This window comes from Nelusetta ayraudi, unplaced genomic scaffold (assembly GCF_046127955.1).
Source record: "Nelusetta ayraudi isolate G7.1 ecotype Tasmania unplaced genomic scaffold, CSIRO-AGI_Nayr_v1 ptg000094l, whole genome shotgun sequence".
Classification (NCBI taxonomy): domain Eukaryota; kingdom Metazoa; phylum Chordata; class Actinopteri; order Tetraodontiformes; family Monacanthidae; genus Nelusetta; species Nelusetta ayraudi.
The window spans coordinates 2804666-2946163 of NW_027466144.1; the positions used below are offsets into that span (position 1 = coordinate 2804666).

A 141498-nucleotide genomic window follows, 5' to 3' on the forward strand; every position below is an offset into this window, starting at 1 on the left:
TTATAATTGATGTTTTCCCATGGAACAGCCCCTCCCCTCCGCGACACAGGCTCACCCTCAGGTGCAGAGAAATCTTTCAAGATTTTTTTTTTTTTTTTTTTTTTTTTGGTGGGATAACATCAGGAGGGTTCGTCTAGGCGAGCCAATCAAATCCCTCCCCTGCTATAGATCGCTGCTATAATACAAAGCAGTAAAAGCGGTCGCCTCATACAAGCGGCTGCAGCTCGACCGGAGAGAACCCGTGGCTTTTTTTTTTTAAATTCCCTCCCCACTGCCTCTGCTGCTGCTGCTACTACTTTTTTTTTTTTTTTTTTTTTTTTTTTTTTTAAAGGGGGGAGGACAGGCACCCTTCCTCTCGATGCGCCCCGTTATTATTACTACCGTCGCTTGTCCGAGGCGTTCATTTCCGCACCTGTCACGGTAAAAGAAAAGAGGAGAGCGAGCGGCGGCAGAGACCAAGTACAGAGGAGGAGACAAGGACGTTGGCGAGAGCCGGGGAGAGGCGAGAGAGACGGTAAAGATAGCAGCGGGCTGAGATCCTAAAGGACAGAGAAGTGGTGGGAGTGTGAGGAGAGAGGAGAGAGGAGAGGAGGAAGAAGAAATTAAACCCATCATGCTGCTCCGGACCAGAATCGTATTGGTCGCGCTCGTCTGCTCGTCCTTGGCGTCCTCCGGGATGGGATGCGGGCCGGGCAGGGGCTACGGCAGGAGGAGGCACCCGAAGAAGCTGACACCGCTCGCCTACAAGCAGTTCATCCCCAACGTGGCGGAGAAGACGCTGGGCGCGAGCGGCAGGTACGAGGGAAAGATCACGCGCAACTCGGAGCGCTTCAAGGAGCTCACGCCCAACTACAACACGGACATCATCTTCAAGGATGAGGAGAACACCGGTGCCGACCGGCTCATGACTCAGGTAAGGAGACGGTACCGGCCGGCCGGCCCTCCCTGCCTCCCTCGCTGCCTCACTGACTGCCTCCCCCCCTCTGTAACGCACCATCACTGCGCACTGCAACAGCCTTCCCTGTCAGACCGATTGCGCACCGCAAGTGAAGTCTGTTTTACCCGCTGCTGAACTCTTCACTCCAAGCCTTCTTAAAAAAAAAAAAAAAAAAAAAACTTCACTGTAAAAGGCAACAGCCAGCATGAGTTATTCCATCATCATAATTATTATCATGATTTTTATTATTATCATTATGATCATTTCAAGGGCTGCAAGCTTGAGGTGAAGGCGGAAAAAATGCAGATGGAGAAGTGATGTGCAGGCGGACAGTCAGGACACTCGGCCTTCATGATTGTGACAGTGTATTTAAAATATTAATGCGCCCCCCTCCCCTCCTCATATCTATATTTGTATCTCGGTGAGGGTCTATCTGTTGTCTTTCCGTGAGATGCCGCACGTCCTTGCACATTGTGACGATGCCCGTGTGAAAACTCGCCTTTTGCAGCCTTATTTTCCCCCTCCATTATTTTTAATTCCCTCCTTTTTATTCAAGCCGTGAATAGTGAGAGGAGGCGATGCGCGCCGCTCCAGCGGCAGCAGCAGCGGCGGCGGCAGCAGCAGCAGCCGGGCTCACTCAGGCATGGCGTGGTTCAATCAGACATTTTCTTGCACAAGGCTGCTGTAATTTAGCCTCTCGCGGGGGTGTGCACCGGTGCATGAAAACAGTGGCATTTCTTTGAGAGTGTTTCCGAACACTGCCAGGACTTATATACCAAATGGGTGGGACCCGGTCAATTAGGAAGAAGAATTAGAGGAGAAGAAGGAGAAGAGGAAGGTGCGCGGATGGGGCTGATGATGTGATGCTGCTGCTGCTGCTGCTGCTGCTGCTGCTGCTGCCTGGTTCACACGGATGATGCCACCTTTTATTTCCTTCTTTCCAAATCACACTTCAGACCGGTTGCGAGCTCCGTCTGCACAGAGAGGACCAGCAATGCATCGGCGATGCTGCAAGCACGCCGGCATGACTTTTAGCACTCAGGATGCTGGTGAATTATTCAGCGCGCTTTGGGTGATATCGGCCCAGTAATAATAAAATGCCGGTGGGTGATGGTGGTGATGCTTGGCGGCTGCGGCGGCGAAGCCAGGGGGCGCGCGCGCCGAGGGTCCCCTGAACCCGTGCCTTCACGCGCCAATGCAATGGGCACGAGCTCCGATGAAATATTCACCGTGCGTGCGTGCGTGCGGTCTCGGCGGCGTCCCTCTCAGCCCTCCCCCGCCGCCGCAGTCGTGTACGTATAGGGTCCGTACGCGCAGATCATGAATCCCGCATGCAGGCGCGTACGCCTGTTACAGCCCCCGCTGGACTCAGGATAGGAGGCTCGCCCTGGATATTTGAGGGGTCTTAAAGGTTGGAGGAAAAAAAAAGATTAGATTTATTTTTGCAGTGTCGCTGATGTTAATCGACGCGCGCCTGTTTTAATACAGAAGCAACTTGGATAAAATTCTGGTCCTAATTGGCAATTGATTCCGAGGCGGTGCAGCGTTGCGCAGATTAGAGGGAGGTTCGGCGTCCTGTGGGTAATTGGTTTACATCTAATTTGCGTGCAGCATCAGACACTTGAGACAGCAAACTAGAGGCTCTGACCGGGACGAGTTTCACTCTCACACACACACTGAAATACAGCCTGAACTTGGAACACAGGAGTCCAAAAGTTGGAGCAGGTGTGACCGGGTTTATCTCGCCTCACCACAGCTAAAAACATCCCATATTAAAAGGGTCCCAAATCTGGATTGCGGGCCACTCTGCTAGTTGCAATAAACCTGATTACACTTGGATGTGTGCGGGAAGTCAACGTCTCTAGCACTGTTACGCATGAAAGTAATTGGGTTTTTACGCACGGTGTTTTACGCACGGGTAAATCACGTTGGCTTCGACAAAATAAGCTTTTTTGCTGACAGACAATTGTTACTCGTGATAGAGGGCAAGCACGCGCTGGAGCTGTGCCTTGTGCGTGTGCCACGGACGCGCGTTTATCGACTTTTTTTTTTTTTTTTTTTTTTTTCTATGTCGAGGTTCAACCGAGGCTGTTGCACGCACACGCCGGCCTAATCCCCGAACTGTTCAGACGGAGCTCGCTCCCGGGAAAGTTGCCAGCGCCAGATATCTCGCAGATATTTACAATACAGACCGTTTCTCCAGGTGTGACGGTGCGTCAGCGCCTTTCATCTAATCCGCGCGCACGTCAAGATGCTGTCCGCCCGATTACGCGTCGGCAGTCTCACGCGTGAAACCCCGTTTCAGGCAGCGGCGTATGCATATCCAACTTGAATCGTCCTGCAAAATCAAGCTCGTAGTGCTGTTATATTACATTTCGACACAGTGTGATTTTTGTGCAGGTCGGGAGGTTGAAGGATTGAGCTCACGTAGTGCAAAAAAAGGGGGGAGAGAAAGAGAGAGAGGGAAGGGAAGCGGGTGGTCTGTTTGTGCTGACAGGTAGCTGATAAGTGTTTCCTCTTACCAAATCATTTGTGAAAAGATTAGGAGGGAGGCTGTTGAACAACTTTACCCCGAGCACAAAGCGTCGGTCTGGGGGCGTCCTGCTGGGACTTCACGGTGGCTGAGCAGAATTTGGCTTGATTTGCGGCACACGACCTGATGAATTAATAAATAGGTTCAGCTTTACGGCTCTTGACTCCGACAGTCTCAGAATGTGCGCGCGCGTGTGTGTGCGTGTGTGCGGACCTGTGTGTTTTGTAATCATTCCACACATTCTACAAGTGTGATCTCGTCATAAAACATCCACTGTCATTTACTCTTTTCTTTGTTTGTTTTTTCCCTTTTTTTTACGTGGGAGTTTGGGAGGGAGAATTAGGTTGTCCATCGGGGAGCGAGACAGTGGGTCACACACACACACACACACACACACACAGACACGCACACACAGACTGTGGATATTTCACAAGTCTGTCAGTCAGCAGCCACAACACATCAACTTAAGGAGGCATGTCACGTTCCCCCAGGACTTTGCAGGAGATGGATAATGAAAGTTTCCCCTCTCTGCCATTGCACTGAAAAGCCTCTTTGTGATGTTTTATTTGACATATTGGCCAAGCGTCGAGAATAGTTGTCGGGGAGAAGGCCAAGCATCTTCATTGAGGCAGCGAGAGGGGAGGTGGGGGTGGCGGGGGGCAGGAGGGGGGAGGACGCGACGTTGCATTTGTACGGAGGCAACTCCAGATAAATTAAGGCAGCAGCTGCTCTTGAAGATCATCTTCATATCATCTGCATATCAATTATTGATTTAAAGAAAACAAACAGGTTTTGCGACCAACAAAGGGCTCGCCTATTCTATGGCCTAATACAAACTCATGAATTTGTAATGCATGCATGTTGCATGCCTCCTTCCCTCCCTCTCTCTGCCTTCCTTCTCCTCCCTCCTCTCGGCGGAGAGGGAACCTGCTCAAGACCAAAAAACCCATATGTTATAGGCCAGTGAAGCGAATGCGGTGCCTTATCAATATTTCATCGGCGGCTTTCTTATCCGGGATGTGCCCTCTGACGCTGCTGTTGCTGCTCACACTGAGAGATGTACGCTCGCATTGTGGACCTGCGGGGGTTTTTGCAGTTCAGCGCCAGTGTTCCAACCTCAGGTGGGGCTGGAGAGGTGTGGGCGTGGCCCCATGTGAGCCCCAATTTAATTTTTAATCCGAGATCAAGCAAGTGAATGAGAAATTATTCATAAAAGGAAAGCTGGAAACTGTTTTCTTTCTCCCTGTGCCCCCCTTTTATTCAAAGGCAACTTTGCATCACTGACTGGTCCGACTTTCTCCCCCTCTCCCTTTTTTTCTCCGCCGCAGAGATGCAAAGACAAGCTGAACTCTCTGGCCATCTCCGTGATGAACCAGTGGCCCGGGGTGAAACTGCGGGTCACCGAGGGCTGGGACGAGGACGGCCACCACTTCGAGGAGTCGCTGCACTACGAGGGGAGGGCCGTGGACATCACCACCTCGGACCGGGACAAGAGCAAGTACGGGACCCTGTCCAGGCTGGCGGTGGAGGCCGGGTTCGACTGGGTCTACTACGAATCCAAAGCCCACATCCACTGCTCCGTCAAAGCAGGTAATGACTGAGCGGCGAACCCTGACCCCGGCCCGTATGAGCGGTGTGCTCATGCGTAAAGCCAAAAAGAAAGAGGGGTGGGGGGGTAAGGGTGGACTGATCTATAATCAGAGCGTGGTTCCTGTCAGGTGAGATTGTAATCATCTGAAGGAGCAGGTGCAGCTGTTGGAAGCTGCGGCACTTCCTGACCAATCAACGCTGATAAACCCCAGAAAACCAAATACGACAGAAGTACATAAAACACGTCTGAATGTTGTTTTTTAAACAGATACAATCATGATTATTAATTGTCTATTGAAGATTCAGTGGCAGAGTGATTACTGTAATTTAAGTGCTAAAGGTATCCACTCAATACTTAGGAATGTGTTTTTTGTATGTCCATCTATTTTGGCTATTTGGATGCATTACCTTGAATGCAGGCACATCTCAACCTGTGCGTCCTTATGGTTTCATTCCTTGATCTTATATCGCCCCTCACTGTCTCCTGGTGGGAACCACGGCTGTATCGTCTCAGAAAAGAAAGAAACGCAGTTTTGTTTTAATAAATGGATTTATGTTTGTGCGCTGGAAGAAAACGCGAGAATGCAACGTTAGAGGTTTAAAAAGAAAATCTGAAAACAAAGAAACAGACACGACAGACATTTTTCATGCAACAATCTTGGTTTTAAATGAGTTTTAAGACACGTTTGTGCTTTCTGGTCGCCGTCAGGAAACATTCCTCCCCTGACTGGCGGCCCGACTGATGAACCATGGCTTCCCTTCCCACTCTCAGCTCAGACTTTATTGATAAATCCTTTACTTATCATTCAAAACACACATTCTGGGACCACAGTATACGGGCCAGGCAGACTGAGGCATTAGGGGTCATGCGACTTTACCAAAAGGATTTGGCTGAACAATGTTGAATTGCTCGGGGTAAATCTGGTTTTCAGTTGTCACCTTATTTCATGCTCGGGAATCTTTAAAGAAGATTAAAAGCCCAGAATGGCGGGGTAGGAAACCCACCCCCCTTCCCCTTTATTTCCCTGTGTGTGCAGGACAGTGTGATCCCGGAGACTGGTATGTGAAGAGCTCCACCAAGGCCAAAATTATTGTCATCGGGAGTGACAACAAAGCAGGGGAGAGGTGGTAGAAAGAGGGGACATTGATGTTGCACAACAGAGGGCATTTAAGAGTCCTGGGCCCTCATTTAAATTCAAATCTACAACTCGAGAGGCTTGGAAAAGTGGCCCGACTGGGTAAATAGTTAGTTGTGAGTCGCCTATTTGTGTGAATTGTCACATGGAGGTTTCTGCACCTGAGTAAATATGGGGAAAGAGGAGCTGGGAAAGGCGTAAGTGTTCTTTACGGAGAGAAGCTCGACCCACAGGCTGATTTAGAATGACAATGGCCGCTCTTTATTGGGTTTTTTAATTAAGAATAGATAAGCCAAGGCTTTCCGCTTTTTTCTCTCTGCCTCTCTCTCTCTCTCTCGCTGCCTCAGACAACGCTTGTGCCGAGCCAATACGCATTTGGCACCGAGGCGCAGACGGGCGTCATTATGCAAAAATGCATATGGCCCACCATGATGCGTGTGTGGGCAAAAAAAGAAAAGGACGCTTCTTTGTTGTGACTCGAAGCACCTGTGGTTTATTTGCTTTAAGGTCCTGTTTAAAGTTCTTTAGGGGCTTTCTAATGCCTTTAAAGTGCCTATAAATTGATTTTACAAGGGGGAACGTCGCGGTAAACAGGTTGCTTTTGATCCCCAATAGACCATAAGACAAGTATTGGTTTTTACACTTTATTCCGAACAAACCATCGGATCAGAGGTTGAGCTAAGTTAGAGATTTAAGATCTCCAGGGCAATGCAATGGAAAGGAGGGGGACTCCAATAAACAGGATAAGCGGGCTAAAAAAGACAAGAATTGAACCCATAAAAATCACTGCATAGTCCAATAAACAAATACGGGTCATCTCAAACCAGAAAACGGTAAAATCACAGCATACACAATAGTATTGATGATAATAGAAAAGAAACACTGCAGCCGCATGCACAATAATGGGTCCAAAACATCTATTGCACTGTGAAAACCCCCTTTTTCCCCTTATCCACACCTGGAGTTCTGTTTCCCAAATTAGCAGAACAGATTAAAACGACCATTAATAGCATTCTAAAAAATAAAAACACAGATGAAATGATTAGATTAATAAAAACAACAATTCATTAAATAGCACTAAAAACATTGAGTCTCTTAAAAAACAAAGGCAATGCCTCACTCAGCCCTCGTGGCCCCTCCCAGAGCCCGCATCTGCCCGACGTCCTGACGTCCCATGTCGTAGGCGCGGCCACGAGGTCCAGAGTGGGGATCCAACTTTGACGAATTCCGCCACCGAAGAGAGGTCGCGTCCACTTGTCACCCTGGGCTGGAAGACAGTAGCAAGGGGATCAGTTTACAGAATGGCATGGATTTTAACTCTTTCACAGTGATATGGTGGACCGTCCCTCTGTGCAGGATGTAGCGTGCGTAGTTTTGGTAGGGTGAGGTGTTCTTTCCGCATCCACGGAGGCAGGCAGTGTTTTTGTGCCTTTTTGCTTTCTTCAGGCTCTGGGTGGGGGCTACTAGATAACTCCCAGCCTGATACATGCTGGTCAAGAACATCAACATCATTACCAGGAGACAGTGACTGCCAGGGGATAGCATGAGAAAAGGTCAGGCATCACCAGTATGTAGGGATAGGTATCGCTAGGGCGGCCCAAGGACTAATAGTCCAGCCCCACTACCTCCCATGGGTAGTTGGTCTTTATGGACTGTAGTGGTGCACGAGCATGAGGGCCAGGATTACTAACCTGGCATGTGTGACGTTCCTCGGTCCAGGCCTGCACTTCTTTACTCATTTTTGGACAGAAGAAGCGTCTCTGAAGGATTGACAAGACTTTCGCCACACTCGTGTGCCCTGCGGCTTGGTGGCATTCCGCTCAGAGCACCCGAGTATGATTCGGTGGGACAATCAGCTGTTGGGTGAGGATCCATAGATAGTCCTTAAACTTGTCGGCCACTTGTACCTCTTGTACCTGAGAAAGGACCAGTCTCCGGCCAGAATAGGAGCTGAGAGCAGAGTTTGCTTCAATTTGTCAAATTCGCTCTAGCAACCCACTGTCTCAGAGTCACAGAGGTGGAGTCCCAACGAGTTGTGCCGTGGAGCAACATCGTCAGGGGAGCAGCTACCCCAGAACAGGAAGGGGCAAATCTGTGGTAGTACCCAACAAACCCCAGAAAAGAGCAAAACTTAACTTCCTTTTGGGGATTGGCCCATCCTTCACAGCTTGTGTTTTCTCTGGGTCGGTAGACACTTCTCCCCGACTAACAACACGGCCCAAGTATTTAACACCCTGCTGGAAGAGGCGACACTTGCGGGGCTGGAGTTTCAACCCGTGCTCGGATGGACGTTGGAATATGGCCTCCAGGTGGTCTAAGTGAGACTGGAAGTCTGGGGAGTACACAATCTTCTTCCGTACCAAGGCTATAGGTGATGACTCTGCTATGGAGCATCCCCTGCTACAGCACCCGGAGTTCAGCACGCAATTTCAGTGGAACTGGCTTGTATCTTTCTCGGATGAGAGGCGCTGCTCCCATGGGAATCTGATGCAGTAATGCTGTGCATTGGGTGTACTCGTAAATCTGAAAACATTTAAGTCAGAAACACATTGAAATTTAGCATCCAATAAGCATGTAGGGTTGTTTTTTGTTTTTTTTTTGCTCATTTTAATAGCTGTCAAATTATTTGAAAATTCTATGTTCCCCGATGTCGCAGTCTTTAAGAAAGCAAAGGGCAAAAGTTTTTTTGGGGACCCATATTCCGTCTCCCAATCAGGCAAATGCAATGCACTATCTTGATTCTGGGGGATGTCCTAGGGGGCGCTGGTAGCTGCCCGTGCCTAATGTGGTAACAATAGTGATTCATCTTACAATACACATCCCATTTAATGATATCCCCAAGGCACCATTAGTCACTTCAGTTTATTTATTTATTTTACAATTTATTTATTTTTTTGTTTTTTTTTTATATATTTGAATTTAATCCAAGTTTCTGTGCTGAGATTCTTTATCCTGTTTTTTTTTTTTGTTTTTTGTTTTCATAAAACGTGAAGGAGGTGTTGTTTTGTGATTTACGGGCCAGACAAATAACAGTTTGATCATGTGTCACCAGTGTTGATCAAACCCTATCTACGCCCCTGCGTGTGGACCCTATTTTTTCCACTTCAGTGGCGCAAAAATATAATTAAATGTATTTTTAACGCGACATTTTTAAAGCATTATTATTATTATTATTATTATTATTATTATTATTTCAACAGAAAACTCGGTGGCGGCCAAGTCAGGCGGCTGCTTCCCCGGCTCCTCCACCGTCACCCTGGAGGACGGCGCCAGGCGGGCGGTGAAGGACCTGCGCGCCGGCGACCGGGTGCTGGCGGCGGATGACGAGGGCAAGCCGGTGTACACCGACTTCATCATGTTCCTCGACCGGGACCCGAGCGCCAAGATGCTCTTCTACGTGATCGAGACCGAGTCCGGCCAGGAGATCACGCTGACGGCCGCGCACCTCCTCTTCGTCGGCGGCGGCGGCAGCAACAGCACCCAGGGAGGAGGAGGAGGAGGAGGAAGAGGAGGGATGTCGCCGGTGTTCGCCAGCCAGGTGCGCCGCGGGCAGACGGTGTTCGTGCACGACGCCGCGGCCGCGCGCCTCCAGCCCGTGGCCGTGAGACGGATTTACACGAGGGAACACGAGGGCTCGTACGCGCCGCTGACCGCGCACGGCACCGTGGTCGTGGACCGCGTACTCGCCTCCTGCTACGCGGTGATCGAGGACCACGAGCTGGCGCACTGGGCCCTGGCGCCCGCCAGGCTCGCCCACTGGGTGTCGTCGGCGGTGTTCGGCTCGAATCAGCAGCGGCAGGAGGAGAAGGTGGAGCAGGTGGAGCAGGTGGAGCAGGCGGAGGGCGTGCACTGGTACTCCAGGCTCCTCTACCGGCTAGGAACGTGGCTCCTGGACGGCCACTCCATCCATCCGCTGGGGATGTCGCTGTCCCCGAGTTGAAAGCCCTCCGGTGGCCACACATCAGCAAGCAGCAAGCGAGACTGACACATGTAGGACGAGAACTATTCAGTAGATTAAAAGAACAAAAAGAAAACACGTCATCATCATCAACAACAACGAAACAATAAAAGAATATTAAATAATGATGAAAAAAAAAGAACGAACAAACAAGAAAAACGCGGCCCCAGCGGAGTTGGGATATTTATTTCAGTGACTTTTCCCCCTATGTGTCCCCCTTTCAAAGAATGAATGGAGCCTTAAAGAAAAAAAAAAAACAGAAAGTTTCTCTTTGAATAATTTATTCTCATGTGAACTCGCCGCTGTCACACAAATGGATTCTGAGACGGCGTGAGCGGCAAAAAAAAAAAAAAAAAACTGTGCATAATCTATTTTTGTATATCACAAAAAGCGAAAGTGGAGGAAAAGAAGAAAAAACGACGAGATAAGAGAACGAAAGAGGAAAAAATGTCGCAAAGAGAAAAAGAGGAGCGTGTAAGAGAGATGCTGACTTTTGACAGGCTGTAATGTCATGTGCGTATACATGTGCAACTGACTGTTATATTTTGGGGAGAAACAAACTTCGCGGGGTTCCATAAATTATATTTTTATACACAGAATTGTAAATTAGATTTTGACAGATCGCTACCGAATCACATTTCGTTATTTGAAATAGTGTAAGATATGAGAATATATTTTAATTTAAATACAGTAGTTGGGAAAGTAATGGAAAAAAAAAAACAAACTCTTGTACTGCTTGGTTTATTAAGAAATTTATTCTTTTTTTTGAGACTGTTCGTTTCAGTTGTCGGAGGGGGACAGATATTCTGCCTCGTGTCTGCATTCTCTGCTCTTTTTTTTATTTGTTCTGTTTCAAATATGTTTGTTTTCTTTTGAGAGAGAGAAAAAAATATTAAATGCAGATTCTGACAATTCAGTAACGGTTAAAGTAGTACTGAAACAGTTTCGTTAAATAAATTAATAAGTAACTCATGTAAATTGTACTAAAATGTATTTTTTCTTTTCATATTTTGTAATAGGGAAATAGTTTTTATAGAAATCTGCGGCAGATGCAAAAGTTTGGATAGTCTATATAGCCAGGCCATACCAGTTAACTTTCATAAGGGCGAAGCGTAAAAAAAAAATGTCTAGTTTATTATTTATATGTTTATTACAAAATGAGATAAAGAAAATCTTCAAACTCGCAGTTGTATGTTTTCTTTTCGTCGACTTTCGCACGAAGCAGACGATCGCTGTCGTTCCAACTCTCCAACCAAATTGAACCTCAGTTTAATTCTCACAAGGCTTTTGTTGAACGCGGCAAACAATTTCTCCCCGTTTGCCGCGTAGCCTCGGTGAAATGGAGAATATACATCGCTTTGAACTCTTCCCCACCACCACCACCTTTTTTTTTTTTTTTTTTTTTTGCGTGCTTGCGAAATGTTGAGAGCCCATGTCAGATTTAACGAGGCTTGCCCTGCGCAAATAACTTCCAAAACTTGCAGACAAATTAAACACAAGCGCTGTTTGTCGGCCCTCGAAGCGTCTGCCTGCCGGGCTGGCTGCCTGCTGGAGGTCAGCTGCCTCCACCGCTGACTGACACTTCAGCAGCAGAGAAGAAATGCGACCATTGTCCCACATCGCAGCTCAGTAAAAACATTTTTTCTGTCAGTGAGTCTCGACAAATTGTCAAAATCCTGCCATGTTTCCGCTCAAGCTGGAGGTGCGCGTTCATACAGAGTTTACTTGGGGGTTTTTTTCTTCTTCTTCTTCCTTTTTCTTTGACGCGCTGTGGCGCCGCCGCTTTCACCTGTGGTGCAAGGGCGACACCCTGTGGCCAATTGCAAGAAGTGCCAAGTAGCGATTTTAATTTTAGTCTCGGATTAGAATCGTTCTAAATCAGGGGTGGGCGAACTTTTTTGACTGGTGGGGCCACAATGGGTTGTAAAATCTGACAGAAGGGGCTGGAGCAGCAGTAGGTGGACAGATGGATTTTGATGACCCATCTAATAGGAGAAAAAAAAATATGTATCATGGGATATGTAGAAAACAAATTGCTTTGATGTCTGTTGAAAATGAACAAAAGCAAAGTTACAACAAAATATGTGTCTTTGAAGCTCCATGGTATTTTGCTCTGTATTGAAATGACTCTTTAAACACTGAAAAAAACAGATGAAATCCTGCTATTTTATAATTTACTTACTATTGATAGAATTTCTTTAAGTTTGGCAGGCCAGATTAAAAAGCTTAATGGGCCACATATAGCCCCCGGGCCATAGTTTTCCCATGCCTGTTCTAAATTCACTAAACTTGTTTGTTTGTGATTGATCACAAATAATTAATAAAAAAAAAAAAAAGAGCAACACGGCTGCTGTTTCGAGGAGAACCGTTGGTAGAAAACACTTTGGGGTGCAGCTGTAGGCCCCAGCAGCGCTTAATATGCGTGTTTTTAAAAGTTAAACTGCATCCATCCAGTTGAAACCACAAAAATGATCCCATCTTTCACCCCAACACTTAGCATATCAAAGGCACAGAGGGGGTGGGATTGGGATATTGGGAGTTGAGGTTTTTTTTTGTTGTTGTTGTTGCACCGACATGAGCAAGAATTCCAGTTCCTCCTCTCAGCTCGCCCACATTGTGTTGTGTTGTTGATACTGCGAGGTGGAAACTTTGGAGGGGGACAAAGCGCGGCCCATCTCTGCCGCCGCGGTGACCTTGGCCACCTGACAGATACAAAAGCGTCGGCGCAGGACGGCATTCCTCAGGGCAGGTAAACAGAGGCTCCTCTAATCCCCCCGGGGGCCCTCCGTCTGCTCCAACTCAACAACGGCTTTCACAAATGTTGACATTCGCAAACACGGAGGAGAAGTCTGGCATTCTGCAAAAACAAAACTGGCCGTTTCTAAGAGAGTGCTGCTGCCAGTGGCCCCACCTCTCCTCCCCCCAACCCCCGACACCCACCCTGAAGATGGAAGGGAACAGCGCAGGCTGGGAATTTGTCAACGTTTTAGCGCACTCTTCAACTCTTCCTTCTCGTTGTCAAAAAAGGAAATAATGAACTAGTTTTATCAGCAAAAGTGAAGAAATAAAGAAGTACCTGATTGATGGAGACGTGGCTTGATGATCCAGTAGATGGACAAGGCGTTGGAACGACAGGGCTTGGAAAAAAAGTATTTGAAGTACAACCTACACGAGCAGTCAAAGGCTTGGACAAACCCTCTGAATATAATGTCTTTACTTTCATTCTCATGACTATTGACATTGCAGTTTCTCACTCAAGGCATCAAAACCACATATTCACACACATGGAATTATGGAGGACTACAATAAACGTGTCAATTAACTCAAACACGGTTTAAACTCAAAATAATTTAATTTTGACTAGTAGTGTAGGTTGTACTGAAAACAAAAAAAGACAAAGAAAAACAAGCACTGGGAACAGTTCCGGAAGTTTCTGTCAATCTGAACATGGAAAACTTTCTCAACTTAAATCAATTTAATAAACTGCGTCTAAACATATTTTCTAAATCCTACACTTAAGACTCTGCTCATGCAGAAGTGAGAACTTTACGATATGAGATGGTTCAGAAAACTGTTGGTTTGAGGCGAGCGCTTGAAGAGACGCGGCACAGACTTGGAATTGCAAACTACAAACAACACACAAATGCCACTGATGTGTTTCTCAAAAGGTTTATTGAAATGGTTTTCGGACATAAAGGCTCATTCGACACATTCCGTCTTTGGTGGAACCAAATCAACGTTCAGTCTCCTTGTCAACAACTTCATTTATAGTTTTGATAGTTCAGACTTGATTTCCCTCATCCATCACAAAACATGACAACATCGTGTTGCATATCATGGTAAACGAGACATGACATTATGGCTCATTGAGAATAGTGACATTTTTCAGTCAATGCACCACAACTGAGGGAGACGCAGAGACATTGCAGTGTTTCCTTCTTTGGAAAAAAAAACCCCAACAATAACCAAAAAAAAAAAAAACCTCCAACCCAACAGTTCACGTCAAAGAGGCTTTTCAGGGCTTTTTGGTGCAAAGTGTTCTAGAGCAACGTGTCTTTGGGGCGTAAAACCTGGCCGGTCGTCACACAGATGGACACATCCATCCAGTGGAGGCTAACAAACAGTGGCAGTCCAGGGAGGCCAGCTCTGCTCCATACCCAAGTCATAATGCTTCATCGCGCAACAGTGTCAGCATCAAAAACAAGTGACGGAGGAGGAGGGGAGGAATAGAAATGTCAAATTAGGGTGAACAGTGATCGACAGGAAAAGCAGTGACGGAAGGAGGTGCGTAAAGCTCATTGGAACCGTTGATCCAGGAGGGGGCGGCGGCGGGATGATTGGCTGCTGAAAAGGAATGGTGAGTGTTAGCGGTTAGCTGGAGCCGAGCGCTGCGGTCAGCGGCTGCTCTCGCCAGTCTGCTGTGGAGAGAAACACGCGTTAATTCCAGAGGAAAGTCCCCGGCCTGACGTCCACCTGCGTCAAAACTTTAGAGTTTAAATCACAGACAGTTAAACTAGACCATGCCAAAGTTTTTGGTGCTTTTTTTTCTTTTTTTTTAGACTGTTGGAACTGGTTGAAGTTTTGGGTTAGAGGTTTTTCTCAAATATTATAGATACTGCGATAAAAAGTTGCAAGAACCTTATTCATTTCTACCCAATTGCTGTTATGTAGAAAAAGAAGGAAACAAAACACAAAAACCTTTGGTATGGTCTTTAAATTTGTATTTAGGCTGAGAAACAACATCCACGACTGAGGCGACCTGTGGAAAAGGAAAGACTTGAATGTTATTTTCCACAATTCTGCTAAAAAAAAATCTCTGAATTTTTGACCACCAAATGGTCCAGGTTTTTTTTTTTTTGTGTGTGTGGTTTGTTTCTTCTAAAAAGCTAAGAGGGTTTAGTGGGACCGGGCCCGAGGAATGTGTATGAACCCAAATCCTGGTTCAACAATTAAATTGGCTTCAACAGAAGCCATTGTGACGGTAAGCACAAGAAAGTCCCAGAGAAATTTCTTGCATTGAAATAATCAAATTTGGAGCAACTTGAATAAAATCCTGCCCATTAATAAGGCTGGTACGGTCACAGTAATAAAAAGCACAATTTCCCACAAGGAAATTACAAAGAATTCTGGTCCACGTTACGACCAACACGTGTAAAAAACCTTAACATTTTTAAGTACAAATAGATTCAATGTGAATCTTTTCTTTTGTGACAAGACCAAGATGTCTCATACCAATGTGCACATCGCAGGCATTGCCTGTACGTTCTGAAATCCACAGGACTTTTACATGGCACTCAAAGTGAAGCTGGACACAACAACGACGACGACAACGACGACAGAAACAACAACAACAACAATAACACACACTCAAACCCAAAAGAGTTAGGGAACAGAAATAAAGTTACATAATTGCAACGGAAAACAAACTGAATAAAACATAAAAAATCAGTTTGGAACAAGTGCACAACATACACGAGAGTGAAACCGCCGGTACCTCGTGGTTCACCAGAGGCTTGGAGGGATGAAAGACTATTTAGAGAAACCCTTCAAGTTGATCTTAAAGGCTAAAAAAGAAAAAAGAAATCTTTCAAAGTTTCAAGGCTTTTCAGGTTGAGTGAAATTTAAATAAAGCTCACTAAAAATGTAAAATACTACAAGTCTAAAAACACATTAAGAAAGTGCTGGTGAATTCAAAGAATTCTTGTTCTTTTTCCTTAAAACCACAAACCTGTTTGCAATACCATCCAGATGTACAGCCAGTATTTATGAAAAATTCTCACGTTAACCCTCTGCAGTTAACTTTCATATGTGGCTTATTGTAATGAAACATACAACAAAACATTTATTTGCTTTTAACTTAACCTTTGGCTTTGCCTATCTATGGCTGTACAGAGCTGCACATTGCATTGGAATGTCTGAATGCCAAACTGTGTGGGAGGTAGAAAATTTCGTCATACAATTTTTCTGAAAAAAACCATTTGAAATTGTCGTTTGCTGCAACCCACTTGACACCCGGGGAAAATATGAGGCATAACTGAGAAAAATGCAGCAAGAACCGAGCAGCAAAGGCACCAGACACATGGACATCACACACACAAGCACACGTTGTTGGGCTAAAGTTTGACCGGCTTCACATACCTTCGTGTTTGCGGTATATTGGCCATGGCCATGTTTTTATTTTTTTTTTTTTATATGTATATTTCGTTTTCCCTTAAACTCCTCGTCAGTGTCCAGTCGTTCTAGCTCCGAAATAAACAAACAAACAAACAAAAGAAACGACTCATAAAATGATTTAAGCCCTGGACACATCAGCGGGTTACATACATGTAAAATTGACTCTTAGCTTTGTACAACAAGTGTGCAGGAACTCCAAGAGGATCAAGGTCAAGGGAAAGCCCTGCTCTACGTCCTACGTATCTACGGAGATAATGGTTGCCCCCTCAGCTGAGCTTTTCCTCATCTTGGTGATTGTTTATGTACAGAAAACTCTTGTCTGAATCTTTGTCGCTAGTTCCCTAAGATGTGATGTTTAAAAGAACGAAAACAAAGAAAAAAACACTTATAAAACATAAGCTTTAAGACAAAAAGGTTAACGGAGATGCTGTGGCCAGTGGAACGGGGGGAGGGGGGTGAGGGGTTGGGGGGGGGGGGTTGGCAGGAAGTGAAGGACAAATTAAACTGCTGCCGTTTCAAAGTGATGTCTGGCTGAATTGGAAGCCAGGCAGAGACAAACGTGACCTGTGAGGATATTAGCACTGGACGAGCACTTTGGGCTGATTCATTAGTTCATGCTGAAACGATTTTTTTTTTTTTGGTTTTCGGTTTTGTTTTGGACTTAAAATCTGAAGAGGTATCACTTAAGGTAAAAAGGGAACCAACAAAACATGCCGCCTGCAGAGATCGGGAACCTCATTTATGAGGAGGACTTCACTGAGTTTATATTTTCATCTTTCCTGCCAAACATGGAGGGTCAGTGTTGCTAGAACGCTCCAAGTGCCCTTCCAGGGTCACAATCTCGATTGCAAACTCTGAATACACAAGTCAGACTTTGTTTAACCTGCAGAAAACCCATTCATCGTCATACTTACAAATGTGCGTCACGCGTCAGCGCCTTGTTTCTTTGGCACGTTTACCGTGGAACTCGCAATCTACAAAAGTCCATGCATTAAAGACGCAGTCGACGAAAGTCTCAAACAATCATCCCCTCGCACACGCACTCCGAGGAGACACACTCGGCCCATTCACACCACCTCAACTACCCGTTGTCTTATTTGGTCGAGCTAAAATTCACATCCGTAACGCCTGACAGTCCATCCGACAGAGAAATCCAAGTAACGCCGAAAACACTGAGGAATTTAAAGGACACGGAGCAATTATGGAGCAAAACAACTGCAAGTAGCTCTGAAATTAAAACCTCTGAAGAATATGAACATAAAAGTCACACAGCGTCCACGCATCCTTGGGAAATAGTTATTCTTCACAACCTCGGGAAGTTCCGCGACGAGAGTTAAGATTAAAAAACAAAAAAACAACCAGCTCTATGCAGGTGCGCAAGTCCGCCACTAGGTCGCGCCATCCAACCAAAAAAAAACGAGGATTCAACGCCTGCGCCTCTGGTATAAACCAGTAGAAGCACCGTCCGAAGTGAAATACTGCCATCTAGCGATGAGAAGCCACATGACCGCCGCCTTTTTGCCATTTCCTCAATCTAAACGAAACCGACTTAACTACAATTACTACAATAAAGTGTTCACATCCCAAAGTGTGTTTTGTTGTGTTTGTGTTTATTAACATGAGCGGTTAGAGGGGAGCAACCATTATCCCGGAGTGCATCCTGGTTTATTGTGTCCATTAAAAGAAGCTGGAAATTAGGATTATTTCACTATTTTACTATTTTTTTCCATCAGACTGGCGTCGACTGTCCGCTGTCTCTGCAGTGCCATCATTCCACAACAACGGGACAAACATGGCACACGCTGTGCAGCCACAGGGCCAATGACAGGGTCACACTGTGATCCTCAGCAGGGGCTGAAGACAATGTTCCAGTGGCGCCGTGGCAACGTGACCGTCGGCCACGTGCGTTCAAGAGTTCAACGTTGATGAGAGAGAGAGACGACTGACGCGTCGCGATCCTCAAGGGGGCGCCGCGGGAGGAGGAGGAGGAGGAGGAGGAGGAGGAGGAAGGTTCCTGCGGCGAGCGCGTTCTGTCTTTCGCTTGTGCGCCCGTCAGCCGTCGATCAGCGCCACGTCGATGTGGGACAAATCGATCATGTGCCTGCGTAGCAATCGTGATAATCGTTGGCATGGTTGCCTCATACTGACAAACGCCCCCCCAAAAAAATTGCAATAAAGTGCGCAGCGGTGTGCATCTGAGTGGCCGCAGGAAGGGGCGATTGACAAGGAATAAGTAATGATGCTGAATTACCTGTGGAAGCTCATTTGAAAATTGGCAGCGTGCTCAGGACTGGTGAACTTGGCGACGGCTTTTCGCTGCTGCGGCATCAGCTTGAACATCTGCGTCAAAAATGGGAAGGGGGGTGGGGGGGTCAAAGTCAGCCAACGACGTTTGTCCACAAGAGGGAGTAAGGGTGGTGGTGGTGGAGGAGGAGGGCATCTGATGAATTCATTGACTCGCTTTACATTTAAATTCTTCAAAATAGCCACCTTCAGTGTCTATCTGAAGTGTAGACAGTTGCAAAAATAAGAAGAGAATTGCATGAGACAATCAAGCAGCCCTACAATAGGGGGCGCTGTGAGATCACGTTTCTCGGCACTACACTATGGCGGCTGCCAGAAAATAACCACCCTTGAATCTAATCACTCATTATCATAATGAAACTGTGCAACACAATTGAAACTATTAATCACTTTAACACACAATACTTCTAAGCATCAACCGTCATTTTTCACGTCAATAAAAAAAACAGAAGTGATGACTCGAAAGCACCGACCTCGATGGGGCCCATGGAGCGCAGGAGGTTCTTCAGCTGGACGTCGGTGGTGGACGACGAGAGGCCCTCGATGCAGACGGTGCGCCGCTCGCCCTCGCCCTCGCCCACCATCGGGCTCGCTCGGACCGCCGGGGGGCGACCTCGACCCATCGGACCGGCCCATTTACCGCGACCCCGGCCGGACAGCACCACCTGCAACCGGACGGCAGTTCCATTTAGATTTAAAAAAAAAAAACAAAAACGAGAGATGGTGGTGGTGGTAAGGAGAGTTTTTTTTTTTTTTTTTTTTTTTTTTTTTGAAAAACCGAGCTTCAACCTCGGCTTGTTTCAATGCGCCGCTCAGCCGTGGAGCAGCGAACATTGTTCCTCTGCCAAAAAAGGCAGAATTTTAAATGCGCGACGTGTGCGTGTGTGTGTGTGTGATTTCTCTCTCTCTCTCTCTCTCTCACACTCGAAAAAAAAAAAACACGCCAAGCTTTCACATGATTAACTCATCATATTTCTACACAGTGCATCAATGTCAGACGGTGATGCACGTTGTCACGGCGGCTCTTTATTTGAGCATCGGCGCCACGAGCAGCAGCAGCAGCAGCAGTTTTCTTTTAGCCGCAGAGGAAGGAAGAGGAGGTGCAGGAGGGAGCGCCCCCCCCAGAAGAGAGGCGGGGGGAGGTGTGTGTGTGTGTGTGTGTGTGTTGGGAGGGGGAGGGGGAGGGGGGGGGCAGCCTGAGAGGGAGAGGCGTGCGAGCGTTCTGGTGCCTGCCTCGCCCTGTCAGCATCGCTGAGCCTGGTAACTGTGACAGCAGCCTGCTGGTGACAGGCGTGCAAGAGAGGCCAGGGGACCTCGTGTAGCCCCCCCCCCCCCCCCCCATCTCCCAACCCCAACTCAACCCCCCCAACCCCTCCCACCCCCCAGTTACACTGCTTTTCAGCTTGTCAATACTTCTGCACCTGGCACGCCGTCCTGTCTTATTACCGCCGCTGCTCGATGGCCGCGTCTCCTGAATGCCAGGGCGGCCGCCAGCCGCCGCCGCCATGGGACGGAGAGGCATTTCAGCTCCTTTTTTTACTTCACGGCTGCCCTCCACCCCCCCACACACCACCTGACTTCAGGTCTGCGCTATTCATATACACCTTCAGAGAGAAGGGGTGGACGCTCGCCGGTGTCGACAGTGCAGACGGAGGAGAGGACTCCTGTGTGTGTGTGTGTGTGTGTGTGTGTGTGTGTGTGTGTGTGTGTGCGTGTGCGTGTGTGTGTGTGTGTGTGAGAGAGAGAGTGACGTACCCTGTTCTGCTGCTGGTTGCCCATGACCCCTGGACTGGCCTGTGGGGCTCTGCCTGCTCCCTGCTGCTGCTGCTGCTGCTGCTGCTGTCCTGTCATGCTGACCTTCCTCAGGTTGGCCGGATTCTGCGGCACCGCGGCCGCTGAATCCGCCCAGGTGTCCTGTTGAGGCGACTGGCCGTCAGTGTCCATCAGCTCCTGAGGACCCTGACAAGAGGACAAGGATTCTTCAGAACAGTGCAAAAAAAACAAATCAAAATGCAGCAAAGAAGAAGAAGGAAAGAAAGAAAGAAAGAAAGAAGAGAAATCAGGCCCCGCATCTGAAATGCGCCGGCGCCGGAGTTGGATCCATTCCTATCAGACACAATCTGCCGGGAATAAAGACCCAGTGAACAAGGTGACGGTCTCATTATTGAATAAAGTCACAGCTCAACTGGGTTGACGGGCGGGAGCAGGAATTGAAGGTCGTCCCTTCTCCTCCCTTCCCCGACTCTGCACAGAGACCTGACAGATCAATACGGTGGGGTGGGGGGGGGGAGAAGAATGGAGGCGATATCTCTGACCTGCACCCCCCACCCCCCACACCCCAACCCAAACCTCCCCCAGTCTGAGAGTAAATGGATTAATCCCTCCTATAGAAATCACGGCCCCTGATTGCGCCCATCAAGTGCTAAGCTGCATTACACCCGAGCGACAGCGGCTCGATGTGTTGCCCACCCCCCCCTCACACTCCCCCACCCGCTTTGTGTGTCTTTGCGCCGCTTTGTATCGTCACTGATGAAAATATAATTTGCCTCTTATCTGTGTGCCTAAGCCACACAAATCCAAATCCTCACAAGTGGCAACTTTCTTACACAGGTATTAGCCCCCCCCACCCCCCCACCCCCCCATCTCACCCCCCAAACAAAATAAAAGATTAATTACAAGCGACTTCTTTTGTTGGCACCTTGAAAAGATGGGCTGATGGGGAGGAAGCAGCCGAGGGATGACGGAGAAGAAGAAGGGATGAGAGAGAGAGAGAGAGAGAGAGAGAGAGAAGGGGAGAGAGAGAGAGAGAGAAGGGGAGAGATAACATTGTCAGGGGCCGGATGATGACAGCAGAACACTGCTGGAAGGCGGAGCGCCGAGACGTCTTCCTTCAGCGCGGCTGCAGGCCTCAGCCGCTCGCTTCCTCCTCTCGTCGCTCTTTTCTTCCCCTCACATCCCAATCCTCTTTTTTTATTTTTTAATACATTCTTCCAGATGCGACGCATCAGATAACTCTCACGCAGGTTTTTTTTTTTCCCTCCCCCCAACATTAAGGCACAGACGCCCACCTATCTTCATCTGCAGCCAGCCAGTCAGCCAGCCAAGCAGTCAGTCAGCGATACCGGCTGGCACGGCAGCGTGATCCTCTGGGACGGGAGTCGGAAAAGCAGCTTATTCGGGGAAAAACACAATCGCGCGCTGACAACGTGTCTCCTCGGTGACGAGTATGAATGTTCGACATGCACGCCTTTGTGGCTTTTTCAATTAAGATTAAGGCGTAATTAAGGCCGGCGGTAACTTATCGAGCCGGTTTAAAATAGCTGCCGCTGGTAATTCTGGACCTTGACTCGCCGCCAGTCCCTCCGATCGCAAAACACAGAAGGAGGGAGGGGAAAAAAAGGGAAATTCTTCATCTACAAGAGGGTGTCAACCTTTACAAAGCGGGGATGAGACGTCCAAGTCAGGAGATAAATGTCATACTGCTCCATTTAGTGTCTGCGGCCTGTCTCAGCTCTCAAGGTGCGCTGAGGCTCTGCGGCTTAAATACCACTTCCCAAAGCTTTAGGAGTACAACTCTTTACAGATCAATTCTCCAAAATGACACACAAATTGCCTCTCATAGGTTACACATCTTTTTGAGGAACACAATTGACAGTGTTAAGGGCGGCGGAGTGGCATTTCCTTTATTCCAAACCGTCACCTCGTTTGTCAGCTCTAATGAAGCAGAGAGTGACGAGTAAAAATGAATCAAATAAAAATGCTCACCGCTCCTGAAAGTTTGACGACTCGGACTTTGGCCAGCACCGGCTGGCTCTCGGCTCCAGGGTTCTTGGACCGCTGCATCACAGTTCTCTTCAGGTGCTGATTGTGGCCCATAGGGGGCGTCAGAGGTACGTTGTTTTGGGAGAGCTGAGGCGGCGCACCGGGCCTGATCCTGTTCTGCACAGCGCTGTTTCCTGGCAGTAGCGCCTGCTGCTGCTGCTGCTGCTGGTTGAGCTGCTGGTTGAGCTGCTGGTTCTGCCTCCACTGCTGCTCCGGGCCGGGCCCCGGGGCCTGTTGCGGCTGGGCGCCGCCTCTCGCCATTTGCAGGCGCGCCTTGACGTTGGGACGCTGCGCCGCCGTCTGGGCAGCGCCGTTGGGACTCGGGGCGGCGCACTGAGGGGGATGGTTGGGTGGCGGGTTGGATGGTTGTTGGGGTCTCTGGGACAGCGGCGCCTGTTGCTGAACGTGTCTTTGCTGCTGCTGCAGCAGCAGAGGCTGTTGCTGCTGCTGCTGCTGTTGCTGCTGCTGCTGCTGCTGCTGCGGTGGCGGCGGCGCTTGGTGCAGTACCGGCGGGGCCGTCGGCTGACTTTGTTGCGCGGGACCAGCCTGCGGGGGGTTCTTGTCCGTGGCGTTGAGCCTGTTCAGCAGCTCCTTCTTCCGGACGCCGGCCTGCATCTGCCGTCGCATCTCCTTGGCCCTCAGGACCTCCTCCCGGCGACGCTTCTGCTCCTCGATCTTCAGGCGGTACTGCCGCGTCTCCTCGTCCTCGTCGGCATCCGCTTTCTGCGGGACGGAACCAGCAAAAATAAATAAATGAAACACTCAAAAGCAGCGGTCTGCCACCACTTCTCTGAAAGCACAGCCGCGAGTCTCTTTGTCCTGATTGGACCGTATGGCTTGGCTCAATCAAAGGCAGACGCCACAGGGGAACTTCAACAGTATTGATCTTGTTTTTTCCCAATAATAGACAGAGACTGCTGTCGTTAACAAGCGTATGATTGAGTTTTAAATACAGGGGAACCCTGCTTGGCACACTAATCAGCCTAATAGAGTATTTTTTGTTTGTTTCATTTTCTTTTTAATTCTCAATTGTTGGGTTTCCATCGCCACACAGTCCCTGGATTATTTCCCCCCCTTAAGCAGTTCTTGCTGCTAACACGCAGACTGACCTGTGGTGCCGTGCTGGGCTGCGTGTGAAACGCGCCGCTACCGCCGCCTTCTGCCCCAGGCTGCATTTCGGGCTTGGCAGCAACGTGGCCTCTTCCTCTGCCACCGACGGGAAACGGCTGAGCGCTCTGACCGGGACGCAGCCCCGGGGTTGCCTTGGCAACGGGCCGTGCGTTGGAGGCGGGGGGGCCACTGTTCATGCCGGCGTTGCCAGGTGCGACGGGGAGCTCCCGTAGGTTGCTGTTGCGCGGCTGCATTTGCTTCACCATAGGTGCGTTCTGAAGAAAAGGGGACCATGAAAACACAGATTTTTAAACTCGCACTTAGTCTTTGGGATTATTTCTGTGACCTCGCACTGAATTATTGGAACTCCTGACGAGCCCATTGAGGAAAAATTCAGAAATAATGTTAATATCTCACCATCCTCTGCCTGTTGGGCATATTTCGCTGTTGGTGGTTCAGAGGCCGCAGAGCCATGGGCCTGGGACTGCCTTGCATCTGCTGATGGTGGAAGGGGTTTGGACCATGCAGGAGAACTGGGCGGGGCTGATTGATGTTCTGCTGCTGCGGCTGCTGTTGCTGTTGTTGTTGATGGTGGTGGGGGGCCAACTCCTGTCTGTGATGATGTTGGTGCTGATGCATGGGCTGATGGGACGGCATGGGGTCGTGGTGTTGCGGCTGGGAGCCCAGGGAGCCGTGCATTACGCTCTAAAATATTCATGCAAAAGACAAAAGTACGATGAGCACTTTGAATTTATGACACACAAATAAATGCGGATGGAATTTCTATTTAAATCATCAGAAGTGATATTTTTATGAAAGTGCATCTAGATTTGTAAAAATGCAATTGTTTCAGTGACCGCGCAAAGACCAACTTCCAGCAACAGCAATTCTGTCACTAGAGGGAGCTCTTGACTACATCTCTTCACCAAAACGGCTACAACAGCATGCTGCAGGAGCATTAGTAGGGATAATAGCTACATTTGTTTTATTCATATACACAATGTATGGTTCTCAACAATGCAATGACTGAAAGAAAGCAACACATCCCTAGACTCTTATTTGAGAAATCATCTGATTTGTTGGAAGTTTAGTAAGAAATGTCACATAAAACAAAGGATGCCAATACAATATTCACAATGACCATATATAAATGTTGGAAAAAAAACATTAGACAAGACATTAGAGAAGTAAATGGCACACAAACACAAACAGATAGAATTCCAGTGGTTGTAAAAAGAAGAATCACTTACTCTTTGTCGTACCTGCATCCCAAACTGGACTTGCGGCGGGGGGAAAGGGTTTCCCTGCTGGCCGAAAGGCTGACGAGGGCCCATGAAGGGCCGGGGCTGGTTAGGGGGGCCGCCCTGGTTCAGGTTAACCACCCCCTGGTGGCCTTGGTGGGGAGGCGGGGGTCTGGGGGGTTCTCTTGGAAAGAGTCCTAGCGGACCCTGGCCCGGCTGATTGAAGCCCGGCCCTGGCGGTCCGAAGCCCATGTGGCCCTGGCCAGGCAGCTGCTGCTGCTGCTGCTGCTGCTGCTGCTGGTGATGGAGGTTGTGATTGTTGCTCATCAGAGGGCTGGGCCCCTGGTGATCAAACATGTGCAGCCCTGGAAACCGTGTTGACTCAGTGCGCTCTGTACACACAGCGGAAGACCAAACAGCAGCAAAAAGAGAGATGTCAGGAATTTCTGTTGTTGTTGTTGTCCTTTGCAGAGGTATAGCGCTACGGACATGAAAGCACCGACAAATAACTCCATCAGGGTGACGCAGTGAACAAACAACCGCTGGTAATTTTTAATTCTGCACCAAGACTCTTGGTTTAAAGACAGGTTGGAAAAAAAATAAATATAGATATGTAATGTGGTTTCTTCCAAGGCTCATTCAGATGTATATATACACATGCATTTAACATGAGTGCTGCTCATAGTGAAGCTGCAGCTCGCTGCCAGCGTACCCTGTAGGTATACCGCCAGAGGTGATGTCGAATAGGATTAAATATGCTAAGAGAGCTTTGTACGCCTGCTCCGGACTGGGTGCAGGACTCACCTCCCATAAAGAGAGGCTCCCTCTCCTGGGGGCCTTGCGGTGGCTGGTTCCTGAAGGGCTCCATGTGATGAGGTGGCCTCTGGGGCTGGCCAAAATTACCCGGCAAGTGCTGCTGGAAGTCTCCCACTCCCTGAGAAAGAACAAAAACTTATGAATAATTGGCCATTCTGGAAAAAGCCAATAATCACAAACAAATTAAACTAATGAGAAATGTGAGTGTCTCGTGGAATATTGCATCGGGCGCCAGGACTTTGTAATTGATGCATTGGGGTCATTAAAAAGACGCAGAATTTTACTTTGTTTCGCATAAATATGTATGCCAATATTTAAGAAAGCCTTCAGCCTGAATTTCAGAGCAAACCTGCAATAATGCGTTCAAGGGTTTCGTTGGTGAAGCATCTAAAGGCCAACGTCTAATAAGGTAAGTGTATCTCAGATGTGGGTGAGCCTCCCCCCCACCACCTTTGTTTCAATCACTTCATACGTCTGGCAGCTTTCCACTCATTGTATGTGCATTCCTCCCGAGCTATCTCTCAAGGAAAACTAGATAATCACCCAATAATCCCTCCACGGGATTTGAATCCCCTTCATAACCGACTCTTTTATTCTTTCAAACATCAATCCGTGCTGAAAAATTAACCTGCTATTCAGTGCGTGGCACTTCCACAAATGGGCGGCGTGCCTCCTCCTCCCGAGTCTATTGTAAATTACTTAAGATGCTATCAAGGCTTAATCCATCTTTATTCCGCCGCGGTGTGAAGGTATTTAGAAGAGGGAAGAGGTGCTGCAAAGGCGAGAAGGTCCCAAAAACTTGCCAAAGAGAAAGTTAATCAAAAAGGCTTACGAAGACGGGAGATCGCAGTGGGGGGGCAACAACTGCGCTGTTATATATACAAAAAAAAAAAAAAAGGTCAGACTGGCAGGTTTGCACAATGAGGACTCTGGTGTCCATATAATACCCGCTCCAATAAGAGCTCATCCTCTGGCGTTTAATCCCTGATAAACAGGTTGTGGGCAGCTCAATACAGAGCTGATGCGAGGGGCAGATCTCAGCGGCCAGGCGATAAGCAGGACATTTATAATGGAGAGGAGCAAAGAGTCAAAATAATTAGTCAAGGATGGGAATTGTGAGAATAAAACAGTGTTGTTTCTGGGTATTATATTAACACTTAATACCAGCACAGACTGCTGGCCCTGCAGCATAATGCACTGTTCAAAGACTGTAGTACATTTAAAAAAAAACAAAAAAAGCTGTGGCACCATTACAGCCCCCCCCACACACACACAGAGGGAAAAAAATGCATTCTGATAAATTTAATTGGTGATTAATATTTCAGAACTACTCTCCATCCGCGGAGATTAATTGCTGCAGCACCTATGATGCCTGCCATTTACCATGTCTTTTAACAATTAATTTTGATGGGATGATAATGTATGATAATCACGAGTAATCAGGTGCCCACTGCTAAATGGGATGTTGGCGGCCGGTGTGTCACCTGCATTTCAAATTGTGCCCTTGGCTACAACAGCCTAAATGCGATTGACAGCTTGGGAATGCGAACACTCTGCTGCTCATCAGCCCAGTTGTCTGTGCGTGTCCTTCCAAGCCCACCTTTCACTGTCTAGCAGCACGAGCCAAATCAGCCCCCCACCTGCCCCCAACCTCCATCAACATCTAGTGCAATCACAGACCTCCCTGAACAGGCTTCAATATGCTTCATATATGAGGCTTCGTATCACTGGTTGTAAGCGTGCCCCGCACAGTCCCAGCTTGTTGGTCCATGTTTTAAATCCACGTGTATGCAATTGGATGCAGCTATTTTTAAGAGGCTGATTTGCATAAATACATACAAAATGCCACCTGATGGCGGCGCAGGGTAACTTAAAGCCATTTCCCTACATAATGTAATTAATTTAAATCATTCCCATGTTCACTTTGTGAAAGAAAAGATCTTCTTCTGAGAGGAAATTGCCAATTTTCGGGGAGGATCCATCGTGCCGCCGCCATGTTTCGCCAATTTAAATACCTTTCCTAAAGAGGTCTTCATGCCTCTGGGAGACAAACTTGTGCAGAGTGAATTTAACTGGCAGTTTATCCCGGTTTCACAAGTCCATTATATGCCAGAATAGCCGGTCTGAGCCCAAACCCCATCCGTGAAGATGCTCAAGCTAAGACCCGCCGCCTCTGCCGCAGCTCCATCCGCAGAAAGTCGACTGCCTAAAGCCACTATCGCAAATTTCCAGTTGTGCAGCCAGGCTCATATCAGTGTTTACAGATTTGCTTCACCGCTATTTGGACAGGCCGGGCGGTCTAATTGCCGTAATGATATTGCCCTCGCAAAAAAAGGCAGGCGGACCATGTGGAGAGGGAGAGAAAGTGAGGCGAAAGGGGAGGGAGAGGAGCAGCTGCTACTCACGGGGAACCTCTGAGGACTCACAGCAGGTCTGGGCTGGCTCTGAGCAGGAGGCATCAAGGGCACTGCAATGAGATATTGAGGGGGAGGTGGGAGAGAGAGAGAGAGGGAAAAGGGGGGGAGGCAGGAGGCAAAAAAAAAAGGGGAGGAGGCCATTAGACATGTCCACGCTAAAGGCTGTTATACAGACATACATGTTCAATTTGAAATCACACTCGCGGCTCATATAGCCGGGCAGGGAGCGCAGAGAGAAATTTAAATGACCAGACAAATTAAATGTTGATATTGTGTGAACGTTTATTAAGGCTGGAAATTGCGGCGATATAATTTACTCGTCTCGATTCCACTTTGCCGCCCTGTAAACACGACCTCCGTTTCAATTAACGCTCAAATGCAGCGCTGCTGAGGGACATTTAGTGTGATCACACAGCCCAAGTCGGGACTAAAATGAAATCTCAAGTGATGCGGCGGCGGCGCTGAATTAGCCTACCTTGTACAGAGGACGACGATGATCCTCTGAAATGGGGATTAATGTGGATGTTTTTGGGCTGCGGGGCCTGCTGCTGCTGCTGCTGCTGCTGTTGCTGCTGCTGCTGCTGCTGCTGATGCGGGGGGAAGTTGGGAGGCGGGGAGTTCATCATACGCGGCGGCGGCTCCATCTGCGGCCGCAGCGGCGGCGAGCGGTGCATCATGTGTGGGGGGATGAGTGGCTGCAGTGGCTGCTGAGCGATTGGGCGCCCGTGTTCCTGGAAGGAAGCGGGTCCTCTGGAGCGCAGTGGGTGGTGGGGGTGTTGGTGGTGTGGGGGTTGGTGGTGGTGGTGCTGCTGCTGCATTTGTTGATGATGGAGGTGATGAGGAAGTGGCATTTGAGGGGATGGCTGCAAATCAAAAACAGAAGTTGGGTTAAAAATTGGATCATTAAGGCAGTTTTGGTGCTGAAATGGAGATTTAAGGGTCATAGTGTGTGACGCCTTACCAGCTTCCCCATGTGGCCCATCAGCGGAGGCCTGTGGTCGTTCATCTTCCCCCGGTATCCTCCTCTGAAGTCAGCCATGCCATACGGGTGGAAGCCTCGTCCTCTGCCTCCTCTGGCTCCCCAGCCTCCTCGGCCTCCGTAGCGGTTTTGTCTCTTCTGCCGTTCTTGCTCCTCAAACTCCCTCAGATCCTGCTTGGCCTTTTCGGACAGTTCTAATGACGTCACAACACGAGAGCACGACAGGCGGGTTAATGCCATTCTCAGTCATTTAACGCGTTGTGCTTTTATTTTTTTTACGTCAGTGGTGGCTTATTTTGAAAATTGAAAAAATAATGGTACCAAGAGTTTCAGGGATGCTCCTCCTTTTGCTCGAGTCAGACAGCCGCACGACGGCACCATCTTTTCTCTCGGATTTGAATCGCAAACGGCCAGACTCCTCGTCTTCGTCGTCCTCCTCGTCCGACTCTTCCTTTGTTGTATCTCCGCCGACCACATCACTTTCAACCTAAGCAGAAGATTAGGGAAATAACTAGCGTTACGGCACGTGTGACCTTCAACAACTGCCACAACAAAGTAAAGGCACCATTCTTTTAATCAAATACACTAGCAGTCCAAAGTTTGGATACATCCCTGTGAATTTAATGTCTTTCTTATGACTATTGACATTGCAATGAAGGCATCAAAACTACGTATGAACACACATGGAATTATGGAGGAAACAATAAAAGTGTAAAAGAACCCAAACACATTTTATATTCAAATTCTTCAAAATAGCCATGAAAAGCATATTTAGAGTTATTAAACAAGTTTTTCTTTGCTGCATAATTACAAACATCTCATTCATAAATTTGATATCTTCAGTATCTATCTGCAGTGTAGAAAGTTGCAAAGATAAAAAAAAATGCATGAGAAGAGAGAAAACTTTTGACTGGTAGTGTACATTGAAATGTTACATTTCAGTATCACTAGTTAGATATGGTGCTTACCATTTCTGAGTCATAGACCAGGGAGTCAGAGGCGGCCGCTTCCTCGCCCTCTTGCTGTGGCTCATCTGCCCCTTCCTCCGCACCCCCAAACTCCTCCTCGGGGGCCTCTTCCTGTCGGACCCCATGTGCACTGACGGGCTGCTCATCATACGAGGTCGGGTCTTCCTCATCCTGAAAAAGATTACGTGGGCGGTGCAAATTCATCAGTTCGAGAACAACGCTCCTGGTAAGTATTGAATTAGGAGTTCAACGGATGATTTTGAACTGGCGCGGCAGAGCGAATTTTGAGAAGGGCTGATGAGTACGAGTGCTGTGTACATTTGAAATTTACCTGAATGGTGGAAAAGATGACAATGACAATCAAGCGTATTGGAAAGAATGCTAAACGGGAGTATAACATCTGCACTTTGGACACAAATTCTGTTTTGTTTTTTTTATAAATGGTGAAAGGGGGGGGGGGGGATCACAAAGAGCAGGAAAGCAAACATTAAAATGTCATGGAAAGGATTTTGGGGAGACACCATGTAACCCCCCTTTTCAACCTAAATTACCATAACAGTGGGGGCAAGGCTTCATTACCATTCCTGACAGCATTTGAAATTCAATGAGATGTAAATGTTTGACATGCTATACAGAAATGCGGGCACAGATAAAAACACTCCTCCCCAGTTCAGTGATGGTGAAAATATCATTGACTGACTTTGTGCAAATTGCTTTGTTGTTGGCGACGCTGTACATGACTCTGCACTACAAACACCGCACAGAGGTAAACATTCTGGGAGATTACGGGGTCCGTTTTTTTTTTTTTTTTTTTTTTTACGTCTCGGCAAAAAGGAAAATAATTCAACGTACAACCCAAACCCACGGTTCTGGCAGGCGACCATCGAGCTCCTACTTGCAATTCAAACATTCTATCAAGATAACACAACAGCAGCAACCCCCCCCCCCCCCCAACCCCCAAACAAAAACTCATTGCTAAATAAGGTCAAACTGTAGGTCAGACCATGGTGTTTGGTGTTGCGCTCCATTAACCTGCCAAACAGCAGCACATATTAATGCAGGGAAAAAGGGAGGAAAAAAAATGCTCTCAGCAAACCAAATGGATGGACGTGCCGCCCCGAGGGAACACAACAGCTTAATCCTTTAAACTGTTCCACATAGTACTCCATGAATACCACGGCCAGCGAAATGTCAAGGGCAGCCGGTTGACTGACTGAGCTCGTAAACAGTTAATACACATAATACAAATAAGCAGCCGCACCTACAGCTGCCTCTGCCACCCCAAAAAATAGGGATCGACTGGCGCCGCACAGTTCAAAGAAGGTCGACGTCTTATCTCCCGTTTGGTGAGACGAGCCGCACTAATATATCTCTGTCAGACGCCAAACACCATCACACCTCGGTAAATGGACCGTAACGGACATTTGCACATGGATCTGGTCTTATCTTTGATCCTCTTTAGGCCCCTGTTAAGAGGGAAGGGGAAGGAATAAAGAGGAAACTCGCATCAATCATTAGAAAACTGTATAGGGTGTCCTCGGGAAGGTCAATAATCTTTTCACCTGCACGGAGACTTTATCAGATCCAGCCTAAAGCCCCTCCCCACCCTCCCGAGATAAAAGCCGCCCACATTAACCTCCGTCAATTGGCAGCACATCTCCCTGACACAAAGCAGCCTCTTACTCTCGGGCAGATACAGGCCTCAAGGTCACAAAGGCGAGAGATTTGGAGGGGGACAGCACTGCATTAGCCCGTGCCAAACAAGCTGTCAACACAAACTTTGTCAGCAAGACGGTGAAATTAACTGGCGGGAGGGTGACAATGAGAGCCGCGGCCCAAAATGCCAACAAACATCTCCTTCTGCTGAATAGATTCTCAATCCAGGCCGTCGCCTCGGCCAGACAGGAAACCTGACATTATCTCCAGGATACAATAGAGGGAGACAGAAAGGGAAGCAGGAGGAGGGTCGAGTGCGCCTGCATGTGTGTGTGTGTGTGTGTGTGTGTTTGTGCGAGCGCAACCGCAGGCTTTCACTCGTGTGTCACAAAGACCGAGAGGCTTACTTGGAATTCGCCATCAATGGGCTCATTGATTTGGATGTCCAGCACTTCATCCTGGTAGTCGTCGTCGCCCTCTCCACCGTAGCCTACGTGGTCCTCGGCCATCTCTCCATCCTGGCTGTACCCCTCCGCGTACGCCTCGTCCTGGTACCCCTCCCCCACCCCGAAGCCCTCCGCGCCCACGTTCTCGTCTGTGTAGTGCGCTTCCTGCGATTTGTCCTGCTGCTCGTAGGAAGTGCCCAGGCTGTAGGAGGCATTGATGCCGACATCCTGGCCGCTGAGAACAAACAAAAGGTCGGCGCTTTGGGTATGCAGGGGCTACACGTAGTGTGATGCAAATTTCCTCACCTCTTCATGGCGGTTTCACAACTTTATAGAAAAAAAAAAAAAAGGCGTGAGGACTAAAAGAAACCCTTGCGATTAGCCTACCTTGCATTGATATCTTCGTCATCACTTTGTAGCAGGTCATCGTTTAACTCCTCATCTGATGCATCGGAGGGATTCTGCAACAGAGAGGATTTGGTTTTGACAAAGGAGAACTGTTTGTTTTCCTGTGTGTAAGGTGTGGTGGCAGGGGACCACCTCCATCCCCAAAGGATGCTTTATGCCCATGTGGTGAAGGCAATCTGGGCAGGTCAACAGAGTTGTTTTTTTTGTCCACTGTGCTTCCTCCTCGGTTCACATCAACACATCCCCCTGTGGAGGAGCCACCTGCTACAAGTCAACTGTTCACTTCTGTTTCCCCAAGTCTTCTACCCGCACTAATGCCTTACATTTCTTCCTTATGTTGTAAATGCACACATGGACTCGACATCCCCCCCTCCCCACCATTTGTTCTTTCATTTAAAGATTAAAACGTATTTTCCTACTGCCCAAACATTCTTCCTTTCTGGATGTGGGTAAAGAGCGAGGTAGATAAAGTTCTGGGAATTAATATAATACTCACTCCAAGTCAATTTCTGTTCGATTTAGCTCCGGAAGACATGTACACTAGAGACCAAAAGCACTTGCTACATATACTCCTGATGACTGCGAGGAAAATGATAACAATAAAGTGGATGAATCCACAGCCACCTACAGTGGCAACAGAAGCTGAGGGAAGTGTGTGGGATGGAGGCTTTAACTGCTAAACTACAACTAAGGTCTGATGTCTTTGGGAGGAGGTGGCTACCTATAGCAAGAGGGGAACCTCACACTAGGCTGGATTACCTTAGGTCTCCACATGTTTGTTTGTTGTTTCTCAATGGCTGGTTCTGTTCAGCTTTCTGGACCCTATAGAATTTTGTTTTGTTTTGTTTTCTTATCATGTCAGCTGCACTCATGCATGGCTCATGATGTTGTCAAGGAACTGTTGTATTGTCTGAGTTGTGTTTCTAGTAATAAAAATAAAAATAAAGTTTAAAAAAAAAAGCACAACCATATTTTCCTGCTTCTAAGCAGAAAAACATTTTCAGGTGAACACATGGTGTTGTTGATGTAAAAGTCAGATTTTTTTTTTCTTTTACCTTTTTACCCGACAGCCAATCCTCCTCCAGCAATTCTTCTTCCAAGTCGCTGAAGGGAAAATACATTTATTAGCTGTGTCACTCAATAGTATGTTACCTAAATCACAAAACAATAAATATGTTTGGCGTTTAAGGCCATTATTAGTAATTATGATGTACCATATTACAGCATGTAAAAAGCAAGTGCTTTTTTTTCGCCAACTATAGTTTTCAATTATTTTTGTTAAGCATGAATGCAGTCATATGTAACCAAGGTTATGTCACCTCTGGTGAAAACTTCAGTCACTTTTTAAAGGATTTACCTCTCTAGATCGTCATCTTCACCCCTTCTTCTGCGGGAACGCTCAGCACCAGGTTTGTCATATTCGCCAAAGTCACAATCTGAACAAAGAAATAGGCAGCTAAGAGAGCAGGTAATAACCTCCAACTCCATCTGTCCATGGGGAACACCTGGAAGCCCCCCCCCCCTAAAACTTGTCAAACACAGTCATCATTTGAGTTGTTTTACGCTGCTAGGGTAAAAAGCCACACTGTGCAGGTGTGGAAACCACCTCTGCACCACCAGAACGACCCTCCTTGATCAGAGGAAGGGTCCAACAACCCCTATCTATCCACCACTTACAATGCAAACTTCAGCGCTCTCTTCAGACAACTTAATCCCGATTCACAACACAGTCCTTGTGTCGCCCAACTGCTCAAATTGTGGCAGGTTGCCGTGGAACATACAACAAGTTTGTTTGAGTAATGACACACTGATGGATTTCAGCTATCAGCATCACAAAACAAATCACACGCACATTAAAGGGCTCATTGGAAAGCGACTGTCATACAGGAGTGCATACATACCCCAGACACAATTTGAATGACCATGCAAAAACATTCATTAGGTAGAAGTGCAAACATTTTGCACACCATACAAGGCTAAACCATCTACCCTGAGAGCTTGAAGTAGCAGAGGAATAAGAAAGCATACTTCTCAAAAAGAAAGTGTACATATTATTTAAAGGATGTGTGCACATACTTCTGTCTCAACAGTTAAGTCTTATGCAGCATTTTTTGTTAGCTGTAAACAATTGGGGATGACCGTGTTTGGTTATTTGCAGTTAAATGGGAGAATATTAGCAATGACGTGAATTAAAATATGGCCCTGCGATGAACTGGCGACTTGTCCAGGTTGTACCCTGCCTTCGCCCTATTACAGCTGGGATAGGCTCCAGCAGACCCCCGTGACCCTGTGCTCGGGAATAAGCGGGTTTGGAAGATAGATGGATGGATGAATTAAAATACCCCACAAGCAAACACAAACTGTGGATTATCTAGACAGTAAGCAGAGAACATAATTAAATGAATGAATCTATTAATTAATTTTTATCTAGACACTTTCTAACAGATGCCCAAGCAGTTAATCTATTTAACAATATCCTGTTACACAGATAAAAAAAAAAAAGAACTAATAAAAATAATACCTGTATTGTATTATGTTAAAATGTAAACTGGCTAAGCTAAGGATTGTTACAGCATTTCATACATGTCTTATCAGGTCCACTGTGTTTATTGGGCCTACACGGCCAGTAAACGCCGCAGTTATCCATCCTTGCACGGACTTGGACGACATCTACGCCAAGGGGATTCGTGCTGGAGGTGGAATAAACTGCACACTATACACGCAGTCAAAAACCGTTATGCACGCCTGGGTTGAGCCTAGATCCTGGCGATAAGTTCGGAAAAGAAAATCAAAGCACGCACGACATGCACGGCTGCACGTCGTGGTTTTACCAAGCGTTTATATTCCGTCATTAGTCATCACAAACGCCGAGGCACGATAAATACTACGTTTCAATGCGTTGTGTAGAGCATTATACGTCTATTATTTACGAAATTGCATTACATATTGCGACCTTTAGCAACTGTGCTAACTAGCCTGCGATAGCACGGGGCTAGCAAGTGCAGCTTCGACAAAACGCAAGGCAGACACTTTTTAACGTTAAGAAAAATATTTTAAGCGTGCTGCCAACACAATACCTAACATTTCAAATTACTCACAAAGACCACCCAAAAAAACAACTTAGTTTGGCGAAAAACAGGCGGTGCCCCATATAAGGCCCAACAATGCTAAGTTTAGCTCTATTAGCCAAGATGGCGTCAGTGCTAACGTAGCACTGTATGAAATTCGCTGATTTTTACTCACCCTGGGCGTTTGCGGACATGCTAGAAGAAACAGACCCAACTTGATGTGCCACTAAAAAACTGGAGAGTGCATTCGGTCTTCAGTAATTCGTCATTTTGACGGCACAGACCATAGAAACAAATGTGTGGCAACAGCTTCTATGCGGCAACGGCTTTCGCTCACGAACAGAGCACAAACATGGCAGCGATGATGCATTGTGGGTGGGGAGACCAGCAGCAGCAGCAGCAGCGACAGCTGCTCGACCGTTTGTTGCATTAAAGAGAACGAACGGCGCGACGGGCCAAGTAAACAAACTATTTACTACATGCGCTTTGGCTGAACCCTGCAGTTAAACAAACCACTTTTTTTTTTTTAGGATAAAAATAGTGTGTGTTGTGACATTCGATTTTGTTTGTGTTTATTTCGTTTGGAATTATGTCTAGACGTCGCCTCACTTTTATATTCCGTCATTACAGTGTGATGAAGAACGATTATTTGTTATATTTTTTGGTGTTTATTTTTCTGATTGTTGAGATTTTGAAGCGAAATTCTGCCAAGCAACATTTGTAAACGTACTGTAAGTGGCTCACTGACAAGTTTTTCTTGGCCCCTCTTGTGGTTCTATTATGGATCTCCATACATAATAATCATCAAAGATCTTGCGCAAATAATGACATATGTATTGGTCTTTTTCATAATGCTCCATAAACTGTGCATTATGAAAAAGTTGGATTATTCTAAAATTATTATTGACTGTACGTAAAAAACAAAACAAAACAAAACAAATCAGTTGTTCCTGCTTTCCTGCTTACAAAATAATTTTGGAAGCTTGACAAATCTCTTGATGGAGATCTGAACAAACTCATTGATGTCACATTTCCTCTTTGGATATTATAAAGGGAATGAGGGCATCAAAAAATGAGAGGGAAAAAAAAGTAACTTTTTGGTGATTTTTGTTTTTCTCCCCTTTCCGTTAATGTTTTTTTTTATCATCCCTTATGCCAGTTATTTTCTGTATCAATGGTAGGAATATTCTGCAGAGTTCAAATACATACACTCCTCATTGACAAATACACATCAACAAAGCCCAGGAGACACCACAGAGAGGTGAGCACTGAACTGAAACCTCATTGTACTGGCTTATTATGGGTTCCCGCAGTGAGGAAGAGGCCATTTTGTAGCGCAAGGTCAATATCTAAAAGCCAGGGCAATGGAGGGGATCAGCCTTTAGATTTTTAATTTGCGAAAGAGTAAGGGAGCTACGTGAATCCTAATTAACTGTGGGCATGCTGACGTTCTTCTCAAATCTGTGCAATCTATTTAGTTTTGTGTGTTCTATTTCACTTACTTTTCCTGTACTTACTGTAGTTTGTTGGGGCTAATCCTCATTTTAGTGCCAAAGTTAAATTAAAATAAAATACATTTAGTAAAAAATAAAAATAATAGTGGACATACTCATCATCATTTATTTCAAAATCACTGCTGGTACAGCTGCATGTATTTCACATCTTCACAGAAGTAGCCTCACTAAAGATTCACTTCTCACAGCTGTTAACAACCAAAGTTGTACAAATATTTCCATTCATCCCGTGTTCACTTTCCCAGGAATTTTGATTTTACTTCCAAATAGATGTGAAAAGAGGAGCTGTCACACTCCATTATGGTGACCTCAATGATTCTCTGCACTATCCAAATCCAGTGGTTTTCCATAACAATGCAAATTAAAGGGTGCAAAGCGCCCTATTAATTTGTATTGTTATCATATTCCTCAGCTCCACTGATATCTGTGGAGCCGCAAATATGTTTTGCAAAGGATTCACCAAAAACCCCTCCCGCCTGAAGCTGGGGGGGAACAGGAGGTACCTGTTGTGGAGACAACTGGCCTACCACCTCAGATACAAAACAAACTGGAGATGTGCAAATTGAAAATGCAGTGGGAAAAAAAAGCACATCCTCACTGTCACGGCGAGACATGAGCTACCTGCAGATGACCTCGTTACCTTCTACACCACTCTGGCCATGTCTGGAATACAGCTCTTGATGGGCTGCAATGCAACAGAAATAAATAAATAATAATAAAACAACAACAACAACAACCACACAAACACGCCTGCAAAATCATCGTAAGGAGAGCAGGCATGCCACAAGCCCTCACTTCAGACCAGGTAGGAGGAGGCTGCTGTGACACTGATCTGGAGCAAGCACAATCGTCAGCATCTGCTGCACCACCTCCTATGGTAGGCATGGGGCAAACTATGGCCCGGGGACCACATGTGGCCTGTTAAGCTTTTTAATCGAGCCTGCCGAACTTGTAGAAATTACATTAATAGTAAGTACATTATAAAATAGCTGTATTCCATCCGTTTTTTCCCCCCAGTGTTTTAAGAGTCATTTTAATAAAGAGCTAAATACTATGGGGCTTCCAAGACAGAAAAATATATTGGAAGGCTTTTGCTAATTTTCAATTGACATTAAATCATATGTTTTCTACATACAGTACCTAGACGGATAAAAAAAACTTTTTGAATCCTTCAAGGGAATTCCCTCGGGGAAATTTGGGTTCCAGTAGGAGCAGCACCAGTGAAATCACATTATAAATACAATAAAAAAACAAATTCCAAAAACAGTATAAATAAAAATAAAAATACAATAAAGGTGACCGACAGACACAACATAACATTTTTTCCTCCTGTGAGGTGGGTCACCAAAACCAAAAGTCCATCCATCTGCTCCTGCTCCGGCCCCTCTGTCAAATTTTAGAACCCACTGTGGACCCACCAGTCAAAAAAGTTTGCCCACCCCTGTCCTATGTGCATAAGTCTATCTGTCCACATTACACAAATGAAAATAAACTACATGGCACCCTTTGTGTTGTAACACATTATCAAAGCACGTGCAAGGCCTGTGGTCATGCACCTTGATTGTTTACTTATAACAATTACTCTTGGAATTATACGTACATGCACTGATGTTAATAACACAGTGCCAGTGTAATTTCCCCCTAGAGTGACTAGACTGCAGTCAGTGACCCACATCTCAGTGCAACGAGCTGCCTAACTCAGACTGTTGTTTTATTCAGTGCACTGTCAACAGACAGGGTGAGGAGGACGACTGGGGTAGGGGAGGCGGGCCTTTACACGCTGACACCCACGCTGATTGGCCGCCACCTCCAGCTCCCCCGTTCGCCATTGGCCCCTTCACGCTGTCACTCGCGTCGCCGTAAATCGCCGCTTTTCCGCGCCATTCTGCGTGCACGCGCAATGCGAGCGAGGCACGTAACCGCTCGCAGACTGTCTGGAGTATGTCTGAAATTGATTTAAAAAAAAAAAAAAAAAAAAGATAAAGAAAAAAAAATTGGTGGGGGAGAGAGAGATGGACTTTTCCGGCTCTCGTCGCAACATTGACGGGGAAGCAGCCTGACGGAAATGAGGGATTCTCACTCACTGCCCCAGCTACAGTCAACGTTCGCCCATGGACCGCCCCCCTCTTCCCCCCCAAAGAAAATCGCTGCATCTTTTAGATAAACGCTGTGAAAGTTTTTTCCTCGCACCCCCCCCACCGCGGTCCTCCCAGCAGACGTCTCTTTATTCGCGGCCAGGTAAGTCAACTTTCATGTCGTCCGTCGCGTCGTCACGCTGTACTGCGCTGCAGAAACGCTCTGTTTTGCCGATGCTAGCCGACCGTGTGGCGTGTTTTTGTTGCAGAATTAGGAAGCGACTTTGTTGGACGCGTTCACGCCGCACCGATGTCTCGGTTTTTTTTTTTGTGTGTACCAAAAATGTAACGTGTGTGTGTGTGTGTGTGTGTGTTTTCGTTCCCATCTCCCCCAGCCCCCAACGAAAACACTGTTGTGTTCATGCGGGTTTGACCTCATTCACACGTCCACGAGGATGCGCAGGTGACGCACCTTTGCTGTGACGTGCGCTTGTTGATTAACCCCACGTGCGCCCGCTCGCGCTCACCTGTGAACTCGTTGGATATGTTCTTTTTGAAAGAGGAGGCATTCTTCAGTTTCACAATTTTAACCACAACACCCCCCACCACCCCCAACAATTCGGTTTGATTACAGGGCGGCGCACGCGCTAATTGCCCCCCGAGCCTTAACTAATCCACGTGACCCCTAAGGTGAGGGGGGAGGGGGAGGGAGAGGGGAAAGGGGGGGGGGGGGCACACGAACCCTGCTTGAAAAAAATGTTTGTTTCTCTCTCTCTCTCTCTCTCTCTCTCTCTCTCTCTGCGTTTCTATATATTTTTCGGTTTCGAACCAAGCCGGCAGCGCCAGAGTTCAAGAAGAGTGCACTCACATCCAGCAGCAAGGCTGTCACTGAGGTGGGTTTCTGCACTCGTTGAACTGTGAGACATGTGCTGTTGCAAGGAAGGGGGGGGGGGGGGGTGGATGCACTGCACAGCATGGGTGCACAAAGGTTTTACATGGCATTGGACGTATATTAATACCATGGCTGCATATGTCTTCATTAGAAGAAACAAAGCTCTTCCTTGCAGAACCTTCTATGAACAAAGTGGCTGCAAGTAGGGAAACAGTTTTATCTCCCGACAACAGCACGGCACTGGCCGCTTCAATTTTGAAGTCTTTGGCAATGAATGCACTGTAATTCCAAACGACAGTGCGTTGTATGTTGGCTTTGCATGCTTGCTTTCCCAGTGGCTCGGTGATTGAAAGTTGCAGCCTGAATCACGCTGATCCACCCTCTGTTCAGCGATTGTACTTTTGATGACTCGAGGTGATGAGCTGTTTTGGCACCTCGCTGTGCCAAAATGAGTAAACGGTGAATCCAAATGGATTAGACGGAGCACAATGTGGGGGAGCCAAGGTTTGGGGCTAAGACGTCGCACTGCTGCTGCTGCTGTGCCGCCGCCGCCGCCTCACTCTCGTCTAGACTCTTGTGCTCCGTCACTGCAGTCGTCTGCACACAGTTCAGTCATATGACTCGGGGGAGCCTCCATCCCTCCTCCCAGCGTCTGCGCTTTTTTTGTGACGGGGGCGGGGGGGGCAAGATGGCTGCTATGGTATTGTTGTTGTTGTGTCGCATATGAATAGACGTGTTTGAAAGCGGGAGGGGGAGGGAAAAAAACTGGTAAAACCAAACACAAAAAAACATATGAAGTATGTGTTGTACCTTGGTGACACACAGCTGCTCAAGCATATGTTGCACACAGAAGGGACAGTTAGTGTGACTCGGACGTCTTTTTATTTAACCTACATTTGTTGTGTATCGTCAGTGGACGAACTTAATGGTGATTAGTCATTTTTGGGGGCAATAAATGGGCAGTTGTCTTGTTGTTCAGCAAGTTCTGATAGAATGTGGAACGTCTCCTAGGGATGCTTTGATTTGTTTTGCTCTTTTGTCCGATTGTTCGCAGACGTTTGATGAGCAGATGCAGCTGAAGTTCCTTGTTTGTACATGAACTAGTCTCCATTCTCGATGACCACAATCATGCTGTTGTATTTTTGAATTTACTTTGTAAAGTCATCGACCTCGCATTGAGCTAATAATGATAAGAAATTAATAAATGGGGATAAATATGGAAAAAAACATGTTGATTTACAACTTATTAAGGCTCAGGAAAACAGAGAATTAGTATTTGTATTTCTGTTGTGGGAAGTAGCGATAGAGCTAAGAGGAGTTTAAGTTGCTGATTGTTGTTCAGGAGCTTAAGCTGAGGAAACTCCAGCCTTGACATTTAGTGGATTACTTTCCCGTTTTTTTTTTTCCTTTTTTTGAAAATTCAAACAGCTTTCATGTTGTTGTCAGTAAGTCCCTCTAATTTGCTCGGGGTGTTGAGGTAATTTTAACGTTGGCTCCTCAAAGTGCTCCCAGCCTCGTTCTGACATCACAAGTTGTTTTCGCTCATTGAGCCTGTGATGTTTATCTGCTGGCCATATCAGTGACCAGCCTGGACAGATCTCTTCATTATCACCAACTTAGTTCATGCTCGTCTGCATCCAGACAGCTCCTTTGGTCTTGGCTTGACATATTGCTTAATGGTTTTTGAGTTTTTGTTAATTACGTGTTCACCGTGGCACACGTGGCTCACTGAAGAACATTCTGTGTGTTTGCAGTTGCGTGCTACAGCTGCTCCACTCTCAGAAATGGTTGGAATTAACATTACTTTAAAGGTGGCAGGGGATCTATAAAAATTTCACTCTGTTCTGAGCAGACTCGAATTGCAATTGCATTTTTTTAAAACTGTTTTATAAATTAGTTTCTTTGCTTCGACAGTAAACATGCAATATAAAGTCTCAGTTTTTGAAACAAAGCAGCAATTTATTTGTTTCAAAACGTAAATATTTGCAACAAAATTAGTTATTTTTGTCTTCTCATCCACATAGATTTATTTGCTGTGGCTCATGGTTCATACTTGGCCTCGTTCTGCTTAAACGTGACGTAGTTTGATATTTTTTAAAGGAAGCCAAAGTACGTTGCAAAACACAAGTGTTTTTTGCTGTGGTGCAAAATTAATTTCCAGGTTGTAGATTTTTTTTAACTGGAAAATAAGCACCTATGAGCCATAATTCAAAACTTGTGCGACGTAACTTATGTATTAAATTGAAATCGCTTGTGAAAAACACTGCTTATAAGTTTTGAATTTTTAAGACAAAAAGAAAATTCTCTTTTTCTGCACGCCTGCGACTGTTTTCACCTTTGCTAAAACCGAGCTGCACGCACGCACGCACTCAGTTGATGGTGTCCTTGTTTTTTTTTTCCTTTGCTCTCGCAGCCGAGGCCTCCGGTTCCTTGTAGCCTGTCAAGCCCTAATGTCTCCGACACTGGAGCGTGTCCACCTAAGACGGTAAGATCTGTGTTCACCCGTTCATTAGAGCACACGTGGGCACGTTCAAAGTTTGGGGGGGGGAAAACAATTCTTGGAATGCTTTAAAGGTGCTTCAGTCAGTGGACGTGGTCGCCTGAGGGACGTTTCAGTCGAGCTCACAGCCCAGTTGTTGGCTGAGGTTGAGCTCTGCCTCGCAGTGGCAATTCTAAATGATGTGTTATGGAAAAAATAAAACCTCTAATCACATTCAATGCTGCCACTCACTTGTCAGCAGCAAATCTTCTTTTTTTTTTTTATTTAACCCACGCAGGTTTGTGATCTCTTCATAAGATAATTATGACTGTGGATCTTGTAAGAAAATGCTGATGCAAGAGTGGCTCCGACTCTGCATGCCGCCTGTCTATTGGCTCTTTGTCTCCACCCTCGGCGCGGTCACGAGGTGCAGCATCACCGTGATGTCAGGAGGAAGAAACTAGGGCTTTCATCTGGGCGCTAGTGCAGCAGCCCCGGCTTATGGTGAAAACATTTTCTTGGGCTTGTTTGTGTGCAGATGCAGAGCAGAAAGCGGGCGTGTGTCAAAAGCCAGAGCCAGCACCTGCCTTTGTGTGTTTCTAACGGCGGGGTGATCTTCCCAGCAGCCTCCGCGGCGCCATAATGACGCACTTTCCCTCGACATCGTGTGGCACATTTTAAAAACAAGCCCTTTGCCGTTTTTTTTTTCCCCTCTCCCTTTCTTAAAGGCGTCTGCTGGCAGCCTGCCAAGCATGGATCCATTTCCCAGTTCCATCTTAAGAGCACCACTGCACAGCTGTGACCCTTAGCTCGGCCTAGCTATCGATAACTCAAAGCCAGCAGCGTCCATTTTAGGTTGATGCGACGGCGCTAGGGGAGAAACTCTAATGTAGCTGCTGGAAAATGAAATGTGCGCTGGCATCGCCGACCCTGTACCCAACACTGCGATTATTTGGAGGGAACAAACTTTTTTTTTTCGTGCCGAAATTAAAAACGAAGCAGATTGTAACCATTGAACATTTTTTTTTCGGGTTCATGATTTATAGAAAAATAGATCTTTTTTCCGCGTGCAACGCGATTCATATTTTTTAAGATGAATAACACAGTAATTTTTCTAGGTTCCCTGTTTTTATTTTCTAACCTTTGATTAGCGTGACTTGATTTTATTTAATATCTTGCCGAAATTGCGTATCAATAAAGACGTAAAAATTAAAACTCAGTAATTATATCATATGCCACTGATAACTTATTATTTCTTTTTACGTCTTTATTATCGGAAATAACTGGAAGCGAAAATTTCAGACAGTTTTTTTTAGTTTATTTTGTACAAGCAAATTAAGAACGCTTCATTAATCAAGTACAAATAAATTAGCTTTTTGTAAATTAATATTTTTAAAGTAAACGCAAGATTTTTAGAAATCTTTTTTCTCAATTTATTTTTTGATTTAAAATTTTTTACGAAGTATAAATTACAGGTAATAATCGTCCAACGCAGTTGTATTGTTTTTTTGTTATTTCTGAAAGAAACCTTTGCATGTTTATACACACAGTTAAAAAGGGAACCGAACACTAGTGGCATTATTCAGCACAAATTTTTTGTTTTCGACATCTTACCACAATAGTAACATTAAATCGCAAAGTCAGAATTTTATTTTGTTTTTTCTGCGATAACGTCGGGCGTATATTTGTAAAAATTATATTTAAAAATATTGACGTATAGTCGACGATGCCATTTTATTTTCTTATATTCAACTATACTTGGCAAAACCTAATATGGACTTTTCATTTTTACTGTCATACAACAACCTGCAAATTCAAAGCGTTTAAAATGAAAATTGAGCACGATGATTATTTCTGTTGCCTCAGTGTGACACCAGTGGTGCTGAAAGTAAAGGGAATATCTCTGCAGCCAGCCAGCCCATTGCAACACTAATTTACATGCACTGTATATGTAGAAACTGCTGAGTTTAGAACAGTGAGAGGGTCAGGTGACCTTTGGCCTTTGGAGTGCTTGTTTAAAGTGGCTTCAGAATGCAGTCTGGCTGTTCCGTGCGTTCTCAAAGTCGACTGAAAGTAGTGTTTGCTGTCAGTGACAGACTAAGCTGGGCCTCACCTCTTGCCATGAGACTGGGAGGAGGAAAAAAATAAGACGCGTCGTATCTTTGCGTTTGTCGCAGATTCATGAGCAAAGGCGGGGGGCAGATCTGAATCAGCACGTGATCGGTTTTCTAATGCATTTTTGACTGTTTGACTGTGCTTTTTTTGCATTTTTCAGCGGCGTTGACCATAGGTGCATGCGAGTGTTATCTTTGCAGATTGACTAAATATAAACTACAACAAGCCCCTCATTGCAATTGCTGTGTTGTTAGACTGTGACGATCGAGATTCTCTTGGGAAAAGCCTGACACACCGAGGTTCAACACTTTTTTTTTTTTTTTTTTTACGTTGTGGGTCCAAAATATTCTAGTCGAAGGTCTCAGTTTATTTATTTTTTTCTAACCGTGGCGTCCAAACCCCAGGCTCAATGATTGTCACATCTTTGCCAAAACATCCTGTTGCCGGCTGAATCTTTTTTTTTGCAATTACAAAATTAATCTTTGCGAAATCTCTGCCTGGAGACTGCAGGGCCTGGCTGCTCCTCTCAGCCACAACATGTCATTTGAAAAGGGCAGAACGGTCGTTTAGCAATTAAAATAATTGCGCAGGTTATTGAACGGTGAGTAAGTAATTTTGCTTCGCCACCACGACTTGCTTTTCTCCTATTTGTGTTGCGCGTGAGTATTTTTTATGGTGTTAATACATATGCAGCACCCTAATAAATGGCACTACCCGGCCTGGGTGCCACAGTTTGACTGCAGTCTGCAGACAGAAAACTTTCCATTTGGAAGAAAAGTTTTGCCAGGAGAGAAACTTTTACAATTCCACCTGAACTTGTCTGTCTCTCTAGATAGATAGAAACCAGAAACTGTGCTTTTTTGACTCTTAAATTCCAAATTCAGATTTAATACATGGTGCAATTCCTGGAAATGGCGGAATACTTTTTATGCCAAATAAATAAAAAATGTGAGGGCCAGTGCCCGATCCAGGTCGACCCTATCGACACATAGGGGCTAATTGTGTAATTGACGTCGAAGTTTTTCTGTGAAAACAAAGATTTGACGCCATAACAATCTGTTTATTGATGAGCTGAGTTTACGCGTCACCCTTTTCCATCCTAAAAATGCCTGATTGGAAACATCCTGAAGAGGCAAGTCATGATAAATGGCTTTCATAAATGTTTCTCTTTTGTGAGGAAATTGGATGTAAAAGAAAATCTCAGTGATTATTTGCAAGCATTCAAAGAGTTTCCTAGCACAGCAGTGGTTGCAGCATTATGTAAATACCTTGCTTTCTGTCTTTCCCTTAAAAAAAACAAAACAATACACTCAAACATGCCATGCTTGTAAAAATCCCCTCTGTTCAGGTGCAGAAAGTTTTTTTTTTTCTAGGTTGGATATGTGAGACTCGGGGGCTGCGCTTGCATTTTTGCTTAATTGGGGCTTATTTGAACACACCTGGAATACCTTACGTTCACTTTGCAATTTGACCTTTTGGTGAATTAAGACGGCAAGGTAAAGTCGGAGCTTGTCAACTCTGCGGCACATCATAGCGAAGGGAGGGCTGTGCCATGACTAATTAGTAAATCTCACTCCCCTCTCTAAGGTGAGGAAGAAGAAGAAGAGGAAGAGGAAGAAAAAAAAAATCCTCCCGCAAGAAGACACGGGGGTTGATGAGTAAATACCCACCTGCACCAAGTTGCAGTAACCTAATAAGTCTCCCCGGACTCGGGGTGAATATTTCATTTTTCACTGATCTCCAGCAGCTCTTCGGCGTGTCTTAAATTTGACTTTCAGTAAGCCATCTGAGATGGGCCAAAGGGGGAAACGCGGACGGCAGGGTCTCTTCCCTGTCACACAATGGTGTGGAAAGGTCATGCCTAATGAAGTTGGGGGTGTGACCCCGAGTATTCAGTGACTTTGCACCCAGCCCCGTCCCACCGCCGCTACCATGCCAGTTAATCCCTTTTTGATCCTAATTGATAGGTATTAACATGATCCTTATCCAGGAGCGAGTGTTTTGTCTTCCGCGGCACCTCCTCTCTAGGTGTCGGTGACACAAAGTGTGAAAGCGCTAAACCGAATGTGAAATTGATATTTTTCATGTTTGCGTGGCCCGGGGATCTCGCCGTGTTTTTAAAACAGTCACTCGGCGGCGCTCGGCGATTCGCCTTTTGCCCTTTGAGGCTCTTAGCGGGACTTAGCGCGTGACCCCACCAAGCCGACTGTGGTGAGAACGGTACCAGCCCATTTCCACTTTGTTTTCCTTTGACTGCCTTTTATCTTCCCCTTGTGGCTCTTGCTGCTCTTTAACTGTTAACTAATTACCCCCTCTAAAGAGTTTACCCCGACTTTAAGTTGGGGGCCCCTTGTTACTTTTCTAACGCCAGTCGTCCCCACAGTGCAGGTGTTGTCCCACTGCTTGGGATCTTTATCTCAGTCACTTTGTTTCATTCACTGATCTTTACAGTGCACAACTCTACTACAATGAACTGGCCCGGCTGCTTTACACCAATACGGTGCGTGAATAAGACACTCGTCTTTTAATATGTCAAAATGCTTCGGTCCACAGGTTGGCTGCAGCTTGCATACAAAGTTTTCTTGCAGACTGCAAGATGTGAAAAGTCTGACCAACACTGGCTTTAACCTGAACAATTAAAAGTTAAACCAAGCAAGTCTTCTGCTGGCCAAAGCTAACAAGGTCGTTTTGTTGCCCGGAGCCAAAAAACTCATTTTGTGATCCAAACTTGACTCGCCGGCTTGTTGCCTTAAGTGGAAAAAAGACAAAAAAAAAAAAACTATGAAAGTTCTCTCTGTGTTTACTTTCCAAATCCAATTTTTCGTTTTATCACATTAAAAAAAAAAAAAAAGCAGAGACTTTAGGATATTTGATTTGCGTGGGCTGTAGCGGAGTCTTCTTCGAAGAAATACAGAAGAATGGGCTTGGCTCAAATTAATCAATCAATATTTTTGAAAGAAAGCCTTCATGAAGAAAGCATCAGCTGGTGTGATTTTACAAAGTATCGGCTGATCTCATGACACGTTTCCCCTGATTCCAGTTTGTCCAAAATGAGAATCTGGCACGGTGAAAGCAGCAGCGCGCGCTGTTTGATTGGCGCCGGCTTGGTGTGAAGTGCTGACTCCTCCTACTCCAGTTGGCTGCAGCCAAGCCAAAAAAACCTGCGTCAAAATACTCACTCGTTTTCCACTGCAGTTGTTCTGACTTGTGTTTTTTTTTTTTTTTTCTGCGTTCCTGAAAAAAAAAAGTGACTTTCCAGTCGGGTTTGACGCCGGTGTAAAAATGCGCTAAAACTTCTAATTTCCTTCTCCTGTGTGTGTCAGCAGCCTGCAGGCTCCGAGGGCCCTTTTTTTGCGTGGACAACCATATGTACTCTCAAACATGCAACACAATTAAGAAGCGCGTCTCACCATTGTGCTCAACGGCGTGCAACAGCCCACTCGGAAAACTGGAAAATGCCAGGTGTCGTGTTGGTTCTCGTTGGTTCCACACAGCGCCTCGCGTCCCTCCCCGGAACACGCTGCTCGGGTCTCCATAGAATTGAATGTTTATTTCCAGCTTGTTTGTTGCGGTGAATAATGAGTACTCTGCAAGGCCTGACGACATCATTTGGAAATTGCGGCGGAAAAATAACTAATTATGGAGCGGGGGAAACTACGGACTGGGACTAGGCGGGTGTACTTCACTTGATTGGCACCACCTGCCCTCGATGCTGTGTGTCACACTCACTTCACTCCACCCCACTGTTGCCAAGCCAAGCTGGCGTCTCCCAGTTATGCACAACCCCCAGCAGACACATGCATGATGAATCAGAGGTGGTCAGGACCGTCATTTTTTTCACTTCTTTGCAAAAAATAAATGGAAAAAATAAGTTTTGGGGGGATTTGACTTGCCGATAAAAAGTTAAAGATGAGCCGCAGCAGAAGTTTGAAACCCGTCAGTTTTAGACGTCACATTGGAACGATGATAAAGTGAAAGCGTCTGAAAGTTCAGGAAACAATTGATTATACCAGATGATATTTGTCACGTTGGGACTTCAACTCATCGTGGGTTATTTCCATCAGACGGAAGGAATTTTCTTCTTTTCAGGCTCGTTTTTACAATACATGCCTAAAATATGGCAATTTTCCGTCTAAACCTTTGGACGAACATTGCGACAACTAGTGCTATCACCACCTACACCCCTGCGCCCTCACTGCACCGTGAACACTCGCTCAAATTAAGTGAGTAAAGCTGTCATAACACACAGCTTTGGGAATAGCAATATCTGCAGTGCATCTTATTTGTACCACACAGTTTGTCTTTCCAGCCAGCAGAGCTTGGAGAACCCACAATGCCTTTAATGACATTGAAATGCAGAAAGAAAGAAATAAGATTGGGGGGGGGGGAGACGTTATTAATTATCCGTAATTGGGGAGAAATACAAACAATAGCGGCTGTAGTATGTGTTCGTAACTCGCCGGCCAATTAGCTCATTTCCTGCTTGCAGCGTCTGATGTTTCCCCCGTGTCCTTGTACGGAGAGAGCCGCTAAAAATCTCATGCAACCACATTTCCCATGGCCAAAACATGGGATGAAACAACTGGGATAATGAATGTAGTACACAACTTTGAAATGTAGCGCAACCTTAGTCCAAGATGCAACGTTACGTTTGCATGTGCTTCTCATTTAAATGTTTTTTTTTTTTTAATCCAAGCATTATTTTGTGTCTGGCAATAGCTGCTTTCCCCCCCCCAATCAATAATTCTTAGAAGTTCGCAATTAGAGAGAGAAAGAGAGAGACGGAGAGAGCATGCACTTGTAACACTGAACATCATTAGAAAGGTAAACTGTCGTGGTTGCCAAGCAAAAGTCCAAACCATATCACGCATAATACATCAGTGCTTGAGGACTTGACAAAGCCCCGGCCAAGATTGCCATTGGTGAATGTCCAAAAAATTTGTTTCTGTTGAAAAACCCCAGAAGGGTTTCTTTCTTTTTTTGCAGGCCACAACCCCTCATCTGCAGCAATTTTAGTCCTCCCATGTTGCTTTAAATGTAGCACAAGAATGACACGGATGAAAACATCAGGTGCAAAATACTTGCAGGGTGCTGCTGCATCACAGCAGGGTTGAAAAGGGGCTTGTTGTCATGTTTGAAGTAGGTCTTTTAGAAAATGGAAGTCTCTGGTAATTTGCGCTCGTCTCCAGATAAAGGTGTCAAAATCATAGCAGCAGTGTCTTTTTTTTTCTTTTCTTTTTTTTTTTAGCAACCTCCCAGAACCAAGATGTTTGTCTGCGCTGCTGTGCTTCCTGTAGTTTTTCACTACAGTTATTTATTTGTTTAATCGGAATTCCATTTCTTTATTATTAATTTTTTTTTTAAACTTTTCTCCGCGAAATAGCTCTTGAGATGGCCATCGAAAGGGTCTCATTGTGGATGGGCTTGATGAATAAATTGAAGGCAGAAAAGGATAAAAAGAAAAAAAAACTGCATAAAATCGAGCTTCAAGGTAAACCATTAAATTTTGTTTTAAGGAAAATACAGCACAGTAAAACCCAGTTGCTGGTTTGAAATACTGTATATTAATGTCTGAGGGGGAAAAATACAGGATATTAATATTGTATTGAATTGGAGTAGTTAAAATCGGCTTTACATAATTTGGAGTTTAAAATGAATGAGAGATTTATTGTGTTACCTTGGACACCTGTATCCTCGGATCTTCATCCCATTGTTCATTTAAGGCGTCAGATTGTGTTTGGCCCAACTATTAAACTATTAAGATTATAAATCTACATGCATTCGGAGTTAAAGCGGGAGATCCGGCAAAAACCTTGAGCGGATTCGTTAATTTACTCAGAAATCTAAAGATGTGGAAATGGAGCGATTAAGTGCTGCTGGAACAACGTGAACGCAATCATTATAATTTTAAAAGGCAATTTTAAATTTTATTTTGTTTTCAGACTTTCTACGTTTCCCTAAATGCCTGGCTGCTCAATCCAGACTTTACTTCTCAATGTGCCACTTTGACTCTCCGACTGACAAAACTAACCAGGATGAAGGGCAGGATCACCTCAGCCACTAATGAGCTTGTTTATTTAGCAAATTTCCTTGTGGAATATGAGAGGGGGGCTGGGGGGGACAAAAAAATGGGACAAGGCAGGCATAGCAGGGCACACCACCGGCTAAACAGCGCTACCTAAAGAGCTAAGGTATGATGTGTTTTCTCACAGCATAGTATAACGCGTCTTAGCGAACCTCCAGTGGTTTGTTGTCAGTACTGCAAACAAAATCCTCGCTGGATTAAGGTTTGCAGATAGTACAGACAAACAGTCGGAAGCCCAACTGGACGCATCTCTCAGCAAACAGCAGTTTCAGGGCTTCCACTGAAATGTTGCCTCTTTGGTAAAGACTTGAGCTAATCGTGTTTGCTGCGTTATCTCGTGTCTTCACTGAAGCTCCTGAAGTGAAAACATCTGCGAGAGTCTTGATTTTTTTTTTTTGTTGTTGATTATAACGTTCACGCACGTTCACGCCTCTGCTGGCTTGTCACGCCTGCTGCCTTATGCACAAAACGCCCGCAAGAGCTCGATGGAAATCCTGACGTGGTTACAAGTGCGTGCAATGTTGCATGTGATACCAGTTAGCAGTGTTTTTTTTTTGTTTTTTATTTTTATTCGAATCCCCTCAAGAAAGCTGAGTAATCAGTTTAGAATTCTGGAGGCTTTCTATGCAACGTAAGCTCCGATGAGGCAAAAACAATCTGCCCAACCAGCAGCTGCATCGCTTTAGGGGCGGAGAAGAGAAAAATAACCCCTCCACCCCTCCAAAAAAAAAAAAAAAACAAACATTTTTCATAAGCGAAAGGAGGCGCCCTAAAAAGCCATGACGTCATGTCACAAACAGGGAGGCACAGCTGGGGTTGTTGTGGGCGAGGCGGCACGAAACCAAAGCTGATTGGACGCTTGTTTGTTTATAGCTGAAATCAACGATGCGGATATACTCGAATTTTCTAAAGTCAAAAGCCCTTTTTGCTAAAAGAAAATTTGCAAAAAAAAAGATGCTAAATGTTCTCTCGGCCACTACGTGTGCCACTGTGCTGGAAGTGGGGAGTGGATGATTTGCAATAACGACGTCTGGCCCAGTTCTCCATTTAGCGGGGGGGCAGAATTCCATTTCCCTGTTAAATCCGCCGATGGTTTGCGGACGCGAACACATGTCCACGGCTTTATTTGCTGAACGAGATTGGCTTCCAATCTCTGCGTAAATGTGAGGCTTTACTGTATGTTTGCTTATCTGTTTAGCCATCCCATCTATTCAAACAGCACTCCCTTTCATTTAAGGGGCTGTGTGTGCTGGCTGGGCTCTTTTTTTTTTTTCCTTTTTTTTTTTTTTTTTTTTTTTTTTTTTCCTTTTTCTGGGACCTTTTCTGTTATTTTGGGGGGGACCAGATGGCGAGGGACACGGAAGCGCCTCTTTTGTCCGGCCGCTCCTGTGAAAGGAGGCTGTCCTCCTTAATGTAATCAGTGGCACCGGAAGGGTCCATTTCGGGTTTGTGAAAGAAGACAATTGGGTCTGGACACGTCTAGATTACAGAAACGCAGAGTTCATCTCCCAATCCTGCCCCCTTTGACCGAGGCTCTGGCACGGAGGATCCTCATCTTTTGATCAGTGAAGGGTGGAGGTGCTGATCCGACCTCACGAGGGCCAAAGGCCACCCCCGCCCTGCCCTGTTTACCCTGCACTTGGCTGCTGCTGACACCTCCTTCCGGAAGGAGCCAGGGGGTGGCGGCTCGGTTTGGGCACTGGGGAGATACCGTGACCTGTCTAGACACTGTTGCTTGTTGCCCCGGTGTTGCCAAGGGGACGTCATGAACTCTGACCCCAAATGTAGTTGGTTAGGAGCCACTCTGGTCAGCCCAAGAATATATATATTTTTTTCCTTTCACACTTTTTTTTTTTTCCTCTCCAAGTGTTGTGGGTTGGGGATGTCAAGTGAGATTTTGGGGTATGGATGTGACCCACATAATACACAGCCACTTTGATAGGCGTGAACCTACTGAATGCGATCCCATTTTTTTTTTGTTTTTTATATATTTTTTTTAATTTCAATCATTTCACTCGTCAAGGACAAGCGTGCTTGATTGAAACGACAGCCGAGCTTTTTCTCGTCAACACCGAAAACGGCAAAGTCACTTTCCTGTGCTTGCTTTCTGCGCTTTACCGATCGCACTCCTCCAGTAGGATTTTCTTTTTGCTTTTTTTTTTTCATCCCTCGCGTCACAAAGGCAGCTGGCCGCATTTCTCCTTTTTTCCCCAAAAACTTTTCAGAATAAATTTTTTTTTGGAAAATGTAACGCCTGTGCACAAGTAAGTAATGTTTGAATTTGATATGTGTTAAGATTTGGTCAGTCAAAAGAAAAAAAATGTAACCTTTGCCCAGTATTTTGCAATATCATACAAGTAATACAGTATTTATTGATTTTTTTTTTTTGCACTGTTGCAGCTTATTAAGACAATTTTGTACCTAAAGACTAGCAGTATATTTCACATTTTTCTTCATTTGTTCATCTTAAGCAAACGTCTCTTCATATGTGTGAAGCCTTCTTAGCGTGCGCTTTTCTATTAATTTGAACGTAAAAAATACTGCTGTGCACCGACTGACACACAAAGCTGTTTAATCCTTTTAGGCACAGCTGATTATTGAATACTTTCTCTTTTTAGAATGCGTTGACTTTGCTGTATTTCAGCCAATCAAAGTAGATTTTTGGAAAACCAAAAATCTGGACTGCGTTCGGGTTGGGAAACTTGACTCGTTTTGAAAGTCAGAATGTGGTCGGCGGTGTCGGCGGCGCGACAGAAAACCCAGTTTGTGGTTCCGCGACACGCACGGCCGACGTGCGGCTCGGCCTTTGATGTGGAGGCTGCCGCTCTCAGGAGTAGGTGTAGCGACTCCGCCATCATGGCCGCCGCCCGGCCCCGCCCTCCCGCCTGCCACTCAGGAGCTGGAGAAAATGGCAGCGTGCAGCAAAGTGAGTGAGAGGGGGGAGAGCGCGGGGGCGACGCCCACCACTGCGAGCGGAGCCACGGTCGAGCGAGCCGCCGCTCGGCTTGTGCAGCAAGCCAGACTGATGATTGCTTTTTTTTTTCCTTCCTCTATTGTTGGTTACAATTGCAGGAGCGCAAAGACGCTCCGACAGGTAGACGGCGCTGAAGCCAGCCGAGGGGTTAAACCTCTTTAGTCATGGCGTCACCCAAAATCACTTCACACTTGTGCTCTCGGCGAAATTTGCTGGGGCGCGAAGGGAAATCTCGCCGCATTGTGCGATTCCTCAATGAAAAAAAAGAAAAGAAAATAAGGCCAATTTGCGCCGAAGTTGTTTTTTTTTTTTTTTTCCCTACAAATACGCCTCTAAACAGAAAACTTTGCTCTTCCAGTCTCGTTCTAATATCCTCCCTCACAGTCTTTGCTCGGGATTTTTGGCGAGCTGCCATTTTATGCTCCAGGAATACTGGATGCGGCCGGGGCCACGTTGGGAAACCAGCGCTGGCTTATTAACGGGGCTCCTTTCTTGCTCTTTAGCATCCATGATGGCGAAGGCCCGACCCAACCTAACCCAACCCGACCCAACCCAGCCCAGTCCCTGCCGTCTTTTGGCACACTGTCTTAGCAAACAGTTGGCTGGTCAGCATTTGCCACGAGATCATTCGTATTCCGCAGCGGTGCCACAGTGCTGTTCCATTGGCCGTATCCATTTTTAATGTGGGCGAGAACAAAGTGCTGCGATCCGCGTGCATTCAGCCCATTTGCTGCTGGTGGTCAAACGGCTTTATGCATCTGCTTCTTATGTCATCCCCACTAATGCCAATTAAAGCCCGCGCGCGCTGCTGTTTCACCAAAGCCAGAATTCCCTTTAAAGTGCATCACGGGGCGTGCGTGCGTGCGTTTGCACACGCCTCGGAAAATTAAGTCATTTTAAACAGGTCTGGCTTGCTGTAACTGTAACGGCTCCATTCCATATCAAAACTGCAGTGCAGCAAAAAAAAATATATATATATGTATATTTTTTTCCCCCAAAAGGTAGACGTCTTCTATTTTCAGGCCCTTCCTGTTTTGCACCGAGTGACATTTTATTCTCGGCTGGTAGTTGTGAATGCGTGTGTTTTATATATTTCTTTCTTTCTCTTCTCCCCCTCCTCCTCCTCCTCCTCCTCCTCCTCCTTCTTGTGCAGCTCGGAGAGCCGGTGGTGGACGAGGAGGAAGATGTCACAGCGGCGGATGGGTTCTGGTGATGATGTTTGCCGCTGTTGATGCAGCATGGAGCTCTCACTTTGTGCCTCTGTCAGCTATGATGCGTAACGGCAGAGTGAGTGACAGGCCGCTCCCTCGGGGGAGAGCAGCGGGGTCTGAGGTGAGTCAGATGTATCCTTGACCCTGTCTCGCTGTGCCAGCCTGCAGCACAAGCACCAGTCACAAAGACCGGGCGGGGATGGCATGACTGTACATGCGCACGTCTTCATTTAGCCGCGCACTCAAATATTATTGGGCCGACGTGCATCTAAGACGGACCACCGGGTCTATTGTGTCTCATCTAGAGGTGTAATTTCTTTCGCTCTCTTAACCCCACGAGCTATGACAGTACAAGGCGGTGTGTCATCTAAATCTAAGGAGTGTGAACCCACGCATCCATTAAGAGCTACTGGGACTGATTGTTTCCCACTCACAAGCTACATTTGCATGATAGTTTTTTTTATCAAAATAAAAGCATTATTCCTAAAATTTCAGTACAATTGCGATTTGCAGGTGTTTCCATTGAACGGTGTGAAGCGCAAAAGCCGTAATTCTGGTAAAAAAAATCTTGTCGAGCGAAACTCCACCTTGAGGAGAATGGAGGTACAAAACACTTTGCGATAAATCTGCATTTTCAAGTTGTTTGCTGTCAAGAATGGTTGCGATATTTTTCTCTTTGGTTACTTGTAAAAAATATTCCGTCTCCTCCTCCGTCCAAACATAACGCGTCATTTTCACCGGAAGTGATCTGGTCACGTGACCCCGTACGCGACGTCCGCTGACGCGTAAATGCGGAAAAAGTGTTTCCCTGACACTTTTAGGATCTACGTCATCAACCACCTCATGAGAGCGTCAAAACCTTTCAGCCATGTTTGAGAGGTTTTTCCAAGTTTTTTATTGCGATATTGGAAACGCAGCATAGGTTGTGGTTTCACGTCAAGAATCCGTGTCAAACATGGCCACTTCCAGTCAAACATGAAACAGTTCCACCGCTAGGGTCTGTGTTTGTGGTTTTCCTCTTCACTGGTAAATGAATCAATGAGACCAGTAGAGCTTTGACCATCGCGAATCAACCAATCAACTGTGAATGCAAAGTTGTGTCATAGACAGACATTTATTCCGCCGTGGTGTTTTTCCAAGCCGCTCTTTGATGAGTCTGCAACTGTACGTGTGACCGCACTTATTGTTGCTCCACTACATACAAAGCGATGCTAGTTGCAATAAACAAATGTATGAATGAATAAAAAAGGCGGGGCCGCAACTTTATACCAATGTGATTCAGAAATTTGTTGTTTTTTTTTCATTGTGTCTTTTAAGGTTTTGCTGTATTGGATATTGTGTGAAAGACCCGAGGTGTAAATGTGATGCATTTTGTAAAGTGTATTTGTGTCTTTACTGCTAAGGGGTGTTGGGGTGTTTTTGCGAAACATTTGTTTGGGTGCCATAAATGACTTTATGTGCAAGAGTATCGCTGAAACATCTTTGATCTTTTTCTTGCAAATGTTGAAAAATAATAAATATAAAACACCATAGCATAGTGATTGTGTCCTTTTCAGTCTTATATTAACAACCTCGGGGATAAACTGATTAAATAAATCCATAGTTGCTGCTGTCACTTTAAATCAAAACGTTGATCTTTCAAACTAACCAAACTTGTTGTTTCATGGCTTGACGCTCTTGTTTTTTTCCCCTTCTTCTTAAACTTTATCTCAGTAATCATGTTTAAAGTTTCTATCGTAAAAGGTGGATTCAAAAAAATCATGTTGCACCAATCAGTGAGTGGAGGCAACTCTTTGGTGTTGCATGTCCCCCCCCCCCCCGATTGTTCTCACCATTTTGTGCCTTGAGTGTCATCCCTTTGTGACCAGACCCTTCACTCCCACAACAAAAGACCACCGCTCCTCCAAGCAGGTTATAAACAACTTTTCCGCCAAAAAAAAAAAAAAAATCTCTCCAAGTCGTGTTTTCATTCATCCGCCAGAGCAGGACGCGTCCACTCGCTTAAAAAAAAAAAAAAAAAAAAACCCTGCTATGGCAGCGGCTACACGGGAGAACGTTCATGGAGATTTGCCACCTTCTCCCTTTCTTTTCTTCCGCCGAACTTCGTCGGCCGAACAAAAAAGAGAATCTTTATTGAAAAAAAAAAAGAAAAAAAAGTCTTGCATCCTTTCTTGCGTGGCCCCCGCTCAAACACGGTGTGTGAAATGAGAGTTGCCTGGGTGTGACTTTTCCAGAAAGCATCCGCTCGCCATTGTCTGCCCAGTCAACTTCTGCAGGCCCCAGCGCCCTGACTTCCATACATGAGAGATCAAGGGTTACCAAGGTGCTTTTGAGAAAGGAGGGCTCAATGTGAGACGGGACAAACCCGTCCACAAAATACTCATTTCCTTTGCATGTTAGGTGCCCTAGTGGGGATTCGGATGGGGGTCACTGACACAGCATCTGGGGTTGCCTCTTTTTTTCCTTTTTTTTCCCTTCTTCTTCTCTTTTTTTCTTCCCACCCCTGCTTGCTCTTACTTACTCGCGACTGCTATCTGCTGCCGGGGCCGTACGGAGCCTCCAATAATGAGCCGAGTTGACCCACCCGAAAGAAAGAAAGAAAGAAAGAAAGTTTGTTCAGACTCTGACTGTTTATCCGGTAGGCGAACAGAGGGCACCTCATGTAGAAAAGGTAAAAGTAATTCTGTCCAGCTCTCATTCTTGCCAAAAAAAGTTCAGTCACTGAGCCACGGCATTAACTTGTATTCTAACAAGATTAAAATATATTCGTCCTGGGGATTAGCATAGTTAGGTGTCCTTTTGCCTCCCTTTTTTTTCCTCCTGCGCTGGTGCGGTGACAGTGCGCTTTGATCTGTGTTGCGAGGCAAGAGTCCTGGCTTGGACCTAGCCATTCGAGTGCCAAGTGTGAAATTGGCCTGATGTCATCCCCATTCTTCACCTTTTACATCTTTCACCACTTTAATTATGTTTCCGCCACAAAGCCCGGGCACCTCTGAGCAGATTCCACTCTGGCCATAGGAAGCATTTAGAAACTGAGGGTAAATGACTCAGTAGGGGAGGGGGAGGATGGAAGGGAGAGGTCATAGCAGGATGGGGGCCCTTTTGTGTTTGGAGGTAGACATTGATACTTCCCTGATCTATCTGCTGCTCGCCTCCATGATGCTCTTTTTTTTTTTTTTTTTTCTCCCCCCAGCTTGAAAAATATCCGAACCTTTTTTGTTGTTGTGCTTTGTTAGCGCTGCATATCCAACTCAGACTTTTGCAAAATACTCATCATCGGTGATTAATTAATTAATTAATTAATTAATTAAGTTATTTATTTCTAATTCCATCGAGATGCTGCTTCCTCATAAAGTGGCCCGTTCCAAACCACATGACCACCTCAATCAAACCCCCACCCCCGCCCCCCCAGCTTCCCCCAGTTGGCAAGAAAAATAATTTTCCAGATTTAAGATCCAAGCACCCCCACTAGATAAATAAATAAATAAATAAATAACAGCGCCGTGCCTGAGCCGCCTGGCAAGATTCGCCCTCATTGTTGGTGCGTCGACGGTGTCCCTATTTGAACTTCAGGGAGCTTCCCTGCCGTTTGCAAACGTTCCGATGAAGCTTCCTATTGACGCTGCGGCCGATTGAAGGGGCCGAATGAAAACAACAGAGGCGCGTGCGCATGTGCGTGTGCGCGTGCACCAAAATGAATGAAGTGCGTGGCAGGCAGGCAGGCAGGCTGGAATAAAATGAGTGATAGTAAAGTGTGTGTGTGTGTGTGTGTGTGTGTGTGTGTGTGTGTGTGTGTGTGTGTGTGTGTGTGTGTGTGTGTGTGTGTGTGTGTGTGTGTGTGTGTGTGTGAGAGAGAGTTAGAGTGGCGAGGTAGAGAGTGAGAAGAGCCGTGTGTGGAGAATGGGTTACTGAGGAGTGGGGGTGGAGGGGTAACCAGCCACCTGCAGCCATGACAGGCTTTGACCTTCATTGCTTGCTCTCTCTCTCTCTCTCTCTAGCGTCGCTCTCTCTCTCTCCCTCCCTCCCTCCCGGTTCCCTCCCTCCTATTTTTTTTCCTGCTCTCCCCGACTCCAATCCGCCTGCCTGGCGATAGAAGAAGCACAGGCTCCTTTTGAGACGAGGCGAGCAGGAAGACTGACCGTCTTGAGGACAGAGTTGGGAGGGTGGGGGGGGGGTGTGGGGGGGCAGCAGCGCCCCTATCCGCTCTAATGCTAGTCACCGGCCCCGCTTGACACGCCGTTCAAAGGCCAGCGGTGCAAGTATGCAAATGCAGATAAGGCATTGTTAAGGAAACATGCCTGGGAATTGGTCAAGGCCTTTCCTTGCATAATATTTGGTATGCTGTGTTTTTTTTTTGTGCAAATGTTTTAATCTGGAAAAAAAAAAGGCCATGAATTTGATCCTCGGCGAATATGATGGAGTGGGCGTTCGCACGGGGAGGGTTCTCTCTCTCTCTCTCTCTCTCTCTCTCTCTCTCTCTCTCTCTCTCTCTCTCTCTCTCTCTTGCTATGCAAATTGTTTCTGATCACACATGTGGATGTTTGACATCTTGAGGACGCTAATTTCCAGCTATTACTGTAAACATTTCTCTCGCACGCCAGCTTCAGATGCGTGCTGATGCCTGCAGAAGCTCGGGCCCCCCGAGGTCACAGTCGGCGCTGCTTCAACTCGGAGGCCGAGTTGCCTTTGTGCCCCCGTGGAAAGTGGAAAGTGTACAAACTCTGGTGTGAAAGATGCTTGAAACTTTTCTGCTCGTGTATAATCTTTCAAGGTTTATTTACTCTTCTTTTCTGCGGCGTTCAGGAGGAAGTTAATTACACAATTAATACATGATACAAATTATGTACATTTATACCAAAGAATACTCCCCAACATAAAATAAAAAATAGCATTGTATCTTACAACTCTGTGTTGTAACTTTATTTAAACATGTTCATATATAGATAGATATACGCTGATGAGTAAATTCATAATGTCGTACCAGCAGTTTTTCATAAAGGCATTAAAACTTGAATAGTCTGCATTTGAAGTAATACTGCTTCTCTGATTCGGCACAGTTCTGTTTCATAGAAAGTTCTCATTTGAACTTTAAGGCAAAGTGTGTTTCTGTTTGGTGGATTATTTTCTTTCTTTTTCTTTCTTTTTTTTTTTAATTCACACACACTTTTTGCAGATACACAACAAAAACACTTTGAAAGGCAAAAAAGTCCACAATTTTGGTATGGATACAGTCGGAAAAACTTCGATCATACTTGCGTTGAGAAGGACCAAGGTTTTTAAAAACACAGTTATTTGCCCAAGTACAACAAATTGCAGCTTTCATGCAAAGGCCCCATAAACTTATTTTTCATTCACAAAGTAAGGAGAAAACAAAATGAAGTTATTGCAAGATAAACAAGCAGTGTAAACACCTCAGATATCTACTCTAAAGCAACACTGGTCATTGGATATTTTTTTTTAATCAATATAATCTATATAAATACACATATGAAGTCCTTTCAACAACGATAAGAGATTTCCAACATTTGTAATACAGTCACTGACGGATTTGCCTTCTTTTTATGATATATGGATATGTAATAGAACTGTATATAGAGAAAAGATTTAACGAGAACATCCAATAACCTGCTCTTATAGTCTATAGGTACTCAAGAGTGCGTAAGATGGTTGTCATCATTGTTTTTATGCTACAGAGTTGTTTCTGTGACTTGAACAGGCAGCATTGTAGCCTCAATGCATGTAGCTACAAAAGAATGATTCATATTGCTGTTGTTTTTTTTCTTTTCCAAAAAAAAACTAGAATAGCTGCACTGATGCATTGGCAACAAAGGAAACGCGCACATAATATTCGCTTAAAGACAATCACACATGTAAGCAAGGCCTTAGCGTTTTAGTTCAAATGGCGTGTCAGGATTCTTTTTTTTTTTTTTTTTTCAAATGGCAACCTCCTCTGGTAACAAACTGCTTCTGTGTATTTTTATTAAAACAACAACAAAAAATAAAAACGTATCAAAATTCACATCCTTGTCCAATTTGTTCTAGAAATGATTCTCAGGGACAAAAAAGAAAATCACTTTTCTCTGTCCATTGTTTTTTCTTTCTCCTCACATTTTAAAAAACCAACAAAGTGTGGAAAAAAAGAATCATGTTAGCATTTTTTTATTATTATTATTTAATTCACAGTAGCCTGGATGCAGCAGAAAAATATTCTTTGGACTTCAGTTTGTTCATTTCACTGACAGATGGAAACGTCAAGTGCCAGTTAGCTTCAGTGTAAAATGATGACAATCATGGGTAGTAGTAGTAGTAGTGGTGGTAGTAGTAGTACTAGTAGTCGTAGGCCTATAAAAACGTGGGGCATAAGCATCTGTAGTTGTGGATTGGTGGTGGGACGGGGAGGGGTGGCGAGAAACAATGGAAACATAGCTTTATACAACATCTTTTTTTTCATAGACGTGATATTGCAGAAATATCTATCTTTTTTTAAACAATTTATGCTGGTATACTCTACACACTGGCCCTTTTTATTTGACGAAATTATTGCATTTTAGGCTTTACAGCACCTCCCATGTCACGAAAAATCACTATAATATTCCTATAGGGAGCTATATATAAACGGATGGTGCCTGAAGAGTTCCTGTGGGGCGACTGTAAGCAGTCTAGGAACCTTATTGATATTTTTTAAAAAATACTTTTCTGTGGATCTGGGCCCATGTGCACTGGGTATAGCGATAGTGATAGAACTTTATGGGTTTCTTTCTTTTTTTTTATCAGCTGTGGTGTCATTAAATATTCCCGTAGGCGGAGTTTTGCAGTGATGTCTCTGTAAAGGAAAAAAAAATCTATCATAGGATTACTATAGGCTCTTTTTCGTCAGGAAGGCTGCGTCTCTGGAAATCAATCGCTGTCTGATTTTTCGTCTTTCGACGTGACGGTGGAGTGATTGTACAGTCCCTGTGCCATCAGGTGAAAGGCCAGGTTGTTCTTGGAGCCCGTGGCCTTCTTGATTTTGGCCCTCTTGTTCTGAAACCAGATCTTGATCTGGGACTCGTTGAGGCCCAGCTCCTGCGCCAGGTTCTGCCGCCTCTGCTCGGTCAGATAGCGGTTCGTCTGGAACTCCGTCTTGAGTCTTTGCAGCTGCTCCGCTGTGAAGGCCGTCCGTGGTCGCTTGTCCTCTTTGCTGGTCGTTTTCTTCTTTGGTTTGCGGGATCTTGGCCCTGCGGTGGTGGTGGTGGTGGTGGGGGTGATATTGGGGGATGGGATGGGTCACAGAGGCACATTGTCAAAACGCGGCCATGAATGTGGCGCAAAAGTGCACAAAAAAAAAAACCCTTTGAATTGGAAAATATACGCACCGTTTAAGACAAGCAAGCTGCGTTAGTTATTCTACGTATGCCCAGTGCACAGTTTAGCCACTTTGCGTACGGTAATGTAATACATAAGATGGAAATCGACGGTGCGTAAAGTTATTTTAGGTGAAATACCTTTAACTTTTTTTTCCAAATTACCGCATCGAAAAAAATAGTTTGGGAAATTTTGTTTTATATTTGTTAACCGTGTTTACAGATACTTTTTGCCTGAACAGAAAATAAAATAAAAAGTAACCCTTGTCGATTTCTTTAGTATTTTCGCCATGTTGTAAACAAAAAAAAAAAAAGAAGGGCCGAACTCGACTTGAAAATGTTGACACGTCCAAGGAAAGCAGAGAAAGCCCCCTGCCAAAAAATCAAAACCCCCTCCCTCTCTGCTCCTATGCCTCTGCTAGGCTAAGACACACAAACACACACGTTAAACACTTGACGCGCACACACACACACACACACACACTCTCAGGCGCACACACTAAACGCTATAGTAGTAACAAGACATTTTCTAACCAATAGGAAAACGCTGCAAGAAACACCGGCTGATTTATTCCGATCACTATTTGGCAGGTTCCCCAAAATATCGCAGTCGTTTCAGCGCAGCTACTTTGCATTTTATTTTTCTTTGTTGTCGTCGTGGGACACTTGAGCAGCTCCACGGTTGTGGGCAAACGTGAACTGAATGTGGGCAGCACAAATTTGTGGGCATAAAATTTTACCCTCATAATATTCTCTCCTATTTTGGCTCCGATGTTTAATTTCCTTTCTTCCCAAAAAACCAAAGTGCAAAACATGAACGAAAGCGTTTTTCACGGGCCGAATCCCTTCATTCTGATGATTCAGCGCGCTCGTGTGTGTGTGTGTGTGTGTGTGTGTGTGTGTGTGTGTGTGTGTGTGTGTGTGTGTGTGTGTGTGTGTGCGTAATATTCCATCCGAGCGCCCCTACAACTCGTAGTGCTCGTCCACTCCACATGCGTTACATAATGCATGAGAACAACTTGTGCTCCACTTTTCATATATGAAAAATACTCCTTGTCCGAGCACCTCGCAGCGTGGCAACTTATAGTCTGCCCTCCCTTGCATATAAACCTTTAGCACCGCTAGCCACTAGCATATACACAAAGGCTATGGAGCGTCCATTATGTCCATTATGAAAAGAGGTGCATATTTAATCTCCCACAAAAAAACTCTCTTTTTGCGCATCTAAGAAGTCGTCAAAAAACTGCCCTGTGATGAGTAATATTTTCTCCCACACTTCCAGAGGCCCGAGACGATGTTTACTTTGTGGGAACCCGAGATGATCTTCATCATAACCCGGGGAAATTTGCAAAGAGGGAAGCCTTGAATAAGAGGCATGCGAAATGAGAGGAAAGGGGCCCTTAAAAGCTCCAAAAAGAAACTTTTACGCACTGGTTTGTTTCGTTTCAGCGTCGTGTTTACATTTTAGACATTTTTACAATAGTTTGGGCGTTTAAAATAAAAATTTTGGCTGGTTTGCATTTTAGAATGGGCCTACCCTGCACCGAAAAGCCATTTTTGGGCTTTGTTATGCTTCTACTTATTCCCCCCCTCTTGCTTTCCACCCATCCCAGGCTATTTGTGCACTTGACCGCTTGCACGTTAAGTTTTTTTCCCAGATATTTTTCCGTCTTCTCCAAATCTTCTATAATCGAATTTAGTTCTTTTTTTTCTCCTCCCGTTTTGCGCTGCTCGGCACCGCTGTGCTCTCCTCTCTACTCGACTCTGCCTCGCAGAACAGAAGTCGGTCAAGGCATCCGGGGTCAGTGTTACGGGGTATTTCAGGTTACCGAGGAGCGTATATGGAGTAAAAGAAAAGGGGGTGAAAATACGCATGCTTTTTTTTTTTTCTTTTTTTTTTTTTTTCCAACACCAACCTGAAGAAGGCCTGTCCGAGTATCTGGTGCAGTAGACCCAGGCTGGCCACAGCATGGGCTTGGACGCGGGTGGGTTTGAGCTGGCTTGGGAACTGTCTGAGTCTGAGCTTAGGCACTGGTCTCCGTTCTCCCTGTGGGCTTGCAGGGGCTCCTCCGCCTCTATAGCGGGCTTCTTGGACCCTGTGACCGCCGTGTGCGGGGTGGAGGTTCCCTCCGCCGGCACCGTGCTCCCCTCCTGCTCCGTCTGAGGGGCTGCCGGGCTGTTGTGGCTCTCCCGCGACGCCAGGCTCTCCCTCTCATCGCGGTTCGCCCCTGCGTCCTTCCTCCGTCCGAAATCCGGCCGCAGAATGTTGTCGATGAAGAAATTGGTGACCCGGTGAGGGATCTGCAGGTTCCCCGGCGCCTGCAGAAGTGGAAGGATGGCTCTGTTGGACTCATCCGCCGACTCCTGCCGCTCCACCACGTCTCTGTTGCCGTGATCATTTTCTTCCATACTGATTCAGTTTCCCCGCTTTAGTCTTTTTTTTTTTTTTTTTAACCCCTTTGTCGCTCTCACAGCCGCCAGTAAATTTCACCAAAAAAATTAAAAAATAACTTGGGGTTCGGAATTGGATTGCAAAAATCTTGCCCGCACAAAAAATAAATAAATAAAAATAAAATCGAAGCCTAGATTCTACTGAGTGCCTTGAACACCACGCAGAGCTCTGAGCTGGTTTTCTCCGAGAAAAGCATACTTTTTTAAAAAAATAAATCCCCTCTACCTCGGGTTACAATAGGCACCGCGGCGGTAAAACATGTGCCATTTGCGCACCGTCCAGATTTTCCGCCGTCCGGTTTGGCTGTGGCCAGCAGTGGCGACGCCTAAACTAAACTAAGGGTAAATAAAGAGGCTCCTAAACTGATGCTCTAATACTCTCACTCTGGAGTTTTGTTCTTATTTTCAATACGAGCCTCCCGAGTGACGTTTTCCCACCGTCCTCCCAGACACGTGCCTTGCACCAATCGGGCGACGGGAACCGGGCCACGTGACGCGGGCTCCGGAGCAGTCCACAAACGCCCACCCTCGCCTAGTAAAGGGAAAGAGTCCCTGCATGCGCGGTCGGAGGAGGAGAAAAGCCCAATTTAGACCCAATGCATGTCCGCGCGTTCTGCCAATAATTCACCTGCGCTCCTCGATCAGATTTTCATGTTTTTAATTTGGGGTGTCGCGGGTAAAAAGAGGCACGTATGTGTCTGTTGACGAGGGAAAGAAACGGGGACTTGAAGCGTCGCTCGTCGTGTAGTGGCCGCCGAGGAGCCCCGTGGTCATACACATGCGGCGTAGTGAGGGATTCCCAAGCGAAGAATAGTAAATCTTTACTTTGTGCAACGCCTCAATGTATACACATATTAATATAACGTGCAATAAAGTCTAATTTTCAGCACGTTTTTGCACGAGCAGCCCTTTAATCAACAACAAATGCGCGGATGCGAAGAGTAAACAAGCAAAATCCCTTGAATAGAATGGCGTGATGTTAGATGCACTGTTGAGGATGTGACAAGGGCGTGTTGTGCCATTAAAATTTGCGCCAATGTTGTCTGAAAAATATCTATTTTGCCTAGTGCTCTGTGTGGAAATACGCACGGTTGGTTATTTAGTGGATCAAAGTTTGTTGTAACACCTGTTAAAGAACTTCACGTCACTTCGCCCTGGTCAAGGTTAAACGCGCCCAAATCAGAAATGCTGCACACCGGCGTGTAAGCAGATTTTCAATGTAAGGGTGGGGCGAATTTATTTTCGTGAAAAGTTGGTGTAATCTGAAAACATTTGTCTCCCATTTTTTTCTGCATAGCAACAGCACTTTTTTCCTGTTACTATCATTAGGTGAATTCACTGCGGTCCCACGGCTGACCGTGGCCCTGATCATAATTCGCAATTAAAAAAACAACAGCAGCGTAAAGTGAAATCACAGTCTAAACAATCCTCCACCAACCGATTTCAAAACCGAGTATTTTACCAATTTTCTTTCCTCCCATGTCAAATGTGTTCCTCTCTTCGCCTGTCGTGACGCTGCGCTCGACCCCGAGAACTGGGTCCATATCCCTTTAAAGGAAATCAGTGATGCAAACAAACTGTTTTGTGCGCGCTGCTCAGGCTACCGAGTCGCGCCAAAGACAAAACTTTGCGTAACTTTGCTGACCAGCACCAAGTTTGCCTTCTCCTTCCTCCCAGGACGCAACGAGCTACGCTGGGATGGCGCAGCCGCGCTCCACGCACGACGCGGGGCAGGCGCGTAAAAAAAAGACGAAGGGGTCACCGCGGAGGAGCAGAGACGCAGCAGCAGCAGCAGCAACAACGAGCCTGAGTGAGAAGCCTCTCTATAACCAATTCTTTTACGAAGGACAGTCAACTGCGGTATTTTTAAACGGTGCTGCAACAAACACGCACTGCCTGCTGTTGCTCGGTTATTTTATCGCGATCAGTGACTTGGCCTATATCCAAAATAACTGAAACGACCCAGTGACGCACAATTTGACTACTTTATTGTCATTATTAATGCAACACATGACGGTTTGAAGCTCGGGTGTGAAACGCCATTCACGTTTATTTGTTTATTTGATGATAAATCCTAATAGATGTCACGCTGGACTTTGAAGTAAGCTTAAACACTAAAACGTCATATTTAATAGCTTTAATCTGAACTTTAAGCTTGTGGTTATCCCGCGTAAAACCATCCCACACTTGAGTTTTCACCTGTTTGAGACACGTTTGTTCAAATAAAAACATCCACATTAAAAGTCTCATTGTAGATTTAAAAAAAAACAAAACAATAATACTATTCCATGTGGATTTTGTGTTCCAAAAAGGCGTGACTGCACGCACAGATGAATATATATATGTATATATTTTTTAATCTGCACTCTTGCCTTCTTGACGCTTTTATTAAAATAAATCTGACCACGACGACGAAATAATTCCCACCACATGCACCTGAACAAACGTCCACGGCTCCCACGTCTCGCATGTCACACAAAGGGGCTCCCATCCCGAGCATGTGTCGCCCGGCTCGCTTGGAAGTCAAAGTTGGGGAGTGAAAGATGTAATTAGACAGGCCACTCTCATGCTGCGATTGTTTCTCACTCGTGAGGGGAAGCGCAGATTAAAGTTGAGCGCTAAATAAGCGGCAGACAATGGAGGCACAGACAGGGCCGCCACCGCCTGGGCTTGGCCTCTAACCTCGCAGCAAAACGGGGGATGTCTGGAGGAAATGACACCATTTCAGGGCTCTGAATTCTAATCAGCGCGGCGAAAAGACGCGACATAAAGCCCGCTCTGATTCGACGCCTCTCTCCCGTTTCCTCTTTTCCTCCCCCACCAACCATCCAAAAGGTGATTTTTTTTTTTTTTTTGGCACGTTGTTTGTAACTGCTCGATGCAACAAATATGACGGGCTTCATTGGCTGCATGAGGAGCGAATGTTACGCACACGGACCCACACCTCGGTTATGTGTTAACACACAATGTTAATAGGTCAGCACTCCACACGGCAGCTGTTCTACGTCCGAGAAAAGCGTCTATCATCAAAAAGACGCTTTTTTGATGATAAATTTGACTAGGCGTCCAAAGCTCGTATTAATTTCACTTTGGCGCAGTTTGCTTTGCTTCTGCGAAATAAAAAGCCCGTAGCAGTATCATTATCCTCATTATCACACTGACTGATGGATGATATGTATAAAAAAAAAAATATCACACTTTCCCTACATTGTATATTTAAAAAAAAAATCCTACACGGTTTTGTCCAGACGATAGAGGGTTAAAAACTGTTTTGAATATATAATAATGTGTGGCGTCAGTTGCCTCGTTCAGGTAAAAGGACGCTCATCAATCACCTCGTTTTTAATTCATTCATTTATTTTTTTGCCTCATTTTGATTCTACTTTCAGTTCTGAAAACAGACTATTCAAAAGGAACAGAGCTTCTATATTGGTCGCCATCCCTCACACGTATTTTCTGAATTATTTCCGTCTGGACCGCGGAGAAATAGACACGTTATTTGTCTCACGTGTATCGCGATAAAAAAAAAAAAAAAAAAAAAAAAAAAAAAAAAAAATCCCCAACAACTGTATCAGTCTGCCGTAGAGACGTGCGTGCGCTTGTTCAGCAGGCCTCGGTCGCCCGCATGCGTTATTGGCGTGTGTGTTTAGTTTGTTGTTGACTTCAAAGGCCGAGCGTTTGTGCTGCGTTTCTTCTTCTTCTCTTCTCCCCTCCATTCCCACCCTCACCCACTCACTTCCACCCTTCAACAGTCCGGTGTCGCCTTATATGAACAACCTCTCGTGACTCGAATCAGTTGAAATCTCTCGTATCGTCTGTGTTCTTTAATTTGCTCTCTGTAACAGCCCCTGTCACGTCGCTGTAGCCGCCAGCAGACGCGCGTCAATCGATGGCGCTCATTTTTGGGCAAAAAAACAAACAAAAACAAAAACAAAAATCACGTTAAGCTTCAGCGTTGGTGCTCTTGTTATATGCATACATTTGAAAAAAACAAAACAAACAGAGAGGGATTATTTTTTTATAAGGGTTAATTTGTTGGAGCTGCTTCATGGTGCAAGATCGTGATGTGGAAATCATTTTTCGATTATAATATTGACCATCTTGCATGTCTTGTCTGTCAGGTTTTGTTAAACAGGCGAATGCCTGAGTGTTTTTCCAGTGCCGACATTAGTGTTCATTTAAATTCGAGTTCTCATTTCTTTTCCACCACGCAGCATTGACATCCTGCGCGTCTTTTAAAGGGGGAGATAAAAAATGATCGCCATGAAGCAAAATTTGAGCTTTGTTTCTAGGCAGCTTATGAATCCACTATCTGGGTCTACTTCACATTCACTTATAGATGTGAACCCCCCCCCCCCTCTCCTTCTCCCCGTGCTCCTCTTCCTCACACGCACACACGTATGCGCACTCCTCCTCCTTCCTCTCCCTCCCTCCTTCCTCCTACTACTACTACAACACATCGTACGCATTTGTGCGCATGTGCCCTGTCCTTGAGTTCCTATAACCTATTTCTCCCCCCCTCACCCCACTCCTCCGTCTGTATTTTCCTTGGCAGAATTGTCTTACACGTCAGCAGCAACCCCGCTACTATGGAGTACTACAAAAGGTGACGCGCAGAAGGGAGGATTTGTGAATGGACGCCGTGATGTGTGCCAGCTCACAGATCAGAGGGCGGTGGGACCTCTGCAGATGCACCCCGAGTGCCCCCCCCCACTCCCCCACCCGAACCCCTTCCCCATTCTCCGCCTTGCCACCCCCCCAACCAACCCCCCCCCCCAATACGCCCGGTCACCATCCGTCCCCTCCAGATGAATGGGGGTCTCTAAGACATGGGCTCTGTCACCATGCAGGGGTCGCGCAGCAAATCCTCCAGCTTCCTGTGCCTTTCAAAAAACCTGAAAGCGCGTCTCTCCTATTTGATGATCCTGTATGATTTTTTTGTGTGCGCGCTCCTTTGTGGGACTGCGAGCTCGCTGCCCCCTGTTTTTTTTTTTTTTTTTTTTTTTACCCCCTCTTTCCTTTCTCCCCCCCTTTTTCTCTTCTTCATCCCGGGTCAGCCAAAAAGCATGGCTGCCGAATTAGACCAGATTAGAAACGGGCCTAATTGCGTGTAATACACGGCGCAAAAGTCAATCAGTTTAGAAATGCGACGTATCAAAAAAAAATAAATGGTGGGGTTTGATGAAGATTTGCCTCGTTTTGGATGCGCCGCACTTTCAAGAAAATATTTTTTTTAATCCACAAATCGACTTGGAAAAAATACACTGGCGTTAATCGCGAGAAAATGACGAAAAGTGTGAATAAGAACTGGAAGCAACCCAATTGGTTGCTCCTTGCATGAGCATTGACGCAAAAAACAAACAAACAAAAAAAAAACTAATTTGCGGCAGACTGCATGCATCGGTTTAATTTAACTGGATTGTTTTGTTTTTTAAACAAGCAACATATGCATAACTTATATTGAAAGTTTAATGACTCTTCCCTTGTTTTTCTCCTAGTCATCACGTTTTTATTTTAATTTATTTTTTTCATTTAACCTCATTTGTTTCAATCGACGTCCTTCCTCCATCCAGCCTCTCCGAGCCCTTCCCCTCTGTTTTTTGGTCCTAGAACTTTACGAAGCTCAATGATGTCTATATATATTTTTTTCTTTCGCGGTTGGTGTGAAAGTATTGAGAGAAATCCTCTGGAGTCGCCACGAAGCGGACTTTAGTGCTGGCGAATCTTCCGGTTTTATCCCTTTATAGGTTCTAATAACTCCTAATCCGCCTGATCACTCTGGCGTAGATAAATCTCATTTGAATCGGGATTGTTCTAAAGGAGCGGCCACTATTTCTCCACACCAGTCTGGAACAAAGCACGCGACGCAAACATGCGCACTACCAACGCGCACAATTAAGGCCTAGGCTAAATGAGAGGGAGCTCTAATTGAATTCACTCCTCGCTCCCAACAGCGAACTAATTATGACGGGAAAATTGGAGTGGAAAGTCATCATTTTCCACTTTTATGAAGGATTGTTTTTTTTTTTTTTAATTTCTCCAAATGTCAGAATAAGTCGTTGAGGTTAATCAGCCCAATTCACGTCCTTTAGAGAATAAATTAATGTTGAAGGAGAAAAGGAAATATATATGTGTGTGTAAAAGCAGTGATTAAGCTTGAACCGACCAACCAACAGTCATCCAAGTTGAACATTGACTTTTAAAGTTGACTGAGATGAAAATATTTGTCCAAGTCATTTATGTTCAGTACCTTAAAAAACAGCTAAAGTGCAATACTTGAGATACTCTTCATTGAGAGTTCCAAGTTTATCTTAAGATTAAGAAATACCCAAATAGCAAAGTGGTTACGGTGGAATAACTAGACGGCTGGAGTAACAGAAAAAAGTAGAAAATGAGCACACCATCGTGCAAAAAACCTGTGACCAAACGTGAATCAAATCATCACAGCTTACCTTTATTTTTGTGCACAATTTACTAGATTTTAGCAAATAAATCAGAGGAATCATGAGCTTATTTTTATTCTACAGACCCTATAAATGAAAATCTATTATTTGAAAAGAAAAAAGAGGGACGTAATTTGTCTTAAAATTGTTTTTTTTTTTTAGTTTTTTTTAATAAAAAAAAAAAAATCAAAACAAAACAAAAAAAAAAACAGTGGATGAATTTGGCTGCTGTTTGCGATCGTCGATGTGTAACTTCAATTTGATGCACAGTAGAATATGAAGCAGAAAACGTGCTGATGTCCAGACTATACTCGGAAGACTTTTGTGGGGTCCTCCAACCCACGTTTTCCCAACGTCTCGCGCGTGACACCCGCGTACGAGCCTGCTGCACGTGGCGACTATTTCCGTGCAGGTTAATGGGTTTGCATTCTGTGTCATACAGGACAAATAGGCAGCGGGAGGGGAGGGTGGAAGTGTGGTGCGTTTGCGTGGACGCGCCGCCGCTGCTGCGTCCTCAGAAAAGAGTGGCCGGTGTTGTTGTTGTTGTTGTTGTTGTTGTTGTGGACGCGCCGCCGCACCTGAAAGCCACTCACTGAGCCACCCACCGCCTCTCCAGCAGCGCACCCAGGATGCTTTGCGGGTTTGGGATGCCTCGTGCACCTGTCTGCTGCATGCTCTCCTGAGTTTCTGTGAGGAGCTGCTGGAATGGGGCGCAGGTGGGAAGAAGCACTTGCTGCGCAGCCCAACATGCGTTTCTGCGTGTTTTTTGTTTGTTTGTTTGTTTGCGTGTATGCGTGTAAAGTTGCGCAAAGATGAAGGCAGCGTCACCGAACGCGCCCCGTTTTCTAGATCCATACTCATTGTGGTGCGTTTGCGGGATTCGGCAAACGTCAAACTTCCACTCGCCGATCGTCCCTCGTCCGTGTCTCTGCACCTGTCTCGATGCAGCGAGCCGAGCTGAGCACAAGTGTCTGTGTCAGGGTCCGCGGGTCGGAGCTTGCGACTTTAATTTTAGTGGAAGGAGGTCACGCTCGACCCCTTCTCCCTGTGTGGCATCGCGCCCTGCGCTGCTCAGCTCGCCAGAATAGCTGCTGCACTGTGTGCCCCCCCCCCCCCCCACACACACACACACACAGTGGAAGAAGCGCCATGTGCTCCTCTGCACTTCCCTTTCACCCCCTCCGTGCACCTGAGTTGTTTTTACCCCCCTCAGCGGCGCAATAACTTTCCCGGATGGATTTAGACCGCATGCCAACTTTTTTTTGTGCGTCTGTCAGCAGCAGCGTCACGAACCCGGGCCCGCGCGCCTGTTGCTCCCCCAGAAAAACGCCCGCTAATGAAGACTAATTAAAACATGACAAACATCGACCTTTAGTGCATTCTAAACAGGGCTGGATTATGCAAATGGGGAATCATTTATGAGCGCCGTGTTCGCTCATATCTCTTATCTTGATGGGTGTTTCATTCACACAGTGCAAGCACACACACAGATAATCTTGGAAATCAGTGGGAGGATGCAGCCAATAGGTGCGTTCTCACATATTAAACCCTTTGATGAGTTAAATATTAACCGGGTGCAGGTGTGTTGAGCATCTGTGTGCAAAGTTTAAGCCAAATGCAAAGTTGTTTGTTTGTTTGTTTGTTTATTTGGTTTTTTTTACTCTTTTGCCTTTCAGGATGGATCACGCCATGGAAAAGCTCCCCTTGATTTATTCCATCACCTTTTATTCAGTTATTCTTATTACCCCCGTCTCGATTTCAGGCTTTTCTTTTTTCTTTTTTCTTTTTTGAAAGCCTGATCTGGTCGCTGAGATGCACTGGGTGTGTTTAATTTACACTGGGACGGATTTGTTTGGATGGCATGCATAATGTGCCCATCACCTGAGGGTTTATGCTGTCATTTTTATTATTGTCCTGCGGAGGGAGAGGAGGAATCAACAGGAATGGCACACAAGGCTGAGCATGCTGACTGAACTGATAAATCCCAGCGAGACGGCGGGGGGGAGGGAGCTGTTGTTTACGCCGCCCGAGATGATGCTGCATCTGGTGCGTCTCCGCCGACTGTTGTCCCGGGATGAAACACACGCGGGATGACCAGCGAGAGCCGCCTTTTAAACGACTGAACAGAGTGGAGTGGAAGGTGTGAGGAAATCACTTTTGAGAGCGTCCCGAGACTGGGCCTGCCCGCCTGTCTGAGACTGGGCCCGGGACTGCCATTTGAATGGGATCTGAGAGGTAATTTGAGCTAAAATGGAGCCCGTGCACTTCTGAGCTCCTCACTCAACCCCACCCCACCCCACCTACCCCACCCACCTCACGGCATCCACAGAAATTCATTATTCCTGACCGGCACTGGGAGAGGCAATGAGCGAGGGCAGAGGACAGGAGTGGACCCAGCTCTGGTGTAATGAAGGCTCAGCAGACCTAAACGACCCCCATCCACCTCCTCCACCTCCACCACCACACACACACACACACACACAGAGTTTCATTATATATGGCGGAGAGCTGGGGCATTAATGCCACTGAAGACCTTTTGGCAGAGAAATAAGAGAGCGCGATGGTTCTCTCCACGCCCAATCCATTTCATTGACCTTTTCCATCATGCATGGGACTCGACCGGGCTCAGTGCAGTGTGAAATAAATATTCCAAGTATAATATCCATGCAACTGTTTAATAAATTAGATTTTTTTGAGTCTGAATATCTGTGTTCATCTGCCCCTCGGTGTTTATGAGGGGCTTTTGGGAAAATCTGTATACATGTCGTTCTTTTATTTTTTTTTCCACTGCTAAATTCTGCTGGATGCAGCCCCTGCAACATTTGCGTACTTTATGGTGTAAATATATAAATATGCTACAGTGTTTTAGGCCCCATGGGGTGTTTTGTCTAAACGCAGTCTTCATTTTAATACCCCTAAGAAATAACTTAATGTTTCTACATGTTGTTGTGGGGGAGACAGAGCAGGACTTTGCAGTCCCCCTGTCCCACCGCTAGGGGCGCGCAGACGGTCGTGGCACTTGGGCAGAGCGAGACATAGGCTGAGAGGATAAATACTGTCATCTGGTGGTAACAAAGGCAATCACTGTTTATCCACGTCGCGAGCAGTAATCCCAGTATGCAGCACATCTCAGCATCGCTCTGCAGTCTGGCGTCTTTCATTCCTTTTACACCTTTACAGAGATGCAAATTCAACTTTGACAACATTTGCTTTTCGAATCAGGTGTGCCAAAGTCGCTGCAGTCTGGTTAAGGAGACCTATAGGGCCTCGAGGGACAAATAACAAATTGCTTTTTGAGTGGCTCGCCGCTTCATGAGAGAATAATAGTTTCAGTGTTATGATTGAAAAATGGATATTTTCTTCTTTTTCATACAGTATGATTCATTAAATTTGACCTGTTTCTGTCATGTTTTCCAAAGAATGCGCATGTAACACTAAAATTAAACTGTTGCTTTCAAATAATAATTTAATTGTTGTCATTCTTTTTCATTACGATTCTGTATCAGCCTGTCTTTGATTTTCTACTAATACATGCGGATGCAGCAGATTGCCTCCATAGAAAAGACTGTGGTGGGCTGCTGCTGATTATGTTGAAAGTGACTTTTACCCCGGTGTAATCTTTGACGCTCAGTGACGGTCAACCCTGCCTGGCCAATTAAGAGGCCTCGCCACCAACACGGTTCTGAAACACAAAGGTGCAGCGAGGAGGAGGAGGCCGGGAGGAGGAGGAGGAGGCCTTCTGCAAGACGGCTCCAATCGCCGGATCAGACCAGATCCTGGGCCAGCGAGGCCCGTCTTTGGAAGTGGAGAGGGAAGAAGGGAAGGGGTACCTTTTTGGCAGAGAGGAGGCGCTCTAATGGAGTCTTTCAGTTTGCTGTGGCTGGAAATGAAAGGAGCTTGAAGCGAGGCCAACCATTCTGGCCGAGTGGAGGAGGAGGAGGAGGGAGGGGGGGAAAAACAGAGGACGCGGTGTTGTGTTGGGATGGATAGTTAGATAGATAGATAGATGTTCATTTGGAATACCCGCAGACGTTGGTTGGCCCCGCTCCCAGAAATTTCCCCCCAGTGCAAAGGTTAACTGTCAGTCCCCCGCTAGGTATAAATAGAAGGCTGCCCTCCAGAAAGGCGTGTTCAGAGTGAGGGGGTAGACGGAGGGGATGTGGGGGAGGAGGAGTGCAGTTCCTCATGATCCCAGTGACACGCAGGGGGTGAGGGTGGTGGTGGTGGTGGGGGGGGTAGTTCCAGGTTTTTTTTTTTTTTTTTTTGAAGGAGGGGTCTTGGTAGAGGGAGGGAAGATGCAGGGCGAAGACATTATAATGGCTCCGGAGACTGACAGCGGCGGCGGACAAAAGAGTGTCCTCATCTATTCAACTTGACTCTGACAGCAGACACAACAAAATGCCATCGTCAGCGCCCTGGAAAGCTCGCTGCCATTGCAATAGCGGCTGCACTGACACCCCCAACCCCACCTCACCCAACCCCTCCCGACACATTAAAACAAAAAAAAACACAAGGCTTTTTTTTTGTTTTAATGAGGCTGCTGAGACGTGTAATTAGGATATAGTGTCTGCTAATCAAAGGCAGAGTAAATGCTCCTTGCAGTTTTTTTTTTAAAAGGAGCAAGAGTGTTTAGTTCCAGACTTGGATCAGATCGTCAGCACCAATCATGTCCTCCTCTACATCATTATTTAATCGTTTTTTTCTCGACTAAATCCCTTAATCCAGCCTAAAAAGGCGAGTAATGGCCAGATACACAAATCCTTCCCAGGTGTTGTTTTATTTTATTTTTTTCACTTAAATCCATGGTAGCAAAAAAAGAGACAGTCAAAAATATGATACACACAAAAAAACAACCAAAAGGTGCTTCACCACCTCACAGAAAAGAAAAGAGAAATAAAGCTTCCTAGTCGGCCGAGCGCACCTGAATGTTTGCAGATGAACCTGAAATGATCCGTAACGAAAAAAAGAAGCGTTTCTTAAAAAAATAAATCAGCTTCCTTCACTCATGCTACAAAATGTGATTTCTGTGCGTGTGTGTGTGTGTGTTTAAAACAGTTTGACACAATGTATTCTCACGTCAGCTCACTGATGAGCGCCACAGACTCAGCAAGGCATGTAATCTCCCATGAACAAATCACACACAAAAAAAAGGTATTGCTTTCTTTTTTTTTCTCGAAAGGATCCACACTGCATATACAAGTTATATATATATTTAAGCCGTTTTCAAAAAGAAAAATAAATAAGGAAGTATAATCTGCTGATGTATACTCATGATTGCACTTAATCCTCGAGACCCCCAACCTCTTAATTAACATATTGAAGGTCTGGTATAGTAATGACACCTGTCTGATTACTTAGGTAAGCCTTTATACATACAAGCAAAGGTCATTATGCTGGTAAAAATGATAAAACTCAACTGTTATAGTGTCAAAAGCACTACATTCTATAATACACAGGCAATCACAGATTGCAAAGTAATCACGTCCTGCTCTCTCTCCTCTCACCGCCGTAGGTTCCCAACAGCTACTTTTTTTCCGGAATACGACTCACAAAAAGCGGGAAGTACGAACACGGGGTGAACACGTTTGTCTTCCCGGGGAATCAAAAGGTCAGTTGAGACGCTCCAACACCCCGTCACCTTCAGGAAAAGTCGCCTGGGCTGGCTTGACATGAGTAGATGGCAGAATTTGTCGGGGGGGGCCACGACTCGGGGCACATTCTCTCAGAACATGGAGCACCAGGGTGGCTCTCACTCATGTTCTGCTGTCTTGTCTGACAGGAACAGAATACCACAGGCCTCACTATAGTATAGCCGTGTTCAGACTGCCAGCCAAAATCCATTTTTTTTTTTTTGCCGATCCAGATTGAAACCGGATGGCTCGTTTGTAGTCTGAACAGTCACAAATCACATGAAATCCGATTTTTGCATTTGGACAGACGCGTCTCAGTGTGAACAGCTCCACACTCACCGATGGGTTTTGACTGTCTGTGATGTCACTCTACACGACGCAAGACCCAATGCGCCAGACCAGAGAGCGCCATTCCATGTGCGGAGCTGTAACGTAGTCCAACGTCACTGTTGGACACTTGCTAAAAACAGTCTGGACAATCAGCCCTAAAGATTTGCGATTTGAGAAGGAATCTGATTTGAATCAGATTCGCCTGCAGTCAGAACGCAGCCCTTGGTGCTAGTCACAGTTAAATCTTTGCACTAGTTTTAACACATTTTCGCATGATACATCGAACAGCACAGCGCCACCTAGCATGACCCTGCATGTTTCCCTACTCCACATTCAGATGACTCAGACAGGGTGGAACTTATTCCTCTGACTTTCTAAAAGAATCTCCGCTCCATTTTGCTTTGGGAGAGGAGGAGCCTTCAAACGGGACTCAAAAAAAAATACTTAATTTGGTTTAATAGGGGATGAACGTCTCCCCTTTTGGCCCCAGAGCTGAGGCTGCTGAACACATTTCTAGGTGAATGCATTGAATTTGCCCAGTCAAAAAAAATACTAAATAAAAATTCCCTTTTATAATCTAAATAGAAAAAAAAAAAAAAAAAAGCACTGGATCATGTCGTATGTTTTGTCAAATAAGCACGCGCTAACATTCACTTCACATGTTGCAGGAGAAAGACATACTTCCAGCATGAAAACAAAAACACTTCAACGACGAAGGAGAAGAAGGCAAACACTGTCCTCCCATCGAGCCGGACAGACACCGGTAGCGCTACACGAGTACGACTGTGACGGGGAGGAGAGGTCGTTTGGCCACGAGGAGGTGTGGAGGACTGAGGACCCAGACCGTGTTACGAGGACAAAGAATGAGGTTGAAAAAGAAATCAGTCTTTTTTTTCCCCTCTCTCCCGTGTTGTCGTCGGTTTTTTCATTCTTCTTTCTTTTCTTATGGCAGCTTTTCAATCCATGTGAGGTTTCTCAACGCAACCCTGTCAAAGGGACACAAGAAGATCGGCGTTAAAACTGAACACAAGCAAGTGAAGAGTTAAACATCAGACGGGAAGATGCATTACTGTGTTTGACTTTCATTCATATTGTGAAATTCTGCTTCTTAAGGGCAATGAGCAGTCGGGGACCTTTAAGCCAGAAACGTTCAGTTCCCTTTTTTCCCAGAAATGGAAACTGAACACTTTGTGCAACAAAAAAGGACAATGGAATGAGTAAGTGTGCTCTAGTACGCATGACAAAATGTCTTCCAGTCATTCACAAAAAACCACCTCTGAACACTTTGTGCGCTCTGACTTGGCAAAAACTCGAGGCCTGTCAAGCGGGAGAGCTTTCACAGGACACAGCGATCGCTGCCAAACACATTGTTCCACTGTAAATATCTCTAATCCATTATAAATAAAAAGGCAAGAAAAGCAAGAAAAACAATTTTGAACACGATAGCTTCATGTTCCCGCTGCAAAAGACAGAAAAACAGCAGAGGGGCGGCGGTTGTGGTGGTGGTGGGAGGAGAAAAAAACAAAACAAAACAAAAAAAACCCAGCGAGCGCGGACCTGTGCCAAAATTCCTCAGGCCTCATCACAAACAAAAACAACAAGTAGCAAATGACCCTCTGGTCAGCCGAGTCCTGACTGGCTCTGTGTCTGCCCGCGACAGGGAAAAACAACAGGCCTTAATCTGCTTTCACGCTTTGACTGAGTCAAACTGGGGGAATGACGGGACTCTTACTTTACAGACAGAATGAGGTGAGGCTTCTGGGCAAAAGCTTAATGGAGTCATCAAAGCTGGCTTGATGGGATAATTGTAAGGAATGGAGGTGGGGAATGGAAGGGGGGTGCGAGACGAGGGGGCGGGGGAACCCAGCGCGCAATTTTAACCGTTTGACAACATTATCTGTTGCTGCGGCTCAGCTTGCACGCTGCACGACTCACGCCTTTTACTTGCCTGTTGGGATTTAATACCTTTTCAACAAGCGCGGGTGGGACTGCAGATACCGGAATGCCAGTAGCTGCCGGCGTCAGGTGTTTACACCTGGGCTGTCATCTTGGCAGGCTGCACTGGAGTGGAGCCGGTCTTTTGTTTGTTTAAGGAACAGTTTCAAACCAGGACGCAGACGAAGGGCAAATGGAAATGCGACCCGGCCTCTCAATGGAACATTTAGACGAGTTGGGTTCAAATTAAGAGGATGAGATCCATTTAAGCCCCCTAAAGTGTGATTATTGTTTTCTGTAAAGCAGGTTAATCTTTGCGAATTGTGAAATTTACCATTGCGAGCTGTCGTCCGATGTTGCCCACCGTCACACCGCCTGAGAAGAATATGCACGGGAGCCAGGAGCGCACGTACAGGAAGTCAGGGGATGTATACCTGGGGGGGGGGGGGGGGGGGGGGGGGGGGAATAAATAAATATATATATTTTTTTATAATGAAGTCAATCACAACCCCTACAAATTAGAAAAAGACAAATGAGATGATGCAACGTATTATTTCTGGGAAGAACGAGTACATCTACATCTTGAACATCAGGATTGTGACAGATGGATAGACCTATAAAGTAGACCCCCCACCACTACTTATGAAGCAGCCCCTCTGCTCAGCAGGGAAATTTCAGATGGTGTGCCCTTGAAGCCAGTAGGAGGCCCTGCTAATTGGGCTCCAGGAGAACAAGTCAGGGGTTCCAATATATGTCTTGTTTGTTACATCTTTTATTTTGACAGAATGAAACAAACTGGAGTGCTTTAAAAAATAAGGGAATTATGATCATTGTGGTCGTTTAGTCCTAAACTAAATATGATAGAGCAGTAAGTGAACTTCTAAGACTGCGACATTTTTATCCACCACCAACAAGCTTTCATCTTCAGCGCAGTGATATTACAGAGACCAAAACTCACTGGTAGACTCCATTATAGACCAGCAGCTGAGTGAACACTGTGGCCACGAAGGCGGTGGTGATTCCCAAGCCGAAGCCGCTCCTGGATCGGTCGAACGTCCACCACAGGCCCAGAGACAAGGCCGCCAGGGTCAGTGACAGCTGCACGTTGTTGTCGAAATTGAGTTTCTGTGTCACAAGGCTGTTAAGGCAAAGTCTGAAGCCGGAACGACGTCAATTCTTGATCAAATATTTGTTGTACAAGATAAGTCCATGAAATGTTGACGAGACAGTGCGTTGCCCTCCTGTCGTGGCACAGTGGCGCAGAGAGGAGTTTGACAAATCTGAACGTTGGATTTGTGAAAGGATACAACACTGGCGTGGTTGATGCCGACGAACACTGCGACACACCTCATGACGCTGGCCCACTCCCTCTTGAATTTGTGTGGCTCTCCCAGGTGGCTGTCCAGGCAGGGGTACAGGAGGCCCACCACGGCTGTGGGAAAAAGAATAAAGATGAAGTCAATTTCAGTGATTCTTATTGACACATGCACAGACTGAGGATGTGTGGAAAGAATAAAACCACCGGTGTTGATATCTCTTCATCTTTATGAGCTATTAAGTTTAACTATTTTTTTTCTTAGTTGAATGAAAATGAAGGTAATTTCATATCAAACTGCTTATTGTGCAAAAAAAAATATTCATGGGATTAATAACTATAAATAAAATATATTTGTGGTACTTTTCAATAAGGCTTCTGAATGCAAAGAATCCATAAGTTACTGAGGAAAAACATGAGGAAGAAGAAAGCAGTGGGACGTGACAGCGCCTCGGTTGCATCCTCATATCAAATTACCAAGGCGCTTTGTTTGACTGAAAATTATAATTGTGACACACCCGTGTGTTAACAGACAAGAGAAGTTACTTCAGGACACACGTAATTGCATTGTTTTTCTACTCTGCAACACGTAAGTGGAAGAGCCGAATGCTACTGCCCCCACCCCCTTCTTCCTGGTTCCTGAGCTCGAAGCACCGCCCCCTCGGCTCACCCGTTATGACATGAACCAATCACAAGCGCGGGCGGCCTCGTGCCCGGCTGTTGCGGCCAATCAGGACAAAGCACACTTCCTCCTGCCATCCGTAGTCATTTTTTTTTCTTGCTAATAACAAAACAACGAGAGAGAGAGAGAGAAAAAAAAAAAAAAAAAAAAAAAAAAAATCTAGTACGGCCTAGAAAAGTATGGCGTCAACACAGCAAATGTTTGAAACAAAGCCGAGTGGTTAGTCACCGCCACATGACCACTTGGCTTTGACCAAAACAGAAAACTCTGGGCGTTCATGGACTTATATCGAACCGTGTTACGTGTACGTCCGGCACACATTGTAGTTTCCCGCCGAGAATTTCTATTTCAAGCGCAATGTCGAGAACCAGTGGGCTCGTTTTTATCACCACGGTACGTCTGTAAATGGTCGTGTTGCTCCAACACCCACCACCTCTTCGCTTCCCCTGCCCTCCATGCATCCCTTTGTCCCCCTCCAAACTTTGCAATCAATGCCTGAGAAGGTCAGGCACACCGACACAGTGGTCGTCCACTCACCCGCTCCGGTGCCGCAGCACGGTGGGATCCACCAGGCCGAGGAGAACAACGTTGCCATCACCTCCTCGGGAAACAGCGTGACGTGCCTTTGTATCTGGAGCAAGTTGAGCACCAGGGCGAGCGCCGCCCCGACCGTGAAGAGCACCAGACCCCGGCGGATGAGGTTGGCCGTGCGGACGTCGTGCAGGGAGCAGTAGGCGTTGCTGAGCACCGAGGTGACGATGGACATCATCTCATCGGCTTTGGATGCCACAAAGTTGGGCCCCGACGAATGCTTGGGCTCGACCTTTGATGCACACGAGCAGCTCCAGCAGCGGTTCTCCAGGCTGGACATTTGGCACTTGGCTGCTGGCGTGGAGGAAGATGAAAAAGGTAAATGAATAGCGAAATGAAACCAACACAGATGGACACATTGCGCTCTACTGTAACGAGCTGATCAGAATAAGTTCTTAGACAGAACAGTTAGCCTTACTTAAATGTCCTGGTGCGTTCGGTGCTCGATGCTCCTGAGGGAAACCGTCTCTGCCGATCTGTCCCGAATATCTTGGCAGGCGTCGCTCCCTCGTTCCGCGCTTCTCGTCACAACTGGGCGAATAACGGCGTTGCTTTTCACTCACACCATCGTCCAGACCAGGCAAGTACGGTGGGAAGGTGGCACTCGGCGCTGCTGCAGCTCCATTCCAAAACGCACAACTCATAGCAGGCAGCACCCAGTGGGCTTCCTCTGCAGACAACAATCACAGCTGTGTCGGGTGAGACTCGGCAGCCAATCGGCGCACGGCGGATGATATGACGTGGCAGCCACTTGGTCGCCGCCCCCTCGTCCGGAACAGGCGCGCTAAAGCGGTTGGAGGAGGGTGAAGGGCTGAAGGAGAGGAGCCTGAAGTGAAAGCGGAAACAGAGAACTGCTTTAAATGTCAGAAAAACACAAATACAGGCTCTTACCATTGAGGGCGTTTGAAGAGCATTAGCAAGCACACGTAGGAGTTTGAATAATGCTCCAAGTGAAACCAATCATGTACATGTAACAGTTCTCGAACTCCGATCTTAGTCGGACCACCGCGTTTACATGCACTTCAGTTGTTCGATCATAGTCGGTTAAGGCAATAATTCGGTTTTCTCGAGTGTCACGTAAATATAGTGAGTGTTCAAATCATTACCTGTCAGAGTCGAAGTGGAAGCTCCTGCAACTATTCCTCTTGACTGAGTTTAATTGTTCCAATCTCCTGCACAGCACAGGCGCTTTTACACTACTGACAGCCTCCGCAAAGGGAGAGAACCTTTTTATCCCCCTGTTGTTATTGTCAAAGTTTATTGAACTCCAGGTCAGGTCATGGCGGGGGTGTGACTTTGTACGTCTGGCGGCAAGCCTATGGGGCCCCTGCACGTCAGTCAAAGATAGTGCAAATGGAGGCAAATAGGGTTCAGTGTCCACTTGACATTTTAGGGTATTCACACACCATGTTCAAAAACACAGGAAGATGTTTTGCAAGAGCCTGTGTGTGACTCTGGCAGGTGAATGTGGGTCAGGACGATAACAAGCCTTTTTCTCCTGTGCACACATGCAGCAGAAAAAAAAAGGAGGGAGTGAATGCATGTTTTGCTTTCCCAAGTGTGCCCGAGGGCATACGTGGGAATGACAATGGAACAGATTTTGGCTAATTTTGAAATGTTTTAAATATCAACGCTAATTCTTAAGCCAGCAAAATGGGAGATTTGTTTGAAAAAAAAAACCCCAAACAGTTTCTTTATTTCCACAAACGAGTCATAGATTTTGTCCGACTCCTGCATTTCAGCTGTTGGCACTTTGAGATATTAATACCATGGATGAATCATCATCTTCATGCAAGCTGACTGGCAAAATGAAGTGATGCCAGCAGCGGGGGAAAACCGAGAGCATATCAAACAGATAACGTTCCTTTTTTAATTAAGTTTAATTAGAAATTCTTTTTTGCCGTAATTATCTTTGGCACCGCTGTCTTTTCACAGTTTTCTGTTCATTGTTGATGTTGTTGTTGTTTTGCAATTATATGGCACTAAAATGCACAAACAAAAATTGGTTTTGCAACAAATGAGGGGTAGAATATGGCCCAGCTGCTGGATCCTATTACGGTTGATTTGGTGTGACATCTGAAGGAAAACAATGCCCCAGTTATAGTGAATATTAAAAAGATTCCAATCATTATGTTTATGAACGTTGGCTGAAAGAATCATCACCAATAACTGATATGAAATTTCGGACAGACATACACGACTTCCAGATGCATCTGATGACGACTGATATGCGCTTTGCCGCACTGCCACGATGCAGTTTGCACTGCTGGAATGACTGAATATATAATATGATGTTAATATGATATGCATATATTAGCATAATGCTGTGGTGCATGCATTATCCACAAGGCAAATTCCACAGCCTGCAGTTTGCACCTCTTTTTGGTCCAATATTTGGCAAGTGAGGAGGTGAGGATGATGATGTGATGAGTTGCAGCTGAGGAAGTCAGGGTGATGAACTCAGACTCTTGCACAGCAGGCGCCAATCCTGTAATCAGAGACACAGCAACACTGAAGGGCACTACTGGGCTGAGGACACATAAGCAGTCGTATATTTTAAACATTAACCAGTGGTGCAACATTTCTGTAGATTTTTACGCATTTCTCAATGCAAAGTAAAGCCTGAGAGCCGGTGAGGTGCTCATAGGAAATGAATCAGGGGTATATGTTTCAGAATTGTACAGCCAAACTCTTTTCCCCTTTAAATGCTAATAAAACAGCAGGTGTGAAGCATATCATGGCATAATAAACTTCATAAAGGAGGCTTTATACTCCCACCAGTGAGGTTATAGAATAAGTATTTAAATGTTGGTGTTACTTATGGGTGCATAAATCATCTTGTATGCATTATCATTTCAGGACTTCACACTTAAACTGACCCTTAGATTGAATTGGTTCTCATTTCATGCAATGAGAAAAAAATGGCAATTTCCTATTTCGTGAAATGGGAGCAATAACTGAATGGCTACGTGGGAAAAAAAAAATGTCACAGCTGCAGTGCATTGGAGCAGCCTCCCCATTTTGGTGGTAAACAAGCCAAGCGTGAAAGCATATTGAGAGTTGAAAAGGTTGCATTTTGTCTTGTGGAGGGTGCCACCCAGGGCTTAGTTGCTGTGTGGAACGCTCAAACATACACAGCGTGTCCGATTGGATGAGGCGAAGGTGAAATTCGGCCGGTTGAACAACTTTCTTTTTTTCCGCCCAACTCAGCGCATTTCTCTTTTTTGGGAAGGGCGCTTTGCAAAATTGCATAAAACCTCATTTATGACCTCTTCACAAATACGCCGTTTTTTTTTTTTTTGTGTGTGTCACCAACCGAGTTTCCCTCCTGCTGCAGTGCAAAGATAATGACATCAGCCATGTTTACGCTGTTCTAATTTGAGTGGGCCATGTGTTAAATGCAGATAAATCGCCAGAGCCTGACGGTTTAACAAAGGAGGAAAGAAGGTCCACCTGTGGGAAGCTCCCCAAGGCCTTGGACAGCCACTAACTCAGTCATCCAGCAGAGCAGCTCTTCTCCACCTCAGGAAAAAAAACAGGTATGCTAAAGATTTGTGCCTGGAAAGGAACGAACATGTTTTTTTTTCTCTCTCCACGTATCCCTGCGTATGCCTCAGGGGTGAAAGCCAACATCCGCACTGCTGGTGTGCGCAAATGTGTCTCTGCTTCATACATTAAAAGTGCATTATGCAGATTGAGATGAGCCAAAAACGATCGAAAGTAGTTGAAGCGAGGGAGGAAAAATAGAGAGATCTTGGTGGAATTTAGACGGCTAATGCAGCCCCCCTGACAGTAACATGTGTGTTAATGTGCAGGCTGAAAATTGCGAGTCGCGCGTCGGCTAACGCAGGGCCTATAATAACCATGACAATTACATGTGGTAAATAGCTCCTAGCTACGCGGCAGAAAGCTGGCACCGGCGTCGAGGAGGTCTAAGCCACGTCAGGAGATAAAGCGGGATTCCACGACACTTCAAATGAATAGCAGATCAAGCGTGTCATAGATTATGCTGTTCGACGGGGAAGGGATTGAATTATGGCAAAAAGGAAAAGCCTGCTGGAACAGCTGGCAAATTGATCTATCAAACCCGAGCTTGACAATTTCTTCTCCTCGGCCCTGTGTGAAATTAGGAGGGGGAAACACCCTAATCCAGCCTCGCCTGGTTCATTATGACGAGGTGTCAAATATGATCCCCTCTGATTGCTGCTTTATTGGCAGAGCTGCAGATTACCTAGACCCAAATGTAAATGTAAATGTACTTCAGGTGAATGCATCCGTTTTTAGGACTCGGATAAAACCCAACAGTCTCCTCCAATGTTTTTTTTTTTTTCACTTTACCAGCTCTTCTTTTTCTTCCGCCCCAATACTGCCGCTCCAGTGCGATCTGGGTACTCTGGATACACCCCAACCTTTTTCACTCTGCCTCCTCTGCCTGTGCCACGAAAGATGAAAAGGGATTCTGGGGTATTGAGTGCATCAAACAGCTTAACAAAGGGTGCCATAAAGGCTCTGACTCTACAGCCCGAGGGCGTGGCACAGGGATGCAATCTCCAAGCCCCTTTGTTCTTCGCCATACAGCTCCAGAATAGTTTCAGAGCGGCTCACCTTTTTTCATAGCCAGATCCTGCTCTTACCCCTGCGTGGCATGCTTATTTCCTTGGTGTATTACCCCTTTAAAAGGAAAAAGATAAGATAAACATATCCTGAATTTAGAGCCACAAGCCATACAAACAGTGCTTTCCTGTGAATACAGGTGAAAAAAAAAATCTATCTCACGAGGCGGTGTTTTTTGTGCTCGCCACGGTTGTTTATTTCTCCCTAAAAAATAAAAATAAGAGAGAGGGAGGAGAGGATAGAGAGGATGCATCGTGTGGAATTCTGAACACTTTTAAGAAAGAAAAGTAAAGATTTGGTCGGATCTGGTTAGCTCAGCATAGCATTAGGAGTGGAAACATTTAGCCCAGGGCTGTGCAAAAAAACCAAATCTCTTTAGAGGCTCACACAAACAACATTGAAAAAAAACCCCACATCAAACCTGACCAGCTTATTTAATTTTGTTACCTCAAAAATGTCAATTTTCTTGGCTGCGTGCAAAGAGCCTGAAAAATAATCTCTTCAAACAAACATCCACCGTCATACAAACTCATCACTGTCTGTCCTGTGTAATAAAGTATCAAATGTTCTGATCTATAGATCATTAAACAGACACAAAATCCCAGGAAAGCCAAAATATAAAACATTTTCCGCAGCTTAGTCTGCAGACACGTGCAGATTTTTGTAATGCGTCATCACACACACTGAGAAACGCAGATACTTTTCTCTGCCTTTTGTGTTTCGACTGGACTGCCACCGTCGCCGCTGCCACCCGCCTGCGCATGCATATGTAGGCACGCGCACACAAAAGCTCTATTCAAGTCGGCCGCACTCTGCACGGCCAGGTTCTGAGGGGCCAATCGGGATCCCCCGTTGTCACTGGCTCCCTGCTCAGGTGTTGTTCTCCACCAATCACAGGCCCTCTCCTCGGCGAGCCCGTCCACATGACAAAGAGAGGGACAGAGGAGGGGCGGGGGGGGCGGCAGGGGCAGCACAGTTTTTGTGTTTCTTCTCAGGCGTCCCACAGCGGTGTTGTAATGTTGAAGATGAGGGTTAATACTGCTAACCTGAGACCAACGCGGCCGTACCTGCTTCACCGCTGTTTGTGGACACGAGACAAACACGGCAAACAGAACAACAGCTTTGTGTCAACAGCAAATCATGGGTCAGTTCATTGATTTTTTGTTTTTGTTTGATGTTCCTTTTCACTTCCAAACTTAGCTTTATTTTCTCGCAAGACACGGCTTCCCTCCTATCTCTGCGCCAAAGCCTTCCGCCCGGACCAATCCTATCGCAGCGCCGTACCCTCAGGCGACGTCCCCCGAGACGTGTGTGCATGTCATTTAATGTTTAACACACTTGCCTCACACCAGAGGGGAAAAAGGCTGAACTGTCTATTTCCAGTGGGGACCGGCCCCGAGGAATATAAAAGTTAAAAAGTAAACACGCCTTGTTTACCGTTTCCCCAGACGATTTTCAGCTTGACCCAAATAACCAGTGTGACACTTATTTGACCTTGGTAAGCCTTGATGCGGAAAGAAAAAAGTGGCAAAAGCTGTTTGCGATTTGTTTTCCCTTCTCTCCTCTTCTCGCAAGTTCCCTGACCCAATAAAATAAAGGAGGATTTCAGCCGTGAGCTGACCTTAAAACATCAATTTCCAGAGTCAACACAGTGCAGAGTTCACAGCAGTGTCGCCACCCTGCATGCCCCACAGTCCAGGGCTTTTGATTGGCTGTTTGATGTGGCTTGATAGTGCCTGATGTGGAGCGCTCGGTGACATCATCCCATCGCCAGCCGACGTCTGTTCGGCTCGTGATCGCGTGCCGGCCTTCGCGTCTCCCTCTCCATTTGCACAATGAGGCCTTGATGGATGGCGAACATGTGATTTCCTCTTGTTGTTGAGTCATTTCTTCATCCTTGCATCACGGCACCGCCGGCGAGCACACGCTTTGATGGAATCCTTCGACGAACTGTACGCAGAGCGCCTGGAAGGAGGCTGAGGATCAGTGTTGTTACGCAGCTTTTTTTTTTATTTTTGTTTTTTACACAGGATCATTAAAACGTGGACAAAAAAAATAAATCAATCTTGATGATATAAATACATCTAAAACTGTTTAACACTACGTCTTCTAACAACATTAGGTCATGTAATACCATTCGAGTCATGATATTTAGATTTTTTGACAATAACCGTGTTACAGCCAGAGCAAGAATAACTCAGTCGTACCTCTTGACAATATACATATACATGAAGGCAAATTAATTTTACAAGCAAGTTACTCTGCACCTTTGTGCAATATAATTCATGTCTTTTTTTTTTTATTAATGTTTGGACCAGTTATCTGCCTGAACTTTCCTCCTGTCTGCGCACCTTGTTGTTGTCCCGCTGTGAGTGGCTGATTAATGGAAAGCAGTCCTTCCAGGTGATAGCTGGTCAGCCGCCACTCATCTCTTATCTCTGTCCAGTTCAAAAGAACGATAGTTGGCCTGCTGTGTGCGGCCTTATCCCAGAGGTAGCACTGAACTGTGCACACAATTGCACACGATTCAAAAATTAATGAATAGATCCTGAACAAAAAACAAACAGATATTAAAAAATACTCCAAACAAACAGAAAAACGGGGTCAGTCAGTCGCTGCCCTCGACGGTCCGGCGGCCACCCAGTGGCAGAATAGCAAAAGCAGCGCACAGTTTGCCATTTTCACAAAGAATCCAGCAGGTGGCGCCCACGTGACAGCCAAGGGAAACGGGGCAGCGCCGTTTGTGTTTGTGTACGCTTTACATCAACACAAAGCAACGTAAAACAACAGAAATAAAGATCGAAAAGCCGTTAAAACAACAGCCAGACAGATAATTTAACACTCAAAAACCGTCACTTTCATTCTATTTCTCGTTTTTTCCATGTATAGGATCTAGTGCAGGTGCAAACAACATTAATATGGGGTCATATGTCACTTTCTTAGCTTTATTCTCGTTCCATTCTTTCCATCTTAATCCTGTCTGTAATGCATGTGTGTCTCTTTTATTTCTTATTTATTTATTTTACCTCAAACGATGTAAAACTGTTCCCATGACACCAAGGGTGGGGGAAAAAAAAACCGGTGTCCTTCAGCTTCGCTGAACAAACATTCATGGTTCTGACGCCTCGCTGCTCAGAAACTTCTGCAACTAAAACTTGTTTGCAATGCAATGCCAGAAATGAGCAGCCAGGGTCAGGGTTCAGCTTAAGGTGAGGTCCAGACGTCCCCGCGTCTCATTTTTAAAGCCTGCACCCGGCCTCCGGCCTCCATTAAAGGTGACAGACATGCAGTATCTGTTTACGGCAGTTCATCCTGTCGTCCTCGTCGGTTAAAAGTTAGTGTTTGCTGTCTGCAGGGAGAATTTCAGCGGTTACAAATCGTCATCGAGCAGAACATAAACAGCGTTGTGTTGGCAGTGATCCATCCAGTAGAGGAACGAGTACCACTTCTTTTTTATTAAATCAAAAAGTTCTGCTGTTGTTGTTTGGTGAACTGTTCGCAAAAAAAACAACAAAAAACATAAAGAAAAACTTCACATAAAACGAGGATGAATGGCTTTGTGTCAAGGTCCGATGTGGATTTATTACACCTCCTCTCAGCTTTAGCCAAACTTTTCTGAGCGTGTTTGGCCGTGCGTTGAAATGTTGCCTCACTGAGGGAACATTTCCCCCACAGTCCATAAACCCCACGTGGAATCGACCACAAATGTCCTTGATATTAAAAAAAAAAAAAGAAGAAGAAGACCAAACTCAAACTAAATGACACCGCAGGCCATGTTGAAAAATAGGTTGTGTCCTGCTCCTCCCTCCCTGCCCCCCTCACCCCCATTCCTGGAAAACATCCCAGATTGTGCTGTGCTTCGCCACAGCAGCTAGGTCATTTCTCCTCCATCTCTATCATCATCCCTTCAAAGGTAATTGTTCCTTCGCAGGTGTAGATTGGGGTCGTTACGGCCAGTTATTGTGAGCGTTCTATTTTTCAATCTAATTGCACATAATGAAATCATGAGATACAGAGCGTGCGGGCAATCATCGCAGCCGCATGTGCATATGAAAAAAAAAACCCCAACCCTTCTCTGACTGTCAAGTGGGTTTCGTTTGACGTCACCGCGCTGCAGAGCGGCGAAATATCGCACGCGGGCCTGATGAGTACTGATGAGGCGAAATGTCCCTCGCCGCCGGCCAAAACGTTTGGCATTTGGTCACACTCATCAGCACTTATGGAAATGGGTCCGCCCCCGCCGAACCTAGACGTTAGTCATTGAGATTTCTCCCCCCCCGGGCGGGAGTCGTTTTGCGACGGGAGAGACGCCCCCCGGTCTTTCTCACACAGGTCAAGCGTCATTGTGTCCGTCCGCACCGTCTCATAGGCCGGGGGCTGCATCTGCCAGTCATAAGTAGCACCCAACCTCCCCCTCAGCCTTAAAACCCCCCCGCCCCAAGAAACCAGCTGATAAACTGTCAGCAGAGTCACATACTGTGGATTTCAACCACAGGATCTGCCGCAGTCAGCAAAGGAGCGCCAGGAAATGACTGGTGCTGCCGCTGCTGATTAGAGGGGAGCGTGGCCGACGTGCTCATTAATCAGCGCTGAGGCTGTTAAACGATCAGTGATAATAAGGAAGTGCAAGAATTTAATAAACACACTTGGCAGGCTTCGCAATTGAGCCGGAATTTCACATCCGCGCTGTCATATTTCAGCGGCCTCAAAGCGAGCCGGTGCGAGGCTAAGTGCTCCTCCTTTCTGGAACACTTATAAACTTGGAAAAAAAAGGTACATACTAAACAAAAAAAAAAAAAAAAAGAAAAAGGGAGGCCGACTAAAAGTGGTCCTCGTTTGGCTCCGAGTCGCAGCAAACGGCTTCCTCCATCAAACGCTCGGTCTCATAGCCTGCGACGCCACGTCGCTGCTCTCCCAACACAGGCCACTTGCCTATCTGGGCTCAAAGTGCTGGGAAAATTGCAGACAATTTTCCAGCCCCTATGTCTGCTTGACATCGGAAGGAACGTTTCAAAAAAACTGAAATCAAGGCTATGTGCTGATTTTTCCGTGGTCCAGGTTGCTGCAAGTGATCGTTTAGAGGGTCTGAAGGTCCACCCTGGTGTGTGCCAGGCATGGCACATGGTGACCTGCAATCACCATTGGTGCTACTTGATTGCCCCCTATTGGTTGGTTGCTGTATAGCTCCTGAATGTTCCCCTTCACTACACATGAATGAACACATTTAAATGGAGGGTAATTGACTTTGGTATAGCGAATAAGAAATTTGTGGCTATCAGGGTAGATATTTTTTTGACTGGCAGTGCACATTTGTTTCCATTTGTGCTCATCAACCTTCTGTTCTGGACCTTTTGTTCCTGGTTCTCTGCCACACTGAGCAGAACTGGAGGGTAGTGAGGTTTTTTTTCTTTCTCCTGTGCTTTGACCCACAGTGTCTTGCCACTGGCAGGTCTATGAGGTGAAACGCGATGAGCAACAGCGAGGTATACAGGCCCAAGCCGAGGTGTCCGAAACCCAATTCACATAGCAGCGTCGCATTCAGTGAGACCTGGTGTTGCTGCAGAGCTTGAATAAAAAGCAGCTTTTGTCTGAGTTGTTGTTTACGCCGGTCCTTTAAGCGTGCCGTGATGATACCTGCGGTGATTTGAAAAAAAGTTTGAGTGTTTTCAGGCACAGTCCAGCGCCCACACAGGTGTCGTCACATTAGCCCTCCGCGGTGAGCTCGTCGAGAGCTCCCCGCGGGATGATTTTGCACTCTGGCGTCTGTCGTGGACGGGTTTGTGAAACTGGTTGTTGAGATGATGGTTACAGCCACGACGAAATGTTTATTCCGTTCGTTCTCACTCCAGAAGAACAGGAGCAGAATTCTCAAGGTAGATGTTCCGACTCCGGGAGACGCAGGTGTAATTTTTATTTTCTCTGATGACATACTGGATCCTTTGGCGTCTCTGCAGCTTTTCTGAGCGTGTGCGGAACGCAAGTCAAAATTAAAGTCACCAAATGATGCCTTCGCCTTTGCAAAAACAAAGCAAAAAACAACACAATTGCAAAGTGTTGGTGGTCTGCGTAAACAAGGGAGGAACCCTCTCGTACGTCGATATGTTTGCGCCTAACAACAAGCTCCTCGCTGAAAGTCCCAAAGCGGGTCAAGAGGTCACGACCCTCTCGAGGTGGACCTCGTCCATCTGCGCCTCCCTTATACAATTGTGTGCTCAGAATGTAAGACATGGAGCTTGGAAACATTTCTTGTCGATGGCGAGAGCCTGAATAAATAAGCCACTTCTGAGTCTCGCACGCAGGTGTCAGTCATCTGCTGTTCATGTGAGGTCTTACCCCTCAGGATAAGTGGGGTTGGTGGGCAGTGCGGTGGTGCGGACCTGCTTTCCAGAGCCTGACGCACAACCTGCAAGACACCGGCAGGTGCGCGATCGCGCCCTACTTTTGATCTGTCTGCAGAATGCCCCCTGCTGTGATTACCTCGGGCTCGCTGCCTTTGATTCATTTGCTGTTAGTCGGTGGAATCCATCTATTCTAGTCCATGGATTGCACCTCCACCGCTTTTTTTTTCTCTTCTCTTTTTCTCCCCCCTTTGCTTGCGATTGGAGATTATTGCGGAGGCGAGCAGATGAGCCCGGGTCGAAGTCTCACTCCCGCAGAAAGAAATATAGCGGGAAAGAAAAATGGCAATTTATCAATGCTCCTGTGACCGGTGGCTGCATGCAGCAGCGACTCCCAGTTGTCTGTGTCTGCGAGGTGCCTTTTTGTCACGGTGCAATGACAAGTTTCTGTTTTTTTTTTTCTTCAAATTATTATCATTTCTGAAAGAATCCACAGAGTTCTGCCACGTTTGAATCAATGGAGCCTTCTTAGAACACACACACCGATTGATGGGACTTATTGACCGTGCTGACCATGAGGGAAGGACCGCGGTGAGAATGAAAGTCCGTCGGATTTACTCGGGTCCTGCGAGACAGCCCCTGGGTCTGCGAGAGTGGAGGAAATGGCCACAGAGACGCGGCAGGGGCAGCAGAGGCGAGGCAAGGCGCCCTCTGACTCCTTTGTGTACTTTGCATACATGGCAAAGAGCGCAGGAGTCTCACTGCAAGGCCCATGTGATATTTATTCAGAGTGTGCTCAGATTTTACACACAGACCTCCGAGTGTCCCACATACAGCTCAATAACAATGTGAGGCTAAATCCTGCAGAGGAACTTTGCCAGCCAAGGCAGGGTTTTAGGTTTTACCCCCCCTCCCCCCTCCCATGCCCTCCTCACCCTATAAACAAAACAACAGTTCTGTTCAGTTTGAATTAGCCAATCCGCTTTGGTGTTTTTCTGTTGCAACCCCTGAAGGCTATTCCTGCTACTACTAGCAATAAATAAGGGCAATTGATTTTGTGACAAGTCATTAAAATCCCTTTGGGGGTTCCACAAAGCAACAGAGCAGCACAGGGGCACACAGAGATAATTCTCTGGAAATGTCTTTACTCTTCAAGTCCGTATTGAAGCCACGACGTCGACTGATTTTGGGAGAAAGATGCTTCATGGATGACATCCTGCCCCACCATTATTTTTCTGCCAGCCCTCTGCCGGGGATCAATAACGGGCCTGCAGTTAATCTCGTCAAATCACCTCATTAGAGAGGGCGCGGATAAATAAAGGTTATTCGCTCCGAAAGTAGATTTCCCTCATCCTTTTTTCCCCCCGTATCCGGTAAATATTAGAATGACTCCTGTCAGGAGTAAATGCAACTGTGAAAAATGTGTTTCGGTACTAATGTTGTTCAGTTTTTATGTCCTGGGGCGAGTTATTAATGGCAGGAGGGAATCTTTTGCACCTGCCTCTTGAAATATGTTACCTCTTCTCACCTGGCTGCAAAAGCCCTCCACAAGTGAGTGGAATCAGAAGGGGTTCTTTAGAGCGACTGTGAAATCTCTGCGTTTCGATGGAGGCTCTCTGCAGCGTTCAGGTCCCGTGCTCTCTGCGCTTTTTTTTTTTTTTTTCACGAAATCCAATATATAAAATACTGGAACGGGCTCAGATGTCATGCTGAGGGCTGTGCTGGTATTTCAGATTGCGCTCTGAAAGATTTATGTTATCATTTTTTTATTCTTTTTTTTCCGTAAAGAGAAAGAAAAAACAAACGCACGGCTCCTCATTTGGTTTTACCCTTCAAGAAAAAAGGAGGATTTTTTTTTTTAGCGCTACTCGCCGCGTTCCCTTTGACATTTGCATCCTCTGTCGGCACGGAATGTTCTGAAATGACATGTTTGAGGCAAATTGGCCCCCACATTTTCCACTGTCACACCAAGAAATATCACAACGTACAAACCACGAGAGAGGAACACAGTAGTGCATCTATCTATCTATCTATCTATCTATCTATCTATCTATCTATCTCTCTATCTCTCTATCTATCTCTCTATCTTCTTGTGAGTCTTGTGATTACACAGACACATCCAGGAGGCTGCGATGCTCCTGTCACTCACTCCCAGGGCGCTCCAAATGATATGGTGAATTTCAATCGAGTTCCACTTTCTTTTCATATCTATCTATGTATAGATATATATTTTTACATTATGGTCACGCAACACAGCTTGATGTTGTACTTTTCTGAGCCTCTCTGGGACTCGCAGCAAGAGACGCATAATGTCCCGCCTGTCTCCCCCCCCCCCCCCCCCACCGCGTTCAAAGCAGCGATTCAACGCTTTGGAGAGAAAGGAAGCCCTCTGCCCCCCCTTTCAGCGGAAACTGTCCTTTCATGATGGCAGCTCGTTAAAAAAACCAAAACAAAGGTGTTTAGATATCTCAGCCCTACATCTCCCCCTGAGATCCAATCATATTATCGGCCACGTTGCTGAAAAATAAAAGTGGAATTTGCGCAGGATCACAGGATCTGTTTGAGCCGTATGAAAATGAGGCTCTTAACAGTCCAGGCAGCGTCTTAGCCTGACTTATTTATGATATCCTCCTTCATGATAAACTTGACCTCTTCTCTCTCTAATCTCTCCACGATTGCCAGGAGGTTTCCCTCTGGCCTGGAGGTTCTGCACATATACATCCCCTCCGGCCATGGCGGCGGCGCTTCCACGTGCTCGCATGTTCCTTGTTCACGCTTCCTGCGAGTGATGATTGGCCCCTGTCTGGCGGCTCCTTCCCGCCGCGATGATGACAGATGATTCACAAACGCTCGTGCGTGCACGCACACACAAACACACGCTACAAACGTGTGCACGATCAGACGGAGTCGTGCCTCACGTTGCGTTAATCGGTTCCCCTCTTGAAAACGGAGTCGAATGCGTGACTCTCCAACGCCGTTCTGTCAACTTCCCTCGGCCGACAGCAGCTCCTCATGCATTGATGGCAAAGTGGTCAATTTCATAATACGTTTTCCAATTTAGTGCACATAATGGTTCCTCCAGAATCCAGCGCTGCATGGCGCCGCACAATTCATTTAGCTCGATCCATAATATCGGAAGGCTGTGTGACGGTGTTTTGTCTTCATTTGTTGCTTGGCTCTTTAACAGCGGTTAAAACTTAAAAAATTGCAATTTTTAAAAATAATTTGTTACACATATTGCGGCATTTTCAACACCAATGTCTGCTTTCGTTGTCCGTTTTGCAGCTTCCCCTCAGCGAAGTCCATGCAAAGAGCAAAACTCTGGTGGCAAGGTGACGCCGGCGACGGGGGTCCAACGTCGTAATTTCATCAGCCAGCTGCTGCCCTGGAGGTGGACCATCAGTGCAGGTAGGCCAGGCATAGCGTGCGCGGCGCGTCTCCTTGACTCGGCATCATATCCTGCACTACTGCAAGGATGCGTCAAACCAGAGAAAAACATAAAGACGTGCTAATAGACGGCCTAAAGTTTACAGTTTCTCACACAGAGAAGCTAAATTGGATCTGTGCAACCCTGGGATGTGGTTCATATACTCATTCAGAGTCCACATGCAAATGAAAAAAAAGCAAAAAAAAAAAAAAGTTTTGACTATCACATTTAATGGGGACATTGAGATTTTCTCTCCGCTGCCAGTGCGGCCAGCTGGAATCCCTGCGATGGTTTTCCCGAGCGGTGTATCGGCCGCGGTGCCAGTGTGGGTTTAGATAAACTGCTGCCAGAGTTGCACAGACAGTCTTCAGAGTCTCGTGTGGTCCAGTTCTGCTGGGACCGGCTCTCTGGCAGCACCAGAGGCTGATCACGGCAGCCGCCAAACAACATTGTTGACAAGTTTTGCATCAGCTTCCTGCTGACATCACAGCCAGACCCCCTGGTGGAGAGCTGCTGCTCTGCGCTCCACTTGGACTCAGAATGGTGACGTCAAACGCCAGGTTTTTTTTTTTAACCGAACCGTCTATTTAGATCCCGTCTCTGGCCTCTCGCTCTGCTGATTGAACAAGCATTGCTCGAGTGGTGACAGATTGAAACAGAATTTGCCCTTCAACATCTTCAACATCCAACAAATGGAAAATGTGGCAAAATTCATAATTCAAAACATATTTTAGAATTCAGTTTGCTTCACTGCAAAAAAACACCCAATACTGATCTTCTTTTTTCTTTTAAATCCTGTTCCTCTGAAAAATCCCCTCACCTCCACCACACACATTTCAATTTTGGTATCACACCGCTCGTTAAGAGCCGCTCTCACCCACGCTGCTCGTCCCCTCCAACAGCCAGGACAGCTCACTCCTCTTGCAATTCTTGCCCACTCAGCACTTTGCAGCCGCCCTAATTAAATAATCAATAATCAAACAGATGCCGCCTGCTGCACCCAAGGACGGTTGCAAGCTCATTCTGCGCTTTTCCCGTTAAGCGAACCAGCCGGCTGCGGTGGTGTTTAAATGTTTAATTCCCTGCTCAAATCATCTTAATGGCTCCTGCTTTCTGCTGTAGATTCAGCGACCGGCTGCTTATGTGAAATTTACGCCGCAAAGAGTGCTTCTGCGCCGGTGTGGCTCGGGGGAAATGGGCGAGGGGCTTACATGTTAAGTAAGTGCCGCCGCCCAGGAGGACGAATTAGGTGAGAAGTGGGCTGTGTGGAGTTGGCGGAACCAGCCTCTTTAAACCAGAGGTGGTTGATAACGCCGGAGCAAATCCCAGCAGCTGGCAGTTGATGCAGCAAAAATAATTTTAAAATAAAGCAAACAGGAGCTCCACCTTGCTGCGCACACACACGAGCCACGTGGGCATATTTTGTGGGGAGGTTTCTTCACGAGCCGCCTTCGCGGGTTCTATTGAGTGTCTTCGCCTGATCTGATCCACAGCTCCAACCTTGCCAGACGTCGTCATTGAGCTGATGTTTTATAAAGCCGCCGGGATGCAAATGTAACATTTCCCCTCGCGCAGCTTGGGATTCGCTGGGGGTCAGGAGTTGGATATCAGCCGGGAGGAGCGTTTCAACCGGGCCGTCCCGGGGGCTCGGGCGGCCGCGGCTTCCTCAGATCTGGCGTGAGACGGCTCGAACGTGGAAAAAAGGGTGACGGGGAGGGGAGGGAGGCGGCTGAGCGTGTCGGGATGCCTTCCTTTAACGGAATGCCATGGCAACAGGAGAGACAAAAAAGACTCCTCCGGCACAGCTGCTCATCTCGGGGACGGGGCTGGGAGGGAGGGGGGCAGGAAAGTCGCGTTTTCACTAAAAATTACAAAGTTAACAGGGCTTGGGAGGGTCGTGCAGTGAGTTGGCATGCATGAGAAAATGCCATGCAATTCACATGCTGCACCCCCCACTAACTCCCACCGCAAACTACAGCACTGCTGCTTTATATTTCAGCTTTAAATCACAAAAAAAAGAGGCACAAAAACACAGTTTTTTTTGTTCTACTTCTCCGTGTGAGCACAGGAGAGCCGCTCGCCAGTCCGTCTGCCCGCTCTCGCTGCTTTCCATCCTCCCTCTCTCTGATCGCCCGGCAGGCAATAGATCTCATTCATATTGTAATATTTGTTCGGGGGAATTTTAAGACCGCTCGCCCACACAACAATGCCGGAGCGGCGATGAAACAGCGTTTTCGGACTTCAAAGTGTCGCGTTCAAAACGTCCTTCAGGCCGAATGAGGTGTGTGTGTGTAGTAGTAGGGGAGTAGGGATGGTGAGGAGAGCAGGGGCCCATTGGTGCAAATCAGCTGAAAGAAGGACCACATAGAGCGAGAACACAAACAGCAAAGCGAGGGAACACGGGATTTGATTGATCGCGGCCCCCGAGGCGGCTTCGCTCGCCAGGACCCGCGTCTTCGCTCAGGCGGAGGCAGAACTTTTCGCAGGACGTGCTCTCACGCTCAGGCTCCTCGTCGAAGCCCTGCCTTGAACGGACCTGGATGGCTCCTTCAAAGGTCTTCCAGGTCATCTGGGATTTCACCCTCCTTGCGTCCAGGAGAATCTCCGTGGACATGCAGAGATTCCCTCCTCCTTTTTGTCACGGTGCCATGGCAACGTGGCGGGGATGCTCTGCTCTGCCAGCGAGTCTTCACTGAGCAGCAGCAGCAGCAGATTCACCTGAGCTAACCGTGCGACAGCTTCGCCTTCCTCTCCCGCTCAGCGATGAGTGTTTGTGTCTCTTGATGAGCCTCTCGGCGAGGCTTCCCGCTGCTCGCCATTTACCCAGCTCGAGCAATCAGCCGCCCCTTCCCCCCCGACTGTGTTTGCTTGGTATTTTGCTGCAGTTACAAAAACACCGCCAGCCCGCCCGCCCGCTTCATCTCACCTGGGTGTAAAATTCAAATGCAGGAGGCCGGACGACGACCGCAGCGATAAGGCTGCTTCCCTCTTCTGCTCCGATTTGTAAACATTTGTTCCGTCTCGTTCGCTGGCACAGCCGAGATCTGCGATAGCAAACGGTGGCGTGTCGCGCTATTATCGCGCCAAATGCCTTTACTGTTTATGAACTCAGTGTGGGGCAGATAAAGAGCTTAGAATAGTCAGAATAGAGCCGCTTTGAAATGTCACAGAGCTCGTCCTCATCCGTCAGGCCCGACGGTCGGTGGAATCTGCTCGGGATGCTTTCTGTGTGTCAGCGCCGCCATCAACTATTTATAGCCTGGTCGAGTGAGTTATTACAGCGAGCGGCGGGGTCAAAGGGGAGCAAAGGCGAGAGCGCGATGATCCGAGTGTGATGACTTTGAGTTTATAGAGTCCGGTGAAAGGACGACGGCTGTTTGTAGTCGCGTGCAGGAACTTTGATGTTGAAAAGTGTTTGTTCTTGTCAGGAAACACAGGGTGGTCATGAAAACGGATTTACTTATCCCCAATTAAAAAGTTCCAAACAAAAGAAGAGTAACTTGACTCACGGACCTGTCGACCAAACAGAAAAAGGGCACATACAGTATACACTGGGGCTGATCAGGCCACCAAGCGGAAAAGAGGAGAACCACACTAAGCTGCAGCAACTTGTTTGGCTCAATTGGCAACTTCATCCACGAAGCTGTGGTGTTTCCAAGTCAGCCTGGCCTCCTGCCTGCACCTGCAGCCACAGCACCCGCTCCACCGGCAACTCAGACAAAAAGTTAGTTCAAATAATTACCTATACCACTACTACCACTACCAATATCACCTGGAGGGAGTTTCATTCCGCAGATGCTTCTCTCTTTTGCAACCTCCCACCTGTCAGGAAACACCTGCACCTCTCTCTGTGCAGCCCTTCCCTGTGTCTGCTCAGCTTTTCTGTCACTCTCAATATGCACGTCTTTCAGGCAGGTGCATAATAAATGAGGACAAATAGCTTCTGGTCTATTTGTCACCAAAGAAGAACGCGGCGAGTACAGCAATCGGCCCTTTTGAAACTTCTTGTTCTTGTTCTTACCTGCAGTCGTGACCTTGCAGGGTTCCAGCGAGTGCATGAATTAAAAAGTGAAATCGAAAAACATTAAAAGTCCAGTCGGCTCTGTCCATCCCCGGCAAATGAAGAGCTATCTGCCACTATCTCCAACCGTCTTTTTGGACCCTTCCAATTTTTCTCTCTAATGAAACCACCTGTTTTTTTTTTTTTTGCCCTGAGGATTCGGCAGAGTTTATAAAATGCCGTGCGTGAACATGAGCGATTCGTGTCACATATACATACGCTCAGACGGATCTCCGCCTCCGCGGCGCCCCGCTGTGCGGCTCAGTTTTTGGGCTGAGCTGAGTGTGCCGTCGCAGAATAACAATTGGGAAGACGGGCTCCGTCCAAACTGCCGGCAGCCGATTTGACTGCCGAGGTCAAATGAAGCGTGTCGGAGGTTTGCTTTCGTTAATGTTTGCTTCAAGTCTGCCCAGCAGCCGAGTTTTGAGTTTTTAGGAGCGTTGATAAAAAGTAGATGGCGTGTGCACATTTATCTTGTCAGACAAAAAGGTGTGGAGAGCAGAAAGTGTGCGGCTGCCGGTTGAATCCATGATTCACGTCGCTCGCTGAGTTTTGAGGGAGATAAAAACACCCGATTTTCGCTTTCTGTCTCCTCCGAGCGCACAAACGCTGCCTATTATTCTGCGTTCAGTCTCAGCAGGAGACTTTCCACAAAATTCATGACCATTTCTCAGAATTTTTAGTCTGAAATGATGTTTTTTTTTTTTTTACAAGTTCCCTCAAAATCAGTTCTTTTCAGCATCAACAAATTACCTGCAATCAAAGTATCCCTTTTTTTTCATGGTGAAATTTACTTTATCACAATATTGAACGGTTTCCCTGCAGCAGCTGTGAAGATGAGCCACTCTGGCGCCGTTGTCATGTCCAAAGTGGTGTGTTTGTCACCGTGGCAACTCCCTCTGGCCTTCTGAATTATGCTCCGGATACTGGAGAGGATTCTCTCTCAACACACTGATTATTTCCGAATCACTGGTACGGCCGCCGCAATTGTGCACAGGCAGAAAGGCGCGTCGAATTCTCTTTGGCCCCCTTCCCTCTTACACACACCCAGTCACATCATCACTATTGGCGCCTTGAAACCTCCGCCGCGGTTCAGCTCAGTCCTCGGATGAGCCCCTCTGAACAGCAGCAGCCTGACTCTTTGGCTCTGGAGGTGTCAGCACACCGACACTGCATCGACTGACCTTCGGCAGCTGAGCAACGGTCCCGAGGAAAAAACTGAATTATTTTCAAAAAGAAAAAGCTCTTCGTTGCTTCACCTGTCATACTTATATATATATATACATATATATATATATATATATATATGTATATATATATATATGTATATATATATATATATATGTATATATATATATATGTATATATATATATATAGATACACATATATGTATATATATATTTTTTTTCTTCTTCTTCTTGTGTTGTTTTGATTGACAGCTCACTAATTGGCTTTGGATAGTGGAGTGAAGGCTTTCGTGAAAGGAAACCAACCACCCATCCCCCCCCCCCCCCCCCCCCCCGCCCCGCCCTGCCCCCAACAACCAAAAGCACCCTGCCTGCGCGCGCAACACAAACACAACACGCCATCGCACAATGCACCGTTCAACATACGACACGTTTATTCATTAGGTACATGAACATTTTCCACAAAAGCTGCTGCTGAAGGAGGTTAGAATCTTGTTTTTTTATTTTTTATATTTTACCCCTTGACGGGAGGAGAGAAAGTGGTTGTCGAACAAACTGCGAAAGTCTGCAACGGTTTGAGGTTTTTTCTTCTTCTTCTTTTGCTTCCTGAGCTGAATAAACACACAGAGAACAAAGGTTTCGGGTGGCGGAGGGGGAGGTTGAAAAAGTGCCGCCGTCGGGACGCGTGACGAGCCGTCGTGGAGCCGTTTTTGAAAAGGAGCGATTCCGGCGGGACGCCAAGGGACTGGAGTCGGCCCGGCGAGCCGTGTCCATTTACATATGCAGGAAGTGGTGGGGATTAGTTTCACCAGCACTGACATCTAGTTTAACCTCGGTGTCTCGGTAATTCACCGTGCATTTCTTTATTTACCGCTCAGTGTTGTTGTCATGGCAACGATCCCAACAGCACAAGGGATTATATATTTTCTTCTTCTTTTTTTTTTAAGCACACAAACAGCAGTTTCATGTTTCTTCTTCGTAAAATGTGACTAATACTAATACTGTTGAGGCTGCTTCTTTTGTTCCACAATTGCGGTTATTATTATTACTCATTGTTTTGTTTAAAACACATTGTCTATTAACAATACATTATCATAAACCACGTGATCAACAAAAATATTTTCGTATTTGTTTTAAATATACAAATCAAGGCAAGAGGTCGGGTATGTCGGGAAGTCCTCCTGGTGTTTCACAGATTGTGGTCCTTGGTGTTGGTTGAGAACAGCTTTGTTGCCGGCGTTCTTTACAGTGTTGAAGTCGTGCGGTGACACAATGGCAGCGGTAACATCAAAAAACGAGCTGGTAACACAGATGGTCTACAGCGTCGCAAGCGCGTGTGGTGTTCATGCCGTCGGACGTCGACACGTCAACGACATTGGAGCGTTCGCCTGCACTGCTGATTAACTGCAGCAACTCTTATTGGATTTTGCTGTAATATCCCACATGGGCTCCGTGAATCAATCCTAATGAGCTTTTAAAGTTTTTGTTCAGCGTTTTTTGTGCTTATGCAAGTTTTCCCTCTATTCATGAAATTAAAACACATTCCCATGTTGCCCAAACTGTTTCATCAACTTTTTAAAAGGACAGGGCTTTCAGTGCTAAAGTAAAATCTAAAAAAAAAAAAAAAACAACCAACAAGGAAAAAACACATAGCATGCCTTTGCGACAGACCGTGGAAAACACTGACATATGAAAATGCTGCCTTATTTGTTTTCATTATGGACCGCGCCGGCCGTCCTCGGCTGCTTAGAGGTAACGTCTTTCTTTCTGACACGCACATTTTCCAATTTATCTCCAAATTATTCCCAGCAGCCGTGCGTCTGATGATTAAATGGGATTTTCAGCAGCTTTACCTAATGAGCTTGCAATGGCGGGGAGGAGAGGGGAGGATAATACAGACACACGCATTTCTCATCCTCTTCTAATGCGACCGATATCTTCTCCCCCCAAGCCCGTCTGGAAATACGAGGTTACACGAGAAATCCATCTTGGCGCCGGGCGGAAACACGACCATAAATAAAAACGACACACTTTTTTTTGGGCCGACAGCTCCCCCGCCGCTCGTCCATCTGAGGGGCGACGTCTGGATTGACAGATGTGAACTGACAGTCGCTTTTTCTTATTTCCCCTCCTCCCCGCGTGCTGGTGAGGTGAGTCCGGGGCCGAGCGCGAGCGTCTCAGCGCTGGCGGGAGAAGAGGTTCCTCAGGGCGTTGTTGTAGTTCTTGTTGAAGGCCGTGTATATGAGGGGGTTGAAGAAGGAGTTGGAGTAGCCCAGCCACAGGAAGACGCTCTTCCAGATGGGCGGGATGTCGCAAGAGCACAGCGGCACGATGAGCTCGGTGATGAAGAAGGGGATCCAGCAGAGGACGAAGACGCCGATCAGGATGCCCACCATCAGCGCCGCCTTCTTCTCCTTCTGCTCGCGCCACGTGTCGCCGTCCGTCTGGAAGGTGACGGTGGCGTGGCGCACGGTGAACACCATCTGCGGCCGCGTCTCCTCCTTCACCTGGTTTTTACGGACGACGGGGGAAAAGGCAAGAAAATGAAAATCACCCGTTTAGGCGGCCGGACAGACAGCGAGGATTAAATGAGGCAATATTATTTTCGGGGGGCGCGATTAGAGCTGAGTGAGCAGTCTGCCGGAGTGGGAGGTGTCGGGGCTGCTCAGCGGAAGATGAATCGTCCGACGGATCAACAGGCGGACGGAACAGAGGGGAAGACGGCGGCATAAAGACGAGCCGCGTCTCAATATGCATTTCCCAGAAGGCGGTTGTTTTGAAAGAAATACATCAGGGCCAGTCTGCCTGGCTGGTTTCATTTATTTGTTTTTATTTCTTCTCGCCGAGCACAACTCAAGGCCGAGTCTCGGCGTTTGGCTTTCTCTATTCATCAGGGTCGTTCAGCACTGCTTGGCAAGACCCACTCAAACCGTAAAGCATGGGACTGAAGATAAAAACAACAACATCAGCAACGAAAACATCTGAATCCAATGCAGCGGGATCGATAAGGTGCAGTGCGGCCGCAGGGATGACAGAAACCCATTTGCAGCGGCGGTCAGGGGTTAAAAGCAAAAGCCTGTTTTAAACGTAAACATCCTTGTTTCTTACAAGACGCTGAAGCAAGTGGAACCGGCCCCGGGTTGCCTCTGACGGCCCTGTGATGAGCTTCTAATGGACTCTGAAGCCAAGAGAGGCCACAGTTGCCTCAAACGGCCTCACTTGAAATGATAATTCCAGTCAACCGTCCCAAAAAACCGTCCCACTTAAAATAGACTTTTCCATTTCCTCTATTGACCTGCCTGCGCGTGAAGTAGCTTCAGGGCTAACGTGAGGAGAGAAGTTGCAAGAACGCAGACACTAGTGCCAGGTTTTATTCAGTGCTCTGAAATCGACCTGATGCATTCGGGGACTTATCAACGAGTCGGCACAGTTTCGGTGTGCGCTCTGATACGCCCAGCATCGCAAATAGAGTTTCATTTTGTTTTCTTGCCACGCCGCCGCGCGATGAATGTGAACACTGGAATACATTTCGTGGCTCTGTGCACTTTGCCGTCTCGTACGGCAATAAAAGCAGAGCAAGGCAGGAGAGCAGCGGGGGAGGTGGATGGCGGAGGTGGGGCGATGGGAAGTGAGAGACAGCAAAGGTGGACTCTGACTCCGCGTGAATAAATTTAGCAGCGACACAGCCGCCTCATTCCACCTGCACTGCATTAGCTACTTCGCTGGCGCCCCCGCCGCGGTCCTCTTTACGGCAACACCCCCCACTTTGCGCCACAAAGTTCATGCTCCCCCCCAACCCCCCCGCCCCCCCACCCCCACGGCTGAGCTTCAAAAGGTCGCCGCCTCTTCTAATTTCCCCATTTTTTCTATGTTAACTGTCTGATGTGTCGCCGCAAAATCGGAAGCGTTTCCGCCGTCCCCTTTCAAGGCCGCGTCTCGAAGGGATTTGCCGGCGCCGGGAATTTTTCTTCTGGAATCCCAAACACTGGGATACGTCACCGTTTGATTAAACAGACGTCAGGTTTTAACATACACTCGATCGTGGAGTGTTTTTCCTCAATTATATTTTGTACGGCCTTTTTTTTTTTCTCCCTTCTGTAGCGTGGAGCCATTTACGCTTCCTCCCCCATATCTGCGCTTCAAAGCCTTCTTTCATTACGGGGGCGGCGGCTGCGCTGGTGTTTTAATATCTATGAGTGGGCGGCGCTGATGTGGCGCGTGCACCAAGTTTATTACCCGCGGCCACGGCTCCTATCACAACTCGACGCGCACGCTTTCCAAAGAGCCAGCTGCCTCCGACTCTCTGATATATGAAGAGGAAATATAAAACATAAATTGGCTGGCTAATATCACGTGTACAACACTGGCCGCATGTTCTCGATGCATGTTTGTCCAAAGCAAATGGAGCCAATCAAATGCATTACATTTAATTGCCGTGGCTGCAAGAGGGATTGCCTGCGTAATGAGAGTCGACATGCACAAGTTTGCCTTTGAGAGGAAGCGGGCGACGGCTAATTTCCACCGCAACTGGTCCTCCTTGACTGCGCGGTGATATTTTGCTTACTCTCACATGATTAGCGGCCGCAAAGAAGACTTTGGTTGACAGTGATGAACAGTTTTTATTTTTTCTACCCCGTGGATGTTTAGTAATTGGGCGACACGACACGACGCTGCGCTTGTTGAGTTTTCCACCCTCTCTGTGTTGTGCAGTCTGCGTGGCTTCTCTCCAGCTCCAGCGGTCCAGACACGCGCACATCCGGCTAATTTGCATTAGAGCTTTACGCCATCTACACCTTCAGATTCGGGGCAGGAGGAGGAATCAGATTAGAGGAAAAGCCACAGCCAGGATGCAGCAGTGGGCCACTGAAAAGTTGAGCTATTTTAGAGTCTTTGCCCCGGGGCTGAGGCGGCGGCGGTGGCAGTGTTGGTGTTGTGCAGGGCTCCTTCGCTTTCGCGCCCGTGTGCTCGCACTTGAGAGAGACGCGTTTCCTTTGTCGCTGCGGATCACCTCGGGCGAAACTATGAATAATTGCATCGCGGCACATGAGTGGGTCAGGCGTTGTAAACAGGCGGAGGAACCTTCACTGAAATGTTTCTGTAAATAAACAACTCACTGAGCTCAAAACATACGGCCATACATATGGCTAGTGACTGTATCCTTGTATCCTGGCATGACTGACACTTTAACTGCCATCTGATAGGAGATATTTTCCATCTAGATTCCAAGAGTTGCACACAAACAATTACTTCTTTGTTTATTTATTTCAAACGCTGTTCTGTGAAGCACTTCGCGGCTTCGTTTTAACGACCGGCATAAAGTTCTCTGCCTTTGAGTGTGAACAACCATGCCAATGTCGTTTGTTCCACTGATCCGTCGATCAATCTCGATAAAACCCGAGTGATGTTCAAGACTACCGAAGTATCAAAGACGGATGCGGAAGGATTTGGATGACAGCGTTTTAAACGGGTCCAGGTACTCCGTCACATCCATCATCATTTAGCCTCCTTCGCTGTAGAGAACCGGCCGGACGTCTGAGCGTGAGGAGCGAGTGCTCGTGAGCAATCGCAGCTCTTCTGCTAAAGGGATTACAGCGTGAATGCTGCTGCGGCAGCAGCAGTTTTCCCCTGGAACCGCAGGCGTGCTTCCCAGCAGCAGGAAGGAGCAACGTTATAAAAAAGCTAGAAGCTACAAAAGGCTACAAAACAAAAAGGTGGGCGATATTGTCTCACTTCACTGCTGACTGGATCCTGCAGGAGTTTCATTACACAGCAGAGTGCACAGCGGCTCGCTACAGGGCGGCGACGACTGGGAGGGAAGACAAATCAAAGAAATGTTGTGTGGAGCGAATCAGATTGAAGATGACATCGTCTTAATCATCTGATTCTGGGATGATGGTCCATCAATTCATTAATGTCATAAACAGCTTGACCTACTTTCTGCACCAACTCAAAACTCCAGTATTTCTGTCAACCTTTTGGGACAAAGTGGCACTTTGAGACTTATCCCATGACTATCATTATTGTTGTCATGTTGCCGCGTCTCCTTCTGAGGTCCTCTGAGTGACTTTCCTCACTTGAAAAACTCCCTGGTCACTGATTGAAAGTTCTAGTTGCACCTCCTCTGCGAAACAGTTGGATGCTGGACCTTTCCATTTGTGTCGCTACACTTCAATTGGCCCAATTTGCCCCAGTTTTCCGACGCGCCGTCCCACGGGAAGCACCTGTGCTGGCGATGAATGATAATGTGGCGTTAAGGTTCCCCAGCTTGGCCCCGGTGTGTTTTCCTCTGCAGTGGAGAAGGACCTTATGTCAGAAGTAGGGAGAATTAGGGTGACTGGTAAGAGTGAGTTAGTCAAAACTTTAGAGTAAAGTTTCTTATTTTTGCCCATTTGTTTTCCCCTGCGCGCTCAGTGCTCTACACCAGCAGGTAATTCTCGCCCTCACACTTTCCTCCGCCTGTTCTCAGCCTGACAGCTATTGAACTCGCTCTTACCCTCCTCAATTAAACAATTCTCCTGACAGGTGCTCTCACACCTTGACGGCTCCCAGCTCAGGGGGCTTCACTCGCCTTCCCAGTTGACCCTGACGCCATCAGCCCGGGCGGACTTGTCTTCACACTCACATATCCACCAAACCATACAATGTGGCAGCTACCACCACTTTCCCTTTTTTTACACACCTTCCTCTGCGGCCCAAACAGCCAGCGTCCTCTGGCCTTCATCTGCGATCTGTTTTGCATCTCTGCAGATGAAGCCGTCTCTGTAAATCACTGATGCTACTTAGCAATGCAGGCACGCTCGCTGCCGCCGCCCATAGCAGACCACGTCTGCCACGGGTGATAAGTCGGACGGGTGCGTTTGCTAATTTCGTAATCTCGCCGACTGCCGACGTGCTCGGACGACCTCCTCCCGAAGGAGACGTGCGCGTCGCTGGAACACCTGTAGCTCCATCGAGACGACATGAAGGCGGTGCAGCCTGACAGCTTGTTAGCAGCTTTTTGACAGGGTCCTCTCAGCGCCGCTCTAACCTGCTCTTTGCTCTCCTGGCCACGTCAATATTTGCTGCGTAACATGCAAGGGAACCAAAGATCTTCTATCGTTGCATGCATAATGATGCACAACGATTCCGCCCGCCATGGGATGCTGCTTCGCCCCCAGTCTGGCTGAGGATCCCTGAGGACTCTGCATCGCTTTGCTGATGACCTGAGTTTGTACTAGTGCAAAGTGTAAGTGTAGTTCAAGACTATTCACTTTGGTGGAGCAAAAGTCTTTTCACAAACATACTGTGGATAAATATATATGTGTACTGTATCGCTCTATATATTTTCTTTCACTTTACGAGGGTTCACCGTGCCGCTCCTTCTCTGCACCTATGCGCTGCGTCTCTCTCTCGGCTTGGCCGTCTTCCATCTTTGCACACTAAACGCCGCCTGCTGTGCCGCTGGCTCGTCTCTTCTGCCGCATCCCCTGGCAAATTGTGCCATCTGCACTGCACACTGCGGCCGGCTGTCCCTTGAGAGGGAGGGTTGTCTCATCTGAAGAGGCCATTGGCATTGTCCTCATCCTTTTAAATTTGTTGGTATTTTTATATCTATATATATATAAATATGTATAAAAAACAGACATATTTGGTGCAAAGAATTTGGCCCGTTCTACCTTCTCTCTTTTTGAAATTGAATGTTCCGAAAATCGTGCAGTGTGTTTGTTTCGCATTGCCAACCCCCGCCTTTTTTTTCCGTCCTTAATCTCAGCGGCGCAAAATAATCACACAACGGCGGAATTATGCTTGTTACGTGGCGATAATGGGATTGTGATTCGCGCTGATCAAACCGACACATGCGCGCCACGTCTCCAGTCACTTGGAGCTGCTAATCGAGCTTGCCATCATGCCTGCATGTTTGTTGAGGCGGAAACGAGCTTTTGTTCAGGAACGATTGTTGCCGCCTTGTCAGCATCACAAGCGAGAGAGAAAGAGAGCGAGTGTGTACTCCGCTGCAGCGTGACGCGCTTCGTTTCGTTCTCCTCACGCGTAAAAGTGGTTTTCAGCACGCGAGTGGAACCTTTCGTCGAGCAGGGGAGTTCAGACTTCCGATTACATACCTGTCGGTTTCTCAGAGTCCACTTGAAAACCCCCTTTGTCAAGTTAACTGCTGGCAAGCGCAGCTTCTTAGAATAGTCAGCGCACACAGTTAATTACAGCCGCATCAGCATCCTGCCCACAAACCTGTCGCAAGCATTTTACGGCTCGTTAGCTCGGCTGCATTCAAGGGGGACAAAAAAATAAATAAATTAAATAATCAATAAAAAAATGAAGGCCTGGAAGAGAGATGGGTTATTTTTAGGATTTGGATCTTGAATGGAAAAAGAAGAAGAAATATAATCACCTCCGCCATGGGTGTTATCGTGTTGGTCTTGCGGGAGCCGATCCGGAACTTGGCGGCCTTGTAGATCTTCCAGTAAACAAACAGCACCACGCAGAGCGGCAGGTAAAAGGCCCCGAAGGTGGAGAAGATGGTGTAGGAGGGCTCCTGGCTCACCTGGCACTTCATGCCCTCCGAGTAGGTCTCGCCCCAGCCGAAGAGCGGCGACAGGGAGATGATGGAGGACAGCAGCCACGTGAGGGCGATCATCACGTTGGAGATCTTCTTGCGCGTCTTGAGCGTGTACTGCAGGTGCCGCGTGATGGACCAGTAGCGGTCCAGGGCGATGGCCGTCACGTTCCAGATGCTGGCCGTGCAGCAGAGCACGTCGAAGGAGATCCACACCTGGCAGAGCACGCGGCCCAGCTTCCACCGCCGCCCGTTGAGCTCGTGCACCAGGCTGAGCGGCATGACCAGCGCCGCCACCATCACGTCGGAGATGGCCATGGAAGCCACCAGGTTGTGCGGCACGCGGTGGAACGTCCGCACGCGCAGGATGGTCAGCAGCACCAGCAGGTTCCACACAAAGGTGGCCACCACCAGCATGGCCAGCAGCGTGAGCGTCAGCACGCGGAACACGGAGACGTGCCTCTGGCCGGAGGGCGAGTCCAGGCCGTCCGGGGCGCCGCTGAAGTTGGCCGGCGGCGGCTCGGCGCTGGCGTTGGGGTACGTCATGGTCGGGAACCCCGGCAGCCCCGGCCGCCAAGATGACTCAGACTCAGGGGGTCCGCAGACGGCTGACACACTCTGGAGTTTTGGGCAGAGGAGGAGAATAACAATGATTTGGCCAGGAGTCTGGAAGTTACTGCTGCTCGTTAGTTAAATGCACAATACAGATTCAACATCACTGTATTACTCAGAGGGACGCTTAAAGGTCCAGTGTGTAAAGTTTTTAAGGAAGCCCGATATCTAAGGAAGCCTGAAGTATTTAGAAACTGTCAGACGGGCTTCCTTAAACTACTGCAAGATGCAAGATGACAGCTAACTAGGAGCAAGACCCTGATTGCTCCAGGGTAGGAAAACCAAATGACTTTTATTGTACTGAAAGTGTACACTTTTATTGATGTATTTATGGACAGTATGTTCATCTTTTACCAATATGAAAATCATAAATTAAGCCAAATTTGACACAATAGACCTTTAAAGGGACTTTTTCAAATTAATAATAAGAATAATAAAAATAAGAATAGTAATAATGATAACAAAACAACTTCAGAGTCTCGAGCGCAATTTCATTTGCTTCATCTGACAAAGCTGTCATCTGGTCTCATGAAACCAGCGCAAATATTCACTCTCATCAACCCGCTGCCGCCGCCGTGCTCTTCTTGATTTGCATCCCAGCCAGGCCGTGGTGGGCCTGTTCCTGGCTCCGTCTTCGCAAACATCAATCAGGATTTTGACTCCCACAGAAGAAATGCCTCGATCAAGCGCCGCGGTTGTAGAAGCTCGGCGTCTGTTTCACTCAGATTGAGACTCTTTGTTTGCGTGTGGGGGTTGACGTCCCGTATTGTCTCTGTTCGGATTCGCAGAATAGAAGATCTGACGGGCCGCGCTCCATAAATACATTCAGAGAGAAGTCACAGCTCGACAAAGGCACCGTTAATGAAAGTCAAAGTCTCAAGGCCACCTGCTGAGTCAGTAAGTGCTGAATATAAGGGGAGTTTACGAGTGAAACTAATAAACCAGCGGTGGCCACTAATAAGGCCATTTCATTTCATTTAATAGATGAATTTTGGTGGTTTGCTCGAACAATAAACAAGAAAACCCCCAATTTGAGCTGCAGAGGTGTTGCTCTGATAGTCGAGTTCTTACATAGAAAGTCGAGCTGAATCCAGACGGCTGTTCCAGACTTTCCAGTAGTGCAAAAAGACACGCTGAAATATTCAAATAAGCTGAAATACTCCAAAAAAGTCAGTTTTACATAACGGGGCCCCTTTCAAATCAATGCCAACTGAAGGCTGTTAGAGAAACAGTCATCATTTCTGACTCAGGCGCTTTCAGCTGCGTCACTGAGGGCCAGTTGTGACGATCTCATGTTCTGAAAAAAAAAAAAAAAAAAATTCAGACATTCCTGATCACCATATTCATCCACTTTAACACCCACTTTGAACAACCCTGTTCAGGCATTTCAGCTCGGTCTCTTTTGAAGTTCCCACAGAACCAAAGACCTTTAGCCAGCGACTGACACATTAAAACAATCCGTCACGTTGCCTCATCCCTTTGGAGACGCTGCAGTCTTGCCCCTGATGTCTTGTTTGGGTTCCTTCCGATGCCGCCGCGTCCTGAATGAGCGCCGCTAATTTGCATAATTCATCTGCGATAAAAGCCGCTAATTGAGTTGGATTTAAATTGAGCCGACTAATCAATAGGATCATATTCTCCCCACTCGCGGGGCTGCATCGTTCTCATAAATAAACGAATTTAAACGTTTCTTGAATTATGAAGACGGAATCAAGATGCAAGAGGTGACTGGGATGGACCAGGCCGGGCCGGGCCGAGCCGGGCCTTGTACTGGGTGTCAGTGCCGACGTGGCACATGGTCAGTGTCTCCTGGGGGTCACAAACAATGCAATCAAAGAGTCCAACCAAGCACGGCGGCACCTTCTCTGTTCAACAAGCCAGCCAGCCGTGAAAATCCCTCACCTTTACCCTGGCAGAACAAAACAAAAGAATCCAATGTTTCCACTTCCTCAAACAGCAGCTGTCGATCGACGCCGACGCACGAAGCGTCAGACGTGCAGGTGATGACACCAGCCTGCAGCTGTAGGAACCGTTAATGTCGAGGATAACAGAGACTTGAGTGTGCAGATGACGAGAGCGCTGCGTAACCTGAGGATGGGGGTCGTCCTCACCAGTCAGAATGAACAACAAAAAAAAAAAAGTTCAACTCCCCCTGTGGGGAAGTGAAATTTGCTGTAACATCCTGTCATCTGTTTCTTCTCTTTTTCACCCTTAATTGTAAGAGGCAAGTTATTTAAAAAAAAAATATCCCTGGGCAGAGATTTGTGATGCCTGTAAAACTAAATTCGACCGCCATAGACATCAATAGTCAGTTCAGAATCACAGACTCTCATGCCTTTTCATCTTCATTCCCTCCTTGATTTGGCTGTGAGAACTCAACCAGTGCTGGGAAATATAGATGTATGTGAACCGTGCCGTCCGTATTGTCTTATTTCATTCCGTCTTCTCTGCCCAGCACAGCTCGGATCAAAGCGGTGCTGCAGGTGTGACTGGCATTTCCCTGCTTCTTTTATGCATTTAGTGTGTGTGTGTGTGTGTGTGTGTGTGTGTGTGTGTGTGTCCTGGTCTTGAAAACAGCTGTGTGATCATCTGGAGGAGGAGAAGCTCAGCTGCCGGTGCTCGTCTCTCGCTGTTCCATTAACAACACGCTCCAAGTTGATTGCGGGTGTCTACCCGGGGGGCCGGAAGCACTTTTTTTTCTTTTTCTTCTTCAATTGTTTAATATTCAGCAGGAGCCGCTTTCCACGCCGCTGCGCTTCTCTTTGCAGATCTGCATGCACGCGCGCAGCGCGCTCTCATTCCCCGCATTCGCGCGTCACATGTGGGCTTGGATTTACTGAATGAGTTCCGCCGAACGCGAACTTCACGCACTGTCCTCCTTTGGCGGCTCCGGAGCCGCTTGATGATCGGCGCACGATAGGACCTCGATCGAGTCACTCACTTGTTACGCATCGTCAGCACAACAACCAACAGCAGCAGCAGCAGCTGCATGTGCAGCGAGAAGCAACAAGAGCAACAACAACAACAACAACAACAACAGTAGCAGCAACTGCTATTTATAGCCGGGTTGTCCGGGAAAACTCACCGCATCAACACTTGAGGATGAAGCGGCGCGGCAGCAGCAGCAGCAGCAGGTGTAGATCTCCGCAGCGTCGCTCCATCCAGACGCGCTTCTTCTTCTCTCTCTTCTTCTTCTCCTCCTCGCCGCCGCTGATTGAGCCGCTCTGGCGCTCTGCGCGCCGCGCGTCGGCGGCGGTGCTGCTGAGCGGCTGGACCGAACCACGCAGCGGCCTCGAGCAGGGGGGTAGTGGTGGGCACCCAAAACACGCAACGCACCACGCGTGTTTTTCTTTAACCACGTGTGTGCATGTGTTAACGTTGCATCCTTGTTTGACGGTCTCTTTTGGGGCTTTTGCATTTTGCGCAGCAACACAGAGACTGGCGACGGTGAATGTAATTAGGCCCCATCACTTGGCAGTCCTGCGGCTTTATGATGGATCATCACACACCTTTCTCAACCTCCCCCTCATCACCTGCAGATTCATCTCATCACATGCAGGCTGATTTTTTTTTTAATGGCCTAATGCAAATCTCACTTGGATGACGCGTTAACTTCTTATCACCGAGTGCAATATTGAGTGTCTGGTTTTTGCAGTTGTAATACCCCATCCCAGCGTACGCTGTGGTAAACCAACAACTTTAACAGTAGCTGCGTTTCAGTAGTTTTTTTTTTTTTTTTTTGCAAAAATAAAAGTGATATTTCTAAAATTTTAGCAAGTACAATTGCCATTTGCAGTTTCTATTGAATGGTTTGAAGCACATAAGCCGTAATTCTCGTCATATCTCGTCCTGCGAAACCCCACTTTGAGGAGGATGGAGGTACAAAATGTCTTGTATAAATCTGCATTTCGATGTTTTGCTGTCATGAATGGTTGTTCTCTTTTTCTCTTTGATTACTTGTAGAATAGAATTTCCGTCTCCTCCTCTGTCCATTTCACTTTCGTCAAATACCTCTATATCGATACGCCTGAAAAATCACCCCATAAAAGAGCGTCAAAACCTTTTGGTGATATTTGAGAGGTTTTTCCAAGTTTAGGTGTTTCCATGGCCATTTTCTTTTGTTGCGATATTTAAGTTTTGCGCAATTCTAGGGGTCATGGAGAGTGTTCATTTTTTAGTTCTGCTAATCAACCTCTCACGCTGCTTCCCTTCATCCTGGCAAACTTACAGCTGCCCTCCTCCACGAAATAGTCCCGGTCAGATTGTGCATAAAAGTAAATTATTTTTGGCCAGGGGTCTCCTTTACGATCACAGGAAATCCCTCATCAAAGGAGTCGTATCGTTGCCTCACAGTCACTAGAAAATGATTATGTCTGCAGCCGCTCTGCTGACTCTGCTCCGGGCCTCCTGGCTGTGCCTCCAGTAGATAAATGAATCATGTTAGCAGCCCCTCTCTGCCCATATTTGCAAAAGCAAAAACAGCCGTATGCTCAGCATGCACACACACACACACACACACACACGCACGTGTCCACCCGTCGTCTGTCTGCTACACCCTCCGCTTATCTTGCAAGTGCTGTGGTCAGCCGGAGTCGGATCGAAGCTGTCAACGGGGGAAGCCAACGCTCGGGTCCACCGTTTGGACAAACACGAAGAGACAGTACACACGCGCACACACACACACACACACACCCACACCCACACACACACACACACACATACGTTTGCAGAGTGTGGACGATCCAAGGTCCCTGGGTTTCCTTGTGTGCGTTTGGACAGTGGGAGGAAGTCGGGGAGGCTGGTGAGAAGTGTTCACCGCTGTCACCCGCAGCCACAGCACCGTCATGCTTTGCCACATAAAGTTGAGGTAAATAAATGTCAAGCAGCAGCACCAGAGGTACAGCTGCCCCCTCCCCCGCTCCCCACCCCCACCACCTCGCCCACTTTGATTTATTTCCTTCTTTATTGTCGCCCACCTCTGCCAAACACGGCCTATGATTCCGTCCATCCAGCTGCTGCCAAACAAGGCCGCTGACATTCAGCTCCCCTTTAATAACACGTGGCCGGACTTTGGGCCGTCATCGCCATCCCATTATATATAAAACCGTGGTGTAAAAGTTGTCATTGGGACCTTATCCGGCGCCGTCGAAGGATTATTACAGCCGCTGTTCGGCACCGGGTGTGTGAAACGCTGCCCCGGTGCAGCTGTGCCCTGCCGTGCAAAAACCTTGTTTTCCACCTTCAGCCTCGACATGAGTTTTTGCACAAGTGTGTGTTTTGCATCGCTTCTCTGTTGGCAGTGCATTTGATGATTATGTTTATGTTTTTATGTCTCGCAGCGTGTTTTTCTTCCGTTTGCACCACAATCCTCTTTTTGTACCTTGTTTAGACTTGTGTTTGTGTTCGTGAGTTTGCATAGTTTCCATACCTGCAGCTGTTTTCACCAACTAAAGCACATTAGTCAGTTTTTATTGCGTTTGGCCCTTGTCAGCCACCGTACAAACATGAGAGGGCGGGGGTGGGATTTGTCAGAGACGAGGAATAAGCATGAAAATCACAGCCACTGTTTATCACATCACGTCTCCCTGCTCGGGACGAGAGCTCCTCCCCCTTTGCTTCTCCCGACACCCGCAGGTGATGCCGGAGTGCAAACACGCAATTAGCAGACAGCTCCACTGATTGCCGCGGCATTTCGCTCAGGGCCGCTCGAGGTTCACGCGGCAAACTGTGCGTGAAATCGCAGGTGTTTTCGCTGTGTGTGTGTGTGTGTGTGTGTGTGCCGCAGCTGCTTGATCTCAGTGTCATTAGCTCCTTCGCGGCAAGACTGCAAAGTGTTTGGTTCCCACTTTGAAAATAAAGATAAAATAAAAATCAAAGGCGCGCTTGATCGCCTTGCCTTGTGTAATTTAAGGCCCAGTTTGAAATTCATCTCTTTGCTTCAGGTCGTAACTTTGATAGAAGATAAACTACATGAATAAACCAGCCCGGCGCTCCCGTCGCAGCGTCCGAGACTTTCTTCACTCAAACCGAGGGAGAGCGTACGCTTCCCTCCCCACCACCACTAGAGGCAGAAGGACCATATTTCAACCCCTCTTTGTCTCCGTCCCATAAATCACAGCCCTGACCTTGTCCCGCCTGACTGCTTTCATTCCATAGTACAGCCAGTCATTAATTATTATTCCTATTACCGGCAGAATTTAACGCCGTCAGCAGCGCTGAGACGATGTTCACGGCCGGCAGGGGAAAACGCGAAGTGGGCCTGCATCACGACTGGAATGGACAGAGAGAGAATCTCCAGGTGAAGCAAAAGCAGTGGACCAGTGGTGGGTGAAGGGAGCAGACGGGGTCGTCTGAAACAATCGAGGGCGAGACTCGGGGAGTGGTAGTTTTCCGAACAATGCTCCCCGACGGCGCTGTGTGTTCAGAAAAACAGTCATTTTGAAAACGGGCTGTGTCGCTGCGGCAGAGTCTTCCCTCGCGGAAAGCAATTCTTATTATGGCTCCGGGCGAAAAGAAATACTGGGCGCAACTGACAAAAAACACGATGGAGACCAGAAGAAACATGTTTCTTTTGCCATCGAGAGAGTCGTTTTTCTCTGCTGTCGTGCCTTCCAGCTGTTTTTTGTGTGATTTTATTTATTTTGCTACCTGTTGTGACCTTGCGATGAACTGGCGACGTGTCCAGGGTGTCACCCTGCCTTTGCCCTGTGACAGCTGGGAGAGGCTCCAGCAGACCCCCGCAACCCTGAGTGCAAGAAGGAGTGGGTATTAAAAATGGATGGATTGATGGATGGACTTCCTTGTATTCCTGACAGCGAGTTTCTTCCATTTCTTCCGTGTGAATGTTGGGATCCGAGGATGCTGAACTCTCGCCTGCTCAGACAGAAATGAGTCGGATCAATAGCGAGAATAAAACCCTTTGGTTTCTGGGACCTCAACCCACACACGCATCCCGCAAATGCATGCTCTTTACATACGTGGCAGCGTTTAAAACCGAAACAAACAGGCTCCCCGACGGTGGAAGATTGGTCTCAAAGAAGCTCCGCCGAAGAAACGATCTGCCACGCGCAAATTACAAATTTCTTTGGGGTTTAGAAATGCAGACAGTGCTCACGCTGAAGCGGCGGCCAACATTTGCACCTAAAAAACACAATAGAAACTCACTTCCCTCGTGAATACGTCGCCGCAGCGTTTAGCACAAACACACGGGCAGTTTGCTCTTTAGGATGAAATGCACTCACTTGGAATTTGATGTCGACTAGACGGAGGGGAAGAGAGTCAGTCACCCTGAGAGGTGATTGGGTTGGAAAAGTGAGGCACTTCTGGCTTCTCCTCAGACGGACCTAGGCTGTCGTTCACATCATAGCCTGTCTTTTTCTTCTTTTCGATTCCGCGTGAGTAACTGAGCGCCAACATTCTGAGACCTTCTTGGCTTCTCTCAAGGCCCCCATTGTGCACGTCATGAATGCGCGCCGGTCGTATCGATGGATTGGTGCCCATCCTTTGGCGTGGGAGAGCGGAAGGCCTCGCAGGAGACACTGCAAACAGCATATTGTTTCGGTTTGTATTTCAGCCAATAAAAGATAGATATATTGCGCTGTTATGTTTTAACAGTTTCATAACTCGCAGCTTGTATAACCGACAGGAAGACTGTTTGATGTTTGCAAACGTGGCACAGTCGGCGCTGAAAAGCACATTTGTCACTCAGGAGAATATTTACCTCATCACTTACCTGCAGCGATGTGGATGCCAGGGGTGTGTACGTTTTATACCTCCAGAGACGAGACGGAAAACAAGGCTGGCGGGGAATAAAAGTCATTTTCTCCGCGATCCAGACGAGGCCCTCGGAACGACACGCCGGAGCGTAATGCAATCTCGATGCGCAATGAGTCATTGTGGCAAGGTGTGCGCGAGTGAGGGGGAAACAAACGGGCTTTTGATTTAGAAAATAAGGCCCGGCATCAAGCAGTGCAACGGCGAGATTGTTGGCCAGAGTGGCTACCTGAAAGTCCTGCTTTGATGACGTCAGTCGGGATCTTCACAGCGAACAAAGCACGGCATTGTCCGTCTCAGCTGAGGACAGTCAATGATTGGGCTGTTTATAACTGCGCAAGCTCGAAAAACCCAGCGACAAAAATCAAAGGCCATACAGGGACGGCACACACACACACACACACACACACACACCTGTGCCAGTCGATGTGCGCTCTTTTCCCTCCAGGGTTGAAATAGTTTTGAAAGCAACAGCAAACGTTGTCCCTTGAACTTTCCAGGCTGCAAAAACAGTTTGAAATACCTGCTCAAAATATGATAAAATCCCAACCGTCTGTCATTGCCGTCATTAAAGGTTTATCACCTCGGTAAGTATGGCTTTTACCTGAAGTCGAGCACTTTGCCAAGCGTTGCAAGGAGTGCAGGGGAATAATATTTCACTTCTTCAATATTATTCACTTCTTCTTCAAAGTGCCTTCTTTTTGATTTAAATCTCGCAGAGCGAGGAGGACATTAATGTCATTTAAGGGTTTTATATATATATATATATATATATATGTATATATATATATATATAAAAAAAGATCTGCCATGATTGCATGTTAACCCAACCCCTGTCGCGAAATGCCTTAAATAATTACGCTCCATTGAATAATTGAAACGAGTGAAACGTAAAGCTAATTTGATCATTTTAATTTAATTATTCTTCAAGAGGAATTTTTAATTGAAATAGTTAATGAATAGCTGAAGTCTTTTTAACTGGAAATTGTCTAATTTGAGATCCGATGCCGCGAGTGTTCCCCTGACTCGTCTTTTAGGTGAATAGCCTGAGGTTTTGCCCTAAAAAACAATAAGGAAATTAATAAAGCACTCAAGGTCATGCGGCAAAACTGAGAGGAGCCATCCATTGGCTGCTCCAAGGGACCGGCCAAGGTAAAACAGGCCAAGGATTCATATTTCTTTAAAACCGCATTAACATTTCAAAATGCAATCATGGAAAAGCGTGGCCCGGCATTACAATGGCGCAACTTTATTATTCGACAGCCGGGAAGTTGTTCTAATGACCTTGTTGCATCATTTCCTGTATTTTGAAAAATACACTTTGCCAATGTTCTCTAATTGCGTCGTCATCTCTGCCAATCATCCCTTTGTGATGTCACAAAAACGTTGACGCCTTCCAGATACCTCGTTTGCTGCCACGTTGTCTCTGTCTTACTCTAAAAACAAAACGAAACGTGTGCGTGCGACGGCGAAACTCCAGCGGGAAGCTAAAAGACGGCAGGAGGCTGCAAACAGAGGGCTAACGTTGCTGTTTCTTTGGGGAAGCTACTCTGCAGGATGATGAGGTACATTTAAAGCCCCCGAACACAGAGTTGTCTGTAACCGAGCCTACGGCCGCGACAACTGCACAACCGCACACACACACGCCTCTCCGTCTCGCAGCCAGTGCGCAACGAGCACTTATGCAACAGCATGAAGGGCCCTTTAATCTGTCATTTGCTGCAATCAGAGACCCGGGACCTTTTGGACGCACTGAGTCACTCACTTGAAACGGATCCCATCTTTCCCCCGCCCCGACGCCACCATCATTTTCTGTCATTTTCTTTGTCTTTCCACATTGTCTTTGCAGTGACGCCTCCGTCTGCTCGTCGGACAAATCGGATCACGCCGGCGTGCGCCCAACAAACGTCAGTACCCGTTTGCACGGAGACGCGTCGGAAACATTTTTCACGTAATCTCAGCTGGTGCTCTGTTCTCACGGCGCCGCGATCATTCCGGCAGTCGGCCGTGCTGGCGCCACGGCGGCTGCGCAGCCTGAGCCGTGTGCTCGGCATATTTGCCCGCAGGATATTGTCATTGTTGTGCAGACTCGCCTGCGCTCTCCGCTCTCTCCAGCCGAGGGAACCGTTCTAAATTGGCTTTAGGGATGCAAACATCGTTGTGTTGCACCCTTTGATAAATATTTCCATGTTATCACCATGTGACTCTGTAAGATTGAAAAAAAAAAAAAAGCCGGCGCCGCGCGATCACACGTTCCTCCGCCAAACGTCTTCTTTAAAGACAATTGGTTTGGGTTGAAAGCGTTCGCTTGATACGATCCAAGCATGGCTAGGTAAACATTTGCTGAATATAAAATTGAAGCCGTGGAAGCGTACCAATTTAATATTTCATGTAAACCATTAGAATAATGTGTATGTATCTAACTCGACGTATTTGTGTTCACATTTGTCCTCTGCGGGCCTCATTAAAGTAGAGTAGGGCGTCTTCTCTTTGGTTTTACTACAAAAGTTCTATCAAGCTGATGATTCGTTTAGTTCGGACATCAAGAAACGGCTGGTCTTGCATCCCATTGCATCTGAAGCTGTGGAATGATCAAGGTTATTATTTGTGATTATTATTTGCAGCTGTGATTTTATTAACCGAGACTTACTGGAAGGCCTTGGCGCGAGATAAGTTGCTCCATTCAAATCTTCAGCTTCACAGCGGCTTCTCTCGTGTTGTTTTCGCTCTGTCCGTAACAATTTCATTCAACATTTCAAGTTACATTTGCAAGATGGCTTTTGAGGCATTTATGTTTTTGCCTTTTTGCTTTCAGAGCCATTCCAAGTTTTCGATTAGTTTTCTTTTCCCTGTGGGCGCTTTTCTTTATGACGCTCCAAATATTCATATTTGTCAACCACCGCTGGCAACCAATTGATTTTTGTGTGTGTGTGTGTGTGTGTGTGTGTGTGTGTGTGTGTGTGTGTGTGTGTGTGTGTGTGTGTGTGTGTTGCAAAACAATTTGAAACTGCAGAAATGACATGATTTGAATCGACCAACATAACAACAATAATAATAAGAGCTCGAAAATGCAATAGATGTAAAATGATGATCTTATACTGAGCAAAGTCAAGCCAAGAAAACATCTCAAGCCGTAAACATGTCGTACGGAATAATGTTTTTATCTTTTAGTATTTCATTTATGCACCGCCATGAGAGCCGTGTTTCCCGTAATTATGACTCCCTTAATTATGACTGTAAATGAAAGTCTTTATTTTTGATTAACATCAACATGTTCCTTGTTGGTTTGCCCATGTCCTCAAAGACTCGTCTGTCGACGGCGCCGAACAAAAAAAAAAGGCTCCGCCGCTAATTAGTCACATCTCCTTTAAGGAAGAAAAAGAAATTATCACCAACTTAAAGTAATAATTATTCCCACAGATTTCACTCTTTGGTGCCTGTTGTTATCTGGACCGAGTGGGTTTGTCTTAAATATGGAGCAATAGGAGTCAGGGAGTAGCAGCTAATTATTCTAAGTGTGTCATGGGATTAATTAATTTGATGAATTTACATGTATCCTAATTGTCTTGCTGAGTTAATTGGCGTCGCTGTGCCACCGTTTTTAGCATTGAGGGCTGCTGGAAGTTTGTTTCCTTCCAGTGTTGCAGCCTTCGTGCTTTGCTGCCTTTTCAAGCCCTTCTTTTATGCACCCCGGAAATCGATGGAGTCCAGATATTATTCACCGCTCGCTCTGCTCCTGTTGAGTGTTGAGGGCACAACGGGACATTGTTTCACAGCTTGTCCACTCACACTGCTGGCACACTAATGTGATTGACACAAATGAATGGTGGATGTCATTTCAATGATACTGCATATAATTCTGTGTTGAAGAATGCTCAGATGAACCGTTTTCATCAGATACGGAAAGAGAGTTTACCATAAAAATTAATTTAGCTCCTTCGTCTTGTTTGTTATGTGAGCTGTTGCTGTTTTTCAAGTTTTTTGTGATGAAAAATGCGCAAAGGGTGAAAGATAATAAGAAATCTGTTATAATGACAAATAAATGATTTACTTTATAATTCCAAAAACCCGAATAAATGAAAGCACATCTGCGGAGTTCCCCTGCCGCGCAAGAACAAGACGCTTGTCGGTTCATTTTCAGTCAGTGTTTTTAATTTTTAATTTTCCAGAGCTGTTCATTTGGCAGTCGAGATTTAAAGGGGGTTGGATGAAACACAGAAATGTGTATATATATAAATTCCACGCTCGGCCTTTTACGACGGCCAACGCTCCATCTGCTTGTTAACGCGCGCGCTCGCGGGGGCTTCCTGTCTGTCGCCAAGAGGATCAGCTGAAGTTCAAAGTGAGCTTTCCAATCGGGCAAGAAACAGGAACTAAGCGACTCTGAACGCTCCGGTCGGAGCCAGGCGGGCCACCATCTGTAGGGTTCATGGAGGACGATCCGGAGTAAAAAGGAGGTAAATGTACAGCGAGCGGCCTTGTTGACGCCAGAGGTCAGAGTGGGAGGAGCCTGGCTGCCGCCGAGATGATAGAGAAGCCGCACCTCCAACGACTCTGTGCAAATGCGCGCCCTCCTTTTTAATTGAAGTCCCGAGGTCGCCCTTTCTACGCCCGGTCGCTTCGTTTTACGCGTCTCCTCTTTCCAAACTCGCCGTTTGTTGATCCCGAAAGCCTGGAAAAAGTCAGTCATTAAATTGTCAGAGATAATTGTCGCTCATCTGTGGCGCACTCGCCACTCCGGCTGCTAATTTAGCTGTACCCTGCAGAGCGAGGCCCAGAGTGGGGAGGAGATCCCGGCAACCGGGCAGGTGTAGCGCTCCTGTTTTTTTCTCCAGTCCAATCTCTCTCCTCCGCATAATTATGTGAATTAAATTAATTGGGAATGGGCATTTGCATATCTAGGTTATTTCTCTCAAGGGGAGGTGGTGGTAGTGGTGGTGGGAGGGGTGGGTGGGGTGGGGGGGTCTTTGGAGAATATAGAAACAATTACAATCTCGCCAGACGGGAGGACGCCTCCTCGCCTTCCCTCTCGCCGCCGCCTGGACTCCTGGGAAGACTCGGGAATGTCGGGGCACTCTGCAGGGAGAGCGCGATAACGGCCCACCGCAATATGTCACTTCCACGGAGCAATTTAATGGGCTTTTGCAGCCACCTTTAACACACATTATCGCTTGTTGGTATTCAGCCCCCCCCCCCACCTCTCCCTCCCCAAAAGAAAAAAATGATTTGCCGGGGAGGGAATCGTTTAAATGAAGTTCTAAAGGAAACTTGATTAGGGCCTGCTCAGCCTAATACCGGGGCTGTTAAATAGTGTGAGGAGAATCTAATTTTCTGCTCTTGCCCCAGAAAATTTTTCACCGCCAGTCTGCGCCTCCTCTCCTGTTGCTGCCAAACTGCAAGTGGCTGTCGGGAGACCATTAAAAATAATGCTGAAAGATTGTGTCTCTCTGAGAGGAATCGCAGCAGCTCTGCGACACAAAAAGCTCTCGGAGCGGCAGCCGAAAACAGGAAGTCGCGCGCAAATGAAAGTTTGTCAGAACCTCGATTTGTCCTTTGCAGGCGAAACGCCAGGTTCTTTTTCAGTGACCTCGCTTTTCCCGACAGTCGGGCAGTCCTGCGAGTGTCTCGGCATTCCCTCCACGTCAGGGAACGTCTGCCGGACTGCCTCGCGCGCCGACAGATGCGTATCAAACGTATTTTTATCGAAGCAATGTGATTTTTTTTTTTTCTCTCTACCCAATTAATGACTTTCCACTTTCACGGGCACTCAATCTGTGTGTCTTTTGGCAAACAAACCTGGGAGCAAATCAGTTCTGCACAGTGAAGATGGAGATAATGACATTCTGCGGATTTTCTCTGCAAAGAAGCAACAGAATTTATTCATTAGTTCGTGGTGACGCTTGCAGATATTCTCCGAGCACAATCTGCAAGTGGCAAACCTTTTCGCTCTCTCACGGCTCATTTTCAAGTTCCCATAATAAGCAAAAATGATCTTTCCTCGTGTCCTGTGAACCCCCTCTCTCTATGGCTTCAATTTCACCAAAAAAAAAAAACGTGTGCTAAAACACACAGGAAATTAGCAGTTTGTGATGTCACAGGGGGCACTGTAACCTCTCCCAGGTTAGCGCCGAGATCCTCTGCAGCTGCCTTGCAGCAGGGAGCCGATATATGAGCAACATGTCCTTATTTCCTGGATATTAATCATACTTTTCCCTTTAATATTCAATTTCTGAGGCCGCTCCGCTTGCGATCCACCCGGGATCACCAACAAGATTTGAAAGTAGATAGAGGGAGTTATGAGACTCTCTTAATCAACTTCTCCTCAGACTGGGGGACGACCAGCCCCAGTTTGCTGTGTGGAAGGATGGATGGATTGATAGATGGATGAATGGATGGGTGGGTGGATGGATGGGTGGAGACCTGCAAAGTGGAGTCTGCGGTCAAGGCGTCCACCCGTGGATTTATTAATCCTCCTCCCACGGCTTTCATCAGCTCCATTCAGCCCGGCGCTCTCATCAAAGGCCCCCCCCCCCAGCCACCGGCCATGTTTGATATTCCACCCTCTAAAGCGCATCGAGAGAGAGGGGGAGAGAGATAGAGAGAGAGGAGGAAAGAGAGGGCACTTGCCAACTTGAGCGCGTGTGATTATCTCCGGGGCGCTGCATCAACACCGGGGCTGCAGAGATCTTCATGATCAAGAACCCGATGTCTGTTTTCATTCTGTTTTCATTGGGTGCAGAATTGACACTTGCAACTGAGTTTTCACTGTCAATCAAAAGCTCAAAATTTCAAACCTGCTTCAGTGTTGAAATTCGGTCTGTTTAAAAAAAAAAAAAAGGGGGGGGGGGGGATTTTCTCCACTCAAGCGTTGAACCACTGCGTCATCTTGTGGTCGAACGGAACCACGTTTGTCTCGTCGATGTACAAGTGCAGAATGAGTAAATACTGACCTCTGCTGGAAATGAGCGTACATTGCAGGAATGCATAAAAACGCTAACTAATGTTGCGTGTGTGTGGCGTCAAACATCATTTGTGAGGCGCAACATCAGCCGCCCCCATCCAAAACGGTTGAACTTTGTAGCACCGCGAGGGTTTGAGTGCAGGAAGTGCCTGGTTGTTTTTTTTTGTTATCTTAGCCAACACGAGTTACAATTCAAGCCATCAAGTGATGGTTTTCTTGTACAGTCTGTTACTCGAGGCATCGCACCAATCGACCTTTAGACTTTCTTTTTTTTTTTTTAGTTTTTTAGTTTTTGCTGCAATGCAACTTAGATTATTGAGGAAATCTTGAAAAAAAATTGATGTCTTTACAGTTTTTTACTACAATTTCACAACAATCTATTTCTCCTGGGCAACTCTTGGCCCAAAACACCATTTATCTTTTGTTATTGCTTGAATCATGCACTTCGTACCTAAGTATGTGGTTATATTTACTAAATATATTTTCTGTTTTGGAAGAATTATCCCCCTGCATTTGTCTGATTATTAACAACTAACAGTTGTCCACATTAAACTGAATTTCAAGGGTTGAAATTTGCACATATTATTAGTTTCAAAAACTGGATTCACAATACCTTGCACATTGTTTCCTTCACACATTTATTTACAGTTGCAAAAATAACCAGCGAGGATTGTGTCTGTACAAAAATATCGCTCGCAGGCAGGTGACGGTGCCAGGGGAGCGCACAATAAAAAATAAAAAACACTAAACAGTTATAAAAAAAAAGAGACGGATGAATAAAACTTCACAGTAGGAACCTGCTTTGAGTCGAAGCTATCTCCACCGGTGACAAGCTGGGCCCGCCGGCGCTGTAGAGCGGTCGTTTGTGGTGCTGCCACGTGATCAGGGCGACACGTGTCACCAGCATCAGGGTGGACAGACCCAGGATTGAAGCTGCGGCGAAGGGGAAAAAAGGAGGAAACACAAGCAGTGTATATATCAATAAAACACTGATTGTGCAGATAAAGGCGTAAGAGTGTCAGACACTCACCCACAAAGATGTAAACCGGGCTGCCTGGAGAGTCGGAGTAGGTCAGAGTGCCCACCAACCACATGATGACCACGGGGTGGATGACCACGATGTAGCGCACGTGCTTGTCCAGCCAGAAGTTCTCGAAGAAGAACCTGGGAAGTGGAAGAAAACTGTGATTTTTAATTATTATTTTTTCACTTGTGTGCGTGCGTGTGTGGTGCTGGCCTCACCAGGCCAGCAGAGCCATCAGGAGCAGCATCAGCGACAGCATGGAGCAGTCACAGCGGGAGGCGTCCGAGTTGTACTGCAGGAACATGGTGAGGTTGAGCAGCGTCCACAGGGTCCCCCAGGTGGCGTAGAGCGCCACGCCGTTCTGCACCTGGAGCATCGAGAGATGGCGCCGTTAGTGGGGGGAAAGACGCGACTGATGCTCAGTTAGCAGCAGCAGCTACATGTGGTCCAAACACACTCTTAATCTCGGGTACGCCTTCACTCGGGGTCCCAGGAGTCACTGGAGACCCTCCCAGCTGTCTTGGGATGAAAACCTATGGACAATTTTGGCCGTGTTCAGACTGCCAGCCAAAATCTGATTTTTAGCCCATCCAGACTGAAGTTGGAGAATCAGGAAAAAAGCTTGCAGAGCGCACGGAAAGGCCGCGACCCCCTTCGAACAGGAAAAACCCTGAGATTCTGCATGAATTCTGTTAACGCGGCAAACTCTGAAAAGTTTTTGGCTTCGGCTAATCAACTTGCCCTCAATCGACTTGAAAAAAAAACCCAACAAAAACTCAAAACCGAAACGAAAAACCAAATCAAGCTATGGTGGGTTTTTAAAAGCTACAGCTTCTTGGCACATTTTCCAAAGACGGTTCACTGTACAGCCTGTTTTTTTCCGTTTCTTTTTTCGAGTCAAGTGCTCGGGCAATAGAGTGAATATTCAATCGTTTGTTTTTCACTTCTGCCTCCAAACACCTAATGGCAGGCCTCATGCTCCGACACGGCGCAGCCTGTGGTGGGAGGAATCTTGGCAAGGATTCACTTCTCTCAGACATGGATAAAGGAGCGAACAGCAGCTCTGGGACCAGTCGGCTGCTTTAACCTCATAATGTGTCAGCAGTGTGCGGCGGAAACCCTGCTGGCAGGGGAAAAGAGTGAAAAAAATGAAAATTGAAGCAGCAACCGTTACCACTAATTCATATGTTATTCACTGGTCTTGGCCTGGATCGACTCGACCCGGTCGATTCTGCTGCTTGTGTCATATCATAGGCGGAATAATCAGCAGCCTGTTGAATGAATCCCTCAGCCCCGTGTCTGTTATTCTGCATCTCACCTCTTTGCACCTTTCTGAATAAAGGTGATGTTTGCGCGAGGTTATGGATTCCTCTTGGTTAAATGATTATAGTCTCTCGGCCCCTCGGGTTTGCAAGTCTCTTTACATTTCTGCAGCCCCTTCAGTGCAAACAGCACCTTGCATGGCAGAATTTATTGACTGCTTTACGAGCTTTTCACACCCACTGACAGTCTGTAAACCAAATGCTTCCCCTTTTATGCCCGTCCCATTGTAAATGTATATGAAAACGCGTTCCTGTGCAGAGAAAGTGGCGCTGTTCAGTTGTATGTTGTGGTTTTCTTTGGTTCTTACCAATATCCTGAAAATCCACAGGTCGACCCTGTGGTGCTTGTGCAGCCACTCGCCGTAGATCTTGAGCCCGTGGCAGGAAAAAAATAGGATCATGTAGTCGGTGAGCGTCATGAACGTGGAGGTGAGGAATCCCGAGAGCAGCAGCCTGGGAGCGTTCACACAGAAGAAGAAGAAAAAAAAATCAGCTGTCTATCTCGCTCTCAGAGATAAAAGGGCTGCTTATCGAGGCGTCGCACTCACTCTCTGTCAAAGAGGAACAGCCAGGTGGTGTTCAGGGACACGTTGACGATGGTGGAGATGTGAAAGCCGTAGGGCAGAGCGGCGGGAGTGGTGTACAACCAGTCGTAGGCGCTCCTGCTGGGGAGGAATACTGTTAGCTCACTGCAAAATCATATTTATTTATATATACACACTACCAGTCAAAAGTTTCTTCTGATTTTGACTATTTACATTGTAGATTGTCACTCCAGGCATCAGAACTATGAATGAACACATGTGGAATATGTTTTAAACAAAGAAGTGTGAAATAACAAGTTTTATCATTAAATGATCTAGAATAGCCACCCTTCATATAAAATATATATGACATAACATATGTTTTTCTTTTGCCACACAGCTTGGTCTTCAGTATGTATCTACAGTGTAGAAAGTAGTAAAGATAAAGAAGAAATGGGTGTGGCCAAACTTTTGACACGACCAATGCTCAGTTTGCTGCAGCAGCAGCAGCAGCAGCAGCAGCAGCAGCTACACGTGGCCAAAACACTCTCTCAATCCTGGGGGCCCCTGCACTCGGGGGTCGCAGGGGTCACCAGAGCCCCTCCCAACCGTCTTGGAATGAAAACCTACAAACAATTCCGATTTGTAACGTGCACGTCTGCGAGAGGAAGTCGGAGAATCAGGGAAAAAGGTTGCAGAGCGCACGGAAAGGTCGCGACCCCCTCCGAACAGGATAAACCCTCAAGATTCTCCATGAATTCTGTTAACACGGCAAACTCTGAAAGGTTTTAGGCTTTCGGTGGATCAACTTGCCCTCAATCGACTTTCGCTTTCGCGCTGCACAAGCAGGCGAAAAAAAACAAAACCAAAACCAAACCCCAAAATGGAAACCAAAATTTTGGTATTTAACATTTTCTTTCTTTTGCGACATTAATCCTCATATATATTTGATGTCTTCAGTAAAGAAGAAACAGGTGTGCCCAAACTTTTGACTGGAAGTGTATATATGGAAATAAATAGGAAACTGCTTTGTTGCTTGTCAGGCTGGGGGAGGGAGGTCAGATTAAGTCATCTGAAGAGAGAGTATTGCGAGATGTGGGAATGGGGGGTGTAAATTGTCGGTTTGGGGCAAACCTTCTGCAGAGTCCCACCAGGAAGTACATGTATATGGCGAAAATCCACAAGTAAATGTAATCCCAGACGAAGAAGACCCAGGGTGCCGGCGTGATGGGCGTCGAGTACTTGAGCGTCACATCCTCCGCCCTCTGCCGGAAGACGCCTGCAGCCGGAGGGGCAGCAGAGCGCGGTCAGGAGAGAAGCCGGGAGAAGCAGCAAAAATTCAATGACAGCAAGAACAGCAACACAAACGGGCTGCTTCACCTGATTTGGCTCCGAATTCCGACAGCGTGTTGAAGGTGGTCGCGGCTAACACCGTTAGCAGTCCGACAAACATGAGCGCGACGCGCGCAGGGCTGTGCGTCGCCATGGCGATGGTCCGAGGGCAAAGGTGCGCGCCGGGGGAAAACTCCCGCTCATCAGAAACAACAGAAAAAAGGATTTATTCTTTTTTTTCTCTTCTTCTTTTCCTCTCTGCACGCACCGAAAACCAAAAAAAAAAAACTATCCTCTCAGTCCAGCCGCGGCTCTCGCACGCACGCCGTCCAACCGGTGCAACTGAACTGAAAGCCACTTCCTCCACAGGAGAGGACGAGCAGTGTTGGCATAATGTCTCATTTATTGTGCCATCAATTTTTATAGTCCTGCTTTTGAGCGTCTCTTATCTCTTATCAGATCCCGCGGGTCGTTGGACGTAGGGCCCGCAGAGTGAAGGGGGATAATAAACGTACGCGGCGGTGCATCAGTCTGGTCTGGGAACACTTAATCCCAGCCCGGCAGGGTGTGGGGGGGCGAGCGGGTTCAGATTTAAACAGGTCGATTTAAATGTGTTCGCTGCCTCATTAATGCAGCCTCAAATGAAATCAGGGTTAACGAGGTTGCGGCGTCAACTGACACTGATGCAATCGCTTCGATGTGCAGTTTTGTTGTGACATGTTTCTTTAATATTTGATTTCTTGTTTGACCTATTTTTTTTTTTTTTTAAATGATGAGTTTGAGATACGCGTGTCTAGTAGTTTGGGTTACTAGTGTACTTTGAGCTGCTTTTCTTTCTTGTTTAAATGCTGCTGCTGTTAGTTGCGTCAGGTTGCGCGGAGCCGCTGCCAAGCTGTTGTGTGTGCAGCTCTCCTCCACACAGTGGCACCATTGCACGGAGGGCTGATGAGTCTGCAAAAGATCGACTCGGCTCCGTGGACGCTCAGCCGAGCACCAGAACCTGCTGAATAGTCGGAGATCCTTCTTTTTTAATGGAAGAAATATTACACTCATGCATTCATTTGACGCTACAACCGACTTTACAGTTGAGAAGCTGAGACTTTAATGTGACATAAATGTTTACCTTTCTCTGTGTGCAGTCATTTGCAGTGATTCCAAGTGAAGTTTCTTTTTTTACAGTTTGCATTTTGCATGAAAAAAGATTGATTGTACAAATTTTAGGAGGAATTCTAACAACAAAAGTAATCAATCGATCAAACAAGGGAAAGTGTGAATGCAAAAACAACACCACACATCAGCAGGGAAGTCACATACATGTACATCTGCACAGGCGACGCTCCCGTCGGATTTGCATGGGAAGCAGAGTGGGATCATCTTTGTTCAGCGTTCCCACGGGAGAGCCTTCCATCCGGGAGGAACATCCCCTGCTATTCTCTCCCTAGTGCCCCCCTCACCCACACCACCTCCCGCCAGGCAGCAGATGTTGTTTGGCGGTGTTGTGCGCTGTGCTAATAATGAGCGGGGGAGTTCCTGCGGGAGCCTTTGCGTTGCGCTGTCGATGTTGTGGCACGCGGGGAGGCGTGTGTGTGGCGTCACCTGCGTGGAAGCAAGCAACGGCACTCTGGAACATCACAGCGAGGACGAAGGAGCGACAAAGTTCTTCGGATGTGTCAGCGAATTAGATTTTTTTTTCATCTATTTTTCGTGAAGAAGCTGAAGGAATCAGTTTGAAATACACATCGAAAACGCAGGAGGAGGGAATAAAAAAAAATCCTAAATCAGATGATGCATGGGTTGGGGCGTGTCTGGCTTCACCTCTGTGCAGACCGGATTGGACCACTGTGATGAGAGTCGTTTGGTAATTAAGGAGCGTGACTAACAAGCTGGGCTGCACTTGTGGAGAAAGTGTTTATCTCCTCCTCGCCGGGGCTGAGTGACTTTCACGGCGCGTTTCGCCGGCGACGGTTTGCGCGACGGGGCAATTAGGCTGGCGTGACCGATTGTGGCGGCGAGCAGATTAGAGAGACGAGAAGAGAAGAGGACGGCAAAGGTTGAGGGGAAGAAGACGGGTCGACTATACGTCCGCAGACGTGTGATCTCGTAATGCAAACCGAGCAAGTTTTCAACAACAAACTCAACGTAATCTGAGTTGGGATGGAATCATATCCAGTCACCCCCCCCCAACCCTCTCCCCCGCCAGACGAGCCATCAGCAGAGATAAATCTCCCTGTGTGAGGCCACTTTGGTTTGCGAGACGCTGTCAAAACATTTTGCTTCCTCACGAGGACCCTGCTCGCCGCTGCTGCCAGCTGCCCTGCCCTCTTACTTCAACACGTCAAACAATTTTTTTTTTTTTTTTTCATTTTTCTTGTTTTTCCAAGAGCTTGATATGTGTGGGGGAGAAGAAGGAGGAAGAGGAGGAGGGCCAACAGATGAGGGCGTCACTAACACCCCTGCGGGCGGATGAGATCCCAAACCAGACGAGACGTGTGATTTCTGGCCGAAATTGGGGATTTGTAATTATTCATTTATTTATTTATTTATTATTTTATTTTTTGCTGAGCCCCAGGAGTCACGTCTTTGTCATTTAGACTTAAAGCCGCCGCCAGAAGAACCTGCTGCTCGGCTTTCGCTTCGACTGAACACGTTAGGGCTTAAACAAATACGCTGATGACTCACGTCAGAATCTTGCAGTTCTGACGGGCCGTGCGGACATCACGCGAAAATCATTGGTGATGGGCAGCAGCTCAAGACTCCTCAATCCCTCCGAGTTTATCTCAGATAACCAAACATCAAGTGAGAAAACCCATCTTCTTCTTCTTCTTCCAGCCATGATTAAAACTACCACAGCCTCTCAGATCTCTCCGCTTTTTCTGCCTTTCACCGCACCCGATGCGACTCCATTATACTCAGACCTGCTAAAAGAGTCACATTTCGGGTGATGAATTATACTATTACGGAAAGGATCCGTTTCCATTAAGGCAACAAACCTGCAGCAGTGGCAGTGACGATCATTTTCTTTCCCATCCTCACCTCCTCTCTGTAAACTCCCCGCTGTAAACTCCCGAGCAGCTGCTCCGCTGGTTCAGTGGCAGCCTTAAAAAAGCCTCGTCCTCCACTGCGACTCTTTGCCATTTGATTTCCTACCATCTTTCTTTTTTTCTTTCTTTTTGTCCCATTGACACACAATTCCCCAGTTGGGCGCTCGCTCCATTTTTTCGCCCCGTCGTTTTGTGACTGCTCATTTCATGTGTGGCTTTTGTGGGCTTTGCACTGTGATGTGAAAGGACCCCAACAGCTACGGCGACCAAACCTAAAACCAGCGTGCACAATGCCGCCGGTGCGACAGTCGGTGGAAAAAGGCTTTTTTCTTTTATGACAGCCTCTTCTTTTCTAGTTCACTTTGACTGAAAGTAATTGAGACTGGCAAGCAGCTGGAGCAGCTTGACCTGAAGTGCTTCTTTGCCCAACTCTTTTCCAATTTCCACTGTTTTTTTTTTACTTATTTATATATCTCCCTCCCACCTCGCCCCTGTAGTTTAACAGCTACTCCACTGTTTTTTTTTGCCTGTCGGCAGCCTCTCCTCCCTCCTTGACACCTGTCATCCGGCAGAGAGTCGCATAGCGAGAGGGGCCAAGAGCGAAGGAGAGCGAGGTGAGAGAGGTGCAACAGAGCGCAGATGATGCACTCGCTGTTTTTGCCTCATCTGCGCCTCCCACCTGTCGCGGCCAGCGGCTCCAGCAGCAGCAGCCCGCCCTGTCTCCTTTGGTTCCCATTGGTCGGGAGTTTGAACCGCAATTAAATTCTCCTCACAGCGAGAAGGTCGGGGGTTCGATTCTGGGCCTGGGACCTTTCTGTGTGGAGTTTGCATGTTCTCCCTGTGTCTGCGTGGGTTCTTTCCGGGTTCTCCGGCTTCCTCCCACAGTCCAAAAACATGTTTCCATTGAATGGTGTGAAGCGCATAAGCCACGTCACATCTGCCAGTTTCGCTCAGCTTCTTCTTTTTCCTTCGGTTGTTCCTCCGCGGCACTCGACGGGACTTCTGCACTGGTGCGCTGCAATATTAATACAACCCTGCCGCAAAAATTCCTTTTCTTCCGAAGCCCTGGGACGTGTGAAAGGGACGTGTCCTTTTCGCTGAGGGAATCGGGAGGATGGCCGCACCAGTGTAGGAATAAAATATGTAAGTCCCAATTTGTCCAGAGAGGGAAGAGAGAGAGGGAGAGAACGAGCTCAGTGCTGAGCTGGAGTCGTTTCCAGGCCTCATGGAGCTCAGCGTCCACGTGTTTGACGCCACCATCTGCCAGGCAAATGGAGCGGATCTCCGAGGCCGTTCGAGACCATCCCGGGTAATTCTGAAGATTTGATTGCTCACCAGTCATTCAGCGGCGAAAGAGTCGGGTGTGTGTGCCGATGAGCTTTGATATAATTGAGTTGATCTGCCCGTAATGAGGCTTTCGGGCCGTTTAATTAATAAACACGTCTACGACAGGCGCCCACGAGGACAAACACGAGCGGCTGGACGACAGGGAGATTCTCTGTGAATTATTCAGCTTCTGGGCCTTCCTGTCCCAGGTCTTCCTGCCAATGTTTGGATCGCAAAAGAATATGCAGTATAGATATCAACAACACGTGTTGGATCACCTCCAGGTTTCTGAAGCCCTATTTTAAGTGATGATTTACCACAATACTGGCGAGCCACTGGCCTTTGGTGGTCATGGACCCGAGCACTGTGGGAGGCCTCCTTTATTTTTCTGAATGACAGTTGGCAACACTCGACATGAACGAGGTTGCCCGACGTGTGCGCGAGTACATTGTGCTTCTCTAATGAAGCAATTAGGAAACCCAACATGTTCTGCCGGACTGGGGCGGCCGCGCCATCTGCTCTTTGCGTTAAAATATGCAGGAATCAATCCTGCTGGCCTGAAATCGCTAATGCGCGTGTGTCACTTTTACCTATGTTTTTTTTTTTTTCACAATTCCGGAGCTGGAATTACTTTTTTCCCTCCAAGACAAAGTGGCCCCAATTATAGCGGACTTGAAGAGCGATTGAGTCTTCAAGGAAACATCAAAGGTTTGCAGACCCCCCCACCCCCCGACACCACCCCTCAGGCCTCCCGAGGGAGCGTTTTCCAAGGAGCATCGATCGCAAACTGCTGGGTGGGAATGTGCTTACAGTCCTGCCGTTCCGGGAGGCTGATCTCATCCGTGGCTGCTGAGATCTGCTAATCCCTCAGGTTCCGAGACCGTCCTCCTGGGCCAGAAGAGGGAGGGAGGGAGGGAAGGTGAGTGGGACCGACAAGGGTTTCAAACTACCGGCGACATCTGCTGCTTCTAGCTGTGCCGCGATCAATATGTTTTCCTGTTGCAAAACTGCATGTCCCCCCCCGTGGTGGAAATGTTATGTAATTCAGACTCCTTGAGTCACTCTTTTAAAAGCTACGCGTGCAGAATTCACGAAAAAAGAGGCTGTTTTTGATGTCGTAGTGTGTTTTTTCAAACGCGCTCATTAGTCCTGTCACTGGCACGAGGCCGTCGTCGCTCAGAGCTCAGCTGGATTTTTAATGATGCAGAATGATAAATAATTCACATTAATAGGGCTCGGCTTTCATCTGCCAACACCATAAATGCGATTAATCAAATACATTGCGCTTCAATTTTTCACCGCACTCTTCCTCCCCGGCAACTGTAAACGAGATGGAAAATAGAAATGCTTTATTTTATTTATTTTTTTGGTGCAGACTGGAGTTTTTGAAGTGCACTTCTGAGGAGTGAGGCAAACAAGCAGCAGAAGATAGCTGCCTTCCACTTGGAAGTCTTTATCCCACAGCCGCCGTGCTTCAGACTATCCCACCACAAAGACGTAACGTAATCTGACGGCGAAATGATTAAATGATCTCTTTCTTTCCCCGCCTGTGTCATCTTTCATATGTTTGTTTCTGCCTCCTAGTGTATGAATTATTGATAAAGCGATGGCTGTTGCATGTTGGGGGCCGGAAGAGGGAGGAGGAAAACACGGAGTGGATTCACACACAGTATAGTATAACCGTGCCTTTTTCGCTGAAGCTCACTGTGCGTTTGCAACGCTGTAACGCTTTCATCTTCCATTTGCTTTACATGCTGCTGTAATTAGGCAGATTTCCCCAGTGTGGGATTACTAAAGTGTTCTTATTCTCATTCTTAATGTCAAGCCTGTGGGCTCCTTCTTCTAGAGGAACGCCAGTTGAGGTGAGAAACGCTGCTAGTTTTGTTCGTAATTTCGTCATTTTTGAGAAAGCCCAGTATTTAAGCTCTACGTATATTCTTATATATGTGAGAACCGTTCTCACGGGTAGGAAAACCAAATTACTTTTTTTTTTTTTTTTAATCTCTCACCCTTGAAATCAAAGATAAAAAAAATACTTTTTCGCAGTTGTTTGCATGAAGTCCGTTTAGAGGTACAGTGTGTAAAATTCTTCCATCTAGTGGTCAGATTTTAGATTGCGGCACTCATTCATTCACCCCCCCCCCCCCCCCCTCTCCCGAGCTGGCCTGTGTACTACGGTGGCCTGCGCACACCAACCTGGAAACCTCGTCCACCTTCTTCTTTGTTGGTTTATTTGCGGACACGAGCAGTCACCCTAAATATATTCTTATACTGTATATAAATACGAACCGCCCCATCGGGATGAATACCAAATTACTTTGATTGTACTCTGAGTATACTGTACACTTTTATTATTGCATTTATGGGCAGTATGTTAAGTTTTTACCAATATAAAAATCATAACTCAAGCCAAATCTTACACCGTGGACCTTTAAATGAACACACGCTGCCTTTCAGCCATCGTGCACGCCTGGCTTGCAGACTTTACCGCCTTGCTATAGGACGGCTGAGTGCGTTTAGCACATTCTAACGTGTTGGTGTGTGTCTACAGGATCGACACCCATCACCCAGCCAGACTGGCTGTTTGAAGAGGCTGTGCACAACAACCAAGACTGTCATTGACACAGATACAGCTCATTTAAAACAACAACAACACACAAATGGATGCAAACAAGTCTTTCCCTGCATGTTGCCGTTTTCCCCTGCGTTTGCATCGTACTCGGCTGATTAAACCGCCACAGGGACGCCGATGCTGTGAAAACATGTTAATTTTGTTGAAGGTTCCGCTCCTGTGCGGTCACCTCGGCTGATTTGCAACGCTTCGTCGAGCAGCGGCGATAATTGATCGTGGTGTGTTGCAGGTGGCCACTCGTCATCATTGTCCCTCTTCCTATTCTACTTCTTCTTCCACCCTCACGTTAATAAGAGGTGGCAGGCGAGGATATTGATTCCACTGACACCTGAGTGGAATATCTTTATTGACTGACTGCATTGTATTTCCGCTCACCTGCCTCCCAGCCACGAAAAAAAAAAAAAAAAAAAATGCACACACAAGTTCACTCGTCTGCTGTTTCCCCCGTTGCCAGGGCTTCGCTGCTCGAGCACGCAGCCCCCATTTTATCAGATGAAGGCTCGACTGGCTCTTGCCTCCGGTATCAGTGCGGCGCAGGCAGGACGCCGTGTGAGCAGCTTGTAACGCTTTGCCTGCCTTGCACCGTTTCCTCTTTCATGTGTTTCACCCACAGGAGCGAAGCGCTCACGGCCTGCGGCTAAACACATCTTGTCGTTTCTCCACGTTCGACAGCCGTCATCTGCAACTAGATTCTTCTTATTCTTTTTTAAAATCTCTGTTAAGTCAGGAGTCCAGACATACAAATGGTGAAACAAGGGAATCAAAATTTTAAAAAAATCAGTTGACAATTCATCAGATTCATTTTGCTTTCCGTTTTTATCCCCAGGAACTGCCCATCCCCTGGTGATGTCACAAAGGGAGGTCACTAACCACACCAGTGGAAGGCAGATGGAGCCATCAGCAGGGAGAATGGCTGTTTGTGCAGGAGAAGGTAAGGCAAGGGCTAAATTTGTATATACAGGGTGTCCCAAAAAAGTCCCCAAAAAAAGTCGAGCTCAATTGAAATTGATATTTATGTAAAGCTCATCCACTGGAGTCTGGGATGAAACACAATGACGTCAAGGTGGGTGCATCATTTGGGTCCTTTAAAAATAAAAAATAAAATAAAATAAAAGTGGACACATGACGTGGAATCCGGTGCGTCAGACTCCACTTCGCACTTTCCGTCTCTCCGTCCACATGAGGCGCTGTTCGCTTTCATTCGCCCAGCGAAGCCTCTGCAGCCCGCAGTCAGTCCGGAGCAGCAGCAGCGCCGGGGAGACGCGCCGGTGTGTGAGGACTCTGCCAAGCGAGCGGCGCCCCTGCAGGATCCGCCGACAGTGTTGAGCTCGTCTGGTGGGAACAGCAGCGACCACGACGACAACAACAGCAACAAAAGCAAAAACGCAATTCCGGCGGAACTGACAGGATTATTCCGCAAGGCGACTCCGGGGACTCCGCTGTCTGAAGAAGAAGGTGAGGCACCTAAATGCGCCAACTGCAAAAACAAATGCATCAAAATGCGAATCAATCAAGCGAATTCCACCGCGCTGTGTCAATTAGTTTGCACCTGTCACCGCATGAGCGGCTCCGTCGGTTTCGCCACAACCTTCCCTTTACCTCCCCTACCATCACCGCGCGCTACGCGTCATGCAGGCGAGCCGTGCGTAAACGCGCCGCTCTGCGCCTCTTCATAACTTTCCCAATCGGCGAAATGCGCCTAATGAGATGACAGCGAACGTTTTTTTTTTTTTTTTTTGGCAAAGTTGTTTGACAAGCCCCTCCCACCAACGCCTCGGTGCCCCAATCAGCCTCTGCTCGCCCGGCCAGTGCGTCCTCTGCAATTTAATCAAGCCGAATCGGATCCATTTGATTATTTATTTATTTATCTTTTTATTTATTCCATTACAAGCAAAGAGGCTGATCCAATCAGCTCACAGCCACTTGCAGGATTCCGAAACATCAAGTCGTCGCAGTTGCAATTGCAGTGATGCTGACAGTGACAGTGACAATGATGGTGTTGGTGTTGATGGTGGTCCAGGAACGGGCCGGAATGAGCACTCAGCAGCACATCTGCAGGCAGGCCGGCCAGCTCTGGAGGAAACGGGCTCCAGCTGCGGTGTGAACGGGTGGCTGCCTTGGCTGATGCGGGAACAGTGGCTCTGCCCGCGGGAGAGGCTCCGTGTCGGCGGCTGGCGGTGTGGCTTGCAAACGACGGGCCGTGACAAGCGAGCTGAGTGGTGATTACCGTCGCCCGTTTGTGGTGTGCCGAGTGGGGCCACTGAGACCAATGTGAGGATATGTACATAAATATATTGATATATGTATATGCATATGCATGACAAAATGAGTTGAATTGTTATTCTGACTGCTGACAAGACTTGGCAGCAGTCCAAGTCTTGTCAGGGTCAAGAGGTCAGCCAAGTTGGGGAAAGTCATTAGTAAATGCTGGGAGATAAATTCAGCACTGATATCACACAGGAGGATTGGGGGGGGGGTGGAATAGAGCCCAAACTGATGCAGACCAAGTGGGGCATTTATTAGCCCCGCCCCCCTTCACTGCACACAACACACACGCACGCACAAGCACATTTCTCATTCCTTTATCGGTCTCCTCTGTTTCTCTACCTGCTGCCAGTGACGGCCGCCGCGCTCGCTGGCATTTTCTCGCAGAGCGCGCCGGGCTTATCTCGCCGAGGCAGCAGCAGCGGCGGCAGCAGCAGCAGCAATCTGTTGATCTTCCTTCTTTCTGCCGCGCCGCCTCGCCCGTCCGCGTGTCACTTCCTCAGACCTTTTCAAAGCCCCTCCCCCTTCCCCCTTTTAATGCATCGGTGCGAGGCGGCCGGTGGGAGAGTCGCCCTCCTCGTTCCAGCCGCCTCTCTCTCCTCCGTCACATAATGATGGACTGCGAGTTGGTCCCCCTCCCCCCTCCCTCCCCCCCTACGCTCAATTAGCCCCCACTTCCTTTTTTTGTGCGTCTAAACACCATCATCAGCCGTCGCCGTATCGTTCGGCACATCTTCAACACCGTAACGTTGAACAATCTGCAGTCTTCAGTCTCCAGGGTTTGTTTTTACCCTCCTCCTCCTCCTCCTCTTTCACAGCCTCCATTGCTTTTTTTTAAACCCCCTCCCCCTCACAGCTTCCCCTGCCCGGGGTTTTTTTCTTGGGTTTGAACTGCTGCTCTGCCCAAGTTATAAAACACACAACCAAAATCTGCTCCGCTACAAAATACCTGTAAACGCCGCCCCGCGTGCTGGATTATTAAGGATGCTGTTCTGGGCCGATAAGGACTGATGAATATTTCGCAATCTTCCGTCTATTTGTCACACTTCCTCTCCTCTCCTCCCCTGACCCGGCAACTCTCGCCTCTCTCCCGTGTAATTATGCAGATAATGCAGCCGGGGATGTAAATGCGTCGGTTGCAAGCGGCTGTGTTTGTGCATTTGTTTTGTTTTTTTTGAGCCTTTGAAGCTGCGGGACCCTGAAGTTAAAATGAAATTACGTGTTTGTTTTTCATGAAAAAAAATAGAAAAATAAAACAAGGCCAGTGGCACAAATGGTGCTTTCTAGCACAGCAAGACCAAAAAAAATGATGATGATGATGGCGAAGAAGTTTTAAAAAAAAAAAAAAAATCCCAATGCAGAGCAGTGGCGGTGATGTGGCTGCGACTCATAGCTTGTCCCCCTCAGGTTTTATTAGGGAAGGTCAGAAGTCACAGCCGTGCCGTGATGACGGCTTGCGGGTGACAGCGGCGATGAGTCAGCAGGAAGCGAGTCGCCTCGGTGCTCTCGGCCCACGTCGCGCTTGTTGTTGTTGTTGTTTGGGTCGGGGGAGAGTGGCGGCAGGGGAGAGGGGGGTTTAATTACGCCGCGTTCCACAGCAGAGACCCTGGATGTCCCACTGCGGCCTCTCTCCCATTAGCGGGTGCTGGACTCTTTTAAGAGAGATGTATTCATCTGGGCACCGGTGCAATTTCAGAGCTTTTGCACCTGCGTGTGCCTCTACTTAACCTTGACTAGTGGCTTTTAAATACAATAAACCAAACACAAAACGCCGGCGCTGTTTGGAAACGGTAGCATAGCATTAGCCAGTCTGAGCAGCGCCAATTAGCTCAACTGCGACAACAGCAGCAGCACTTGCGTTGCGACTGTTTTGGTTTGATTTATCTGCTGTTGCTTTGGTAGATGAAGTCTCATGAACAATTAAAATGCAAACACACTCACAGCGAAGAAGAGTTTCTCTGAAGAACCCTGGCAAGAGTTTTTTCCAAAAGCTTCTTTTTCAGCGATGCAAAAAAAATCTGTTTTTGCGTCGCTGACAGAAGTCAAAGCTCCGGTTTTAAAAATACCTACGACAGCGCGAGCGACTCCTTCGCTAGTTGAGGCATCAACACCCCACTTCATTTCTCAGATGTCTTTGCTTCCCCCTTTCCACCCCCCCACCCCCCGCGCGCTTTGCGTTCTACCTCAGCCGAGAAAAAAAAGCAACCTTTGACCTTTCGTACTCCGAAGAGTGACGTGACTGAGAGCTGAGAACTTCCTTGAGAAGCATCAGTCGGTCCGAGGCGCCGCTGCCTTCAAGCGCAGCCGGCCAGATTGTCAACTAACCCGGAGTGAAATTAAGACTCGGCGCTGGGATACATGTGCTAATCCTTCCCTGCTCAGATTATCTGCCTTTTCAGGAAGTTTTAAGCTGGAAAGGGGCGGGGGCAGAAATCTTTCCTCCGCGGAGGATTTGTTCTGCTTCCAAACACTCGGACGCTCACTTGACGGCTGCTAGGCCGCCCTCTGTGATGTCACTCCGCTCTACACACGCAGTTTTTCCTCCCTGCCGAGGCTCGTCTGTCCTGCGTGCTCAGCAGCTGGGAAATCGCCGCTATTGAATGTCGGACGGCGAGGCCGCGATCCGTCACGCCGGCGGGACTCACCAACGCGCTGAATCGCGGCGTCGCAGCTCGACCGCTCGGCCTTCGCACCTTCCCTTTCAGAACCACGGGGCGCCGTTCACGCCACCTTCGCACGCACTCCTGCGTCACACACTCTGCTCCTTCTCTTTCTCTTTCTCTTTCTCTTTCTCTTTCTCTTCTTTCTCAGCCCTTTCACCAGAAACTAGGCCACTCATTTGTACGTATAAAGACGCACTGCAGACCCCCGCCCCTCCCCCGC

At 46.9% G+C, this 141498-nt stretch overlaps 6 protein-coding genes and 1 long non-coding RNA gene across 12 annotated transcripts in view; 3 read left to right on the forward strand and 4 right to left on the reverse strand.

Annotated features, from left to right (window-relative positions):
• Window positions 1–202: 202 nt before the first annotated feature.
• shha (sonic hedgehog signaling molecule a) lies at window positions 203–10263 on the forward strand. The gene is made up of 3 exons (XM_076047626.1): window positions 203–913; window positions 4799–5060; window positions 9397–10263. The coding sequence occupies exons 1-3, from the start codon at window positions 614–616 to the stop codon at window positions 10134–10136; spliced, it is 1302 nt and encodes a 433-aa protein (XP_075903741.1). The 5' UTR covers window positions 203–613; the 3' UTR covers window positions 10137–10263.
• A 3544-nt stretch (window positions 10264–13807) lies between these two features.
• rbm33a (RNA binding motif protein 33a) lies at window positions 13808–35929 on the reverse strand. The gene is made up of 19 exons (XM_076047660.1): window positions 35739–35929; window positions 33853–33931; window positions 33551–33599; window positions 32475–32548; window positions 32049–32322; window positions 29986–30156; window positions 29339–29504; window positions 29000–29211; window positions 28514–28901; window positions 28027–28088; window positions 25610–25739; window positions 24815–25197; window positions 23982–24269; window positions 23564–23839; window positions 22398–23177; window positions 20388–20591; window positions 19106–19297; window positions 18580–18668; window positions 13808–18429 (listed from the first exon to the last, which is right to left on the reverse strand). The coding sequence occupies exons 1-19, from the start codon at window positions 35755–35757 to the stop codon at window positions 18381–18383; spliced, it is 3885 nt and encodes a 1294-aa protein (XP_075903775.1). The 5' UTR covers window positions 35758–35929; the 3' UTR covers window positions 13808–18380.
• Window positions 35930–38842: 2913 nt separating this feature from the next.
• On the forward strand, window positions 38843–73477 carry LOC142902523 (uncharacterized). Of its 3 annotated transcripts, XR_012929113.1 has the most exons (6): window positions 38843–39315; window positions 39986–40045; window positions 42458–42529; window positions 54851–55029; window positions 66380–66512; window positions 72822–73477. It is a non-coding gene; the product is annotated as an uncharacterized LOC142902523 (long non-coding RNA). The 3 variants fall into 3 exon arrangements; XR_012929112.1 differs by lacking the exon at window positions 38843–39315 and having other exon boundaries at window positions 39911–40045; XR_012929114.1 differs by lacking the exons at window positions 38843–39315; window positions 66380–66512 and having other exon boundaries at window positions 39911–40045.
• On the reverse strand, window positions 59661–65877 carry en2a (engrailed homeobox 2a). Its single transcript, XM_076047659.1, has 2 exons — window positions 64168–65877; window positions 59661–62125 (listed from the first exon to the last, which is right to left on the reverse strand). The coding sequence occupies exons 1-2, from the start codon at window positions 64658–64660 to the stop codon at window positions 61806–61808; spliced, it is 813 nt and encodes a 270-aa protein (XP_075903774.1). The 5' UTR covers window positions 64661–65877; the 3' UTR covers window positions 59661–61805.
• Window positions 73478–75903: 2426 nt separating the features above from the next.
• insig1 (insulin induced gene 1) lies at window positions 75904–82418 on the reverse strand. 2 transcript variants are annotated; one of them, XM_076047420.1, is made up of 6 exons: window positions 82047–82418; window positions 81575–81919; window positions 80348–80472; window positions 79999–80165; window positions 79375–79474; window positions 75904–78091 (listed from the first exon to the last, which is right to left on the reverse strand). In XM_076047420.1, the coding sequence occupies exons 1-6, from the start codon at window positions 82270–82272 to the stop codon at window positions 78062–78064; spliced, it is 993 nt and encodes a 330-aa protein (XP_075903535.1). In that variant the 5' UTR covers window positions 82273–82418; the 3' UTR covers window positions 75904–78061. The 2 variants fall into 2 exon arrangements, with proteins under 2 accessions (XP_075903535.1, XP_075903534.1); XM_076047419.1 differs by having other exon boundaries at window positions 81575–81922.
• Window positions 82419–103432: 21014 nt separating this feature from the next.
• On the reverse strand, window positions 103433–113629 carry htr5ab (5-hydroxytryptamine (serotonin) receptor 5A, genome duplicate b). Its single transcript, XM_076047647.1, has 3 exons — window positions 113501–113629; window positions 109639–110421; window positions 103433–103762 (listed from the first exon to the last, which is right to left on the reverse strand). The coding sequence occupies exons 2-3, from the start codon at window positions 110347–110349 to the stop codon at window positions 103433–103435; spliced, it is 1041 nt and encodes a 346-aa protein (XP_075903762.1). The 5' UTR covers window positions 110350–110421; window positions 113501–113629.
• A 21457-nt stretch (window positions 113630–135086) lies between these two features.
• The window catches only part of dlgap1b (discs, large (Drosophila) homolog-associated protein 1b), an 80766-nt gene continuing 74354 nt past the window's right edge, over window positions 135087–141498 (forward strand). For 2 of the 3 annotated variants that reach the window (XR_012929090.1, XM_076047510.1), the window contains exons 1-2: window positions 136101–137281; window positions 137560–137805. The gene's annotated coding sequence lies outside the window, so the exon portion shown is untranslated. Of the gene's footprint in view, window positions 135216–136100; window positions 137282–137559; window positions 137806–141498 lie in introns of those variants that run through there. The other variant, XM_076047509.1, reaches the window with a different exon arrangement.

What these genes read in the sequence shown, in the direction of transcription:
- rbm33a (XM_076047660.1), bottom strand. An exon ending in GGAGCCTCTCTTTATGGGAG is followed by an intron (nt 25,198 to 25,609) that starts GTGAGTCCTGCA and finishes CTGTGTGTACAG; the next exon opens with AGCGCACTGAGTCAACACGG. An exon ending in TTTCAAATGAGCTTCCACAG is followed by an intron (nt 18,430 to 18,579) that starts GTAATTCAGCAT and finishes ATTGCTACGCAG; the next exon opens with GCACATGATCGATTTGTCCC.
- htr5ab (XM_076047647.1), bottom strand. Translation starts at nt 110,349, where the DNA reads ATGACGTACCCCAACGCCAGCGCCGAGCCGCCGCCGGCCAACTTCAGC. An exon ending in CGATAACACCCATGGCGGAG is followed by an intron (nt 103,763 to 109,638) that starts GTGATTATATTT and finishes CGTAAAAACCAG; the next exon opens with GTGAAGGAGGAGACGCGGCC.
- insig1 (XM_076047419.1), bottom strand. Translation starts at nt 82,272, where the DNA reads ATGAGTTGTGCGTTTTGGAATGGAGCTGCAGCAGCGCCGAGTGCCACC. An exon ending in GAACGCACCAGGACATTTAA is followed by an intron (nt 81,923 to 82,046) that starts GTAAGGCTAACT and finishes CCTCCACGCCAG; the next exon opens with CAGCCAAGTGCCAAATGTCC. An exon ending in GTGCTGCGGCACCGGAGCGG is followed by an intron (nt 80,473 to 81,574) that starts GTGAGTGGACGA and finishes TTTTTCCCACAG; the next exon opens with CCGTGGTGGGCCTCCTGTAC.
- en2a (XM_076047659.1), bottom strand. Translation starts at nt 64,660, where the DNA reads ATGGAAGAAAATGATCACGGCAACAGAGACGTGGTGGAGCGGCAGGAG. An exon ending in CTCGGACAGGCCTTCTTCAG is followed by an intron (nt 62,126 to 64,167) that starts GTTGGTGTTGGA and finishes CCACCACCGCAG; the next exon opens with GGCCAAGATCCCGCAAACCA.
- shha (XM_076047626.1), top strand. Translation starts at nt 614, where the DNA reads ATGCTGCTCCGGACCAGAATCGTATTGGTCGCGCTCGTCTGCTCGTCC. An exon ending in CCGACCGGCTCATGACTCAG is followed by an intron (nt 914 to 4,798) that starts GTAAGGAGACGG and finishes TCTCCGCCGCAG; the next exon opens with AGATGCAAAGACAAGCTGAA. An exon ending in CCACTGCTCCGTCAAAGCAG is followed by an intron (nt 5,061 to 9,396) that starts GTAATGACTGAG and finishes TTATTTCAACAG; the next exon opens with AAAACTCGGTGGCGGCCAAG.